General features: G+C 44.6%; 1 protein-coding gene and 2 long non-coding RNA genes across 3 annotated transcripts; 1 reads left to right on the top strand and 2 right to left on the bottom strand.

Moving 5' to 3' along the window:
- Window positions 1-6,182: 6,182 nt before the first annotated feature.
- LOC146062589 (uncharacterized) lies at window positions 6,183-59,630 on the top strand. The gene is made up of 4 exons (XR_014471412.1): window positions 6,183-6,880; window positions 37,587-37,641; window positions 37,802-37,861; window positions 59,139-59,630. It is a non-coding gene; the product is annotated as an uncharacterized LOC146062589 (long non-coding RNA).
- LOC146063832 (uncharacterized) lies at window positions 26,286-33,397 on the bottom strand. The gene is made up of 5 exons (XM_083176631.1): window positions 32,460-33,397; window positions 31,924-32,025; window positions 31,544-31,612; window positions 28,478-28,889; window positions 26,286-27,278 (listed from the first exon to the last, which is right to left on the bottom strand). Exons 1-4 carry the CDS (start codon window positions 32,788-32,790, stop codon window positions 28,843-28,845), a joined length of 549 nt encoding a protein of 182 aa, XP_083032757.1. The 5' UTR covers window positions 32,791-33,397; the 3' UTR covers window positions 26,286-27,278; window positions 28,478-28,842.
- A 17,437-nt stretch (window positions 59,631-77,067) lies between the features above and the next one.
- On the bottom strand, window positions 77,068-86,315 carry LOC146063831 (uncharacterized). The gene is made up of 3 exons (XR_014471685.1): window positions 86,129-86,315; window positions 77,908-78,121; window positions 77,068-77,644 (listed from the first exon to the last, which is right to left on the bottom strand). It is a non-coding gene; the product is annotated as an uncharacterized LOC146063831 (long non-coding RNA).
- Window positions 86,316-121,896: the final 35,581 nt, after the last annotated feature.

The raw sequence follows: 121,896 nt of genomic DNA, 5'->3' as shown, positions 1-121,896 counted from the left end.
CGATTAAATGAAAATTTCTGAGTTGAAAGTTGAGTGTGGGTTCTTGTTAGGAACAATATCAGGACGTTCTCTCTGTGGTAACCTCCTCGCTCTGCATTCAGAATGAGAATCATAATGAGAATTACATGACTCATGTCATTTTAGCCCCCCCTCCATGGAGATCAGTGATTTACACTATTTCCCATAATGGGGGGGGGGGGGGGGGGCTTAATGACATCACAGTCAAGCCCCCCCCCCCCCCCCCCCCCCCCCGGGTAATGAAAGACCCTGGTCTGGTCCCATTGACTTATTTATTTTCATTTTTAGTGATTTGTCTATGGACCTGTTTCTCCAAAAATTCTAAAACTAATAGTTTTGCATTATCAATGCTAGTGGTGTTTTTGAGTTCTCCCTTCTCTTGCTCTCTTATAAAAACTGATGAAAAAAAAGTGTTCAGTTCCTCTGCTATTGTCTTATCATCACTAATGCTTTCACCATTTATTATGGGTCCAGTGTTCTCTCTTTTTTTTTTTTTACCTTTTACTGTTAATACACTTTTTTAAAGATTAGTCTGGCTTTCTAAAGCAATTTTCATTTAATTATCCCTTTCTGCTGCTCTGATTTTCTTTTTATAGGTTTTATTACATTCATTATATAAGCGGAATACCTCCTCATTACTATTTGTCTTGTACAGTTTGAATGCCTTCCTCTTTTTCCCCCCATAACTTCCATTACCCTTTTATTAATCCACATCGGTTTAAACCTAATACTTTACTTCTTATTACCCATAGTAATCAGAGGCGTAGCGAGGGCGGTGCCGGTGGAGCACACGCTCCGAACGCAGGAAGATAGCATGGCGCTGGAGCTGTGCCTGTCCGGCACCGCCAGCTCGCCCGCCCGCTACCTGCCAGCTCCCCCTGTCAGTATGTGTGTCCATGTGCTGTGTCCATGTGCTGTGTCCAGGAGAGAGACGCGCTGTGCTACTATGCAATATTCAGATCTCCCGCTGGATGGACCACTAGCCAATGGGCGCTTGCGGTCCAGCAGCCAATCAACTGGTGGCTGCTGGACCACGAGCGCCTATTGGCTAGTGGTCCAGTGGGAGATATGAATATTGCATAGCAGCACAGCGCGTCTCTCTCCCGGACACAGCGGGGGAGCCGTGGGCGGGCAGTGCGCACATAGACACACACATTGACAGGGGGAGAGGTCGGTGTACAGCTGCATCGGCTGTCAGTGTGTCAGCACAGAGGGAGGGAGGGAGGGGGGGTGCGTAACCATCGTGTACTCCCACCCTCCTGCAGCCAGCCACCCACCTGCAGCCAGGCACCCACCCTCCTGCAGCCAGCCACCCTCCTGCAGCCAGGCACCCACCCTCCTGCAGCCACCCTCCCATCCTACTGCAGAAACCCTCCCACCATACTGCACCCACCCTGCTGCACACTACTGCAATCCACCCTGCTGCACCCTCCCTCCCTGCTGCACACTACTGCTCCCACCCTCCTTACCTGCTGCACACTACTGCTCCCTCCCTGCTACACACTACTGGCGGTGCATTGAATTGAAAATAGCATCGGGGAGCCAGGAGTGGGCCACTGCAGAGTTCTGTTCCCCTTGGCATCGAGCATGAAGGCCCTTGGCAATGAGCATGAAGCCCCTTGGCATCGAGCATGAAGCCTCTGGCATTGAGCATGTAGGTAAGTGGCACTTATGTGTCAAATGTGTATGGTGTGTTATATAGTATGTCATGGGCATTGCTGAGTGTTATATAGTATGTCATGGGCATCATGTGTGGGCTTATGTGTATTTGGAATTACAAAGTTCACTAAAATGTGCAATGGGCATTACGGTGTGTGGTATAATGTTGGTCTGTGCCCACTTTTCACTGCACAGGAGCGCGAAACATGCCCTTGCTCCGGGCGCCGTGGCACCTAGCTACACCACTGATAGTAATACACTTTTGTGTGTTTTCAATAATGACTGAAAGGTGTCACATCTGTTTACTGTTAATCCTTTTGAAAACTGCCTTGTGTCACGACCACCATTGCAGCTACCCTGGCTCCCTGTGCTGTTCCAGTCTCACAGACTTCTGGGCTATACCCTCTGCCCTGGCGCTCACCTCCGCTGCCGACACCAACCGGTTGCATTCTGTCCCTCTGTCACCCGGGCTCTGTGTCCATCTGCTGGGTGTCAGATGTGGTGTACATTGTCCTGGCGTGTTGGCTCCGGGTGGCGTGAGGCATGATCTGCCATGATGGTGTCCGCCTCATTCTAGGATTCAGACTGGGAAGCGCCGGCTGCGTAGTAGCCTCTGCGTAGTATCCTCTGCCGGCTGGTTTCTGTCGCCACAACAGGCGGCGGCCATCTTCCTGGTTTCCACAGCTTATGCTGCGCGGCTCCAATCGCGAGGTAACTCGCGCAGCCAATCAGTCGTCAGCTCCACCCTTTAATACTGACTAGCCGGGCCAGACCGGCAGTCAGTACAATGTTGTCCATTCGTTAGCAGCATTGTGCATCCTGGCTACTCTTGCAGTATCTGCTGCAGGCTGACTCCTCATCTTCCTGGGTAAAGTCTATCCTGATCTTTCTGCTGGTCGTCTACTGCTTCACTATATCCGTCCACGGAGATCCTCTGCCGCCAATTAGGACAAGGTTAACCCCCCAAAGGGTGTCATCTTTCTCCTAGCTTCCTGACGGTTATATCCGTGGCCAGCATACCTGGTTCTGGCAGCTACGACCTAATTCAGCACAAGATTCCAACTGGACTTCATCTCAGTTCAATTCCTTCTTTATCATCATCCAATCTTCAAATCATCCAATATTCAAACCATCCAATCTCCCAATCATCTTCAAACTTCTTCAATAAGTATTACTTATTATTGTCTTCTTTCATTCTAACCAAAATCTACAGTAATTCATTGTGCCATCATTCATATCTTTGTACCGCAGTATCTTCATTAAAAAAGGTTTAATTTTATTCAATTGCTTCACTCCAGTCTGTCGTTCATGCAACAGCCCTACATTAAAGCACCCAGCCTCCGTTACACTCCGGCTGGTGCTCGAGCCAGCTCACGAAACGTGACACCTTGCAATCAATGGGTCAGATTTATTAAGCTGTAAAAAAAAGAGATAAAAGAAAGGGTGTTAACGAGTAAGAAACATCCAGCCAATCAGCTCATACCTGTCATTTTATAGGCTGTGCTTGAAAAATTAGCTGATTGGCTGGACATTTATCAGTCTTTATCACCCTTACATTTATCTCTTTTTAAGGATTAATACATCTGCCCTATGGGCCTTATTCTAGTTCCCTCTTTCTGACAAAATCCTTCTCAAATGGACAAAACCATGTGCACTGCAGGTGGGGCAGATGTTACTTGTGCAGAGAGAATTAGATTTGGATGTGGTTTTACTTCAAAGTGAGATCTATATTGCAGTGTAAAAATAAAGCAGCCAGCATTTACCCTGCACTGAAACAAAATAACTCACCCAAATCTAATTCTCTCTGCACCTTTTACATTTCCCCCCCCTGCAGTGCACATGGTTTTGTCCATCTAAGAAGGATTTTGTCAGAAAGAGTGAACTAGAATAAGGCCCTATGTCCTTTAGTGGCTGTCTTAGCATGCATGTTAAAATTTGATTTCTCTATCATCCATCCTGGTGACACAGCTTAACCTTGGGATGAAGTGGGTCCGGAGGAACCTAGGCACCTATGCTATGACTTTAAGAGGCAGGCTCCTCCCCGGCTGCATCCCAGAAATCCTCAGTTTGTTTTAGGTGGCCACAGGAGTGGGTGCGTATGCTATAGGCTGTGTGCTGCAGCCATTTTAGAGTTAGTTCGGATTTGTTTTTATTTTACGATTTTCTTAGCTAAGTGCAGGTTACAGTGAAGATTCCTGGGGAAACTTCTATACACTATGAAAGTGCACCAGAAGCGCTTCCGCATCAGTTTTCTGTGCGCTGGAGCGATAGAGCTGCTTTCTCCCAGAACAGCGCTCTGACCTTCCAACTATTCGGGGATCAGGGGTCCTGGGGAGAGACCTGATCTGGCTGCCTGATTACAGAGGGATCATGGGTGATGGACCCCCGCTATGGCGCCGCCATATTGAAGGACTTGCAGGCAAACTCCATGTTGGAGATGAAGTCTGTTACAGGAGTCCTGTGCAGCAGGGCACTTCTAAGTAATCCCTTTCTCAAGGGGAGTCACTGGGAGGCAGAAGAAACAGCAAATGGGAGCATCTGAAGGAGGAGCGCGCCAAAAGGCTTTCCCTCCCTGCTAAAGCAGAGACTTGGGGTGAAATGTAATAGGATGAGAGATTTGGTAAGAAATCTCCAGTTTTTTTAAAGCAGCAATCATTCACACTGCAAAACCAGTTTGATTTTGCAGTGTAAATGATTGCCACTTAAAAAAAAAACCTGGAGATTTCTTACCAAATCTCTCATCCTATTACATTTCACCCATGGTCTCTTCCCCACTGTAGTCTAGAGCCCTTTTCCCCACTCTGCAGAGCTGAAAGGGAGAAATTCTTACTGCAGGCTACTGTGAAAGTTTCTTCTGGGCAGTGCTTTGGTGACCGTTAAGGGTCTATTACAACAGCAGCTGACAGATAAGTACACTGGTTACATTATTCTTTATAGTGTCTGACATTTGCACTGTGATTTAAAATAAATTACAGAAAGGTCTTATTCTGCTGTTGTGGAGGAAGGAGCATCTGCCATGTTAATAGACTGCAGGATCTGTTCCCTGCATGCGACTTTGTTCCCAGTGGGGCTCAAATACAGAGGTCTGAGCAGCCTGAACCTGCATGGGTGGCTGCACTAGGCAGATTAATGGCTGACTTAGTGCAGGCTCTTAATAGGCAGAGGGATAATCACAGTAGGTCCCCTAGGCTTTTCCCATCCACACAACCCTCTGTGAGTTCACCCCCACCCTAACAAGGGGATCTGCAATGCAAAATTAGTTATTTTATGGAGCAGTTTATTAAGTTACCTGAGGTTACCACTCCCAGACACCCCTTATCTACCCCACCTCCACTTAAGGCCCCCATACACTATTGATTTCGGGATGATTTCATCCGATTTCGGCACTTTGGGCCGATAACCGGGTGAAATCATCCCAAAATCGCAGGTGTGTGATATCTGATCCGATCCGCGGTCCAGTGCGCATCGGACCGGATCAGGGAGGTCGGACGGTCAGCATGTACGATCACGTCCGACCTCCCTGTATGCATGCAGACTGACCGGGGGAGCAGTGTGACGGGCAGCGGGTCCCTGAGCACTTGGCTGGCGGCGCCAGCGAGTGCTGACCTGGCCGGGCGGTGTGATGATCACAGTCTCTCATTCAGCAGCTCTGCGGGACGGAACGTGCCGTGGCGGGTATTCGATTTTTAAAAAACCTGTCAAATGACTGCCTGTTCTCTGATTGGCTGAGAGCTCTCAGCCAATCAGAGAACGGGCAGTCATTTGACAGGTATTTTTAAAACCTAATACCCGCCACTGCGCGTCCTGTCCCGCAGCGCTGCTGAATGATATCTGTGATCATCACACCGCCCGGCCAGGTCAGCACTCGCCGGCGCCGCCAGCCAAGCGCTCAGGGACCCGCTGCCCATCACACTGCTCCACCCTGATGATGCTGACCGCCCCTGCACCCCGACATGTGATAAATCGCAAGCGATTTATCACATGTCAAATTTGGCTCATCAAGTGCCAAATTGTATGTGAGCCTCCCGGGGAGCTCCCGGGCGGCTCACAGGAGAATTGGGTCCGACTTGTCCTAAGGACAAGTCGGCCTAATGTATGGGGGCCTTTAATCTTGACTCTGAAGAGGAAGAAGGAGAATGTCCTGAGGATATGTTTTGGAAACATAAGAGTATTGAGACCTCTACCCCTGGGGTAGAGGATTTGATATTGGCTGTAAAACAAGCATTGAGTCTTGCTGATAGAGATAGTGGATAGAGAGCAGCAAGAAGGTGTTTTTAGGAAGCAGCGCAGAGATGCAGTGACTTTTCCCTCTGATGAGGGCATGAAGGAGCTTTTGGGGGAAAACACCTGATAAAAGGTTGACGATGCCTAAACGGTTTGCAAATTTGTGTCCCATGTCAGAGGAATATGTGAAACTGGGAAAAGGTCCCGTTGGCTAGGTTGTCCAAAGCCATGGCGCTGCCTTTTCAGAGGGGTGCTGCTTTCAAAGAACCCATTGAGAAAAAGATTAAAGGTTGCCTTAAAGCCACTTTTGAAGGGTTAGGGTTTACTATACGCCCGGTTATTGCATTGGCTTGGGTCTCCAAGGCCATGAGAGTATGGGCCGTTGTGTGCTCAGCTTCAGCCTGATACTGAGGCGTTTTCCTTAGGGGAAAAATAGAAGTGTGTGGCTGAGTATACCAGCATATATTGAAGGATTGAGTGAATGAGGGATAGTTGAGGGACATAAAAACATGCGTGTTTAGACATATGTAGATGTTATTTCATGCCCCATAACATTATAAATATTGTTTCACATGTCCACTTACAAACCCTGTTGCAGAGATCCCATCACATGACCTTAATTAATCAGCAAAAGGTATATTGAATAGCATATTGGGAATTATGTTGCGCCACACTGCCATCTTGTGGCCGCTCTAATACAAGCTCAGGGAAAGTGCACTTTGACGTTTATAAAAGATATTTTAATAAGTGTTGTTTTGTCACATATTCACATGTATATCAGTACTGTATATTACTGTATATTCTTATTGAAAAGCACTATGCACTTTAATAACTGTTTCTAAAGTACTGGCATGTTGTCACTTTTCCCTAGTGTGGCCTCCTCCGCTGCCAGGACGGACAGGTCACTTCCGGGAGATCCCGGAAGTTGTCATCAGGAGTCCCAGACGGAGGAGGACGCTGCACGGCGGGTCCCCTATATGTAAGTCCATTTTTTCTTTACACTTTGTTGTTGCACTTGTCAATTCTTCTGGTCCTGACGAAGGGTAAATGCCCGAAACGGCGTAGACCGTTTAGAAGAACAATAAACTTCACATTTTGATTCACAAGTCCCGGAGTGACGCCTTCGTTTTTTGAGGTTATATATATATATATATATATATATATATATAGGAGCCAACCTAGTACCTGGAGAGGTCCTTATGGAAGCAAGAGGCGGCACTCAGTGGTCTTTTTTTCAGCAAATTATGTTGGGGAACCGAATCTTTTACAATTACTTCATAATTATCACTAACATCAAGATTCACGCTGTAATGCTTTAAATACATACACTGTGGCCAAATTATTATGACCACCCCCTCAATACAATGTTGGACCACCCTTAGGCTCTTAATACTGCATGGATTCTTCTTGGTATGGACTGAGAGGAATTTGAGACCATATCCAATGAACTGCACTTTCCAATTCCTTAAGATTTGATAGCACTAGATCCAGCTGCCCAATGGCACGTTCGATCTCATCCCACAGATTATCAATTGGAATGAGATCTGGTGATTGTGCAGGCCAACTAAGCAAGGTAAAGTCTGTCATGCTCTTCGAAACTGCAAATAATGCCAGCTTTATGGCAGGGAACATTGTCCTGCTGGATGTATCCATTCCTGGCAGGGTACACCATTAACATAACAGGATGTACTTGATCGGTGATAACAATCAAATACCCTTGGCCATTCAGACATTGTTTGACAGGAATGAAAGGACCCATACAAAAGAAAACATCCCCCAAACCATAATATTGCCTCCACCAGCTTGAAGTGTTGTGGCAATGCAGTTGGGGTCCATGCTTTTGTGCTGTTTTCTCCATATTTGCACCCTGCCATCTGCATGATGTAATTGAAAACACAATTCATCGGACCACATGACCCTTTTCCAGTCATCTACTGTCCAATCCTTGTGCTCCTTTGCGAACTGGAGATATCTGCTCTTGTTCAAGGCAGATAGTAGAGGCTTTCAAACAGGTCATCGGCTTCCATAGCCTATACAGTGTAATGTGCGTCGAACAGTTTGTTCAGAGACCTTCATAGTTGCTCTTTGATTAAGATTCCCAGCTATTTGAAGTACTGTTGCTCTTTTGTTGGACTGGACACCTCTGGCAAATCTCCGTTCAGATCAAGCATTCAATAGCCGGTGACGACCCCAAGCCTGACGTTGAGACCCGGTTTTCTGCTTGGTAGTCCACTCTGTAAACATTGATAACTGCTGCTCTCGAACACTTCACAAGTGCAGCCATTTTGCTGATACTGGTTCCAACAGTTCGAGCACCTATAATCATCCCGCGTTCAAACTCCGTTATAACCAAGTTTTTTGCCCATTTTTTCACAAGCAACACAGTGAAATTGATGCATCACTTGTCTTGCACTCCCTTTTATAGCTCTCTCACCCTCTAGTGGCAACAACGTGAAGTTATGGCCGATCTGCATACAAGTGTCAAGTGGTCATAATCATTTTGCCACTCATACAGTGTATAACAGGGTTTAAACACTCAAAGAGCATTACTTAGCACTTTTATTTTAGCTAACTCTGCTGGTAAGGATTCCCTTCAGCAACCACATGCCCGCAGAGCTCTGGTCCCGCTCTGCATAAGCTTAGCCCTTAGTGATATCCAGGCTTCACAGCACAGATGGTTTAATCAGAATCACTCAGATAGGCAGGGCCGGCGCCACCACTAGGCAAGGTTAGGCATTTGCCTAGGGCGCCGGCCACTGGGGGGCGGTAGTGAGCTGCAGCCGGGGAGAAGCAGCAGCAGCAGCCAGCAGGAAGCTATGCTGTTGACGCTACCGCAGAGGAGAGCCCAGAGAAGCTGCCATGCCTGCAGAGGAAACAAGCAAGCAGCTATTTGTGAGTAACCCCGCCAGAGCCCGCCCGCATACTAGCCAGCTGCTGCGCTGACAGACAGTTCCGAATCCCCAGTTATCAGGCCTGCCTGCTACAGCGGGAAACTTCGTAGCCCCTGTCAGTCAGTCAGCTGCCTGTCAGCGTTGATCCCCTGCCCGCCTCCCCACCCTGGATGGTCTGGACCGGACATCGACACACATGATGATGCGGGCGGCAGAGCAATGTACTGACTTTGGCGGGTGGAGGAGCCGCCGCCGCCCGACCGCCCAGCTACATAGTGAGTGTGTTTCACTAAGTAGCTGGGCTGGCGGGCGCTCCTCCACCCGCCGGAGTCAGTACATTGCTCTGCCGCCCGCTCGTGTGTGTCGGTGTCTGGTCCAGACCGTCCAGGGTGGGGAGGCGGGCAGGGGATTAAGTAACGCTGACAGGCAGTTGACTGACTGACAGGGGTGACAAAGTTTCCCGCTGTAGCAGGCAGGCCTGATAACTGGGGATTCAGAACTGTCTGTCAGCGCAGCGGCTAGCTGGTACACGGGCAAGCAGTCCCCTGCACCCTCGGTAGTTTCATTACTTTATTAATTATAGAGCCTGGTGGGGGTAGCGTCTACGCGCCAGGCAAGGAGAGACAGCGTGCGGAAGGAGCCGTGCCGGAGGGGGGGGGGGGGGGTGACGTCACCGTGTAGTTCTCCTGAACAGGAAGAGTGATGCGCAGTGCGCGGGCCGGCGCTACCAGCGCGCTCTCCCTGCTTTTGCTAACCTGCAGCTGCTGCCAGGTGAAGCTGTGCCTGACCAGCTATAAGGCAGTCAGCAGCGCCAGAACGGGGTTAGTGATGCAAGGCTCCTCACTCCTCCCCCCGCTCCCCTGTATCAGGTACCGTACTCTGGCTTCCTCCATCCTCTCTCCTCCCCAGCATCCAGGGTCCCCCTCACCCCGCTCGGCCGGTATCAGGTCCTCCGTCCTCTCACCTCCCTCTACCCGGGCACTCAGGCTCACCGTGATATCTAGGCTGTATGCCCCCATGCATGGGGAACTTGGGCCTCCCAGAAACAGGCTTCGGCCGGCGGCTCTGTTCCCGTTGCCAGTAGCAACTGCCACTGTATACTCCCTTTACAGCAGCTAGTGCTGTATTTATGTCCATCTACTGTACACTTATATATTTATATATATATATATCTATATATATCAACTGTGTGTGTGTATGTGTATATATATATATATATATATATATATATATATCAGTGCTCGAAGTGGGCCGCTATACGCCGGTATGACATACCGGCACTTCCTTCAAGCACTGCTTTTTTTTTTTTATTCCAGCAGGCAGCCAGCGTTAGGTGGTTGCTAAGCAACCATCTCACCAAAGAGGAGCATCCGGTAGCCATGGTGGGACACGCAGGAGGCGCATGATTGGTGCCGTGAAGTGCAGCTGACCCCTTGTTGATGGACAGGCGGAGGAGATCTGACTTGAGGTGGGCAGTGGGCGTGGAGAAAGCCGACGGGGAGGAAGTGAGGCTGGCCGCGTGGAGCCGGGAAGGAGAGCGCGGAGAGAGAGAGGGGCCTGGCAGCGGCGAGGTGTGTGCCGCAAAGGGAGTCCCAAAAAGCGCAGGGAGAGACAGCCGGTGGAAGCACAGCGGGCGGCAGGAACCAAACCCCCCCTTCATCCAGCCAGTGGCAGCAAGGACCCGGGGAGGCCACTGAGTGCAGCAACGCTGAGGCGCCCGCACTAGTGTGCCCCCGGAGAGGACCAGACAGACGGCCCACGTGGGAAGGCAGCAGTTGTCACAGCAGGGAACAGCAGCCAGCCGCAGGATCCGCAGTAGGAGCACGCGACGGGCAGGAGCCTGCAACATGATCCAGCTTACAGGTACACTGCTCACCAGGCCAACCCTCACTGCTCACAGGCCTGTACACTGCTGCTCACCAGGCCTCACTGCTGTACACTGCTCACCAGGCCTATACCCTCATTGCCAGATCCCACTCGGGCGCACACTCCCTATCAAAGGTGCAGATACTTGGCCCCTGCGCTGAGAGAGAGAGCAGCCTCCCCAGTTACCCACTATTTCTCCTCTCCAGTCTCTGACTATTCCTCCTCTCTCCCATCTCCGACTATTCCTCCTCTCTCCCGTCTCCCACTATTCTTCCTCTTTTCTGTCTCCCACTATTCCTCCTCTCCCGTCTCCCACTATCCCTCCTATCCTGTCTCCCACTATTCCTCCTCTCCAGTCTCCTGCTATTCCTACTCTCTCCTGCTCTCTCGTCTCCCATTACTCCTCCTCTCTTGTCTCCCACTATTCCTCCTCTCTCCCATCTCCCACTATTCCTCCTCCTCTCCCATCTCCCATTATTCCTCCTCCCATTTCCCATTATTCCTCCTCCTCTCCCATCTCCTGCTATTCCTACTCTCTCCTGCTCTCGTGTCTCCCAGTATTCTTCCTCTCTCCTGTCTCCCACTATCCCTCCTCTCCAGTCTCCCACTATCCCTCCTCTCCAGTCTCCCACTATCCCTCCTCTCCAGTCTCCCGCTATCCCTCCTCTCCAGTCTCCCGCTATCCCTCCTCTCCAGTCTCCTGCTATTCCTCCTCTCTCGTCTCCCATTATTCCTCTTCTCCTATCTCCCACTATTCCTGCTCTCCCGACTCCCTCTATTCCTCCTCTACCATCTCCCTCTATTCCTCCTCCTCTCCCTTCTCTCGCTATTCCTACTCTCTTTCCCTCACATAATTTCCCCACTCCAGCTCACTCCCCACAATCCACAACCCCCTCCTCCATAGAGCTTCTGCAAATTTTCTCTCCCCTCACAGTTCAAAACCCCTCAACCATATCTATGGCACAACCTTCCTCCCTGTAATTGCCAGTGTGTATGCACCTTTAGGGAAGGGTTGGCAGATTATTGTCAGGTAATATATCCCCCCTTTTGTGTGACCACACCCCTTTTGTGAGACCACGCCCCCTTTTGTGAGACCACGCCCCCTTTTGTGAGACCACACCCCCTTTTCTGGGGCGTGCGACATGAGCATACTTAACTTTTCATACCCCCAATGTGTAATAGACATTATGGTGTCTGGTATAATGTTTAATAATCATTATGGTATGCAGCATAATATGTTAAGGGCATCGCAATGGCGGCATAATGTGTGATGGGCATTACAGTGTGTTACATAATGTGTAATGGGCATTTCAAGGGGGGCCCCATTATAAATTTTGCTATGGGGCCCACAAAGTTCTAGTTACGCCTCTGGTGTGTCTGCATCATATATGGTGGCAGTCATTTACAAGGTGGTTTTGTTCATTCTGACTGTGTTATCAGGATTTGAGTCTAGGGTAATGTGTTTTTTTTTTTGGGGGGGGGGGGGGGCGGTGTCCTGCAGGTTTGCCTAGGGCACCTAGATGCCTTGCACCGGCCCTGCAGATAGGTACTTATGTATTATCTGGGCTCCCATGTTAAATACACCCCATTTTTTCATACCCCTACTATCCAACTACGCATGGAGTTGATTTTATATAGTGTGGCGAGCGCAGCGAGCCACCGTGCCCGAAGCGTGGCGAGCCCCGCGAGGGGACGAGGTCTCATAAGAAAAACGGGAGCCCAGATATTACATAAGTACCCTCGGATACTAATGATAATGTAAATAATGGATCCTTGAGTCAGACGATGGTAAGGTGTATTTATTCAATATAAGCGCTTAGAGATATCTGATTCAATATCTGGCTTTAATCCAGTATTCAGTCTCTTTTATACAATAAGAGAAGCTGAGTAATCTAATAATTAATATTTAACAAACAAGGCGTACATATTTAATGATACAGGCGTTTGTAGGGGTCTATCATCATAAATCATTATCTATTTCCACATGTTGATAAATTATTGGTCCTCAGGGATAACAGAGATATAGGGTGACATTTAATAGAATGAGAGTTTTTCGCACTTTTTAAAATGGCACCATATCGCCGCAAATCGCACTTTTTTTTCTGCAGTTTTCATGTGTAAATCGCATATTTAATGGAATGCGCATAAGCGGATAAAAAGTGCGATATGGTGAGATTTGAGGCGATTTTAAGTCATGGAAATGTGCGCATTTTCTGTCATGAAAATGTGCACATTTCAAAAGTTGGGATTTCTGGTTAAAAAACAAAAACGGCATGAGGTCCCCCCTCCTGAGCATAACCAGCCCCAGGCTTAAAGAGCCAGTCCTGGTTTCATAAAAGTCCAACCGGCCAAAGCATTCATCCCCCCTGACCGGTCAACATGGGCAGGGGTCCTGGGGGAGTGGGGACCCCCCAAAGAAGGGGTCCCCCCTCCAGAACTTACCTGCCCATGCTGAAGCCCGGGGCTGTCCTCGATGCCCCTGGGCAATGGCAGGGTCGCCGAGAGGGAGGGGGAGCGGGTAAAGTTTACCTGGGCCCGGACGCAATTTTTTTTAATGTATTTGGCTTTTTTTTTTTTTTTTGCCGGGCGCCGGGTCTGTCAGGTCATCCGGGCGAGTTGTCGGCGGGGGGTGTGTGAGGAGGGGCTGGGCAGCTCTCTGAACACTGCTGCTGGTTCCCTCCTCTCCCCTCCACTGCGGCGCCACTGCCGGTCTGGTGTCTCCTCCCACTGAATCTGCGGCAGGGTCAGCTCAATGCGCGCACCTTTGGAGCTGCCGTCAGCTGCTGGGAGCCGATGCCGTACTAGGGCAGTGCTGGGACCAAGAAGCAGGGGGAGGGATCTGACTGCCAGGAGCCGCAGCAGCAGTGTGCGGGGACAGGGGAACGAACTCGATGAAAGTGCCTCTGCCAGAAGGTAGCCACAGTCATCCAGCAATAAAATGTAGATGGCAGCCAGGAGAGGCAGAGCCAAGACCTGCTGCCGGGGAACAGATCCCTGCATCACGCTGTCAGTGTAAAGATCATGCAGCGGGGGATATGATGCAAGGTTAGTGCTCCAATCCCAGTGTCTGTCCCTTCTCTAGCTGTCCATATCACTGCCCCCATACATAGAACCCATCCTGCCAGTTACACAGTGATCCACTCCTCCTAATTCAGTCAAGTGTTCCCTCCTCCCACCACTTACTGTTCCCTTCTATTCCTCCCCAGTGGCCACTATTCACAGTGATCCCCATCCAGCTCAGTGTTCCCCACCATCTCACCGACTCTCCCAACCGTGTCTCTTTTCTTCCCTCTCCCAACTGACCCACGTCCCTCTTCTAAATGACCCTCATTACCCCCTCAGCTACTCCAGTCATAATGTGCCCCCTCATTCAGCCCAGTGTACCCCCACCATCAACTCTGTCCCCTTCCCATCCATCCCAGGGCCACTGAAATATATTACCCACTGTCTCTCTGTCTCACTCTCTCCTGTCACCCTCTTCCCCACTGCATCTACCTATTACCCACTGCCTGCCCGTCACCCATTCCCTGGCATCACCTGCTGCTTCTACTTTGCACGCTCTTGCAAGGCAATGCCCAATTTTTCAAGAGCGTGCGTTCACATGGGTGGGGGTGCGGTTCAGGAGCTGGCCCTCCTCCTTCCTGCTCCTGCCACAGCCCCACCAGGTGGCCTGGCTCCTGCATGCTGCGGCTGAATCCCTGGACCCCGTCTGATGTTGGCTCTCCTGCCTCCTCCCGCCGCTGCTGCTGCATCAGAAGGCCTGGGAGTAAGTGTTTAGGCCAACAAATGGCCACTGCACTCTCTCTGTCCCATTGCTGTCACTCTCCCCATCGGACCGCTGTTAATAATCACTGTCCTTTCATTCCTGCTGTCACTGCCCCCGTGTCCCCGCATCCTCGCTCTCTGTGTCCCTGTTGTTCCTGTCCCAGCTATTACTCTCCCTGCCGTCACTCTCCTTGTCCCTGTGTTCCCGCTGTCACTGACTCCTTAATTCTGCTGTCACTGCCCCTGCGTCACTGCTGTCAATGTCCCCATGTCTACATTGTCACTGTCTCAGCTGTCACTCTCCCCGCCTCCCTGCTGTCACTCTACTTGCCCCTGTGTTCCCGCTGTCACTGTCCCCTCATTCCCGCTGTAAGTGTCCCCACGTCCTCGCTGTCACTCTCGCCGCCTCCCCGCTGTCACTCATTTTCCCTGTGTCGCCGATATCTTGAATTTTGGCTCATGCTGTGTGACATAACGTGAGTTTTGGCTCATGCTGTGTGTCATAACGTGATTTTTGGCTCATGCTGTGTGTCATAACGTGATTTTTGGCTCATGCTGTGTGGCATAACGTGATTTTTGGATCATGCTGTGTGGCATAACGTGATTTTTGGATCATGCTGTGTGGCATAACGTGATTTTTGGCTCATGCTGTGTGGTATAACCTGAATTTTGGCTCATGCTTTGTGGCATAACCTGAATTTTAGCTCATGTTGTGTGGCATAACTTTAATTTTTGCTCATGTTGTGTGGTATAACGTGAATTTTAGCTTATGATGTATGGCATAACGTGAATTCTGGCTCATTCTATGTGGCATAACGTACATTTTGGATCATTCCATGTGGCATATTGTTAATTTTGCTTCATACTGTGTGGCATAATGTGACTTTTTATGCATTCTGGGGTCAACTATTGTGTTGTATAATGTGAATAAAAGATATATAGTGTGGAATACTGCAGCTAAGGACATGCCCCTTTTGAGTGGCAACACCCTCTTTTGCGGAGCTACAAACTTCACTTTACCATACCATCATTTAAAATTTTCCCCTCCAACCACTGTGTGTATGTATTTAAAATTTATAAAATTTGCTATATTCTCATATGCTAAACATGCCCCTAATGTGCTGTGGTCACACCCCCTTCCAGGGGCGCCCGGGAAGTTGTTGTACCGGGGCCAAGGATTTCTCTTGGCGGTGGGCATCGAGCTGATAAATGGTGTAAAAAAATAGATGAAAAACTATTATCTTATACCATGGAACTATGAGTCCCAGCAAGCCTCCCCCGCATGCTTGGACTTGGAGAACCACAAGTCCCAGCATGCGGGGCATTAAAGGGCCCGCTGGCACTTGTAGTTCCACAGTAAAATAAATAGTTAAATAAACACACTGACACCCATTTAAAATAAAACTTGAGCCAGTCGGTAGGTTCCTGGGTCCGGTCCGGGGGCTTGGCTCTGGGGCTGGTCCGGGGCTCCAGGGCTGAAGAGTCCGGGGTCCTGGATCCCAGGAAATCCATGGGGGACCTGTGGAAGGAAATCCTACTCACCCAGGTCCTCTGGCAAACATCCCGACATCTTCTCCATCGGTACACAATTGGAATGATAGACGCAGAGATGTTTCATCTTCCACGCCTCTCATCCAAATGATTCTATTGGCCGCGAAAGTCGCCTCCTGATTGGCCGCTAGGCGGGCAATAGAATCATTTGGATGAGAGGCACGGAAGATGAAACATCTCTGCGCCTATCATTCCAATTGTGTACCAGCGGCGGAGACGGAGAAGATGGAGAAAATGTCGGGATGTTCGCCAGAGGACCTGAATGAGTAGGATTTCCTTCCACAGGTCCCCCATGGATGTGGTTCTCTAAGTCCCAGCATGCGGGGGAGGCTTGCTGGGACTCATAGTTCCACGGTATAAGATAATCATTTTTCATCTATTTTTTTTACACCATTTATCAGCTCGAAGCCCACCGCCCTGGGGCATCGAGGACAGCCCCGGGCTTCAGCATGGGTAGGTAAGTTCTGGAGGGGGGGACCCCTTCTTTGGGGGGGGACCCCTTCTTTGAGGGGGGGGGGTCCCCACTCCCCCAGGATCCAGAGGCATAACTAGAACTTTGTGTCAAATTTCTAATGGGGCCCCCCCGGCAATGCCCATTACGCATTATGCGACACACTGTATGCCCCTTACAGAATATGGTACACACCACATTTCCCTTACACATTATGCAACACACCGCAATGCCACTTACACATTATGCAACACACTGTAATACCCTTACACCATCTGTGACACCCGGCAAGGCCCTATACACAAAATGTGACACACCGCAATACCCTTACACCATATGCGACACACTGTAATACCCTTACACATTATGTGACACACGCAAGGCCCATTACAAACTATGCCAATAGTCACAGCCTGATATGATAAACACATTAAGAAAAAAAAACACAGAAACTCAGATCAACATATAAAACAAAAAAAAGTAGATAAATAATTTTAAAATGGTGGTGCTACAACATGTTTATCTCACCACCAGCAGCAGCAGCCAGCCGGACTTCACCCATACTTTCTGTCGAGGCCACTCAGTGAGCTGTCAGCATGGGCCAGTCTGCCATGCAGGATGAGGGGCGGGCATCCTGCGCATAACTCCTCTCCATGTACGGGCTTCACATGGTGACAGTACCCCAACCCCCTTGCGGCTCCTTCTGCGGTCACTCAGTGGCGCACAGCGACAACCTCACCAACCTCCTTCCGCATGCTGCTGCCTCTCGCCTGACTACTACTGCCGACACTGCACGGCGCTACCCACGCCAGTCTCCTTCCTCATTGTACAAGCCCCAACTGGCTTCTTACTTGCCGTAGTGGAGGCGCGCTGAAGCAGGCGGCCACGGCAGCTTTAGTAGTAGTTTAACTACCGAGGGTGCAGGGGACTGCTTGCTGTCCACGGGCCCCCCCACCGCCGGGCCCCATAGCAGCTGCACCCCCCTGCACCCTCTGTAGTTCCGCCACTGCCAGGATCCCTGCCCATGCTGACCGGTCAGGGGGATGAATGCTTTGGCCGGGGGGACTTGTATAAAAAGTCTCCCCCCGGCATTACCCTGCTAGCTGGTTGGGCCCGGTGATGGTTCTTGAAATACAGGGGACCCCTAGTTATTGTGTCCCCCGTATTTTGGGAACCAGGACCGGCCCTTGAGCCTGGTGCTGGTTTTATAAAATCAAGGGGAACCCTATTTGTTTTGCCTGTGATTTTATTAAACCAGGACCGGCTCTTTGAGCCCGGGGCTGGTTATGCTCAGGAGGGGGGGCCTCACGCCGTTTTTTTTTTTTTTTTACTCTATTTTTACACCAGAAACATGCACAGATGACAATGATCTGTGCATGTCTCTGACCAATCCGCACATCAGACCCTAGTCTGAAAAAAGTGCAAATTATATCGACCAAAAATATGCGATTTCCGTTTGCGCATGCTATTATATAAGTGATTTGTATACTTTTCTGTGCGAAAAAATCTGGATGCGATTTAAGTGTGATTTTTTAACGCACTTTTAGAAAGTGCCATTGTGCACCCTATTAAATGTGCAATTTCGCCAAAAAATTAGAAAAAATTAGAAATCCCCATTTTTATGCGCAAATATAGCAAAAAAACAGAAATCGACTCCTATTAAATGTCACCCAACATCTTTCTGGCTGTAGTGACAGCTGTTTGTCCAGAAGATGGCGAACAGTACCATACTTGACAACTCTGTAAAATCTGCTGGTCAAATTGGTTAATATGATGGTCACCCGCTTTCTGTTGTTCATAGTCCATGAAAAAGGGATTTTTGTAAGAACTTACCGTTCGAATCCCTTTCTCTGATATGGTCCTGGTGACACAGCTCAACATTGGGATGTAGGAGGGTCCGTAGGAGCCAGGCACCTATCCTAAAGCTTTTGGAGGGTAGACTCCTCCCTTCTGCATCCCAGACTCCTCAGTTCAATCTTTCAAAGCCACTGGAATACATTAACTCAGTACAAACGCCTGCACATATTATATGCACAATTTAAAAAAAAAATAATAACTTTTCAACCATACAGACGGCGCCGGCCTTATGCTTGCTGGCGCATCGCCAGCAGCATGCTGCTGGCGATGCGCCAGCAACACGGCGCGCCATCTGACTGAGACGCGCGTGCGTCCCCCACGCACGCGCGTCTCAGTATCCGGGCGGCCGGCCGGCGAGGCGGAAGCAATACTGTCCGCCTCCCGCTCGAGGGGGGCTGGGGGGACCCGAGGAGGCTGTGGGGGGGTGCGGGCGCCCGGTGTGGGCACCGGGCGACCGTCGGAAGGGGACGGCAGCACCGTCGGAAGGGGACGCGCGCGCACCTCGTGCGCGCGCGTCCCCTTCCGACACACAGATGGCGCGGGAGCAGGGAATGGCGATGGCGTCGCCATCGCCATCCCCTGCAAAGATGAGCCCGGCCCCATCTGTATATAACATGAAACATCATGAACACTGGCATACTTACTGAGCGTAAGGGAGGAATCGCTGTGTCACCAGGACCATATCAGAGAAAGGGATTCGAACGGTAAGTTCTTACAAAAATCCCTTTTTCTCTTTCAATGGTCCTGGTGACACAGCTCAACATTGGGATGTTCCAGAGCCGGTCCTTTGGGTGGGTACGCTCAGGTCTGCAGCTCTCATCACTGCTCGCCCGAATGATGCGTCCTCCGATGCAAACTCATGGAACCTATAGAATTTGGCAAAAGTGTGATCAGATGATCAAGTGGCAGCCCTGCAAACCTGCTCAGCTGTGACCCCATGTCGAACCGCCCAAGAGGTGTCGACCGACCTGGTGGTATGCGCATTAATCCTGGCCGGGACAGGCCTACCAACCTTAGTATATGCAAAGGCGATGACGGATCGCAACCACCTAGCAATGGTCTGCTTAGAGGCAGGCCAACCAATCTTGTGCACATCATACAAGACTAGCAAAGTGTCAGTCTTCCTGACACCCTTCACCCTGTCCACATAAATGCGCAAGGCGCGCACAACATCCAAATTCCTCAATTTGTCCCTTTTTCTTGAACCCTCTGGGGGTTGGAACACAGGCAGGACTATCTCCTGATTTAGATGAAAAGCAGAGACTACTTTTGGTAAAAATTGGGGTACTGTTCGAAGAACAGCCCTGTCATCATGAAATATAAGGAAAGGAGACTTGCATGACAATGCTCCCAACTCTGATACTCTCTTTGCTGACGCAACCGCCAACAAAAATACAAGCTTCCATGTAAGGAACTTAAGGTCAGCCGACCTCAATGGCTCAAAAGGCGCCTTTTGAAGACACTCCAGTACCAGCGATAAATCCCATGGAGCCACTGCTTGCTTGTAGGGGGGTTTTAATCGAGAAACCCCTTGCAGGAAGGTTTGCACCTCCGGTAACAATGCTATCCTTTTCTGGAAATAAATTGACAAGGCCGAAATCTGTACCTTGAGTGACTGAAGGCTTAACCCAGATGAGAAGCCATCCTGCAAAAACTCCATTAATTTAGACAATCGAAATCGCGATGTGTGCGATTTCTGCCTTTCACACCACCTAATATAGGTCTTCCAGACCCTATAATAGTTTGCAGAAGACACTGACTTCCTAGCTTTCACCATGGTGTTAACCACAGCCTCCGAGAACCCCTTGTTCTTCAAGATGGCGGTCTCAACAGCCAAGCCGTCAAATTTAGCAGAGCTGAATCCAGGTGTAAGAACGGCCCTTGGTTTAACAGGTCTGACCTCAGAGGTAGACGCCACGAGTCCACAGACAATCTCTGAAGCCTTGAGTACCAGGACCTCCTTGGCCAATCTGGGGCCACTAGAATCACCGGAATTTATTGGGACTGGACTCTTTTCAATACTCTCGCCAGCATTGGAAACGGCGGGAAGACATAAAGCAGATTCCCCTCCCAGGGGATAGTCATTGCATCCACTGCTTCGGCTTGTGGATCTCTCGTCCTGGCATAGAACCTGGGCACCTGATGATTGAACCTTGATGCCATCAAGTCCACATCCGGAGTCCCCCACTTCAATGTAAGTTGAAGAAATACCTGTGGGTTCAGGTTTCCCCTTCCAGCAGCTCCTTCCAGCTCAGGAAATCGGCCTCGATATTCTCCACCCCTGGGATGAATATCGCTGACAACACTGGAACATTCAGCTCCGCCCACAGAAAAATCCGGGAAACCTCCCACATGGCCAGCTTGCTGCGTGTGCCTCCCTGGTGATTCAGGTATGCCACAGTCGTGGTGTTGTCGGTCTGAATCCTCAAAGGAAGGCCCTGCAATCTTTCTCCTGCCAGAGATATCACCTTCCACACAGCCCGCAGTTCCAGGATGTTGAGCGGCAAGGTAGACTCCTCCGAGGTCCATAAGCCCTGAAGGCGAAGGTCCAAAACCACCGCCCCCCAGCCCCTGAGACTGGCGTTGGTAGTCACTACCAGCCAGTCCCAGTACTGCAGAGACCGACCCCACTGAAGGGAATCCACCTCCATCCACCAATGCAGGGAAGACCGTGTTTCTGGAGACAACACTATGTGCTCTGACTTCATGGTCTGAGTATTCCCTGACCAAGATGTCAGGATGTTCCACTGGAACACTCGAGAGTGGAACCTGGCGAACTGTAGCGTCTCGAAAGTCGCCACCATTTTTCCCAACAGTTTGAGACACCTCCAAACCGATGGGCTCTGAGACCCCAGGATCTCCCGCACCAAGGAGGCCAGGTCCCTGGCCTTTGTCTCTGGTAGGAATACCCGATGTAGATGGGTATCCAGGACAACTCCCAGGAACTGGAGTCTCTGTGACGGCACCAACTGAGACTTTTGTAAATTTAAAAGCCAACCATGAGCCTGCAAAAAACTGATGGCTTCTGCCAAGTGACTCTGCAACTTCTCCGCCGACACTGCTTTGAACAGCAGGTCGTCTAAATACGGAATCACCGTGATCCCTTTCAGGCGGAGAACAGCCACCATTACAGACATAATTTTGGTGAATACCCTTGGCGCAGTGGCCAGACCGAAGGGCAACGCCTGAAATTGCAAATGCAGGTCTCCTATCGCAAACCTCAAGAGAGCCTGATGCTCCGGATGGATAGGGACGTGAAGATATGCGTCCTGTACATCCATGGACTCCAAAAATTCTCCCTGGTCCAAGCTTAGCAGCACAGAACGTAGAGATTCCATCTTGAAATGGTCTACCCACAGATGGAGATTCAAAGACTTTAAATTTAAGATTTGGTCTGAAAGACCCGTCTGGCTTGGGCACCAAAAACAGTGTGGAATAAAAGACTTTCTTCCACTCCACTCGAGGGAACGGGATCACCACACCCTTCTCTAAGAGAGATAGAGCCGCCCCCAAAAGAGCAGCCCAGAGCCTAGACTCCTTTGGCCGTGGTGTAGGAATGAATCTTCTCGGAGGAAGACCCTTGAAGGGAATTCTGTAACCCTGGGATATAGGGCCTTATTCTAGTTCACTCTTTCTGACAAAATCCTTCTTAGATGGACAAAACCATGTGCACTGCAGGTGGGGCAGATGTTACTTGTGCAGAGAGAGTTAGATTTGGGTGGAATTTTACTTCAAAGTGAGATCTATATTGCAGTGTAAAAATAAAGCAGCCAGTATTTACCCTGTACAGAAACAAAATAACTCCCCTAAATCTAATTCTCTCTGCACATTTTACATCTGCCCCCCCTGCAGTGCAGCATGGTTTTGTCCATCTAAGAAGGATTTTGGCAGAAAGAGTGAACTAGAATAAGGCCCATAATGTCTAACACCCAAGGATCCCAGCCCAACAATGCCCAAGCGTCCCTGAACCATCTCAGACGCCCCCCCACTTTGACCACCGTCGGGATAATTCCCCAGTAGTCATGCTGATGGCTTGTCCTTACCTTTGATGCTTGGTTTCTTATTAAAGAAACCAAATTTTGACTTAGGGGCCTTGCCCCTGGAGGACTGAAACTTTCCCCTAAAGGACTGTCCACGAAAGGACGCACCCCCTCTAGGGGAGCGCAGAAAGGATGGCCTAAAAGCAGAAAACCTAGAGGCCTATTTAGCTGCAGGAGCTGGCAGGAAAGTACTTTTGCCTCCCGTGGCCTGCTTAATAAGCTCTTCCAGCTCTGAACCAAACAACAGCTTTCCCGTAAAAGCTAAAGCCTCTAAGGCCTTTTTTGATTCATTATCCGCTTCCCAGGCTTTAAGCCAAAGCACTCTCCTGGCATTGACGGACACTGTGGAAACTCTGGAAGCCATTTTGAGAGCTTCCTCCTCAGCCTCAAGCACATACTCTGCAGCCGCTTTGAGCTTCTCAGCCAGCAATAAAACACATGGATCCGCATGTTAAATTGTACATAAGTCATTGGCCCACACAATCATGGCCTTAGAGACCCAGGCTGATGCTATAAGCGGGCGTACAGTGATGCCACCCCCCTTAAATATTGCCTTGAGGTTACCTTACAGCTTTTTGTCTACGGGGCCCTTAAAAGCTGCCCCCCCCCCCCCCCCGGACAGGTAGCACCATGGCTTTAGAAAGCCGAGCCACAGAAGCATCTACCACCGGAACTTTTTCCCAGAGGTCTGCGTGAGCCTCAGGCATGGGGTATAGACTTAAAAACCTCTTAGGCATCTGCAGCCTTTTATCGGGCGTTTTCCAAGCCCCTTCCAATAGATCCTGTAAACCTTCATCCGCAGGGAAGGTAACAGTCTCCTTACGCTGCCGTTTAAAAACACCCTTTGCAGGAGTTTTATCCTCCACAGACAAATTCAAAGCCTGCTTAACAGCAGTAATCAAGTCCTCCACCCCTGAGGCTGAGGACTCTTCAGAATCATCACCCTGATCCCAGGGGATGTCTGTGTACTCTCCCTCCTCTTCAGCAACAAGCAATGGCACTGAATAAGACCTTTTAGGGGTCCCCACAGTATCACCATCAAATTTGTCTAACAAATCATTAAACCTGCTGATCCCTTTTGCAGTATCCTGCATGACCTGTAAGAAGCTAGGATCTGCCTGGGTCAGAGGCAAGGAGCCAGAGGACTGCTGAGATGATGACATAGGTCTAGGGCAGGCATGTCCAACGTTGGCCCTCCAGATGTTGTGAAACTACACATCCCAGCATGCTTTGCCAGTTTTGCTATTAGAGAATGCTAAGACTATTGCAAAGCATGCTGGGATGTGTAGTTTCAAAACATCTGGAGGGCCAACGTTGGACATGCCTGGTCTAGGGGAATCTACCAACACATCACTCTGCCTGTCCAGCAATTGCACTAAGGCATTCACAGACCTGCCCAGGGCACTGGCCCACGCAGGCTCCGATTGCTCTACCCTCTGGGGTTCACTCCCCATGGGTCTCACAGCAGTGCAAGTAATACACAAGCCCCCCTTGGCCATCTGCTCAGGGACAAATTTCAGTGTACAAACCCTGCAAGCGCTCAATGTATTAAGGGCTCCCTCCCCCAAAGCCACAGACTGTTGCTCAGACGTGATGTTCTACAAATAACACAGTCACAGCGCACACTGTACAGGCGTTTTATACAGAGCCAATGTACTCAGTCACTTATCTGTCTGAAGGCTTCAGAAGTGGGGAAACGATGCCCAGGAAATCCAATCACTCTGCCAGGATCCCTGCTGCTGCAAAGTCCATGGCTTTTGGCGCCAACCACCCCTAGACAGCCGCTCCCATTGCCGGATCTCCAAGTTCCAGTGTCTCCCCCTCAGCTGGGGACCACTTGGAACATGCCTGTAACACACTGCTGTCCTCTCATATAGGAGCTCAGTGTGTAAGCTCCGCAGAAAATGGCCGCCGCCATCATGGAGCGCCTGTCCCCCACCTAGCATGAAGCCGGTTTCAGACCGCTCCGGAGCCCAGGCAGCTTCTTAATAGAAGCTATAAGCGCTGCACAGGGAGACCAGACAGCGTCTCCCCTGTGCACAGTGAGCTGACAGGACGCGCTTCTGTCAGCTCCTGCTGCGCTGTCAGTGTGAGGATTCAGTGAGAATCCTCACACTGTGCCTACCTAGCTAGTGTAAAAGTTATTAAAATAAAAAAACTCCTAACTAACTCTAATCCTTTGGCTGCTCCAGCAGCCCTTTAGAATAGCACCCACTCCAGTGGGCACCTAACACGAACTGAGGAGTCTGGGATGTAGAAGGGAGGAGCCTACCCTCCAAAAGCTTTAGGATAGGTGCCTGGCTCCTACGGACCCTCCTACATCCCAATGTTGAGCTGTGTCACCAGGACCATTGAAAGAGAAATGTCCATTACTGCTTATCTTTGAACAAATAAAGGTTACTGTTATCTATAGCATTGACCAGGTCACAGCGATCCAAATGTCAAGACATGTACGTAGGTTTTGTTTATTGTAGTCGCCTGATTCTATCCCTACTAGAAACAACACCTAAAGTCCATTTCATTTCTGATGACTATACTTTTTTTTATCTGACTGAGGCCTATCTTTGAAATGAAATAGAACGAAGCTAAATTAATATATCTTATATAGATATATTCTAATACAAATATTTTATTTCACTTTATCATTCCACCATGTGTTAATTTCCAATTAACAAACTTATCTAGGAATAAAATATTTCTAAACCTTAATTAATGGTATGTGAGAAGTGTGACAGCACAAGGAAACAGAGGATACAATACCTGACTGGATGGCAGGATATCAGGTCCCGCAATATATAGAAATGCTCATCTGTATTTCCAGTGACGTATGAAAAATTAAGAGTTAGCAACAGTGGAGAAATTCTTCAGTCTTCTAATAGACTGAGGTTCATACCTTAGTTTCTAGCCTGTAAGATGTAAAGCATAGTGTATTTTACTGATTGTGTCTTATGTTCTTTCTGCACACACCGGGGTGTATGTAGTAGGTGTAAGTATCAATACTGTGGTTGTTGAACCAAATATTTTCTTTACTTGTTTAAAGAGTGCGGGTATACATTTTAGACAACACAATATGATAAAGATAAGAAATATGAAAACCTAACCATGAGAAAGGTATCCACTTTTTTCCCTGGGTTAGCTTTTGTTGTATTTCTTGTAAGACCTTAACTTTTCTTTCAATTGGAGTAATATTAAAGCAACACATTCCTTTAAATTGTTCACACCCACTTCCTGCTTTAAGTAATAAATAAGCTATCGCCACTCCGTTTTGGAGTACCCCATCTCGCACATCGCGGAGCTCTTCATTTATCAATGATATAGCCAAACTAGTAGCATTTATTGTCTTGGCTAATCCACAAGCAATGCTATTTATCACTCTAGTGTTATATAGACTTAAACCTGGGATCCCTACTAATGATGACGCAAACGCTATATATATGGGGAGCACTTAAAAGAGATAAATCTGATCTGCAGTTTGGCCTTAATGATCTTTTGTGAAGGAAATTTTTTATTATCGTTGTTGTTATGTTTGCATGTGCGGCTATAAATTTCAGTCTTCCCACATAACAAGTACCTGTAGAATTTGCTGGAATATAAGACTAGGCCACATCTCCACTAACAAAAAATACTCCTTTTTGCATGTACATGTCCTGATAAACAGTGGTTACATTGACATATAGCACAGACTTTTTAAAATTCTTTTCAAAATGGCTTGGTTGGATACCTAATTTGTATTTCACGTTACGGTATCTGGTGGGAGTGTTTTCTATGTCTGCAGACCCTAGGTACATGTATGGGACATCTTTAAAAGTCAGGTTAATCCCTTCTACCTCACTCATTTTAATCACTTCTCCAAGAGTCAAAGGGATACATATAAAACATGTCTGATATGCTTCACCCACATACATGGGGGTACTACACAAAAAGCATCACTATTTGCAGCTGTAGTAGCTAACTCCACAAATGTATTCTTTCCACACCCTTTAGCTCTACCAGCAGGATGTTCATATGTTATGTCATCATAATATGGATCATCCTTAGGTTGTGGGCTGCTCATAGTGGGGGGGTTTGTTACCATACCTTCTTTCATTTGTAACACTGCTTCTGTATTATTTCCACCCTCCTCTCCATCCACCTCAACAACAGATAATACACTGATTACTTGGCACTTTTCCACAATTCCTGCAAATACACATGAAAACATTACTCATCCTATAACAATCTTTCCCTTCCATTGGATTTCTCTTGTTCCTCTCATTAAGTGGGGGGTATTGCTCATCATAACATCATTTAATACACCTTTCTTCAGGGTTCCTACCACAATATTTACATGTACAGAAAGCTACAGGGGGAAATCCTTTACACTTATATGACAACTCTTCATATTCTTCCTGTATTTGTCTCTTATCTCTCATGGGACTACTGTAATTCTGGCTATTTTGACTATATCCATTAGTCATCAGAAACTGGTCATTAGTGGATGTTTCTCCATCATTTCCAGCAACAAAGACCCCTTCCGGGACGCCGGCCTCCTGCATTCTGTAAATGATATAGTAAGTCAATAGTGCGGTTAACCATAGGATCACCAAGAGGGCAACTGATGAGGCAAAATAATCACATATGCTTTTCCCATGTCTCTTCCTCTTCACCTGGCTTGGTGACAAGAGGGCATTTTGTCTATCAAACACAATCTCTTCTTCCATCATTTTTACCAAACCAGGACTTACTTGGGCGATGTTACACTTATTTATACAGTTCTTTTAGGTCTGTTGCCAAGTCTTCTGGGATATCTTCTCCCTGGCTGACCTTCTCTGTACTTGTCTTCTCTGGGGCAGCAGGTTCTTTTACTTTTTTTACATTGGGATGCGTGTATCCACGTGGGTCTTTCAGCAATTTTGACAGCTGTGGGTGTTGTAAGTAACACCTGGTATGGACCTTCCCACCGATCTACAAGGGAACCTGAACGTAAGAAATTTCGGATCATTATGAGTGCACCTGGCTTAATGTTATGACAGTTCATCTCATCACTGTGCTTAGCTTGATTCAATATAAATACCATACTGAATTTGTCGGAGCTGCTTGGTAAGAGCAATTATGTACTTGGTGGTTAAATCATGATCAGTTGAATGATCTTCTCCTGGGCTTAGCATCATGTTGGGGCATTTTCCAAACAAAGTCTCGTATGAAGACATGTTCAAGGGAGCCCTGGGAGTAGGGATGCCAATCCCGGGGCATTTTTTTCAATCCCGGGATCCAGGATTGAACAATGCTCAATCCCGGGATCCCCGGGATCCCGGGATTGGCATCCCCACCAAAAAAAACATTTTTAGCATAGGACCCATCCCGGCCGACCCGCACATCTACTTACATTAGGGTGCGGGCGGGCGGCCAGGAGTGGGTTTGGAGGTGCACGGTGCCTCCCGGCAAGTGCACCTCCATAGAAGACAGCAGGCGGGCGGAGGCAGGCAGGCGGGCGGCGGAGAAGAGGCGGGCAGGCGGAGGCGGAGTCAGGCCGGCGTGCTAGCAGGCGGCGGAGAAGAGGCGGGTAGGCGGGCAGGCGGTCACTGGTGACGTGTGGCCTGCGCAGCGTGACCTCTACTGTCACGCTACGCAGGCCGCACGCCGGGTCCGGTTACGGGAACAGCCGGGCAGCGTCTGAGCGAGTGCTCAGACGCTGCCCGGCATTAGACTGCGCATGCGCAGTCTAATCCCGAAATCCCGGGATTGGATTCTCCAATCCCGGGATTGAAATCCTGGACTTTTTTAGGCCAAATCCCGGGATCCCGCCGATCCCGGGATTGGCCACACTACCTGGGAGTCACTCTGATGCTGTGTAATGCTATTGGAAGCGCATCAACCCATGTTAACCCTACACACACAATAGGAGTTACAAACTTATCCGGCGCTTTGTAGCATATCTCTTCTGTTAAATGACTTTCATTCAGCAAATACTCCACATGTGGGGAATATAAACAGAATATCTCGGTGTAGTACCACATGCAATTTTTAATAAACAAGAGACATCACATTTAAAACAATCCAACATAGGAGTGATCCTTCCGATATCAGCATAAGAAGGGGGAAATTACCAGATGATGGGGAACTGTAGATGCACAGTTCAAATAAGCGTGTTATCTATTTGAATGGAGTCGGGATACCTGTTCTCCTTTCTCCTCTGCTACGCCGTCCTGCTTCCCCGAGCGTCTGGAGTCCTCCTTCTATTAGCTGCAATGGATACAAGGTGCGGGCTTCACCACCGACGCGTTTCTTCCCCGTCCGGGGACTTTATCAAGGTGTGCATATCGCCCGCTGCACTTGACTTATATATCCCTTCTCACCTATCCTAACGAAGCTCCGGCAGTCCGGTTGGATTCGTAGACACTGTGTTCCTATAAGTCCCATAATTCTTTCCACGGCTGCCTGTCGCTGGCGTTGTCATGTGATCCCAGCGTCCAGGGTTGTCATGGCACTTGAACGCCTGCATGCAATCTAGGCGTTACGTGCTTCCTTCGCTGAAATTTCTCTAAATTATCCATAGTGTCCTCTTGTTCCCTTTATCACGGTAATATTCTTAATGGAGAACAGAAAAACAGCATATAAGTATTCTGCCATTCTTAAATACAGTTAAATAAAACAATTAAAAACGTAACCATTTTAAGGTGCTCATTTGTAAAGTGCAGGAAAGAGGTAAAGTGCTCGAGTGGTATTGTAGCAGCAAAAAAAAAACATTATAGCAGCAAAAATGTAGTGGCAAAGAAGATTTTATAGCAGCAAAAATGTTAAAGGAACCACTTGATTTCGAAATCTGAGTTGAGACCCCCAGGCATAAGGGTCCCTAACTCATATATGGTCTTCATCTCAGCCCTTGCTAAAATTGATTTTAGGTCCCTTTGTCTCATATTCCTCTTTATATGTTTAATTCCACAGAAAGTTTTTATTCCAGATGGACAGCTGCCGTGGTGTACTCTAAAATGCTCAGAAAGAGCATGAGTTTTAACACCCTTTTTAATGTTTCTTAGGTGTTCTCCCAGATGTGTTTTAAAAGGTCTGGATGTCCTCCCTATGTACCATAAATTGCAAGTACATTCTATTGCATATACAATACTGCTACTATTACAGGTAATAAAATCATTGATTTTCAATTGAGTGGTATTCATTTTTACCTCACTCATCTTATTAATACTACCTTTTACATGTCTGCAGGCTATACAAAGCCCACAGCGGAAAAAGCCTTTTGATTTAATTGTTGTCTGTTTTTTAGTTGTTAGTGCATACTAGTGTATTTTTGATGGTGGGTGCTCTATGATACAGATGGGATAGGTCCCATCCTTGCCACCAGGGCGAAGGTTCTGGCGCTCCGATATTCTTCTTGCGCCGGCGTCCGCCAAGGGGCGTGGGTTCACGCCATGCAATACAATCCGCCACCACTGGGTGGCTTATGCTCCATCAAGCTACAGTCGGAGTGGTATACTGCAATGTGCCAATGGAAACCCGCCATTCGCCGTACGGAGCGCGCTTACAGTATGAGACGCTCGTGCGCGATGAGCCGCTCATAGGAAAGGAGTCGCTCGTGAACATCGGAGCGCACAAAAGGGCTGTGTAGTGTCATGATCCTATACAAGCATTTACCTTCACGTTCACGTAGCCGATGCTGAATATTTTGAACTGTTGGTACTGTGCATAATGTGTATGTCAATCACCTCCTCCCTTTCCAGGGGTGGAGGGGGTCGACTTGACCTGAAATACAGTACAGTACATTACATCACATTACAGCGCTAATTCTTTAAAGGACCGTCTCAGACGCTGCCGGGACTCGGGTTTCGCCACTGGGGCTGCGGATGCCACAGATTATTATATCAGCACTCTACCGACCATACACATCACTGTGTTGCGTAGTGTAGTGGGTAGCTGCGCCCGTCTTCATGCAGGAGACCCGTGTTCGATCACGGTGTAAATTTTTTTTATTTCTTTTATTCGAATATTTTGTAGAGTGATATTTCTTAAAACTAGACCATGAAATGTAACAGTTTTAACAAAACTAGACAAATAAAACAGTTAATGTTTTACAGGTCTCCTCACAGAATCATACTGTAAGTGAAGTAATTAGCTCCACCTGTGGATCATTTATAATGGGTCAGTCAGTAACGAGTACACCTGTGCACCAGCTACTGTAGGTGTTCATGAAGTGTTGGTACTGTAGAGTAAGAGGACTTGATTTGGCTACAGTACAGTACCATTGCACTATTGTCTCTTCCAGGGAGTAATGTGTACTGTATGCAGCTGAAGTCAACCGCCTCCTCCCCTCCCCCCAGGGGTGGAGGGGGGTTGAACTGACCTGAAATACATTCCAGGACATTACACTACACCATCTCCTGCAGCGCTAATCCACGAAGGGGCGGGCCGTCTCAGACGCTGGTCTCGCCAAGAGGCGGGCCGTCTCAGATGCTGCCGGGACTCGGGTTTCGCCACTGGGGCTGCGGATGCCACGCTATCTAAAATCAACTCCATGCCAACGTGGACAGTGGGGGTATGAACTATCCACATTGGCATGGAGTTACAGTAAGTTACTTTATTTTAGATACAGTAGTTTGGCGAGCGCACCCAACCCGGAAGTAGCACGGCGCCATGATGGCGCCGTGAAACTACACAAGAACAAAATAAAGTTTTGGGACGCATGATGAAAGTCATGTGTCGCACACAGCGTGTGTTACTAGGACGCCCGCTCCGCCATTTTTAGCCTACTGCACTGTATGCTGTACAATGGCGCAGCGCAGCGCAGCAGAGAAGAGCCATACAGCACCCGGGAGCTTAGGCACCTGGTGCGCTGTAGAGACCTCACTCTCTCCAGCAACAGGGAGAAGGTGCGGGCGTATAGAAATGCCCGTAGGGCAATTCTGGCTGACACTGGCCGCGAGCGGTCTGTCCGCTCCCTAGAGCGCCGGTGGAGCGACCTGGTCAGGAGAGATCCTGACAGACTTCAGGCCATCAGACGCTGTAAGTACAGTAATGTGAGGATACTGTACAGTGTACCAGAATAAAGTTTTAATAAAGTGGTGACTGCAGTACAAGTGTATACAGTAGTAACGCCAAGTGTACCCTTTAATTCCTGTGTTCACTCAAAGTTTACTGTACAGGTGTTACGCAGTACACATGTCGGGCCCACAAGTATTATATTATTCGGCACACATGGAGGGAACACTGGTGTTATACAGTACAATACTTACCATCTGCGCTGGTTCCCGGCTGCTGCTGCTCCTCCCGGGCGTCCAGGGCGGTGGCCATGGTTTCGGACACTGCAACAGAAAAAAAAGACAAAATACAGTAAACATACTATACCGTACAGTAAATGGTTGGACCCCAGATGGTATAAGGTACAAAAGGTGTTATACCGCATGGCACACATGTTAACGCAATGTTGAACGCATTTAATGAGCCAGCCGTTACCACCTCTCTGGGTCATGTGGGTCCCACAAGTGTTATAGGGTTCACATGGTGGGCCCACAGGTGTTACGCAGTACACATGTCGGGCCCACAAGTATTATATTATTCAGCACACATGGCGGGAACACTGGTGTTCTACAGTACAATACAATACAGTACTTACCATCTGTGCTGTGTCCTGCCTCCTCCTCCGGGGTGGTGCTGCTCTCCTCCTCGGAAGTGGGGGCGCGCGTACGCCGCCGCGGGCTCCGTTGACTTGGTGGGACTGTGGAAAAGCAAACCAAAAATAGGAAATTTTGTAACACACCTGTACTGTACAATGTGTTACAGTATGACACCACATGCATACATTACTGTACCTCCCAACATGACCCATTTCAGGAGGGAAAAAATGCTCTGTTCCTTGACTTCCATGCCAGTGGCAGTTGCAGAGTTGCAGGACTGCAGCAGAGTCCAAAAATCAGATAGGGGAGACCCACCAACTGCCACCCCAAACACCACAGTCCAGGACTCACTGTGTGGCTCCCCTATTTGAACTTTGGACAATGGTGCAGTCCCACCTCTGCAACTGGCACTGGCAAGGAAGTCTAGGAGCAGTATGCCACATGTTTGAAAGTCAAAATCCATCTTTGTGTATACAGCAGGCTACAGTACTGTATACAGTATGCACTGCAATGTACAGTACAGTACTGTACTTACAATGGTGTTGGTGCCTCTCCAGCGGCGTCATCCTGCTGATACCTGTAAAAATAAGAAATACAGTACCCATGAAAATGCACGCAAATACTGTACAACATGGCAATGAGAATGTAAGGACATGTAATGACCCATGGCAACAGGCATGTACTGTAATGACCACATTGAAAACAAATATCGTAGGAAATCCCTCGTGCCAACCAACTAGCATGTAATCAACCCATGGCAACAGGCATGTAATGACCACATTGCAAACAAATACTGTAGGAAATCCCTCGTGCCAACCACCTAGCATGTATTCACCCCATGGCAACAGGCATTGTAATGACCACATTGCAAACAAATACTGTAGGAAATCCCTCGAGCCAACCAACTAGCATGTAATCACCCCATGGCAACAGGCATGTACTGTAATTGACAACATTGCAAACAAATACTGTTGGAAATCCTGTGTGCCAACTACAGAATCATGTAATCACCCCATGGCAACAGGCATGTAATGACCACCATGAAAACAAATGCTGTAGGAAATCTCTGGTGCCAACTAGCATGTAATCACCCTATGGCAACAGGCATGTAATGACCACCATGAAAACAAATGCTGTAGGAAATCTCTGGTGCCAACTAGCATGTAATCACCCCATGGCAACAGGCATGTAATGACCACCATGAAAACAAATGCTGTAGGAAATCTCTGGTGCCAACTAGCATGTAATCACCCCATGGCAACAGGCATGTAATGAACACATTGAAAACAAATACTGTAGGAAACTAGCATGTGGCAATAGGCATGTAACGACCACATTGAAAACAAATGCCGGCCCTAGGCATAGGCAAATTTCTAGGGCGTTTGGAATGCCTAGGGGCACCAGCAGCTAGGCATAAAATGATATGCAGCATGCCTATAATCTGTGTGACTGAGGCTGTATCTGCATACAGTATGAAATAGTGTACTCATGGAAATCACTGTAACATACTGTACTGTAGCATTCCATATGCAGGTACAGCCACAGCCGTACACAGAATATACTGTAGGCATGCCGCATATTATTGTAATCATCAAAAACTCCTTGTGTGTCCTGGTCACATAACAATGCAAATACCGTAAGATAAATTTTCAGCTAAAAAGGCACCCTATGTTCACAGAACTGGCCTATTGAGGTAGAACTAGTGGCGGTGCTATGGGGCACCGCCTCTAGGGCCAGCTCTGGACCACATTGAAAACAAATGCTGTAGGAAATCACCCATGGCAACAAGCATGTACTGTACAGCATAGTTGCCTACCCTCCTGCAATCTGCAGGAAACTCCCTGAAATACTGTAGCAGCAATCTCCCTCATTAGTCTAGCAATCTCCCTCTTTTCACCTAACCCAGATTACATTGTTAAATGTTTTGGGGGGAAAAGGAAGATACTGTACTGTACATTTACTGTACATTGAATCATCAGCGCCATTTCCCTGCACTTTACCACGTACTGTATAGTACTGTAGCTCTTACTAACTGCATAATAAAATGACTATTTTAAAAGATTCCTCTCAGTTAACACCCACGCTTCTACTGTAGGTGCCATGTTCACAATCTCTTTTCACAATATCTCCATATACTGTACAGTATGGAACTACAGTAGACGGGCCCTTTGGGTGGAGCATGACATGCCCTCTCAACCTGTGCAAAATTCGGTACTTCTGTAGTTTCACGGCACCAGCGCTACTTCCGGGTTCTACGCTTGCCACGAAATGTGTCAAAAAAAGTAACTTAACTCCATGCCAACATGGATAGTTCATACCCCCACTATCCATGTTGGCATGGAGTTGATTTTAAATAGCGTGGCGAGTGTAGCGAGTCACCGAGCCCGCAAGGCGCCGTGAAACTACAGAAGTACCCAAAATTCTACTACCAACTACAGTATATTCTCCCTGAAACTCATTTTCGAAAGTAGGCAAGTATGCTGTACAGTAATCAGCACATTAAAAACAAATAGGAAATCCCCCATAGCAACAAGTAGAAAATACAGCACCCAATACTGTACAGTACTTACATTCCCTTAGGGAGTCTAGCAGTTGGGGGTCCCGACGGACCAGGTCGCTCCATCTGCGCTGGAGGGCCCTCACTGGTCTCTCCCTCCTGAAGCGCACCCTGATGGCTTGGCTAGCCTCCTGGTATGCCTCCATCACCTCTCTGTTGGACACCAGGGGCCTGTCCCGCCAAGCCACCAGGATGAGGAGCTCTCCACGCCTGAAGGGCCTCGCTCTCCTCGCTCTGCGTGGTGCAGCCATCTTTTATTATCTTGAAAATATCTTGATAATAAAAATGGCGCCCTGATCACGTGCGTCCTGTGCGGAACAAGAGTCGCATTCTGCACGCCTGCCAGTGAGTAGTTTATCACTTGGCAATCAGCTCCTACAGTAACTGTGAATTTACTGTACTGTACATGCTTGTCTTCAAAAAAATGACAGGTACTGTACAGCACAGTAATGTACTGTACTACAGTATACAGTAGCAGCTGAATGACCACTGATAAAAACCAGACATTGTATCATTTCAACGAGCTTACTAAATCTACAGTTCCACTGTATACTGTACATGACTGTAACAGTACTGTGTGTAAAAGTAAAATGATCCCTATACGAATCAGTAACTTACTGTGAATGTCATAACGGTACTTCTGTAGTTTCACGGCGCCAGTATGGCGCTGTGCGTCGTCATTAACACCAAAATGTGGTGACCGTTAGAACATATACTGAGACGCATTAGCGTCCGTGCCGCTCCAGTATAGTACCCGTGCAGACGCTCAAGCGCTCATGCAAATTTAGACGCCAAGAAAGCCTTATTGGTAACCGGAATTTTTTATGTGTGTTAAAACTACAATACTGTACTAGCCAAAGGCCAGCACCTTTCAACAAAACCAATGAGACGTACAATACAGTACAGTATAATTTAATGTAATGATTCTGTACGCAATGCAATGTAATTTTATTTATTAGTGTGTACACTATCTATAGAACAGTACAGCTTGCTGGACACAGCACAATAGTAGTAGAGTACTTTACTGTAGTACCCTGCCGTAATAACAACTCAGACGCAAAAGCGTCTCATTACTGGAACGGCTGTGCAACTCGGATGCAAGAGCGTCCGTCAGAGACGCTCCTTCGTGTCAAACAAATGCAGCGCCTCTCTGCCCGCGTCAGCATGATCCTCTCCTCCAAAGAGACAGGATCATGCTCTTGCCGGCGGTGTGAGAGGCGCTGACTAGGCTTGCCAGGGACAATAAATTATTTACTGTAGTTCCTGCGCTTCATGCACGCGCTGCAGCATAAATTTTACGCATGCGCAAAGAGTTTTTCAAAAGTGACATCTGGTGGATGATCACTGGTATTGCACTCATCCTCATTAAAAGCAAAATTATGTTCTAAAATGAATAAAACTCCTCTAATTAAAAGAGTTTGTAGATCCTCATCCAGGTCGCTTGAGGCTAAAATGTCCGTAAGAGCCTTGACACCATCTGTGTGTCGGATGATAGTGTACAATGACCTAACATCTGCGGTCACTAAAACCAAACCTTCTTCCCAGGTGATTTCCTGTAATACATTAAGTACATCCCTGGTATCCTTTAAATGGGAACTATTTGGGACTACAGTTCCCCGACATACTTGTTATTATTCTGGTAGACGCCTGGGGCCTATACGGACAATGAAGGTTGGACTTTATCCACATTAACCTACACATTTCTTGAAACACTTTACCTGTAAAATGTGTTCCCTGATCTGATTCTATGATACTGGGTATACCATATCTAGATACAAATTCTTGCACAATTTTATTTTCTGTGAAACTAGCAGCGCATGCTACTGCTGGATATCCTTCTACCCACCCACTGAAATTGTCAATAACAGTTAAGACATACTTGAAATTTCTACATGGTGGAAGTTGTATAAAATCAATCTGTATCAACTGGAAGGGTCCTTTTGTGTGTGAAATATGAGCAATGGGCGCCGGGACCGGTTTACCTGGATTCTTCTTCAAACAGGTGAGACACTCCTTGGCTTTCTTTCCTGCATAGGAATAAATACGAGGAGTGAACCAGTAGGCCTGAAGGGTCCTTACCATACCTTCTCTCCCCAAATGGGTTAAGCCATGAGCTGCTTCAGCTAAGGCTAGTAGGATCGCCTTAGGAGCCACTGGTCTTCCCTTGTCACCTTTACAGATGCCTGAGTCATCTGGCCGGCATCCCTTCATCTTCCATGAGGACATTTCCTGCTTAGTACAAGATTGATACAAGTTAATCAATTTGTAACAGTCACAGGAGTAAACATTTGTATCCAGACATAATTGACAGTGTCCTTGTCATACACCTCTTTGTCTACTTTCTCTATCTCCATGTTGGCTGCTTGTTTGGCTATCAAATCTGCTTTAGCATTACCCACTGAGATAGAATCTTCTGACTAGTGTGAGCTTGACACTTAACAGCAATTTCTTTTGGTAACAGTACTACATTCATTAAGTATTGTACTATGTCTGCGTGTGATATAGGTGACCCATTTAACGTTAAGAAATTCCTTAGTTTCCATATGGCACCATAATTATGTAGAATACCAAAAGCATATTGAGAATCAGTGTAAATGTTAACAGTTTGGTCTTTGGCTATTTCACAAGCTCTTCCCAGAGCCATAAGTTCTGCTCTTTGGGCTGAATGAGGGGGAGGCACTACTACTTCTTCATGTTCATTTACTATGGCATATCCAGAAGTCAATATACCTTGAGTGTTTTGTCTGTAACAACTACCATCTACATAGAAAATGAGATCAGCGTTTTCTATTGGGGTGTCTAATATATCAGGTCTTGGTGGGCATAACTTTTGCGTAAGTGCTTCACAATCATGGTCAGGGTTATTGGTGACATGCTCCCCCCCTTGTGACTGATTAGTCACACCAGGAAGTAACGTTGAGGGGTTTAGGTTAGTACATCGTTGTAAGGTAATGTTTGATGGAAATAACAATGCCAATTCCCATTTAGTTAGACGTGAGGCAGTAATGTGTTTGGTTGCGGATCCATTTAGGAGTGCAGCATGAGGTACATAAAGGTGTAATCGATGTCCCAAAACGATGTCAGCTGTCTTTTCTACTATTATAGGACTGAAACCATCTGTCCAAATCTGCGTACAACTTGATCATCCAATCAGGACTTGGTAACTATAGGTTACTTTTAAATGCAATTACATGGATGTGTTCATTTTAAATTGTTTATTGCATGCATGCAAGTTATTATTTTATGTTATTTATTAATTAAATTGTAATTTTTGTGTACATAAGGCACCTACTGGTTTATTTTTCTGTCTTTTCTACTAGAAGGGCTGCTGCAGCTACTACACTGTAATATCCCACTGGGCGGTGTCTCCATTCTTCTGGGTAAGGACACCAGCGGCACATCCTGATGATTCTGTACAAAAGAGATAAAATGGTTTAGTATATGATGGAAATCCTAAAGCAGGTGCTTCTATGAGAGCTTGCTTGAGCTGGGAAAATGCAAGCTCAGTACTGTCATCATGAATGACTGGGTCAGGTTTTGTTGAGGAGACCAACTCTTGTAGTGGTAGGGCCATCATGGCGTAGCCTGGTATCCACTGCCTACAGAATGTGGTCATACCAAGAAAAGTTCTCACTTGCTTCTGAGTGTGAGGTAAAGACATTTTACAGATTGTCTCTGTGCAGGATGGCAATAGGTGCCTGCGACCATGTGATAAACAATTTCCCTTCGAGAACTGCAATTTGGCCTTGCTGGCTTTCAGACCTATATCTGCCAAGTAGGTCAGCAATGATATTGAATCTTGTTTGGACTCAGCTTCCGTTTGTGAACACAACAATAAGTCATCGACATACTGTACAAGTACTGAATTATGTTGGGGAAACCATCCTTGCAATTTCAAATGTAATATGCCTGACTGAATTCACTCGGGCTATTCACAAATCCTTGTGGTATCCGTGTCCACGTATAATGTAACCCTTTATACGTAAGAGATTTTGACAATCTGGGTGCAGCGGTATAGCAAAAAATGCTGAACACAGATAGATTACTGTGAAGAATATGGCATCAGCAGGTATTTGGGTTAAAATTGTAACCGGGTTATGGACAACCGGGTAACATGTTTGTACCACTGAGTTTAGCGCGCAAGCAAATCCTGTATGATGCGGTATGCACCATTAGTCCCTGGCTTTTTTATTGGGAAGATTGGGCAATTAGCCAAGCTTACACAGGGTACCAGTACCCCTTGTTTTAAGAAAGTTGGGTGGTTTGGAATACCCCTTCCTCAACCTCAGGCTTTAAGGGGTATTGGGCCATGCGGGGTGGTGACCTTCCTGGTTTTAGTAAAACCATTACAGGGTTGACATCCCTTAGTAACCCTACTTCGTCTTAGTGCGTGGTCCAAAGATGATCAGGAACATGTCTCAACTGTTCATCTCTGCATGTGTGATTGTCTGTTTAATTTCTAAAGCCATCAAAAGATTTGATGTATTTAGAACTGCTTGTGCAGTAGCTGAATTACCGCTAGGTATATTTAGAAATACACCATCTGCTGTACAATAAATTGTTGCTCCTAATTTACATAGGAGGTCTCTTCCTAAAAGGTTCATTGGTGCATTTGTGGCTAATAGGAATGCATGAGTGTCTGTGAGAGGACCTAATTGAACAGTACTTGTATTAAGGATGGGTAATTCTTGGCATATACCAGAGACTCCTACTGCAGTAATAGTCTTTCCTGAGAATGTATGCGTTGGTGGGGCAGTGTGTAACACTGATTGGCTTGCTCCTGTGTCCACTACAAAAGGTAGAAGGTGATCATTTACTTTCATAAATTCTGTGGGTTCCTTCATTGTGCTATTATTAGTACTGTTCAAAAGGGACACAGGAATGCCTGACCATCAGTATGGATTACTCCTTTGTCTACTGACAAAAGGAAGAGGTGGGTTAAGCTGGGTCAGGGCCATTTGGTTGCTATTGGCAAATGTATGTTGAGGTAATGCTGTTGGGGGTGCATTCTGGTTGAGGTAGTATGGTGGCCTGCGATTAATTGGTTGGTTCTGAGGGGCTTCATTATTCTGTGTAGAATATTGCTGCACCTGGTTATTCTGCATGACATGAGGATAAGACTGATTATGCATGGGCATATAAGTCGACCTTTTATGTTGACATTCACGAGCCATGTGTCCTACCTTATTACTGTGGAAACATCTTCTGGGTTGCATATTAATTTGTCCAAGCTGAAGGTCTGGTTGTCTCTGTGGGTCCCTCTGCAACTGTTGTCTAGGGGCAAAGTTAGTCTGATAGAACAAAGATACATCTTGTATCTTTCAATATCATTCAAAGGAGAAATGTTAGTAGGGATGACATTAAGTGTTAATATGTCAGCATTCTGTCCTTTTTTACCTGTACCAAATGACCTTTCATGGTATTTAGCTTCCTTAGCAATGTCAGCAAAAGCAGAAGTTAACCAATGCATGTTAGCAATTTTCACTGCTTGTGCAATCCTCGGCGTTTAAGACCCTGTACAAAACAGGAAATAATTAAAGATTTGGTGCTTTCATCTTCCACCTGGACATTTCCACCTGTCAATTTTGGAACCTGTAATTTGAACCTATCATAATAATCATCAACAGTTTCAGAATCTTTTTGTGTAATAGCAAACAATTCATTCCACTGTGGTACTGCAGGAAAGAGAAGCTTGAGTTGTTATTAAATCATTCAATTTTGTTGAAGCGTCTGCTTTGTAATCATTATTACTTAATTGTAACTTCTCAAGGATTGTAAGGGAAGCCTCTTTAGGTAAGCATGCTCTTATTACTTGCTCTAAGTCACGGCAAGTGAAGCTGTGTACTAGGGCTTCTTGTTCTAGGTATTCACATGTAGCTCCAACATCTTTCCTGGGATCAGGAAATTTGGATTTAAGACCTATGAGGTCAATTTTACTGAAAGGGTAATGTACTTCTAGATTAACACCAGGGACCAAGGGGGAGACTACTGCTCTATCCTCTAGTTTGACTTCGGGCTTCTCTGGTATAATCATTGTTCTCATGGGATTTAAAGAAACCGTGGCTTGTGGGGTTGAAGTAACCTGTGGGGTTTGCTCTTCATTTATAATGACAGTGTACGGGCCACGCCCACAGGTATCATATCATTCTCTGTGGGATTTCTCTCTCACCCCTCTTGATATACACTTTATCTCCTGAATTTGACATTATCCTATAATCAAAGGTGGGCAAATTTCTTAGGGATCGGATGGACTTTACTATCCTTCTAGGGGTACTGTTAACTTGAAGACAGGCTTCATTACGATTAACAAATACAGGTGACACTTTGGAGGCTTCTTGCACATCCTCCTTGCTTGGTACTGGTGTATTAGGGGCGCTGGGTAATTGGCTGTATGAGGGTGAGGAAAGCGGTGTTAAAGATGGTGACATACTTGCCGCTACTGAATATAACTTGTTAATGTTATATTCTAATTGGGATGTATCTATGGTATCATCTGCACTTGCACTATGATCACCACAGCTGGACTCACTGGGTCCCATACTAGACCCTCTAATGGCAACAGCTGTTGGGGCCATAGGCATTGCAGGTGCAGTAGTAATCCACCTTTGCATTAGCATTGTATCTTCCTCAGCCTTACTGATATCAGTTTGAGCTTCTTGCAAAGCTTGGAACGATACAATGACACAATGCAACGTGTGGAGTGGAGGGCGCTTGTGTAACTCCTGCAGGATAAGGAGGGGGGTGGAAATGGGCTGTCAGGTGAGAACTAGTATCACAGTTAGGATCAGCAGGCTGCCAGTTCACTCTTTCTTGTTTCTACAGATTGATTATTTTGAAATGTTTAATTTTATCTTTCATTTTTATCTTATCCTGTATTTGCTTTTCAAGACACTGTAGGATTTTAGAATCAAATGATCCCTGTAAAGGGAATTGTGATTTATCATGTGTGATATTATGCCACTATTTTATATATTTAACACTTCCTGTACCATACTTATCAATCATAACGGCAAATGCGGTACCATCGATAGTTCTGGGCGTATTCCCTCCCATTTTCCTGTCTACACACCACGTTCCCTTCACAGGAGTACTTATCCACACAGAAGTCTCTCTTTCTCCTACACAAACAACAAACACTATTTACAAAGGAGTACTTATCCACACAGAAGTCTCCCTTCTTCCACAAAAACACTATAAACTCTCTACTCAGCCTAGACTTATACACACAGAACCCTAGACTTGCCAAATGCCAAGTTTATCTCTTCCTTACATAATATCACAGGCAGAGATTATTAATCTGTAATTTTACTCCCACACAGTGGCCCTTATTCTGATCGGTGCGTACATTCCCGAATTCTTACGGAGCGGGCCGCACGCAACGCTATGCGGACATCGTCCGTAGAAATGCCCACCGAGCCTCCGCATTTGGACGGACTCACTCTTTAAGAACAGGGGGCGTGTGTACGGACGACATACAAACCTTGCATGTGCGGTGGACACGTACAGATTCTGCACGGTCTTACAGCGTAAACACGGTCATACCGCGTCAGAATGTACGGGAACCTGGCCGTACGCACCGATGCGGTGTATTTACGCAAAATTCAACACTATTTATCTGAACACAGAAATCGATCACATGACCCACTTTCCCTCTACCCTTTACTCTGTAGAACACCTCACAGTCATAGTGCTCCTTCTGAATCCAAACCCACCCATGACTAAGCTATGAGAAGCATGTCATGAGCTCCACCAATACCAACTCATCAAAAAGCGCTCAGTTTCTGTTATATGATGGAGCGTGCCATGGGACTTAGTCAACTCTCAGGAATGCACAGTACATTTGTGCAATCAAGCATGGCTTGCCTGCTGATGGTCTGCTCCATAAATCATTGTCATAATGCCAGTTAGGTGAAGCTGCAGCACTAACCCACTCCCATGCACAAAATCATTACTAAGACCAAATCAACACACAATTATGGTGCCAACAATACATGCAGACCGCAGGGGGGGTTTAGCTAGAGGGCGGCCCAGGGGCACTGACCACTTGTTACTCCATTCTAAGCCACGCCTGTCCATACTCCATTTATGCCATACTTAATCTAGTTTAGAAAGATCAATCACCAGTAAACTCTACTCACCTATATGAGGCTACAGATTGTATGCTTGCAGCAGGGACATGTAACCCTTACATGAGCAAGTCATCCCTTTCTTCCAGGATACAGATTAACTACACAGTAGTGATGGGTAGTTCGTGAATGATTAGTTCAAAATGAACTAATCTTCAAAGTGAACTAAATCGTTCAGATCACTGCTCTGGCAAAGATTAGTTCATTTAGTTCACCAGGAAGTAAAGCAAGTGGGAGGTGTAACACAGACAGACAGAGCCCAGCAGCTCCATAAGGCTCATTTACTGGATCTTTACTTCCTCAATCTAAAGTTAAAAGTACAACAAAGCCCAGCAAATACAGATCTAATAAAATATAAATATGCACTGCCTAGCCAAAGTCTATGTGTGGTGTGTCTGAGTGAGAATGTGTGGTCATGCTGCTTACCTTTATGTGATACTATCACTATACTATTAGTCCAGATGACCAAACACTTGCTGCTGCTTCTGGTACTGGGTCCTGAGCATGCTGCTGTGCTAAATCTTCTGCTGGGATCTGTGTAGGAGCTTCTGCAGCAGCCATGTTATCAGCTCTCATGCAATACTCAGGAGGCAGTACATGTTAGCTGCCACAGGTGGCAGTGCTGAGCTCAGACATGGTCTGGACTCTGCAGATCTACATTGTCCTGATGACTTATGAGTCCTGCAAATAGTTCAGTAGTTCAATTAGTTCACTGATCATACAGATCCCTGAACTAATCTCTGACTATACACCATAATGAGACTGTACAGTACCTGTGAGCTACCATGTGTGGCACTGCTGTGCTCAGGCACATGTATTGTGTGTATGGAGCAGAACTGTGCACTGCCATGCTGCCTTCCCCCAGTATATTAGGTCACAAGCTACAATCAGCCAAATACACAGTGCTGGCTGCTGCATGTTATACAGTATACTGTAGTAGCTCTGTTTACTCCACATTACAGTCAGAGATGGATATGTATGAACCTTCATGATACATACAGTGGAGCAGTTGCCCCTAGCAACCAATCAGCAACTGGTTACTTTGCAAAGTCTCTACTTTATCTCTCTCTAAGGTCAGTTACATTGGGGCAAGGGGACATGTTTTTTTCTAATTACTGTATTTTAAAAGCAGAAAAAATTTGACTTATTAAATTACTCTGAATTTGGATATTTTACTTGCATATTACGGAAGGTAAAATAATAACCACAATGGGATTAATATTGCAGAGCTAAACAATAAGCATGTCACTATAAGTGTGCTGTATAATTTATTGCTTTTCTAAAATAGAAAATAATCTGATTAAACATACAGTATATGATCATTTTAACAAGACTAAACTCCTACAATGAGCTAGTATTACAATGCCTGCTCTGTGTGTAATAATCTAGTCTAGTTCATCTAGCTCCATGCACTCTTCTCAGTCTCTGAGTCAGTGATGGAATAATGAACTAGATGAACTAATCTTCTGATCTAATCTTTTGGGTGTACTAGATTATAATGAACTAGTCACCAAAACGAACTAGATTTCCCATCACGACTACACAGGTTCAGTGGCACTTAAAATCGACCTGAAAGCCATCCTCACAACCTGTGTCATTAATATGTGTCCAGGATGAAAGGGATGGTTTGGCCACCCTATATAAGTGTGTCTGTTGGTACCCTGTTATATGAATTTATAGTTTTTAAAAACACAATTGAATCACCAGTGCTACATAGCAAATAGTAGATGAGAAAAGGAATAATGAATCCTTATGTATACATACCAATTTCGGGCGCCTGCACCACCTCACAGGCCTCCACATCCTCCTCTTCTTCTGGGGCCTCCTCTGCTGGCACCTCCTCCTCCACTGGCAACACCTCCTCCTCCACTTCCTCCCTTTCCTCTGCCACCACCTCCGCCTCCACTTCCTCCGCCATCCCTTCCTCCAACACCACCTCCTCGGCCCTCGCTTCTGCGACCTCCTCCTGGGCCACCTCTGCCTCCTCCCGGGCCTGTCTTGCTCGATCCCGTGCTGTGTTTGAGAAAAAAAATGCCAATTAGGGGTCATTTGGACAGATGTATTAAGCCTTAACAAGCAATAAATCCAAAGGTTATAAGTTGAGATAAATGTACAGCCAATCAGCTCCTTAGTGTCTTTTACAAAACACAGCCTGTAACATGGCAGTTATGATGTGACATTTGGGCCATTGTAAGCATCACAATCAATAATCCTACACAATGACATATTTTATCACCATTAAAGGGTGTCAAACAGGAAGTACCACACATATAGTGTATGCTATGTTTAATTCATGATCAGGCTGGTTACCTTATTGGCTTAAATAAGGTCATGTAAGCAATCATGTACAAATGGCCATTTAATGTGTAAACACTCACATCGCGCAATCCTGGCCCTGATTTGCTGGAGCAAATCCGGCTGCCGATGCCTCAGGTCTGACCATCGCCGCTCCAGCTGAGCGATGGTCCTCCGCACCTGTGTGCATGCGAATATGCGGCGGCGGGCAACCGCATAAGCATTACGCTTCTGGCGGTTTGTAATAAATGGGCCCGCCCGCCCCAGCCTGGTCTCCATAACGGAGACCAGTGTCCTCAGCTCAGCTGGAGAGAATGGGGCTGCTCTGCCATAGGCCGCCATCTTAGCAATGGCACAATTCAAGCAATCATGTCCTGTCATTGGTTGATCAGAGTGATATTTGGTATTAACTTTATTGTTCATTTTGACAGTAACTGCGTGTATGCGCCACAACAGATGGCTAACCCATTGCATCGCAAACCCACACTTGCTGTACCTTTGCATAGTTGAGCAGACCATGCCATTACTTACTATCTCCTAAGCAGACAGTGTAAAATAAGTTGGGAACCCATTATATATAATCTATTACATTCACCAAACATGGGTGAAAACAACAGGTGAAATAGTCTGCATCACTAGCCACTTACACCTAACTCTACAAGGTACTAAACAGCTTTATTATAGTGAAAGCTATACAGCAGAAACATAGCAAATAGTGCCATACCTTTTCCCAAAATTAGGCCATGGTGCCATATAAACACTTACCTTCTACCGGCCCACACTAGAGATGTGGAATAAAATGTACCTAGCATCAAGGCAGTATTGAGAGACCTTTCACATGTGATTTGGATGCAAGCACTGATTACTATTGCCTAAGTGGTGGACTGGATGTACATATGGAATGGTTAGTGTCCTTTGTACTACATACCAAACAAGTGCACAGTACAGATGTACATTCACATACACATTTCATGTCTGTGGAGTGGTGGCCCAGCGTGACCGCTCCCCAGCCCCTGAGGCTGGCGTCCGTGGTGAGGAGCGTCCAATTGTGTATGGCGAACCTCCGCCCCTCCTGCAGGTTGCTGGAGTTGAGCCACCACGCCAGTGATGCTCGAGCCTGATGGGAGAGAGAGATTCGCTGCTGTAGAAACAGGTGTGAACCTGTCCACTGGCGGAGCAGACACAGATGGAAGGGGCGAGATCGAAACCGCCCGTACTGCACCGCCTCGAACGTGGCCACCATCCTTCCCAGCAGCCTTGTGCAAAGGAGAAATGTGACCGTTCGATGCTGCAGCACCAGTCGAACCGCTTCCTGCAGGGACAAGATCTTGTCCATGGGAAGGAACACCCTTCTCTGGACCGTGTCCAGAGTCATCCCTAGGAACAGGATCCTCTGCGATGGGGTCAGCTGTGACTTCTGGATGTTGAGCATCCAGCCATGGGACTCCAGAGTCTGACGTGTCAGGTGGATATTGTGCAGAAGGACCTCCTTGGACGGAGCCTTCAACAGAAGGTCGTGCAAGTAAGGGACAATTGTAACTCCTTGAGCCCTGAGTATTTCCATCATGACAGCCATCACTTTGGTAAACACCCGGGGTGCAGAGGAGAGGCCGAATGGGAGGGCTCGGAATTGCAGGTGACAGTTCTGGACAGCAAACCGCAGGTATGCCTGGTGAGGGGGCCAGATGGGGATATGCAGGTATGCATCTTTGATATCGATGGATACAAGAAACTCCCCTGGTTCCAGGCCTGCAATGACAGACTGCAGTGACTCCATCTTGAAGCGAGTGAACCGCAGGAAGGGATTGACCTGCTTTAAGTTCAAGATGGGCCTTACTGAGCCGTCCGGCTTGGGAACCAGAAAAAGGCTGGAATAGAATCCCTTTGCCTTTTCCGGTTCCGGGATAACCACCCCTAGGTCCCTGAGCTTTTGAATAGCGGCCTGCAAGGCCCTGCCTTTCTCCTGTGAAGCTGGCAAACCTGTGGGAAAAAACCGTTGAGGAGGAGGCAACAAGAAATCTATCTTGTAGCCTACTGCTACCAGGTCCTTTACCCATGCGTCCTGGCATGAATCGGCCCATACCTGATGGAAAAACAGCAGCCGGCCTCCCACCCTGTGATCTGGACAGGAGCTGGGAGAGTCATGCTGAGGGCTTTGAGGTAACCTTTGCATCCAGGATTGGAGCGCTGGCTGAACCTCTGCCTCTTCCTCGGAAGCCTCTGGAGCTAGTAGCTGCTCCCCTAGACCTACCCCTGAATCTGGGGGTGGGCCGAAATGACCGAAAGGACTGCCCTCCAGTAGTAGGAAATTACCTACATGGGGGAGGGGCTGCAGTGGGCAGGAACTGAGACTTACCCCCTGTAGCCTGTGAAATCATGTTGTCCAGCTCTGGACCAAAGAGGGCCTCACCAGCAAAGGGTAATGCTTCCACCGCCTTCTTGGAGTCGGCGTCTGCATTCCACTGTCTCAACCAAAGAGTACGGCGAGCAGAAACTGAGAGGGCAGAGATACGAGCCGCAAGCATACAAACATCTGAAGAGGCTTCTACCAAATAACCTGCAGCCTCACGTATGTGTTCCACTAAGAGCAACATATCACTTGCCCCTGGGTCTAGCGAGGAGGCCACCTGGGATGCCCTTACCTCCAAGGCCCTATTGACCCAACATCCCACTTGTGCTGGACGTTGTAAAAGACCAGCGGCTGAATAAATATTCTTCAGAGCGCTCTCTAACCGCCTATCAGACACATCTTTAAGGGTAGAGGCTCCTGGAATGGGCAACACTGTCTTTTTGGACAAGCGTGATACCGAAGAATCAACAGCAGGTGGCATCTCACATGACTTCCTAGCATCTTTAGGAAAAGGATAGGCAGTGAAAAATCTCTGAGACACCTGAAACTTTTTGTCTGGGTGTAACCAAGCTTTTTGCAAGTGTTCATCCAGCTCCTCTGAGGCTGGGAAATATGCAGACTGTTTCTGCTTTTTAGCAAACACTGAGGGACGCGCAGCAGGTCTCACCTCCTCTGTGACATTGAGGGTTAACCGGACTGCTTGTATTAAGTCCTCTAAACCGTGAGAGGGGACATCGGTGTCCTGTATAAGCGGAGCATCAGGCTGAGCATCAGGGTCATGAAATTCACCCTCCTCTAGAGCTGGCATGTCATCATCTGTATCATCTAACAGAGGGACCTGAGGAAACATCCTATTAGCAGAAGCCAGTCTAGGGGGAGGGGGTGTAGAGGTGTCTGCATGCAATGCTCTAGACAGACTCTCCACAGCAGAGGTTAACTCTGCCTGCTGATCCCTGGCTGCATCCCTATCTTGTCTGGCCGAAGATAACTCAGAAGCTAGCTGAGAAATCACTGTAGACAACTGGGAAGCCCATACAGGCATATCCTGCCCTGACGTTCAAGGAGTGGGGGCTGGGGATGCAGCACATGAGGGACATAAAATGGCGCCCTCCGCGTGTGGCGCGAATTTATTGCTGCACTTCTGGCACGCAATCTTTTTACCAGCCATCATACACTCAGCAATCTTACACAGAAAGGAGAGAAAGATGGAAATACCGGACAGGAGAGGAGGTACAGAAAAAAGGCAGAGTCTGCCACAAGCCCGATACGCGCACTGTATATAAATATAACTTGCGCCGGCTAAGGGACCTTTTTGGACACAGTCCAAGCCGCCCTGACCTCCTATGTCCCGCTGTGACTCACTGAACCAGGGTCACCGGCACTTCACAGACACCTCGAGGGAGCCGCGGATCACGCTGCTGCTTCAATGGCTGCCGCTCCTACAAAGAAGGAGGAAGCGGAAGTACCCAGCATGCTGCGCTCTCGCTCCTCAGTAATGCCGCTGTATTTAAAAGTGCGCTGCCGCGACTTTTTACACTGAATCCCCCGCTAGCGGGGGATCAGTGCCATACTTACCCCTGCCTTGGCTGTCGGGTGCGGCGTGCTGACTGGTCCTCGAGGCGTGCTGCAAGCAGCGGCGACGGGACCTCAGGATCTGTGGATCCTGCAGCCAGGTACCGGAGGCAAGCTGCATGCAGCTGCGACCGGACCCGCCGACAGCGCCCTCGTCGCAGGCAGGTAGGGACAGGGAGCTACCTGCCTGTCCTCTTGCTGATTGTAGTATCAATTTACATTAAAAAAAATATATATATATAAAAAGCTCAGGAGTGAGCCTTGAACGCACCCAGCTCCCGCAGGGCACATGCTAATGCCCCTTTCAGACCGCACTTTAAAAACGGTATATTGCCGTTTTTTTACCGTTTTAAAATGGTAATGTGTGCGGTCTGAAAGGTGCAGGACCACTTAACCGGTTAGAAAAAACCGTTTTTTCTAACCGGTTAAAATGCAGGGTCCTACCCGTTTCAGAACCGGTATTTTAGGCTCAAAATCGGTTCTGAAACGGTATTTAGGACCCAGCCAATGAGCTGGGTCCTAAATTCAGCACAGTGAATACTTAATGAGCGCTCATTAAGTATTCACAGCACTGGAGACGCCCCCCGCATGTGTCGACGCCCCCCCCGCGCGTGTCGACGCGCCCCCGTGTCGACTTACCCCGTGCCGGTATCTCCGTTGTGGTTCCCGGCACTGCAGCTCAGTATGCTCGGAAAGCACTTATGAAAAAAGTGTCTTTCAGAAAATGGCTGCCCCCATACGAAAGACAGTTTTTTTAAACAGGTTTTCCTATGGGGCAGCCATTTTCTGGAAGACACTTTTTTCATAAGTGCTTTCCGAGCATACTGAGCTGCAGTGCCGGGAACCACAACGGAGATACCGGCACGGGGTAAGTCGACGGGGGGGGGGGGGGGGGGGGGGGGGGGGAACGCCGACACGCGCGGGGGGCGTCGACATGCGCGGGGGGCGTCGACATGCGCGGGGGCGTCGACATGCTCTCGGTCGACACGCGCGAGGGGGGGGGGGCTGCACGGAGGGGAGGGCTGAAGGCTGCACTGGCTTTGACCCTGTATTTGGAAAGTTTCCAAAAATGGGTCTGCCAGTGTCAAAAAATCGGCACTTAAACGGTAATATACCGTTTAAGTGCTGCGGTGTGAAAGGGGTTTTATCTGGCAGACCCGTTTTTGGAAACGTTTCCAAATACAGGGTCAAAGCCAGTTATGCGGTCTGAAAGCAGCATTAGACTGCCTAGGAGAGGAAGTAGAAGGGGAGGAGTTAGTCACTGTTAATTTATTCTAAAGTGCCCAAGCTCCCTGTGGTCGCCTTCTATTCCCCACTGTAACTCTCCAGTGTCACCTAGTGGAGGAAAGACAAATAATTCACCCAAATCTAATTCTCTCTGCACAAGTAACATCTGCCCCCCCTGCAGTGCACATGGTTTTGTCCACCTAAGAAGGATTTTGTCAGAAAGAGTGAACTAAAATAAGGCCCTATGTCTTATAATGCAAAGTAATGCTACTGTTGCTACCATATACAGTGTACGACAATCTTGTATTGAGGACAGGGTCAGACCATAAACAGCGTGCATTGCGCTGTCTCACTCAGGTTAGAGTTGAGTGAGCTACACCTATTACTGTGGTCACTCTTTATACAGTGACAGATACCCTATTCTAAAGAGGGGAACTTTATCTGTGACTGTTTTCATCTTTGTTCAAGGTAGTTGATCTACCACATGAAATGGATTTGATTTTATGAATTTGTATCAAAGAATATTCTACAGTATCCAGATTTGTTTTGATAACCAATTTTTTGCTATACCTCTGATGAATCGCTTTTTTTTAATAAACCGCTTTACTGCAAAAATGGATCCTGTTTATTATGTAATCAGGTGCTGATATTGGACATTCAAATTAAATATTATCATTGATCTCTTTTATTATGACAGTGTCATTTTTTTATTGTACTATAATCTGCTGAGTGGTACTTTTTAGGTTTAGATTTAATTCTACCATCTAGCGCACTCTAAAATATCTTTTTATATACATATATTTTAAAGGTCTGACCACTAAAATAGATTGTAGAGATATTGGCCATTAAATTAAAAACATTTTCACTTTACAAAACTTTTGACAAATAGAAATGAATAAGTGACTCACTGGCAGAGTGATCTGTGAATCAAACACTGTAGACATCGTTGCGAAATCCATACGAGATTGATCCCCAGTCAATTATTTTTTCTCTTGATTGTTTATTTATTCATTTTCTGATTTTTTTTGACCTAATGTGGTTGGGAAGGGTAGGTGGAATAAGAATTGTATAAGCATAAAATTTTCACCCATCCATCGGACAGGCCTTAAGACTAGTTATAAATAACGGGGTATGTATCATTACGTCACCTGCATTATGGTCGACATTCATTTATGTCGACTTGAGTTAAGCTAGACATGCAGGAAGGTTGACATGACTTTAGGTCGACAGGGTCATTAGTTCGACATTGAAAAAGTAGCCATCTCCCTCTGGGAAAAGTCCATGCCCTGATGGATATACAATTAGCAATTATAAAACATTTAACGAGATTTAGTCCCAATGTTATTAAAAGCGTTTAATGAAGTATCCAGTGAAGAACATTTTTCTCCCCAATCTCTAGAAGCGCATATTACTGTAATCCATAAGAATGTGTTCCAGGCCTATGTCCTTATTGAATGTAGACCTCATATTGTACTCCAAAATAATTGCAAATAGACTGAAGGGGCAAATGCCCCAGTTGATACGTGGAGATCAAGTGGGGTTTATACAAGGACGAGAAGCCCAAGATAATACTTCAAAAATTATCAGCTTAATTCAATGTCTCCCCAAAAAAATATTCCAATGATCCATTTGTCGACAGATGCTGAAAAAGCATTTGACAGAGTGAACTGGACATTCATGAGATCAATACTGGAGCACATGGGATTGGGTCCAACGGCATTACATAGGATTTTGACTCTATATAGGGGGGCCGTCAGCAAGAGTGAAGGTAAATGGCACACAGTCAGATTCATTTGGAATTGGCAATGGTACGAGACAGGGGTGCCCTTTCTCTCCCCTTATTTTTGTGTTGTGTATAGAGGCCTTGGCCCTTGCTATAAGAGCCAATAAAAGTATCCCAGGAATACGAATAGGAGAGTGAATATAAAATGTCACTATTCGCAGATGACCTCTGTGTCTCCACTGTTCATCCAACTACTTCAATTCCACATTTAATGATTGAGTTTAGAAGATTTGGTGCACTTTCATATTTTAAAATACATTTTTCGAAATCACTTGCATTAAATATTTTAGCCCCACTTGAAGAAATTGTAAAACTACAATCAGCTTTCCCATTCATATGGAGTTCCACATATATCACTTACCTAGGTATAAAATACACAACAAATTTAAACTATCTTTATTCCACTAATTTGACTGCACTAATCTCTTCACTACGATCTGAACTCTCCAGATGGAATAGGTAACAACTTTCCTGGATAGGAAGGATAAACGCACTTAAAATGAACACTTTGCCAAAATGTCTATATTTATTTCAGACACTACCAATACAGATTCCGGAATGCTGGTTTAAATCACTGGATGCATTAATTAGGCAATTTATCTGGGGGAAAAATATCCTAGGCTTAAAGCCGTGTACACACGGCAGCAATGTTTGCTAATATCACGGACAAGATGGTCGCTGGTGACCATATTGCCAGTGATGGGAGTGTGCCCCGGCGATAAATCGTTGCGGCACCGGACTTTAAGCTGTACTATCAAGCTATTCATTTAAATAGGATTCTAGAGTGGAGTAGAGGGAGAGACAACAAACAGTGGGTAAACATTGAGGCGTCAGTTATACCTTTCCCGATAGAGATTTTACCATGGACCCCTAAATTATACAAGCCGTCCCCTATACACCCAACTATCAATGCGACTAACTATTTGGAATAACATTAGAAGCAATGTGAATGTATCTTATAAATTTGGCCCCTTAACCTCTTTCATTGCAAATCAATCCTTCTTACCAGGATTAAATTCTAGATGTTTTTCCAGAATGGTCCCAAGAAGGTCTTTTTAGAGTAGGTCAGCTGGTGAACTCTACTGGAGTTAAGTTATAACAAATGATTTGCGATCAATGAAAAATACCCCAATCTGACTTCTGGAAATTCATCCAGATAAGGCATTATCTAATGACAGGTGATAGAGAGAGTATGGCAAAAAGAGAACTCACGAGTTTTGAAAAAAATATGTGTGTAGCGGTAAATATCCAATCTAATAGAACCTCAACTCTCTATAAATTATTACTACAAAAATATGACTTCCAGATTCCCCATTGGGTTTGAACCTGGGGAAAAGAATTGGGGATTACGTTAACAGAAAAAGAGTGGCAAAATATTTGCTTAAAAACACACTATAGTTCCTAGTGCATTGTAATAAAGGAAACAATATACAATTATGATGAGATGGTACAGGAACCCCTCTATTACATGCAATATATCCTTCAACTCCTCAAACCTGTTGGAGAGGTATGCGAGAAGTAGGTACACTGAAATATATCTGGTGGAGCTGAACCAAAATGAAAAGATATTGGTCTGACGTTATCATGGTAACAGCATATTTTAAATGCTACAAAACCAACATACCCTGCTTTTTGGTTGCTTAACCACTCAAACTCCTTCAGAATATAAAAATTCCTTGTTAAAACATATAGGTAACGCGGCACGAGCAGTGATTCCAGCAAGATGGAAATAGTAGTAGTAGTTAAGGTGCAACAAAGTGTCCGCAGCACCGTACATAGCACAAAAACAAATTAAAGAGTAACGTACAGGGTGTGTTGATAAATAGGGGTATAGCTGGTAGAACTAAAATCAGCATCAATTCTGAAGTAGGTGTCGAAATTGTTGAGGAGACTGAAGATGAAGTAGAGGAAGGGAAGAACAGGGCAGGAGCACTGGTGAGGTAAAGAGGTAGGGTGAGTATGTGAGGAAGGAGGTCCCTACTCATAAGAGTTAACAGACTAAAAGGAGGTGGGTGGACGAATGAAAAACAATAGTATAAGTAGGAACGGATGGAGGGGTAGGGTAGGCTGGATAGGAGGAGCGAAAGGTTAGGAGGAGGGATGGGCTAGTCGGAAGAAGTGTGTTTTGAGGGAGCGCTTGAAGGAGGTAAGGGAATCAGAAAGCCTGATGGGTGGCAGGAGGTTGTTCCAGTGCAGGGGGCAGCGCAAGAGAAGTTTTGGACACGGGAATGGGAGTAGGTGATTAGGTGAGAGGTCAGGAGGCGGTCGGCAGCTGAGCGAAGAGGACGGGAGGGAGTGTGGATAGAGATCAGTGAAGAGAGGTAAGGAGCGGTGGAGGAGGAGAGAGCCTTGTAGGTGGTGGTGGTGAGTTTAAAGAGAACTCTGAAAGGAATGGGGAGCCAGTGAAGAGATAGACAGAGGGGGGAGGCGGAGGTAGAGCGGCAGGAGAGGAAGATGAGACTAGCAGTGGTGTTTAGAATGGATTGGAGAGGTAGCCCGGAGAGAAGGATGTTGCAGTAGTCAAGGCGGGAGATGACTAGAGTGAATGAGAATTTTGGTCGCATCAGTGGAGAGGAATAGTCTGATGTTGCGGAGGTGAAATCGGCAAGACTGTGAGAGAACACAAATGTGGGGGTGAAAGAGAGGGAGGAGTCAATGATGACACCGAGGCAGCGCGTTTGGTTGGTGGAGGTGATCTCGGTTTCACCAATGCTGAGAGAAGAGGGGAATGTTCGGGGGATGGAAGATTAGAAATTCAGTTTTAGCCATGTTTAGTTTCAGGAAGACTTGGGTCATCCAGGCTGAGATTGCCATGAGGCATTCAGAGACCTTGAACAGGAGTGATGGGGATAGGTCGGGGGAGGAGCGATAGATTAGGGTATCATCAGCATAAAGGTGGTAATGGAAGCCGTAGGAGCTAATGAGGGAGCTCGGAGTGGAGATTGAGAAGGAGCGATCAGAGAGGTATGAGGTGAACTAGGAGAAGACCGTGCCAGTGATGCCAAAGGAGCGGGGGGTGTTGAGCAGGAGAGTGTGGTCAACAGTGTCAAAGGCAGCCGGCCGATCAAGCTGGATGAGGATAGAGGCCTTTGGATTTAGCCAATAGTAGATCGTTAGTGACTTTGGTCAGGGCAGTTTCAGTGGAATGTAAAGGGCAGAACTCGGATTGGAGGGGATCTAGAATGGAGTTAGCAGTAAGGTGGCTTAGGAGACTAATATAGGCCAGACGTTCTAGGAGCTTGGAGGCAAAAGGGAGGAGGGAAATGGGCCTGTAGTTGGACGGAGAGTTGGGGTCCAGATCTGATTTTTTGAGAATTGGGGAGACAAGAGCGTGTTTGAAGGAAGAGGAGGAAGATCCCAGAGGATAGGGAAAGATTAAAGAGGTGAGCCAGGTGAGAGCAGACCTACGGACTGAGACGACGGATAATATTGGAGGGGATAGGATCGAGCGGGCAGGTGGAAGGAGAAGCGGATTGAAGGATAGAATGGACTTCAGCGGCAGTGGTGGGGTAAAATGAGGACAGGGGTGAAAAGGAGGGGAGTGGAGATGTTGGAGGGGAGGAGGGAGAGGGTGAGGTCATGGCAGCAGTGATTGCAGTACTGAGAGGAGATTTTGGTTGAAAAGTAGGTAGCAAAATCAGCGGCTACGATGGAGGACGGAAGAGCAAGGAGTTGAAGGTGGCCAAGAGCCTGCGGGGTTGGATGATTGGGAAAGGATGAGGGACTTAAAGTAGGATTCCTTGGTCAGAGCAAAGGCAGAGCTAAAGGAGAAAATAATGAATTTAAAATGGAGATAATACACGAGGGAGCGTGATTTCTTCCAGAAGCGCTCAGCAGTGTGAGAGCACTTTTTAAGGAATCGGGTGATAGGAGAGTGCCACGGATGGGGGTTGGAGCATCGAAGGGGGATAGAGGAGGGAGGGCAGTTAAGAGTCCAATGCCCAAGATAGGGTGTCGTTATTGAGGGAGGCTGCGAGGTTCGGGCAGGAAGTGGCGGCGAGAAGAGGACACAGCGTGTCAGAGAAGGCAGCAATATAAAGTGTGTTGACTTTATGCCGTGAGAAAATGCGCTTGGGAGGGGGTGGGGGGGGGTGGGAGAAGGAGATGAGGTGATGGTCCGAAAGAGGAAAAGCTGAGATCGTGTAGTCGCTAAGGGAACAAGAGCTCGAGAAGACGAGATCGAGGGAGTGTCCTTGGATGTGGGTGGGAGAGGTAGTCCACTGAGACAGGCCATGAGAGGAGTAGAGAGAGGAGTTTAGAGTTGCCAGGATCAGCGGGGTTATCCAGGGGATATTAAAGACATCAAGAATGACAGAAGATAGGTCAAAGTAGAGGAAGTGTGGAAGCCAGGCAGCAAAATTGTCAAGAAATTGGGAGATAGGGCCAGGGGGACGATTGATTGGAGGTTGTAGGGGTAGTACAGACGGATAGAGTGAGACTCAAAGGAGGAAAAAGGGTTCAGGGTAAATGACAATGTAGGTGCAGGACGCTGAGAGGAGAAAGCCCACGCCGCCACCTTGGCGACCAAAATAGATAGTCTCTCCATCTCCATCGTGCAAGGATTGGTTTGCAAGATTATTTTATGTCAATGGAGGATCTATTGAACGAACCCATAGACAAAAAAATAATTTTACAAAGACATGGTTTTGGTGAATGGAATATAGATCCTCTGATGATTTTAAAACATATATGACATCTGTAATAGATTAAGATGGTTTAGAATGTAAGAAATAGTAACAAGAGGGTTTCCCCTATCCCTCTCTCCTCCCTTTTTTTCTCCCTTTGTTCTTCTTGTTTAGGTCTTTTTTATTGTTTGGATATATAGGGTATTAATCTTGAATAACAATAGATAAATTGTAAGAAATACTGGAATATTTGTAAACTACAATGATTGTGATTGAAGCTTGTATTTCTTTTTCTACTTGATATCCTTAAAGATCATTTGTTTGTGTATATATTTTATATGTAAAAAATTGAATTCAAATTTGTATACAAAAAAATAAAAAAAGTATGCTCGGTACTTGTTTCCTAGCACGGCGCCCACGATTTTGATTGTATTGATCAGGTCAGAAAAATCGCGTCGATCGCATGCCAACCAAATCGCATGCGATGTGACTGACGCAGTCGACCCAATTTTTACATTGGAATCAATGTAAAATGGTCCCTGAGACCCGATTTTACATTGATTTCAATGTAAAAAGCCCCAAAACCCCCCATTTTAATAGCAAACCCCCGCTGATGGGTGAAATGGCCCTCCATTGTTAACGCCACCCCACTATTGACGCCAACCCGAAGCGTGGCGAGCGCAGCGGTATGCGCCCTCCTACCTTTTCATACCCCCACTATCCACGTCGGCGTGGAGTTGATTTTATATAGTGTGGCGAGCGCAGCAAGCCCCACGAGGGGACGCGCATAATTTCACAGGTATGCGCGTCCCCTCGCTGCACTCACCACACTATATAAAATCAACTCCACGCCGACGTGGATAGTGGGGGTATGAAAAGGACGGAGGACGCGTACTGCTGCGCTTGCCACGCTTCGGGTTGGCGTCAATAGTGGGGTGGTGTTAACAATGGGGGGGCATTAACCATACTTTCTAACCATATGCAATGAGAAATTGGCCATATTGGCCCCTTTCCCATTGTTCCCTATGTAAAATAGGGTTGATCGACCAGATTTTAACTTTAAAAATAATTTAACATTATTCTCTATGGGGAAATCGCGTTAATAGCGTCGGTCACATAGCGGCCCTTTATAATGGGCCGCGATGGACCCGATCAACGCGATTTTCTCTTTCACCGGCAAATACACTGGTGATTGACATAAAATCGGGTCCATCGCATGCCTTAAGTACCTTAAACTTAAGGCATGTGATCAACCCGACAGGCGCCGTGCTAGGAAACAAGTACCGTATGCTCTTTTTAAACCGAAATGTCAACACAGTCAACATTCACACTAAAGCGTAGCACCGCTGCATTTGCCATGCTTCGGGCACGGTGCTCGCTATACTCAGCACAATATTTTATTCGCCCACCATGTCCTAGTGCAGGGCTGGGCAACACCGGCCCTCCAGATATTAGTGAACTACACATCCCAGGATGCTTTGCATTAGTTTTGCTATGTGGCCATGCTGAAACTGATGCAAGGCATGCTGGGATTTGTAGTTCATCAACATCTGGAGGGCCGATGCCCAGCCCTGTCCTGGTGGATGGTAGGGCATGAAATAACGCCTGTCACCACATTTTGGCAAAAAATAAATTAAAAAAACAGTAAAAACCCCAGTGTCGACCATCATGCTGGTGACCCAATGAGGCCAAATAAAAAAATTGTAAAGTTTTAGTATTTAAAATTTTCCACATTGAATCATTACCCTAATTCAAACAATGCTATTCTGGGTTGAGCAACTGTGTTTACCCAAAACATGAAAAAAAAACAAAAAACTACTAAATGGTGTACATAAAAATGAAAAAATATAAATAAAACTATTGTTTATATGTAAACTTGTAATCAAACACCTTGACACTGCTTGCATCTTCCTTACATAAAATATTTATCTGAATGCCAGTAATATACATTATACTGCTTTTTCACTAGCACAGTGGTTCCCAACCCTAGCCCTCAAGTAACCCCAACAGTACACGTTTTCCAGGTCACCCAGCAGGTGCACTCATTATTCAGACACATTTAAAGATCCAAAGGTGGAGCTAATAATGTCATTTGTAATTCTGTGCGGAGACCTGGAAAACGTAATCACTCAGAGCCTCGCAAACAACGCACATGCTTAGAGGACCCCATTCTGTGCACATGTGCTGTATGTCTGTCCTCCTCACTTTTCCCTGCTGCACCATAGGTGGCTCTAGCAGCCACCTCCCACTTTGCCTACAGCACCACAGGCTGCCCCAGCACACACTGCTGTTCAGCCTGTTCAGTCTTCATCAATATGGCTGCCAGCAATTGGTTTGATGCTGAAGTCAAGGAGCGGCTGCTAATTAGGGCAGAGGAGGAAATGTGCCCATCTTCTCTGCTCTTGATTTCGGGTGATTGTGCGAAGAGTACGGTGGACTCGATAAGCCTCTCTTGTCAGACACAATGAAGCAGCCGACCCGGTGACAAACACCACATCTGCGGTCAAATGGGAAGTAAAAAATATAATATGCAACAAACATTTCTCCCAGTAATCTCAACGGTTTGTGTTGCAGAGTGCCACTAGTGAGTAGGTGGGATAGGGCCACAAGCACATGTAAACACCTCTGCTATTTTAGCCTATTCTTTTTACTAATAGTGTTTGTTTGTCCCACTTGCAGTTTACAACAAGCAGCCAAAGAAGAAAAAATAAAGCCGTCCTGAACAAGCAGCAAGAGCATTCTCGACCATAGTAATAGAAAAGCTGCGGGATATGGACACAGACATACAGGCCAAGGAGGATGCTCGGGTGGAGTTCTTAGAGAATGAAAGACTGCTACAGCATTCTTTCTTGGATCAATTAAAGGACATGCAGGACAGAATTTGCCTTCTTCAAATAAATATTTGCTCGTGGGTATACACCTCATCCGCATTACTCATAATATCCAGCACATTTTCCAAAGGCCCCAGCATACCAGGAGTATAGATATGGCCAATTCAGTAGAGGACCAACTCCCTACGCTCCTAGCACTTTGCCTGAGCTCCAGCCACACAGAGCATCCACAATATAGAGGACTCCGTATCCTTGCCCCCAACACAGCTGACCTGCAGTGAGTGTAGAGGTATACTACCAGTACCTCTTATTAAAGCTAGTTGGGGGGGGTGTTTACACCTTGCAGTGTCACTCTGCGCTATGGGTATACCTTCTTGGAGTGATTACAATAATCTCTAATCTAAAGTAATAATGCAGTCACCACTGTTGGAGTTGTAGAAAAAAACCCGATAATATTTATTTAAAAGTACATGAGTATTTTTTTTCCGTTACAGAAATGCAATGGGCTATAATCAATAATTAAAAAAGCATGCAATGACTTTCATTTTACCTTTTAAATACCATTTAGATAGGTTAGTTGAAAAGGTTTATAAAAATATCAGATTATTACCTGGTAATATGTTTTACTCTACTCCACCATGGCAGCCATTACTATGGGTTCCTCCCTTCTGGGTAGTCCTTCGGAAAAGAAAAAAAAAGACACCAGCCCCTATAAGAAGGCTCAAACCCCCGGATCTTGAAATCTCCAGCTTTAATATATATAAAAAAAATTATTCCACACAACACAATACAGCTAATAATACATAAGGGACGGGAATATAAACTGCCATGGTGGAGTAGAGGAAAATATATTAAAAAGGTAATAATCTGATATTTCCTCTACCTTCCCCCATGGCAGCCATTACTATGGGTAATACCCCAGCAGTTCACTTTTTCGGGAGGGCATACTCACAACAAACACACTGTTGCTTCCTCAGAATTAAATAACTGTAAATCATAATTTCGAAAATCATCTTCATATCTTCAGTGCCGCGCCAAGAACTTTCCTTCCGAACTTAGCATCGGCTGAAGACATTACATCTATCCTGTAATGCTTTGTAAATGTATGTATAGACGACCATCCTGCCGCTTTACATAGTTCCTCCACTGAAGCGGATCCTCTCTCCGCCCAAGATGAGGCGACTACTCTCGTGGAATGAGCCTTCAGGCTATCTGGAGGTTCTCTCTGTTTCACCTGATAAGCGTTGAGGATACAGTCCTTAATCCACCTGGCTTATGTTGCTTTTGAGGCCATCTGCCCCTTTCTGCTACCGCTTGTTAAAACAAAAAGATTTTTGACTGAACGCACATCCTTTGTTCTCTGAACATAAATCTTTAGAGCCGTTACTATATCCAAATTATGCAAACTACCTTCCTTCTCATTCGCTGGATTCATACAAAAAGATGGTAAAAATTTCTTGGTTTATGTGAAACTCAGTCACAACCTTCGGCAGAAATTGAGGGTTAGTGTGCAGAACTACCCTGTTTTCAAAGAAATTTAAAAAAGGCTCTTCTGCCCATTAGGCTTGTAATTCCGAAATTCATCTTGCGGAAGTAATTGCTACTAAGAACAGAACTTTCCATGAAAGAAACAATAATGAAATCTCATGAAGAGGCTCAAAAGGATCCTCCATAAGGACCCCTAGGACTAAATTAAAGTCCCATGGTGCAAGAGGTGACCTGAATTTGGCTTTCAGCCTTCTTACTGCTTGTATGAATCTTCGTACATACCTGTCCCCTGCCAAGTCCCAGTCTAACATTGCCGACAAGGCCGAGACTTGTACCTTTAAAGTGCTCAAAGACAGTCCCATCTGTAGACCTACTTGCAGGAAACTTAGCACTGAAGCAACCTTCTTTGGTGATTGCATTTTTTCTTTGCATCTCGACACATACTTTCTCCACACCTTGTAATACGCAGCTGAGGTGGACCCTTTCCTTGCTTTAAGCAACGTTTGAATTACTTCTCTTTCAAAACCTCTCAGTCAGTGATTTGGTCTCAACAACCAAGCCGTCAACTTCCAGGTCAACGGCTGTGACCGACATATTCGACCCTGAACCAGAAGGTCGGACCTCGATGGCAGCACCCACGGTTCCTCCACTGCCATCTGACATACCGAAGCGAACCATGCTCTTCGCGGCCAATAAGGTAGCACCGCTATCACCTCCACCTGCTCTCTTTGAATTTTCCTTAACAATCTTGAGATCACCGGAATCAGAGGAAATACATAAGCCCGCTTCATCCACCAAGTGGCTGTCAGAGCGTCCCATTGCTCCGCATGCTGATCTTTGAAACGGGAAAAGTATATTGGTACCTTCTTGTTTTCTCCTGAGGCCATGAGGTCGACTTGTGGACACCCCCATTTCTTCACTAGCACATTGAAGATCTCATCGTTGAGGGACCACTCTCCTGGTAAGCACCTCCTTCTGCTTAGTTTGTCCGACATATAGTTTTCTTTCCCTGTTAGGAACACTGACATTATGTTTAGTACATGCCTCTCTGCCCAACAAAGCAACCTTTCTGCCACTTCCATCAGGTTGCGACTTCTTGTCCCCCCTTGACGATTTATGTATGCCACTACGGCCCGATTGTCTGACCTGACAATGAGTTCCTTGCTTTGCAGTTGTTGTTGAAACTGGTGACATGCCCTGACTACCGCCTCCATCTCCCTTACATTGGAGTGCGCCTTTTGTCATGGGGGAGACCATCCTCCTTGTGCTATCTCTGGGCCACATGTCGCCCCCCAGCCTACCTGGCTGGCATCTGTGGTCACGACTACTTGATCCATGAGGGCAAAAGATTTTCCTTTTCCCAACCGATCCTCGTCTGACCTCCAGGCCAAATCTGATTTTGCAGCCCTTGTCAAAACTATCTTTTGTGTTAAGTCCTTGTTGCCTTTGTTCCATTGTGTTAGAAAACACGTCTAACTTTCTCATGTGAAACCTGGACCACTGTTTCCAGAGCCGCCGCCATGAGACCCAGTACTTTCATACAGTCTTGGGACCGTACCACAGACTTCACCATCATTATGCTGGTTTGCTGAATCAATTTTGCTCTCCTGACTGGAGTTAAGGCCACATTCATCCTTTGTGAATCTATTATAACTCCTAAGTATTGAATCTTTTGAGTTGGCACCAAATGGCTCTTTTTTCGATTTATCAGTCATCCGTGTTTTTCTAAACATTGAATTACTCTTTCTGTGTAAGGCATGACTATCTCTTGAACTTGCTACGATAAGGATATCGTCCAAGTAAGGCCATAGTTTTATGCCTTCTTGCCTTAACCTTGCCACCAGAACCACCAGCACCTTCGACAATGTCTGTGGTGATGTTGCCAACCCGAATAGTGGGGCTGTAAACTGATAACTTATTCCCAGTATTCTGAAACGAAGAAACTTCCGATGACCCTCGAATATCGGAACGTGCAAATACGCATCCTTGAGATCGATGGATGTCCTAAAATCCCCTTGACCTATCTCCGGAACTATGGACCTGACCGACTCCATCTTGAACGGTCTGATCTGTACCAATTTGTTGAGCCGTCTGAGATCTAAAATGGTATGGAATCCTCCCGACGCCTTTTTTATAACGAAAAAACAGGAGTACCATCCCTGAAGTTCCTGCCCCTTTGGAACTATGGTGACTACACCTTGAGCCTTCAGCTCTTCTAAAATTAAAAATAAAGCCTTCCTTTCCTCTTTGTCCCTGGGAATAGGAGATTCTATTACAAGATTCCCTGGGCGTCTTCTGAAGTCGATCTTGTAACCTGACTGAATAAATCACTAAGACCCACTTGTCCATGGTGGATCCTTGCCAGACTTGGTAAAATTTCAGCAGCCTGGCCCCTACCCTTTGTGGGTCGGCATCATTGCTGCTCCTTCTTGAAGGGAAATTTATTTTCTCTGCCTCGTTGGGCACAAAAATTTGCCCTGGGCATCCAGGATCCCCTTCTATAGGCCCTGCCTGGCCTATAACTTCTGGCTTCTCTATATTCTTGAGGCTGATATCTATTGAATTTGTTAGGCATACTTTTTTTAGTAGTCTTGTCTTGAGGTAGCCAGACTGACTTCCCTCCAGAAATCTTGGTTACTAGGTCATCTAATTGTTTCCCGAACATGTAATCCCCCTGAAAAGGAAGAGACATCAATTTGTTCTTAGATTGAACATCTGCGGCCCATGGCTTTAGCCACAAAGCTCTTCTGATAGCTGCTGTGGTAACCCGTGCCCTTGCAGCTAGACGCAGAATCAATAGAGGCTTCACACAAAAACTGGACCGCCAATTGAATGTCCTGAGTCATCTTGAGTAATTCAGATCTTTTTATTCCATCTAGTACATCCCCTTCAAGCTGTGGACACCAGCCCCTGAGGACCCTAGATGTCACCGCCATTGCTGCTGCAGGCTTCAAAGACACCTACCAGATGTTGTCTTTTAAGACCCAATTCAATTCTCCTTTCCATTGGATCCCTGAAGATGTTTGCATCTTCTAGTGGCAACGTGGTTTTTCTAGATATCCGGGAAATGGCCGCATCCACATCCAATGACAATACCTGTTCCTTTTCAAAGGGATACATTTTTGCAATCCTATTTGGAATTGCTATTCTCTTATCTGGGTGCTTCCATTCATAACAAGTTATTGATCATATCAGGGCTGAAATCAGACTTGTCCTGTAATTGATCCTCATCATCAATATCAGGGTCTTGATCCAGCAAATGCACACTGCCTGTTTCGTCAACTGACTCATCAGAATCACTCAGGACAACATGTTTCCTCTTAGACCTCATTTTAGACAGATCATCCTTGGTCACAAATGTATCAGACAAAGATTTCCTCAGCATATCTACCAAATTGGTCATCTGCACCATAGGTATTTGCTGCGGGGTCTTACAAGCCTCACACAGGTTGCCCACCTGCTTCTCAGGCAAAGTCTTATCACATGAATTGCATTTAGCCACATGAGATCTTTTACGCTTGGCCTTAGCCTCCTTTTCTTTGCTGGTCTCAGACCTACCAACAAACATATGCCTCTTAGTATATATCAGAGTGGTGTCACCAAAAAATAAAACAAAAAATGACCACCACCATATGCACAGAAAAAAAACTCCTTTAGGGCTTACCCTGACTTTTTCGCAGCCTGCCGGTTTTCCTCTTCCATAATAATTAAGGCGGTGCGCACTATGAAACATACAATAAATTCAGCTCTGTATAATAAGACCGAATCCAAGATAAATACTATTCCTTTAGAAAATCACCTTTTAACAACTCCAGACACAGCAAACAATCACGGTCTTGACTCGCAGCAGTAGAATCAATTCAATCTGTGCTCTCAAATGCGGCACAGCCTGCCACCAAACACTGTCACCGATCTGCATAAAATTCTTCTATTATATTATGCCAGCACACATTGGTGATATAGTGGACCTTTCATGTAACTTACCCGTCCACGCACTCCGTCAGCGTCTCTGTTCGCTTCACAGTTCTTCTGCGTCCACGTGTCTCCAGCGTCTTCCGGCTTCTTCTCCAGCCGGCTACTTGATATTCATATGAAGTCTTCCAGCCGACGTCACCGAGCTGCAACGTGCACCGCCTGACACCCGCCTGTTCTCTGCAGAGAGGAACACAGGCCGGGAAGTGCCGCAGCAGACACTATCCCTATAGACAAGCACCCCTGTGGATGCCGCCGACCCAGCTCACCCCTGCAGGGGATCGCATGCGGCACACTGGCAATAGCCCTGGGACCGGACACCCTCCTACTGCAGCCAGGACTTAAACACCGGAGCAGAGGCACATAAGGCAGCACTACACAGGGTAAGCCCATCAAACTACCCGGAAAAAAAAAGACACCGGATCCGGAAGGTGGAGCCTTCTTATAGGGGCTGGTGTCTTTCCGAAGGACTACCCAGAAGGGAGGAACCCATAGTAATGGCTGCCATGGGGGAAGGTAGAGGAAATAATAATAATCTATGTGTGTGTGGGTTCTAATACCGGTATACACATAAAAGGAGGGTATACAAACAGGGAGACACACTGAGGGTAATGGTCCTCAGTAGCTGGTCCAATTCTCTTGCGATTTTGCAGCAAGAATGTCTCAGTTTTATGTGGGATGTCCACTAAGTGCTTGATTCCTAATTATCCAGTGGGGTAGGTTGTAACGTGGAAGTGTCTGCCGGCAGACTCCCGTCAGTATCCTCTTAACCAGAGGGGTACTCAGCGGGTCCAGGTGCAGCGATGTGTCAACTAGTAACTGGCTTCTTCAGGATGATCGCAGTAACTGGCTTACTTCTCCGTGCCTCCCTTTTATCCCCTGGAGGTGGGCGGGATCAGCGTGAGTTGTCCTCTCCTCATTGGGCAGCTATCACTGTTCTAATTCAGCGCTCGCTCCGTCTCTCGCTGGGCGTGACGTAACTTCCGCCCTTCTCCCTCTGTGGAGTCTTAGTTTTACTTCCGCCCTGAGCTGCGTGATGTATGTGGCGCTTCACTTTGTTTATGGCTAGTTGCCTTGGTTACAGGTCTGCTTGCTCGCCGTGTCTTCACTCTGTTTGGCTGGTTGCCGTGGTTACTTGTACGCCGAATTTCCTGCTATAGCTTTGGACTTTCTTGTTCAGCGGGGTTGTTGATAGATAATTTCTTATAGTTTTTGGTTCCCATTTTTTGAGACCTAGGATACATGGGGAGGAGGGGGCTGGGGTGTTTGACACATGGGGTATAACGGACATAAATGGGTATACAGATTACTTTACTTAGTGAATAGTGTGCAATCTGCAATTGCATAGTGTGTATGACGGATGAATTGCAATCCTACATCCTCATGGGTAAATACATTCCTTGATGTTTATTGTATCTAGGTTGCTCCACTTAATGAATCTTATGCAATCTGTGATTGTATGGTGTGTACATATGGCGGATGCATTGTAATGATAAATCCTCATAGGCAACTATATTTTTGGTGTTTAAGTGAAACATGGTTGGATCTATGCCCTTGTCTAGAATTTTAGTTATGGTCATAGTTAGTAAACTGGGGGCTTTTTTTATATATAAAGGTGGTATGTGCTCATATAAAATATAAATAGGCACATGTTGTCTCGCCTATATCTTTGATTGAGGGTCTTATTATATTAACTAGATTTTCTACGGCCGGATAAAGTCATGTCATGTTATCTCCTCAGATACAGTCACGTTGTCTCCTCAAATCTTCAGTAAACTTTGGTACCCCATCCTTTGGTGTTCTGGATTGGTGTCCTTTTTTATACTCCTTTAGCTTTTATCTCAGAAAGGCTGAGATTTCAAAGTCAATATTAAGGCCCTTGGGGGCGAGGGTCCCCATATGATATATTAGTTTTGTTTCTTCCTTAATGAGTAGTGTTTCCTGGTTTCCCCCTCTCCAAGGTATAGTTACTTTCTTGAGTCCAGTGAATTTTAAGGTGCTGGGGTCACTTTTGTGCTTTTCTTTATAGTGTGCTGATACACTATGGTTATCTTTCCCGTTCTTTATATTGCATATATGCTCCTGGACTCTTATGTGGAGCTTTTTTTGTTTGCCCTATATACTGGATCCCACACGGGCATTCCAACATATACACGATCCCTGTGGTGTTGCATGTAATTCGGTCTCTTATATTCCCTTCCGTTAGAGGATGTGACTTTTGGTCATTTTTGTATCCTTATTGTATGTTCTTCTGCAGGCTGTGCAGATTCCGCACCTGGAAACCCCTTTGGTGTAAGTGATAGATCTTATACTTGATACCAGGGTGGATGGCTTTAGGTAGCTGTGGACCAAGTTGTTTCTAATGGTCCCTGCTCTCATATGATGCGAGGTCGTTCTGGAAGGAATTCCTTTAGTTCTTCGTCTGCCTGTAACACATGCCAATGTTTTTTTAGGCTTTTCTCCAGCATCTTACTCTGTGAAGAGTACTCCGAGACGAAGGTGAGTCCGTCCTGCTTTTTCCTGTCTACTTTGCATCCTTTTGCCTTCAGTAGGTTCTTTCTTTCCAATCCTCCAATCCTATCTTTTTCTTTTTGTAGGAGTTCTGGGTTGTATCTCTTCTCTTTGAAATTTTCAATCAGTTGTTTTGATTGCGCTTCGTAGTCCTCAGTCTTGGAGCAATTTCTCCGGATCCTTCTGAGCTGACCTCCTGGGATGTTTTTCAGCCATTGTATATGATGGTTACTTGTGGCATTGAGGTAGCTATTTCAATCCGTCTGTTTTATGTATGTCTTTGTTTACATCTTGCCTTCTTCTACAAATATGTTCAGATCCAGGTAGTTGATGCTGTTCTTGCTGATGGTACTGGTGAACTCTACCAGTAATTTATTTATCTGCAGTCTCTTATATAGCGCAGCAGATTCCGTTGCGCTTTACAATAGTAGACAGTGATAAAACAAACTGGGTAATGTTCCTTATACAGATGTATCAGGTCTTGTCTTTGCTGGCAATCGCCAGCAACACAGCACCGCTATCTGACTGAGACGCGCGTGCGTCCCCCACGCACGCGCGTCTCAGTGTCCAGGCGGCGAGGCGGATGCAATACTGTCCGCCTCCCGCTGGATATGCTGGGGGGGGGGGGACCTGAGGAGGCTGCGGGGGGGGAGGGGGGGGGGTGCGGTCGCCCTGATAACACAGATATTTATCTGATAAGATTAGATATGATTGATAACCCAAACCTGTATATTTTTACTTTATTACCTTTAAATATAACGGCAACGCTGAAATGATTGCACACCCACACAACCTTGTTATAAAATGTATGACAATGCTTTACTTAAAGAATAGCTTCATTACAGGTATTTGCAAATGCAGACTAACACAAGAAACATAAAATTGATTAGCTAATACTTAAACAGTAATTCTAAATCAAATCAAAATGGACACCTTTCAAGGACAGTGATCAGCCATGATTAAACCTCCTTCATAATTACCTCCAGCCCCCTGTGCTTCCTTGTTCTTCCTCAACTGCCTTCCTCCTCCTTCTATAACTCTGATATTTAAACCTTTATCACATTAATTAATTACTCATAAGCATTGAGTCTTATTGGAAAGCTTTGCTTTCAATCATGATGTCATAATTAACCCAACTTCAGTGGCCTTGTGGGTCTACGCATGTGTGGCCTTGTTCCCATATTATTCAGTTTGTGGAGACTAGCTTTCTGTCCTTGCTACATTATACTGTCAACATCACATTCTTACCAAACCAAAAACAAATCTCAACAAGAAATCACTTTTATAGCACTGTTCTGAATGATCAGCCATTTTATAATATTATGCAAGTCATGGTTCAACAAAATGGCTGCCGTTTCTGACATATTATAACTGTTTAGCGCAAAGGGAAGGCCTCATACGCAGTGAATAGTACATTGTGCAACAAGCTAAAGTCATCTGCAGCAATAATAGCAGCAGTCAGGAAAACAGAATATAATAAAAGCATAGATTTATTGATTCGTTGATTTTCTTTATTATCAGCCCGGTGTGGGCACCGGGCGACCGAGGGCAGCACCGTCGGGAGGGGACGTGCGCGCGCGTCCCCTTCCGGCATACAGATGGCGGCGGGGCAGGGAATGGCGACGCCATCACCTGCAAAGATGAGACCAGACCCATCTGTAAATTGTTTCAGGCTTTCTTCATCTCCGTCCCATATTATGATGATATCATTGATGTACCTTCCCCAAAATCGTAGGTTCTGGCTGTGCTCTCCAGGGCTCCATATGGTTTCTGTTTCCCACTGGGCTAGAAAGAGGTTCGCGTAGGAGGGTGCAAATTTCGTACCCATAGCTGTCCCCTTGCATTGCAGATAGAAATCCTCTTCGTAACAGAAATAGTTATGGGTTAATGTGAATGATATTGCTTCTATGATAAAGTTTTTCAGGGATAAATTCAAGCCTCCTTCCAGTTTCTTTCTCCCGTTCATGCATCCATCATGGTGGTCTATACTAGGAAACTAGTTGACACATCGCTGCACCTGGACACGCTGAGTACCCCTCTGGTTAAGAGGATACTGAAGGGAGTCTGCCGGCAGACACTTCCACGTTACCACCTTCCCCTCTGGAGTAATCAGGTATCAAGCACTTAGTGGACATCCCACATAAGACAGACATTCTTGCTGCAAAATCGCTCATAAGAGAATTGGACCAGCTACTGAGGACCATTACCCCCAGTGTGTCTCCCTGTTTGTATAACCTCTTGTATGTGTATACCGGTATTAGAACCCACACACACATAGATTATTATTATTTCTATCATTCTTTTACAAACCTTTTGAACTAACCTATCTAAATGGTATTTAAAAGGTAAAATGAAAGTCATTGCATGCTTTTTTAATTATTGATTATAGCCCATTGCATTTCTGTAACGGAAAAAGAATACTCATGTACTTTTTAAATAAATATTATCGTTTTTTTTTCTACAACTCCAACAGTGGTGACTGCATTATTACTTTAGTTAAGAGATTATTGTAATCACTCCAAGAAGGTATACCCATAGCGCAGAGTGACACAGCTACTAGCTATGCCCCAAGCACTACCACTACCTATGCCCCCTCCACTGGTGCTAGCTACGCCCCAAAACTTCTAACTAGCTATGCCTCCAGCACTGACTGCTACCATTGCCCCACTAAACCCAGAATCCATGGAGTATAGTAGGCCAAACCCCTAGCCATGACACTCCTCCTACACTGTAGCCAACCCTATACTCTCCTGAATTTACAGTATATGGTAATTTGTCTAAGAAATACCTTTTTTAACTTTGGTGTCCCATTTCTTATTGCATTGCTTCACTAATGTTTTCATAATTTATGTTTACACTTTCGGGTGAATGCAACTGGTTCCCAAACAGCATCAACAGGGCAGCTGGACAGACCGGGTAGAACAGGTAGCTGCTATTTCTTGATCACCTGGGGCCCAGTGTAATAGTGCCCCAGGCCGAATTCATCAGCCATGCAGACTTGGAGGAGTTTTCTAGGGATGAGGCAACCATTTACAAGGCCAAACCATGCCTTGTACATGACTGCCTCTTTTTTTTAAAAAAAGTATGCTACTAATTCTGGCGCCTGGTCTGTTCAGCTGCCATGTTGTCACTTTTTTTTTTTTTTTTTATTATTTTTTAACATTTTTTTTTTTTAAATTCTTTTTATTGTATTTTTTAACATTACACAAAATAAAACATGGAAGGAATCAAAATTAAGAAGGGGTATAGAGGACAAAGGGAATAAGGGGGTATGGTTAACATGTCAGGTATAGGACAATATTCACAGTCTTTACACACATCATAGTGAAATGAACAAAAGGGGTATGAACAATATGGTTTCTGAGTGGATGCGGGATTCAACTAGGAGAGTGCAGGACCGACAAGTCGCATGGTGTACATGAATTACAGGATTGACCTGAGGATTCCCTATATTCTCCCCATCTGCGCCACCTCATGTGTATAGACGAGGCGGAAGAGGAATATGTACAGCTAGCCGTTTCAAAGATAAAATGATTATGGATCCTGCATTCAATGGACATGAGAGTAGGTATTGAATTTGACTTCCATAATTGAGATATAGAGGCCTTGGCCGCTATCAATATGTGGCCCAGGAGATAGCTGTCCTCGGTTTTCTGTTCCCCAGGGAGATGGTGAAATAGGGCCAGTAGAGGGCTCATGCAGACCCGTCTGTGCAACACCCTTGATATAAGATCGAACACCTCCCGCCACAGGGGCTGCAGGTCCGGGCATGCCCAGAAAACGGAGAGACATTAGGCCAGAATTTATGTAATAATGTAAGATATGCTCTATGTAACAATTTGTAGAACATTTCGGAGTGGTTGATGTTTTTGGAGATTCTAAAGCAGGAGTGGGTGATTTGCGACCAAATGTCATAAGTAAATGTGCTGGGCATATCCTTTTCCCATTTAATTTGTGACGGGAATGCAACTTTCCCATTTTCGTCAATGAAATATCGGTACCATTTAGAAATTCCTCCCCGATCAGAACGAGACATGAAAAGAATCGTGAGCATCTTAGAGAATTTATGTTGCTGGGGAGGTTTGGGGGTGAAACTGTGAAACCAGTGCCGTATTTGAAGGTATTTAAAGAAGTCTTGTTTTGGTACACAAAATTGTGTCTGGAGGTGGGAAAAGGGGACCAGAACACCGTTAGAAAGAATATCTTTAAGGGTTGAGATGCCTAGATCAGACCATGTATTGATATTTAGATTGGGGATCAGCCACGCTATAGCTTGTAACGATAAGTGAGGACAGGGCAGAGTAGTTGATCCACTAGATAGGACCAGTTTATGCCAAAAAGCAATAGTCGTCTGAATAGCTTTACACCGACTAATCCCAGGGGGGACCGCAATTTGTGGTAACCACAGCACATCTTGCAGAGTTAGGGGCAGTGTAACAGCTTGTTCCATAATTACCCACGGTTTAGGGTTGTCTCTCTGGAACCAATCCCTGGCCTGAGCAAAAATGCATGCCATGTGGTATTTCTCTAGGTCGGGGTATGCAACCCCTCCCACAGTTTTAGCTGTAATTAAGGTTGATTTTGCTATTTTGGGTTTTGCACCCTTCCAAACATAGCTGGATATGAGTCTATTAAATTTGTTGTACATGGCCTTAGGGAGGGGTCGTGGGATAGTTCGGAACAAATACATTAATTTGGGTAGTAGCATCATCTTGACTGCGGCTATACGTCCCACCCAGGACACCTCCTGCATCATCCATTCTTTAGTAAGCTGCTCAAATGCTCTGTAGAGGGGCTCATAGTTGCAAGCAAGCAAGTCTGTGTCTCTAGATAGGTTAACACCAAGATATTTCAAGGATTTTGATTGCCAAGCATATTTATAGGCATTAGTTAGCAGTTTGAGTGTGGTATTTCCAATATTGAATGGGAGAGCCTCAGTCTTAGTAGTATTTAATTTATAGTAGGATATTCCGGAGTATTGGTCTAGAACTGAGTGCACCTGGGGTAGGGAGGTTTCCGGGTCGAGGAGGCACAGCAGGATATCATCAGCAAATAAGCAGATCTTATGGGATAGTCCCCCTATAACTGGTCCAGCAATCGCGCTCTCGGATCTAATACGTTCAGCTAGAGGCTCAATAGCCAGAGCGAAAATCAGAGGGGATAGTGGGCATCCTTGGCGGGTACCGTTTGATATTTTAAAATTGGATGAGTTACAACCATTGGCAAAGACTTTAGCGGATGGGGAGGAATACAGGGCCAGAATAGAGTCAAGAATTCTATCTTCAAAACCGAAGCGACGCAGGGTTGCCTGCATATAGTCCCAGTGAAGCCTGTCAAAAGCCTTCTCTGCGTCCAGGGACAAGGCCAATAGGGGTAAATTCTGGGCTTGACAATACTCAATTATGTTGATAACTCTACGGGTATTGTCCGACGCCTGTCTTCCCAACACAAAACCCACCTGGTCTGGGTTAATCAGACCTGGTAACAGATGAGAGCCGGTTCGCTATCATTTTAGCAAATAGCTTAATGTCCGTGTTCAATAAAGCGATAGGCCGATAATTTTGGACAGCTGTGGTCGGTTTACCCGGTTTAGGTATAGTTATTATTTGAGCCTCTAGCATTTCCCCAGGGAAACACGCATCAGAGGATGCTTTATTAAAAACTGCTAGAAGAACCGGGGCCAGGGTGTTTTTAAATTTTTTGTAGAAATTTGAAGGGTATCCATCAGGCCCTGGGGCTTTGTCAAATGGGAGGGAATCAATAGCTGTCTCAACTTCCCCCAGAGTCCAGGGGGCACTGAGCGCTGAACAAGAATCTCTGCTAATGGACGGGAGGGGCAATCCCTTGAGAAAGTTGTCTATATCAACTTTGGACGGTTGGGGTGTATTAGTATCATCTTTCAAGTTATAAAGTTGTGAGTAGTACTCAGCGAATGCATCAGCAATGCCAACCGGGTCAAATACCTTAGCTACCTTAGGGGTGTGTATGACATGTATTCTTTCCCGTGCTCTACAACCCCGTAACTTACGCGCTAAGAGACGTCCTGCTCTGTTACTGTGAACATAATATCTTTGTTTAAGGCACTGTAATTTGCGGTGGACTTCGGTGAGGGAGAATGTATTAACCTTGTCTCTAGCCAAGAGGAGTCGCCGATAAAGGGCCCCGTTAGAAGGATCCATTTTATGTGCCTCCTCCAGTTTAGCTGCCTCTCTCTCCGCTGACGCAAATCTCTGCCCCCATTCCCTTTTAAGTCTAGCAGCAATCTGAATCGCGGAGCCCCTAGTTACTGCCTTTAATGTGCACCAGTGGGTAAAGGTAGAAGTATCTTCGGGACGATTCGTTTCCAGAAATACATCTAGGGTCTCCTGGAGAACCTGCTGTACCTCCGGTCGAGCAAGAAGTTGTGCACTCAACCTCCAAGAGCCAGGGGTGACTAAGCGTTTACTAACTTCCCATATCAGCAAAAGCGGGGAGTGGTCTGACCAAGTAATTGGTAATATATCTATTTTACTGATGGAGGTTAATGTCCATCTGTCGACTAAAGCATAATCTATCCTAGAATATGATCTATGGACATGGGAGTAAAATGTAAAATCTTTAGATGTGGGGTGCTTAGCTCTCCAGGCGTCATATAGCTCATTCAGCGAGGAGTTGGCGGAACTGAGTCGAAGATTTGAGTCTGGCCTGATGTTGGTCATTGGGATTTATCAATTTTAGGATCCAGTACCATATTAAAGTCACCAAGGATCAATAGGGCTCCTCTAACATGCTTCTGGAGGGTACTACAGAATTTCCTACAATATGAGATTTGTTTGGTGTTGGGGGCATAGCAAGATACTATGGTAGTGTCTACATTATCCAGCTGACCGACTAAGATTAAATAGCGTCCCTCCGGGTCTGCATACTGTGATGATAGCTTAAAGGAACAATGTTGGGAAAATAAAACGGCTACACCAGCTTTTTTAGATGGGCCGTTGGCTGTATAAAAATGGGGATATCTGTGGTTAGTGAAAAGGGGGGGGGTTGAGACCTTGGAAGTGGGTCTCTTGCACTGCAACCACATCCGCCCTAAGTTTATGAAAGTAATTTAATGCTACCTTTCGTTTATGGGGTGAGTTCAGCCCCTTAGCATTTATCGAGATTATTTTAACCATTACTGAATGTTAACATAAGATGAAACATGCACGCTGAAGTAAACAAGTAGAACTTATAGACCTGACCTGCGTTAAAAAAACGCATATCTACATTGAGAAACAAAACAAAAAAAGACAGGGAAAAGACAGAACAGAACTGACCTCTCATGAGGCCACAACCAGACGCCATTAAGTGGCGGTTGGGTATAGTAGCGAGGGGGGTAGTGGGCAATTTCCTACCATCCTGCAGAGTATTACAACATAACTGTAACGGTAGCAAACAGCATTTTCCAAGACTAATTTGAGAAGGAAACACTGCAGACAATCTTACACAAACTATATATTAAAGAAAATAATAACTGTCCTTTTAAGAACCCGCATTTAGGTATAGGTAACAGTGATGTAGAGTCAAAGGGGAATATTATCGCGATAGAGCCCTTAGTAATGAACTCTACTACATCCTATATATGGCGGTTGCGTGCAGCATCGTCCTAGACTACTTTATAAAGGGGGCAATGTGGATAAACAGACCATACCAGGGTCTTGCAGGGAATTATTATCAGTAAAAATAAAATAAAAAACCCTGAGGTTGATGAAAACCTAAAAGAAACCAGGTTGTTGTCTGCATAATCCAGAAATACTATTAGCAAATGAGTGTAAGATGGGTACATGGAATAAAGAGCCAAACAGGTATAACAATACTATAGAACTCACCCAGCCGTAGACCAGTCCTGCTGGAGCCGACGGCCAGGAGAGGTCCCAGGGGCAACGCCCACAATGTTCCATGAGTTTAGTAGTCTGACTCCATCCTCAATGTCGTTAACAATCACAGTGGAATTTTCTCGTGATATTAAGAGTTTTGTTGGGAATCCCCACCGATGGGTAATGTTAGCTTTACGAAGAGCCAGCGTGATGGGTTGGAATGAGCGCCTTCTGAGTAGGGTGGCTGGGGACAGATCTCCGAAAAGTTGAAGCTCTCCAAGTGAAGACGAGGTGTCAGATGAGGGTCTGGCAGCTTTCAAAATAGACTCTTTTATATGAAAGTAGTGCATTCGCATTAGAACGTCTCGGGGAGCAGTATCCGGAGCCGATTTGGCCTTAGGGACTCTGTGGATACGATCGATTAGTAAATCTGCGGACGAGGCTTGGGGCACAAGCTTCTTAAACACATCTACTGCAAAATCATGTAGGCTGCTGTTGGACACCGATTCGGGTATACCACGCAGTTTCAGATTATTTCTGCGGAATCTGTCTTCCAGATCCGCCACTTTGTCACGCAACATCCGCACCTCAGTTGTGAGTGCATCATGTGAGCCCAAGAGGCCATTGTGTGACCCAACCACCTCCTCCATTTTTGTTTCTAGGTGATTAGTGCGATCCCCAAGTTCATCAATGGAAGCTTGGCATTCCTGGAGAGTGGCACGAAATTCCATTGCTACCTCCTCCTTAAACCGTGACAATAGCATCTTCATAGTGCCGACGGTGAGGGCGTCTGTATCTCTAACCTCCTCCGATGTAGGCAAGCGACTAGACGGAGAGGAAGCAGCCATTTGGGTAAGAGATGGAGGGTCAGCAGAGTCAGGCGTAGCACTACTTTTCTTAGGCCTGGAAGGCTGTGGGGAAGGTTTGAAGAAGGAGACCTGAGGAGTTAATTTCGGGGCTTTGGCACGCTTTGCAGGCATAGTAGTATATAATTGTAGACAGTAAGGGGTTACCCAGAAATGATATACAAAGAGATAAAGTTCCACTAGCAAAAATACTGTTATAGCATCCTGTTTAAGGTAAGGATGGTAGGACTGCAAATCTGCATCAGAGCTGCATTGCTAGCGTACAAGGTGTAATTATAGACACCAGTGTTCTTCTATGAGGACCCTGCAGTAATAGCCTCTCACACTGTTTCCCTGTACTTGTGTGCTGGCAGGCTTTACACAGAGTGACCACTGCTGGCAGACTTTCTGAAGGGAGACCCAGAGCTCCCAAGCCCCAGTCTCATGCAGCAAACAGCCCCAGGGATCAATGTACAGTAAATCCCTTGCAGTATAAGCAAAGGAGATGTGTGTGTGATCTCCAATGCCCCAACCAAGATGGCCGCCGCCTGTTCTAAAAAAAAAGGTATGCTGGGCCTGGTGAGGGAGTTTGTGCTGGGGTATAGGACTTACTCTGCGGGTCCCCGCTCAGGCGGTATGCAGGGGGGCTTGGGGAGAGCTTGTAGTGGCGCTGGGTGGTTTTCTAGAGGCTCCGGCGACGTCTTCCCGCCACGGAGCCCGATTCCCAGCAGCAGCCCCAAATCGAGGTCCCGGCTCCGGAGTCGCGGGTAGGCCGCAATCTGCAGAAGCCTGTAAACAGGCTTCCCGACTCCGCTGCCGCCCGCGACCGATCACCGGGGGGATGGGCAAGCTCAGGGGGTCCCCCAGAAGTCTCCTGTGCGGGTACAGTCACCAGGGAACCCGGTTTTTGCAAGGGTCCTGCGGGAGCTTCAGTAGGGTGCTTCTGCTCCGGACAGCCGTCAGGCCACGCCCCCCATGTTGTCACTTTTTAAAATTTTATGGGCACATGTTCTTGCACACGTTTACGAGCACTTTTTGTTTACCAAAGGCTCACGCATATGGCAAATATTTTACACAAGACAAGTAAAAAAAATTTGATAAGACACTTGAAAGTTTTAAGGTTTTTTTTATTTTACTCCAAATTTCAAATAATTTTTTTCAAAGAAAGGAGTGTGGTCTCTTTAATATGGTAAACTTTTTTTTTTTTCTTTTAAATGGTGGCCCTGTTTTGTGACCACCCCCTTGGTAAAGCCCTTTAAAAAGGCCGTTCCTTATGTAATCTATAGGAAAAAAACAGGACTTACCAGGGTTAAGTGTAAACGAGGCTGATCCACCAATTTACCGGGGAGTGCTGCAGTGGAAATATGTGTTTTACCCATGTCCAAACCAGCATCTAACCGGGTACAAATTACTGTGTCTAACCCAGGTCGCTAGTGGAAAAGGGGTATTTCGAAACCTCAGGTGGAACAAATGCTTAAAACTAAGCAGTGTCTTATTTGTTCTGTTTTTAATACACAATAACAAAAGCAAATACATTTTCTTATTTTTAGACTCCCATCTTCAAGAACTTTTCTCCGATGGCACACCATCTCTCTTCACTCAGGTAAAGTGACTCCTCCTTGGCTGGTCTATAAATCAAATCGCTCCAGTCACAAGCAATAAGACTGCTAGGTGCAGGAATTTCAAGATCTGGACGTTTTCGTCTGGAAAGAAATAAAACATACATACAGTATTAGTATTTCAAACTATCTGGTACTTTTAATTTACATGTAGATCTCTGAACAAGCTGCGCATATGACTGAAACTGACAGCAAGGCAACTTACAACATAGCACCACAAAGCATGATGCAATACTTCTGGTTTTAGGATCAAAATAGTCATAGAAAACTTTGCATATTAAGTACAAACAGGCGGGACATTCAATATGAAAAGCTAGTTATGTGAAATTGATATAGGATATATTTACCTGTGCATTCAAATCCATAACTTCTTGTCCAGCAGCTTCCGGGACTCAGTATTAGGCAAACACTACCCCCTGATGCCTGCTTGTAATGTCCACCACAGAGCTGTCCATAATGTCCAGTGTTTGAAGGCATCGGCTTGCTCTTGCAACATTGCCAATGGATGAAGCACTCAATTTTCTTTCAGGTAACCCAATATCTTAATATTCAATAGCATATCTGTGAAAAGTGGAAAATAAACAAAATCTCAAAACAAATATAAAGCTACCTATTGTAAAATAAGGGCACAACACCCTGCAGGAAGTCTATACATTATGTAAGGCAATGTTCAGAACTGGATACACTTAAACCTTGGACCATTAGGGAGTTTGGGAATGGTTTGGGAATGGTTTATTAGGATAATAAGGAAAAGCAAGCTGGATATGGGAGTGAAATATTCAGGTAGGCACCACACAGCACAATGCAATGCCAAACTATTAGGGTTTTAATTAAACTATACATAAAAAGGAGGTGAAACGTTAGGAATGGAACCATACGGCACAACACAATGCTCTACTGATGGTTGTGGGGAGGCGGAAATCTGGTTTAAACCAGAATTTCAAAATATTAGGGTTTTAATAAAGTTTAGATGAAAAGGAGGTGAAACGTTAGGAATGGAACCATACAGCAATACGCCATGTCGCACGGCACCATACGGCACAACATAATGCTCTACTGATGGTTGTGGGGAGGAAGAAATCTTGCGGCCGGTTGGGCGGCACTCGTGACTGAAAGTGGCTTGTCATCTACATGAGTCAAAGGATGCTAAGAGCTGGCACCTGAAGCAGAACTCAGAAATGGAATCTGCAGCTCAGCACTCAGTACTTGAATCACTGAGAACCTTGACGAGCTACAAAAACTCAGAAATGGAACCAACCCTTGGAAACTCATAACTGGAACCAGCTGCAGAACGGGAATCTGAGGCCAAGAACGCAGCGCTGAGTAGTATAGTATAGTACAGGAGACTCAGAACTGGCTCCAGATGCAGACCGCTCCATACTAACATGTGGTACTGTGCCAAACAGCATAGCACAAAATAAGCAAGGATGCCATACTAACAATTTTAGGGACAAAGAACAGTTTGTATTGTTGAGTGTAATCGACTACAATATTTAATATATGTCTATAGTTAGGGGCGTGGCCTAGCCGAGTTGGGAGAAGGACGCAGGTTTAGAGAGCTCCCACTCCCTATACTAATTAAAAAGCCTAATATTGCTCCTGGGACACAAATTCCATACCTGCCGCAGACCAACTGCCCCACTAACACCACCCGGAGTGAGGCTGAGTGTGCTGCGGAGCCGGGGGTAGGAGAAATCTTACCCTGCAGGTTGCGGCCCTCGCCTTGCTGGAAGCCGCGGCCTCAATTAGCTGCCTGCACCCGGAGACCGGGCTCCACGCCCGCATCGCGCTGAAGTTCGGGTTCCGGAGGAGACATTTCGTGCGGCCCCTACTGCTGGAGGTAAGCGGGGAGCGCCCCTGCCTCGCCGGGGGCTTCTGCTCTGCCCTCCTGGCCGAAATAGAGAGGAGAGAGTCAGGAGTCTCCTCCGGCTCCAGCCGCGGCGGCCATATTGGATTCGGCTGTAACGCGGCAGCAGCTGTGTGTCTCCTGCACAGCACAGCCATTCCTGCCTGCACCCACTAAAATCACTGAGGGGTGTACCCAGCCTTCTATATCCCAGAGGCATTGAACGCTCACACCTCTGCCTCATATTCCCACAGCCCAAATCCACCACAAGTCAGAGAGTTTAATGCTGAGCTGTCCTGCACTGTACAAAGTCATACTGTATATCACCACAGGGAGGTGGGCTGTGAGGGGCAGAATCAGTCCTGCTGCACCTGTACCCCAGCTTACTCCTGACTCCCACTGATTGGACATCATCTGCACAGGGTGATAAAGCTGTGTGGTCCATATATCCTCTCAAGCTTAGAGGAAGCCCACCCTACACCCCCGCCAGGTACAGAACCAATGATAGAAGCTGCAGGACGTCCAGCCAGATCTAGAGATACCCTTGAGCCGAGAACCGTAGCCATCTCCCCTGAAAGCACAGGAGGCCCGCCTGCGTGTGCCCCACAAGATGATCATATGATGTTTGGCCCCTAAAGGCCCCCACTCTACCCCTCGCATCACGATGCAGATGAAGAAGTAGCCCCAATCCCCCTATGAGCCTGAGATCCAGGTCCTGAGCCTACGGAGAGAGAGCATACAGCGCTCCCCGACCGCCTCTACTGAATTTGTGTCTGACGTCTAAGACGTGATTACTGAAAATGCCGCCCAAAAGACTCAAGACACCCAAACCGGTCTCCCAGGTCCCGTTTTTCAAGCCGTCCCCCAGAAGTCAGGGCAACAAAACGGAGGCCCTTTCCACGTCATCCTCCCCACCCGACCACATACTATCGCCAGACGCCCTACCATTCCCCCCAGTCTCTCAACAAGAGCCCGCTAGCAGGCCAGAAGTGCCCGATGATGCGGCATTAACAGTGGGGACCCTCAAGCTACTGCTCAACCAGATGAAGGAGGAGGTGTCATCAGAAATTAGAACATCCCTACAGACCTGCCAGCGCTCTATCGACGAACTGGGGGACCGCACAAATGCGCTAGAAACTAAAATGGGGGAAATTGTTGGCTCCCACAACACCCTTATAGACTCCCATTCGGCACTGGAAGAGGAGGTGGTCGCCCTGCGGGAGAAACTGGTCAGTGTGGAAGATAGATCACGGAGGAATAACCTCAAAATACGGGGTATTCCAGAGAACATCTCCAACAGTAGCCTCCATGACTACGTCATCAACATCTTTAAAAAACTGTTACCCTCGGTGACCCCTGCTGACCTCTTGCTGGATCGCATACACAGGTTACCGAAGGCGAGGTCTGCCCCCGAGGGGGTCCCCAGAGACGTTCTGATGAGAGTGCACTTCTTTCATATAAAGGAAGCCCTCCTCAAAGCTGCAAGACCCTCTGCGGACTCTGCTGCGGCCTTGGGGCCCCATCAGCTATTTGGAGACCTGTCAAGAGATACCCTTCTTAAAAGACGCTCCTTCCACCCGGTCACAACGGCCCTACGCAAAGCTAACATAATTTACAGATGGGGTTTCCCGACCCGTCTGTTAATACAACGGGAAGGATCCATAATCGCAGTTTCTTCAGTGGAGGATGGCTTGAAACTAGTGTCCAGATGGGGGCTGCAAGACGCCTCCCCGGAAGCCTCCCCTAGCCGGCGACTTCAGCAGGACTGGTCGCTGGTTGAGTAGCTCCGGAATAGAACAGAGACCACACTCCATCACGTGGGACACTTTCCCCCCACCCACCCGCATCGGTCATAGACGCTAGGTGGCAGAAAAGAGTTGAAGATATCGGAGGGAGGTGTCCACCCTAAACAGTTTGTTTAAATTTAATGGTTACTTAAGGTTGCTGGAGGGCCCCTATGGCCCTGCATAAGTTTGGTTTGGCAGATCCGTCGTGCTCTAATGCACTCTTCTATTTTATCTGGCATTATAGTTTGAAGGAGGTCGGTCCACCACATGTCAGGCCATTTTAGTTTTAGGCCCAGGGTCACTTTGAATGCACGTGACTCAGGCTCGTTGAAGTTTACTTCTATGTCAAAGTACAAATTTACACAGATCAGGGACTACTGGTTGCTTCATTTATCTAGGTTTGCTTTTTGTTTTATATTTTTTCTTTTTTTGCGAGGGGTGAATGGGCCCAAACCCACTACCCCCAAGATACTCAACCCGGTTGAGGTGGCCTTGGACAGGCCCCTCACTACGACCCCACTTGGGGTCGCCTGTCTATTTCTTCTCGCTGTCTCTTCATCCCCCCCTTTCCCATCTCCACCCCATGTGTCTTACCCTCCTGTTTGTCCGTACAGAGTAGCTTATATTGTGATTGTGCCTTCTTATGCTAAAACTCATCTGGTTAGACGTGTATATATGCAAGTTTTAGATGCCATATAAATGATTAATGTCTTATCTTTGAATGCTAAAGGTCTGAATTCGCCCCAAAAAAGGAAGGTAGCGCTGGATTACTTCCACAAGCAGAAAGCCCATCTCGTAGCCATACAGGAGACTCACTTTATTAAAACAGCACCACCCAGATTTTTTAACCACAGATTTCCCCAGTGCTACACAGCTAATGGCCCCCACAAAAAGGCAGGTGTCGCCATACTTGTGTCTGCTAATTGCTCCTTTAACGTGTCCTCCCAGCATATAGACCCGGAGGGTAGATTTTTAATATTAGTGGGTAACCTAGAAGGAGTCGAAACCACCCTAGTCTCTTGTTACGCCCCTAACACCAGACAGATTACATTTATTAGATCGCTCTTCACCACTATACAGAAATACGCCAAAGGGGCACTGCTACTGCTAGGGGACTTCAATATGGTCCCCGACCCTATTATGGACAGGTCACATACCCCAGGACATAGAATAGCCCAGCCCCCGGTTCACTCTAAGAAATTTATGCAGCTCATTAAAGAATATGACCTGTATGATGCATGGCGCGCCAGACATCCGGGTGTGAGGGATTACACCTTTTTCTCTCACCCCCACCGGACATATTCGAGAATCGATCTTGCATTAGCGGACAAATGGACCTTAGCCTCCATCCGCAAAATTGACATACTCCCCATCACCTGGTCTGACCACTCCCCCCTACGTTTGGGGTGGGAACTGACCTCATTCAAGTCAACCCCGGGACCATGGCGCCTGGGCAGATCCGCCCTGACTCAGATAGACTCTAAAAACTCCATTAGAGACGCCCTGTCTTTATATATCACCACCAATGACCCAGCCGACACCAGCATACTCACATACTGGTGCGCCTTGAAGGCTGTAGTGAGAGGTACGGCAATACAGGCCGCAGCCAGAGTGAAGAAAACGGAGGCAAAGGAGATGTTGGCGGCAGAGACAGAGCTGGTTAAACTAGAAGTAGCCCATAAGAATAACCCCTCTGATGAGGCTATATATGCTGAACTCGCGCGAACTAGAGATAAGGTTAATGCGTCAGCTTTTAGTGAAGTACAAAAAAATATCTCCAAACTGAACCAGAGCTTCTACCTCTTTGGTGACAAGGCGGGAAGATTGCTCGCCAGGAAACGGAGAGGCAGAAGGACTAAGACAAGAATAGACCTTTTGATAAACGCTAGGGGAGCTAGGGTCACCGACCCCTTCCAAGTAGCAGACACTTTCGCAGAATACTATGCTAAACTGTATAATTTAAAAGAGGACCCACATACTCCTCAGCCCTCGGATGCTGACATCACTTCTTTTCTGGACGAAATTGACCTCCCTGAGTTACAGTCCGAAGCCTGCCAAGCCCTTAACGCCCCCTGGTCCCTATCAGAAGTAGAGGCTGCAATAGACGCCCTGCCAAACAACAAGGCCTGGGTCCAGATGGGTACCCATCCAATTTCTACAAATGTTTTAAGTCTGAATTAGGCCCGATCCTACTGCAAGTCTTTAACACAGCATCTCAATCCGGGGAATTCCCTGGCGAAATGCTCGAGGCCAGGATAATCACGATCCCCAAACCTGGGAAGCCCACTACGGCGGTTCAGAACTACAGACCCATCGCCCTATTAAACACTGATTTGAAACTGTACGCAAAATTAATCGCTAATAGGCTGGCCCCGTTACTCCCCTCCCTGGTAAAGATTGACCAGGTAGGTTTTATACCGGGAAGGCAGGCTCCGGACAACACTCGGAGAGTACTAAATGTTGTTGAAGTATGTGAGCGTGCCCAGTCCCCGTTATTATTGCTTTCACTAGATGCCGAAAAGGCTTTCGACAGGTTGCATTGGGGATACCTGAGGGAGGTTCTGGTACGTTTTGGTATCAAAGGGAGAATGTTAGACTCGATACTTGCTCTCTACTCACACCCATCTGCGAGAGTGTTTGTGAACGGAACTATCTCTAGTAGCTTCCAGATAACAAACGGCACTAGACAGGGGTGCCCCTTATCCCCTTTAATATTCGTGTTAGCTATAGAGCCACTTGCAGAGAAGATCAGGTCGGATAGCCGAATAGAAGGACCAGTCATAGGGAGAATTCTACACAAAATCTGCTTATTCGCAGACGATGTACTCCTTTGCCTCCAAAAACTAAACACATCTTTGCCCGCGCTACATGAGATCCTAGATGCGTACTCCGCAATTTCATATTATAAACTGAACACCACCAAGACAGAGGCCTTCCCTCTAAACATACCCGAGACAGAGTTGGCGCGCCTGAAAGACCAATATCGCTATGCATGGCAGGGAAGGGCGATTAAATACCTGGGAGTGCTAATATCTCGGGAAACCCACTTGATGGAGTGTAATTACCTGCCACTGATTGTTGCATTCCAAAAACTAATAACGGAATGGTCCATGCACGAAATTTCGTGGTTGGGCAGATTGGCAGCATCCAAAATGGTCCTCCTCCCGAAACTCCTCTATCTATTTCGGTCAATCCCCAGAAAACCTCCCAGGTCTTTGATGTGCAAAATCAATGCCATTTTTACAAAATACATTTGGAAGGGATCACGCCCCCGGGTGGCAAAAAAATATCTGGCCCTACCAAAGGTTCTAGGGGGGGGAGGTTTCCCGGATGTGGAAGCGTATCAGGCCGCGTGTCTATTGAGCCAGGCCGGGGATTGGTGCGACTCCAGATCCTCTAAACCGTGGGTGGTGGTGGAACGCTCGTTAGCCTCTAACATCCCGTTGGTGGACCTACTATGGGTCCCCCTGCGGGCTATCCAGAAAAAGTCTGAGTTATGCTCAGCAACAAAGGCTACACTGGAGGTGTGGCACGGGGTACTCGCCAGTGTGGGTGGGCTAAGCCTGCCTAATGCGGCGATCTCTCTGGAAGCCATTTCTAAACTCATCCCCAACCTAAATTTGAACCTGTGGAACATCGCAGGGATTTCCACTTTAGGCCAATTAATGCAAGGGGACTCTTTACAGCAGTTTTCAGATCTCCAAGCGAAGTACGGCCTGCCTAAGAGTGAATTCTACAAGTACCTTCAAATCCGCCACTGGCTAGCGGCTAACAGAGAGGGCCCAGCTCCACTGGTGCCTGCTCCCAAAGTCCTCACCTCCAGACTGAATAGCAAATCGCAAAAAGGGGGTATCTCACGATGGTACAACTATCTCATCTCCGTAACAAAAAAAGGGAAGCTACCGGCTCAGATCAAGTGGGAGACTGACCTCAATATTTCTCTTAATGAGGAAGTTTGGGATACTATTTTCCACTCAGGATTTAAAATGTCTAAATGCATTCAACATACGGAAATGTTTCTTAAAATCTGTCATAGATCATACTTCACTCCGACTAGACTACATGCCATTTGGCCAAATGTCTCACCCCTATGCTGGAGGAAGTGTGGCTACGTAGGCTCATTGCTACATATATTTTGGCAGTGCCCCTTGCTGGCCCCCTTCTGGTCGGAGGTGTCCTCGCTGGCTAATAATGTCCTTAGACTCCAGGTCCACCTGACCCCAGCGTTGGCCCTTCTCCACTATTCCGAATCACTTTCAGGGGGTGACCTATATATACTGAGGCATATCCTAATAGCCGCCAAGGCAGTCATTGGGCGTCAGTGGAAGTCGATGGAGGTGCCCCTGGCTGGCCAGGTAGTTAGCAAGGTACATAGCCACTTTCTATATGAGACAACGAACGCTAAGTACTCCTCATCAAGGGCATCGATCCACTTGAAATGGCTCAAATGGGCAGAATTTAGAGAAGCGCAGGGCCTCACCCTAACCAGAATAGATATATGGGACAGAAACACCTTGACATCTCCCCCGCATTCGTAAGAATAATGGCCAATTCTTGAATATCAGTCACCTTTTACAAACTGCTGCTTGTACATCCCCCCTCTCCCCATGTCTTTTTCTCCCTAATGTGTCTCTGCAAAACTGTCCGTGTTCTGTCCACTTTCCTGTTTCCTCTACATCTCAGTCTATCTGCTCTCTTTTTCTTCCTATCCCAATTTCTTAAGTAAAACTCAGGTCAATCCTCTGCGCAGGTTTAAACTCCTCTGTTTCCCAAAATACCATTAGCCATATGTGTTTTGTGATTTGCTATGTATATACAATATGTTAAATGGCCTTATGTTGTTAATACCAAATCCGTGTAAGAATTAACAACTTGACCTAATAAAAATCTATTATGAAAAAAAAAGAAAAAAAAAAAATATATGTCTATAGTTACCTATGCATAGAGGTCAGATAATATCTTGCCCGGCTTCTTCAGAGAAAAGTCCACCGAACTGGATTCTGATGACCGATTTTATTGTCCACCACAGTTGTTTAGAAGATCCGGACTTTAACTTCTTTCGACTTTGCCAAAGGATGAAGCAAACTATTTTCTTTCAGGTATCCAAAGATCTCATTATTTAATATAGGAGCTGCCCTAGGGTAAAGTAGAAAAACTAGTAAACATAATACTTGCATGCAAAATTGGTGAAAACCCAAGACATGAGGTCAACATACCTTTGGATATTAAGCTAAACCAGGATGATGCTCTACTGACAGTTGTAGGGGGATGGGACAGGACGGGAAGCAGTGAAGGTTTTAGGGGGTATGGGACGCACCAAAGATTTTAGGGGGTACGGGAGGCAATAAAGGTTTTAGATGGAAGGGACGCAATGAAGGTTTTAGATGGGCATTGAAATCTGGTTTAATCTACAAATATAAACTAAGGATTTGAAATGAACGCAAACTGTAAATAGAGACTGAATAGAAGGAAACGACCATACAGCAAAATGCCATGTCGCACGGCACCATACGGCACCACATAATGCTCTACTGATGGTTGTGGGGAGGAAGAAATCTGGTTTAACCCAGAAATGGAAAATATTAGAGTTTTAAATAAAGGATAGATAAAAATGCGGCACAGCATAATGCTCTACTGATGGTTGTGGGGATGGGAGAAATCTGGTTTAACCCAGAATTTCAAAAAATTAGATATTAAATGAAAGCAAACTAAAAAGGACCGAGTACGGAAGTAAAGGAAGTATAGATAAGTAAAATGTAGAAAAGATATTTACCTGTGCATTGAAGTCAAACATCTCTTCCATCAGCTTCAGACTCAATAGTCTGCAGCAATGTACCCCGATGTCTGTTTGTAATTTTCACTAAAAAGCCATCTTTAGGGTTTGTAGACATTGCCATCCTCTTGTAACTTCGCCAATGGATTAAGCCATTTTCTTTCAGTGGCCCAAAAAATGTAGATATTCAAGTAGCTGCCATAGTGAGAAGTGGAAAGAGTTTTAGATCGGTTAGAGCGTGTACTAGTACTGAAACGGTCTATTGGCACACCACAATTTATAAATGACACCAGGAAAGCACCATACTGCAAAGGGAAAACAATACAACACACCACATACTTTTAGAAAGGAAAAAAATAGAAACAATTTGGATTTTAAAAAGGGAGGCAAGCAGTGAAATTAAGTTTAGAAAATAATCACAGCACAATGCCATGGCGCACGGCACCAAGAAGCACAGCACGATTGCGTACTGATTGCCGAAGGGATGGTGAAAACTTGCTAACCCACGCACTTTAAACTATTCGTATATTGTTGAAAAGTATGTTGGATGTTGGAAGAACAACCTCACAATGCCACACCATAGTTTTAGAGACATTACATTCTGAAATACATACAAGATTAGCAATGTAACCAAGCAGGAAATCGGATAGATTATGATACGAAAGGAAGACCGTAATGTGAAATTTGCTATATTTACCTGTGCATTGAAATCCATAAATTTCTTGTACAGCATCAGAAACATCTGTAGCACTGAATCCTTAAACACGCTTGTAATGTCCACCACCATGATTTCCAGTGATTGAAGACATTGGCTTTCTTGCTGCTTTGCTAATGGATGAAGCAAACCATTTTCTTTCAGGAATCCAAAAGAGTAGCCGCTAAACAAAATAAAGTTAAAGGTAAAATTGGAAAATGCCTTAAATGATGTCAACATATAGAACTGAATAAACAGGGATTCTAAACTTAAAGGCCAAGATGGGGAACCTCTTTTCATAGTCTATTAAGGAAAAATCTAGAAAGGTAGGTTACAGCACAAAAAATCATGCTGCCATATTTTTGGATTGACTGAAATATTCATAGAAACCTTTGTATATTGAGGAAAAACAAGCTGCACATAGGACTGAAACTGCCAGGAAGGCAATTTACAGCATAGCATCGGAAAGCATGATGCCATACAGTACTTCTGGTTTTAATATTAAAATGTTCATAAAAACCTTTGGATTCTAAGAAAATACAAGCTGGACATAGGACACTGAAAATAGTTTGTATGGCTGGGTGTTCTCTATTAGGAGATCAAGGAAAACACAGCTGGATCGGGGGGTACCAACATCATCAGTAAGCACATAACTGTTAATACCAAGTTGTACGGTGCCATACACCAAAGCATCAGACAGTCTGCCGCCATACTAACGGAATTAGTGATGCTGATAATAGATTACACCCAAAAATACAAGCTATTCGCATATGGGGAACACAGATTCCAGGACTGAAACTGCCAGGAAGGCAGGTTCCAGCATAGCATCACAAAGCATGATTCCATACTTGTGAGTTTAAATAGTCATAGAAACCTTTATATATTGAGGAAAAACAAGCTTCACATAGGACTGAAACTGCCAGGAAGGCAGCTTCCAGTATAGCATCACAAAGCATGATGCCATACTTGTGAGTTTATGCCCAAAATAGTCATAGAAACCTTTATATATTGAGGAAAAACAAGCTGCACATAGGACTGAAACTGCCAGGAAGGCAGCTTCCAGTATAGCATCACAAAGCATGATGCCATACAGTACTTCTGGTTTTATGATCAAAATGTTCATAAAAACCTTTGGATTCTAAGAAAATACAAACTAGACATAGGACACTGAAAATAGTTTGTATGGCTGGGTGTTCTCTATTAGGAGATCAAGGAAAACGCAGCTGGATCGGGTACCATCATCATCAGTAAGCACATAACTGTTAATACAAAGTTGTACGGTGCCATACACCAAAGCATCAGACAGTCTGCCACCATACTAACGGACTTAGTGATGCTGATAATAGATTACACCCAAAAATACAAGCTATTCGCATATGGGGAACGCAGATTCCAGGACTGAAACTGCCAGGAAGGCAGGTTCCAGCATAGCATCACCAAGCATGATTCCATACTTGTGAGTTTATGACCAAAATAGTCATAGAAACCTTTATATATTGAGGAAAAACAAGCTGCACATAGGACTGAAACTGCCAGGAAGGCAGCTTCCAGTATAGCATCACAAAGCATGATGCCATACTTGTGAGTTTATGACCAAAATAGTCATAGAAACCTTTATATATTGAGGAAAAACAAGCTGCACATAGGACTGAAACTGCCAGGAAGGCAGCTTCCAGTATAGCATCACAAAGCATGATGCCATACAGTACTTCTGGTTTTATGATCAAAATGTTCATAAAAACCTTTGGATTCTAAGAAAATACAAACTAGACATAGGACACTGAAAATAGTTTGTATGGCTGGGTGTTCTCTATTAGGAGATCAAGGAAAACGCAGCTGGATCGGGTACCATCATCATCAGTAAGCACATAACTGTTAATACAAAGTTGTACGGTGCCATACACCAAAGCATCAGACAGTCTGCCACCATACTAACGGACAAAGGGGCAGATTTATTAAGCTTGGAAAAGAGATAAACTGGGGATAAAGCGGAGAAAAGGTAAAAGGAGATAATGCACCAGCCAATCAGCTGTGTTTGAAAAAGACAGTTGGCAGCTGATTGGCTGGTGCTTTATCTCCTTTTACCTTTTCTCCGCTTTATCTCCAGTTTATCTCTTCTCCAAGCTTAATAAATCTGCCCCTTAGTGATGCTGATAATAGATTACACCCAAAAATACAAGCTATTCGCATATGGGGAACGCAGATTCCAGGACTGAAACTGCCAGGAAGGCAGGTTCCAGCATAGCATCACCAAGCATGATTCCATACTTGTGAGTTTATGACCAAAATAGTCATAGAAACCTTTATATATTGAGGAAAAACAAGCTGCACATAGGACTGAAACTGCCAGGAAGGCAGCTTCCAGTATAGCATCACAAAGCATGATGCCATACTTGTGAGTTTATGACCAAAATAGTCATAGAAACCTTTATATATTGAGGAAAAACAAGCTGCACATAGGACTGAAACTGCCAGGAAGGCAGCTTCCAGTATAGCATCACAAAGCATGATGCCACATGGACTGAACATTTGGAAATTAACAAAATGCCATGATGCATGGCACAGCAGTATGCTCTACTGATGGATGAAGGGATTCTGAAAACTGGTTACACCCAACAATACAGACTATTACAACGAGAAGAAATGCTGTAGAAAAATAGAAGGCGTGGTGAAAAAAATCTGGCGGCCGGTTGGGCGGCACTCATGACTGAAAGTGGCTTGTCATCTACATGGGTCAAAGGATGCTAAGAGCTGGCACCTGAAGCAGAACGCAGAAATGGAATCCAAAGCCAAGAACTCATAAATGGAATCTGCAGCTCAGCACTCAGTACTTGAAGCACTGAGAACCTTGACGAGCTACAAAAACTCATAAATGGAACCAACCTTGGAAACTCATAACTGGAACCAGCTGCAGAAATGGAATCTGGGGCCAAGAACGCAGCGCTGAGTAGTATAACTGAAGGCGCAAAACTGGAACCTGTAAACTGAGAACTCAGAAACTGACACCTGACAAAGTGCCCCCGGCCGGGTAGTACCTGGAACCAGCCACAGGCACTCCAGCCTGCATGATCAAGCATCAGAAATGGGGCGCTGGACCAGCCCCAGAGACTCAGAACTGTCCCCAGTCTGCAGAATTGGAATCTGAGGCAGAGCACAGTTCCGAGGTGTCAAGCTCAGAACTGGCCCACCCCCAGGAGACTCAGAACTGGCTTCAGATGCAGACCGCTCCATACTAACATGTGGTACTGTGCCAAACAGCACAAAATAAGCAAGGATGCCATACTAACAATTTTAGGGACGAAGAACAGTTTGTATTGTTGAGTGTAATCGACTACAATATTTAATATATGTCTATAGTTACCTATGCATAGAGGTCAGATAATATCTTGCCCGGCTTCTTCAGAGAAAAGTCCACCGAACTGGATTCTGATGACCGATTTTATTGTCCACCACAGTTGTTTAGAAGATCCGGACTTTAACTTCTTCTTTCGACTTTGCCAAAGGATGAAGCAAACTATTTTCTTTCAGGAATCCAAAGATCTCATTATTTAATATAGGAGCTGCCCTAGGGTAAAGTAGAAAAACTAGTAAACATAATACTTGCATGCAAAATTGGTGAAAACCCAAGACATGAGGTCAACATACCTTTGGATATTAAGCTAAACCAGCATGATGCTCTACTGACGGTTGTAGGGGGATGGGACAGGACGGGAAGCAGTGAAGGTTTTAAGGGGTATGGGACGCGCCAAAGATTTTAGGGGGTACGGGAGGCAATAAAGGTTTTAGAGGGAAGGGACGCAATGAAGGTTTTAGATGGGCATTGAAATCTGGTTTAACCTACAAATATAAACTAAGGATTTGAAATGAACGCAAACTGTAAATAGAGACTGAATAGAAGGAAACGACCATACAGCAAAATGCCATGTCGCACGGCACCATACGGCACAACATAATGCTCTACTGATGGTTGTGGGGAGGCGGAAATCTGGTTTAACCCAGAATTTCAAAATATTAGGGATTTAAATAAAGGTTAGATGAAAAGGAGGTGGAACGTTAGGAATGGAACCATACAGCACAACATAATGCTCTACTGATGGTTGTGGGGAGGCGGAAATCTGGTTTAACCCAGAATTTCAAAATATTAGGGTTTTAAATAAAGGATAGATGAAAAGGAGGTGAAACGTTAGGAATGGAACCATACAGCAAAATGCAATGTCGCACGGCACCATGCGGCACAGCATAATGCTCTACTGATGGTTGTGGGGATGGGAGAAATCTGGTTTAACCCAGAATTTCAAAAAATTAGATATTAAATGAAAGCAAACTAAAAAGGACCGAGTACGGAAGAAAAGGAAGTATAGATAAGTAAAATGTAGAAAAGATATTTACCTGTGCATTGAAGTCAAACATCTCTTCCATCAGCTTCAGACTCAATAGTCTGCAGCAATGTACCCCGATGTCTGTTTGTAATTTTCACTAAAAAGCCATCTTTAGGGTTTGTAGACATTGCCATCCTCTTGTAACTTCGCCAATGGATTAAGCCATTTTCTTTCAGTGGCCCAAAAAATGTAGATATTCAAGTAGCTGCCATAGTGAGAAGTGGAAAGAGTTTTAGATCGGTTAGAGCGTGTACTAGTACTGAAACGGTCTATTGGCACACCACAATTTATAAATGACACCAGGAAAGCACCATACTGCAAAGGGAAAACAATACAACACACCACATACTTTTAGAAAGGAAAAAAATAGAAACAATTTGGATTTTAAAAAGGGAGGCAAGCAGTGAAATTAAGTTTAGAAAATAATCACAGCACAATGCCATGGCGCACGGCACCAAGAAGCACAGCACGATTGCGTACTGATTGCCGAAGGGATGGTGAAAACTTGCTAACCCACGCACTTTAAACTATTCGTATATTGTTGAAAAGTATGTTGGATGTTGGAAGAACAACCTCACAATGCCACACCATAGTTTTAGAGACATTACATTCTGAAATACATACAAGATTAGCAATGTAACCAAGCAGGAAATCGGATAGATTATGATACGAAAGGAAGACCGTAATGTGAAATTTGCTATATTTACCTGTGCATTGAAATCCGTAAATTTCTTGTACAGCATCAGAAACATCTGTAGCACTGAATCCTTAAACACGCTTGTAATGTCCACCACCATGATTTCCAGTGATTGAAGACATTGGCTTTCTTGCTGCTTTGCTAATGGATGAAGCAAACCATTTTCTTTCAGGAATCCAAAAGAGTAGCCGCTAAACAAAATAAAGTTAAAGGTAAAATTGGAAAATGCCTTAAATGATGTCAACATATAGAACTGAATAAACAGGGATTCTAAACTTAAAGGCCAAGATGGGGAACCTCTTTTCATAGTCTATTAAGGAAAAATCTAGAAAGGTAGGTTACAGCACAAAAAATCATGCTGCCATATTTTTGGATTGACTGAAATATTCATAGAAACCTTTGTATATTGAGGAAAAACAAGCTGCACATAGGAATGAAACGGACACGAAGGCAGCATACAGCATAGCATCACAAAGCATGCTGCCATACTTGCTTTTTTGACTGAAATATTCGTAGTAACCTTTGCATAGAGGAAAAACAAGCTGCACATAGGACTGAAACTGCCAGGAAGGCAATTTACAGCATAGCATCGGAAAGCATGATGCCATACAGTACTTCTGGTTTTAATATCAAAATGTTCATAAAAACCTTTGGATTCTAAGAAAATACAAGCTGGACATAGGACACTGAAAATAGTTTGTATGGCTGGGTGTTCTCTATTAGGAGATCAAGGAAAACACAGCTGGATCGGGGGGTACCAACATCATCAGTAAGCACATAACTGTTAATACCAAGTTGTACGGTGCCATACACCAAAGCATCAGACAGTCTGCCGCCATACTAACGGAATTAGTGATGCTGATAATAGATTACACCCAAAAATACAAGCTATTCGCATATGGGGAACACAGATTCCAGGACTAAATCTGCCAGGAAGGCAGGTTCCAGCATAGCATCACAAAGCATGATTCCATACTTGTGAGTTTATGACCAAAATAGTCATAGAAACCTTTATATATTGAGGAAAAACAAGCTTCACATAGGACTGAAACTGCCAGGAATGCAGCTTCCAGTATAGCATCACAAAGCATGATGCCATACTTGTGAGTTTATGACCAAAATAGTCATAGAAACCTTTATATATTGAGGAAAAACAAGCTGCACATAGGACTGAAACTGCCAGGAAGGCAGGTTCCAGCATAGCATCACCAAGCATGATTCCATACTTGTGAGTTTATGACCAAAATAGTCATAGAAACCTTTATATATTGAGGAAAAACAAGCTGCACATAGGACTGAAACTGCCAGGAAGGCAGCTTCCAGTATAGCATCACAAAGCATGATGCCATACAGTACTTCTGGTTTTATGATCAAAATGTTCATAAAAACCTTTGGATTCTAAGAAAATACAAGCTGGACATAGGACACTGAAAATAGTTTGTATGGCTGGGTGTTCTCTATTAGGAGATCAAGGAAAACGCAGCTGGATCGGGTACCATCATCATCAGTAAGCACATAACTGTTAATACAAAGTTGTACGGTGCCATACACCAAAGCATCAGACAGTCTGCCACCATACTAACGGACTTAGTGATGCTGATAATAGATTACACCCAAAAATACAAGCTATTCGCATATGGGGAACGCAGATTCCAGGACTGAAACTGCCAGGAAGGCAGGTTCCAGCATAGCATCACCAAGCATGATTCCATACTTGTGAGTTTATGACCAAAATAGTCATAGAAACCTTTATATATTGAGGAAAAACAAGCTGCACATAGGACTGAAACTGCCAGGAAGGCAGCTTCCAGTATAGCATCACAAAGCATGATGCCATACTTGTGAGTTTATGACCAAAATAGTCATAGAAACCTTTATATATTGAGGAAAAACAAGCTGCACATAGGACTGAAACTGCCAGGAAGGCAGCTTCCAGTATAGCATCACAAAGCATGATGCCATACTTGTGAGTTTATGACCAAAATAGTCATAGAAACCTTTATATATTGAGGAAAAACAAGCTGCACATAGGACTGAAACTGCCAGGAAGGCAGCTTCCAGTATAGCATCACAAAGCATGATGCCACATGGACTGAACATTTGGAAATTAACAAAATGCCATGATGCATGGCACAGCAGTATGCTCTACTGATGGATGAAGGGATTCTGAAAACTGGTTACACCCAACAATACAGACTATTACAACGAGAAGAAATGCTGTAGAAAAATAGAAGGCGTGGTGAAAAAAATCTGGCGGCCGGTTGGGCGGCACTCATGACTGAAAGTGGCTTGTCATCTACATGGGTCAAAGGATGCTAAGAGCTGGCACCTGAAGCAGAACGCAGAAATGGAATCCAAAGCCAAGAACTCATAAATGGAATCTGCAGCTCAGCACTCAGTACTTGAAGCACTGAGAACCTTGACGAGCTACAAAAACTCATAAATGGAACCAACCTTGGAAACTCATAACTGGAACCAGCTGCAGAAATGGAATCTGGGGCCAAGAACGCAGCGCTGAGTAGTATAACTGAAGGCGCAAAACTGGAACCTGTAAACTGAGAACTCAGAAACTGACACCTGACAAAGTGCCCCCGGCCGGGTAGTACCTGGAACCAGCCACAGGCACTTCAGCCTGCATGATCAAGCATCAGAAATGGGGCGCTGGACCAGCCCCAGAGACTCAGAACTGTCCCCAGTCTGCAGAATTGGAATCTGAGGCAGAGCACAGTTCCGAGGTGTCAAGCTCAGAACTGGCCCACCCCCAGGAGACTCAGAACTGGCTCCAGATGCAGACCGCTCCATACTAACATGTGGTACTGTGCCAAACAGCACAAAATAAGCAAGGATGCCATACTAACAATTTTAGGGACGAAGAACAGTTTGTATTGTTGAGTGTAATCGACTACAATATTTAATATATGTCTATAGTTACCTATGCATAGAGGTCAGATAATATCTTGCCCGGCTTCTTCAGAGAAAAGTCCACCGAACTGGATTCTGATGACCGATTTTATTGTCCACCACAGTTGTTTAGAAGATCCGGACTTTAACTTCTTCTTTCGACTTTGCCAAAGGATGAAGCAAACTATTTTCTTTCAGGAATCCAAAGATCTCATTATTTAATATAGGAGCTGCCCTAGGGTAAAGTAGAAAAACTAGTAAACATAATACTTGCATGCAAAATTGGTGAAAACCCAAGACATGAGGTCAACATACCTTTGGATATTAAGCTAAACCAGCATGATGCTCTACTGACGGTTGTAGGGGGATGGGACAGGACGGGAAGCAGTGAAGGTTTTAAGGGGTATGGGACGCGCCAAAGATTTTAGGGGGTACGGGAGGCAATAAAGGTTTTAGAGGGAAGGGACGCAATGAAGGTTTTAGATGGGCATTGAAATCTGGTTTAACCTACAAATATAAACTAAGGATTTGAAATGAACGCAAACTGTAAATAGAGACTGAATAGAAGGAAACGACCATACAGCAAAATGCCATGTCGCACGGCACCATACGGCACAACATAATGCTCTACTGATGGTTGTGGGGAGGAAGAAATCTGGTTTAACCCAGAATTTCAAAATATTAGGAATTTAAATAAAAGGTTAGATGAAAAGGAGGTGAAACGTTAGGAATGGAACCATACAGCAAAATGCCATGTCGCACGGCACCATACGGCACAACATAATGCTCTACTGATGGTTGTGGGGAGGAAGAAATCTGGTTTAACCCAGAATTTCAAAATATTAGGGATTTAAATAAAGGTTAGATGAAAAGGAGGTGGAACGTTAGGAATGGAACCATACAGCACAACATAATGCTCTACTGATGGTTGTGGGGAGGCGGAAATCTGGTTTAACCCAGAATTTCAAAATATTAGGAATTTAAATAAAGGTTAGATGAAAAGGAGGTGAAACGTTAGGAATGGAACCATACAGCAAAATGCCATGTCGCACGGCACCATACGGCACAACATAATGCTCTACTAATGGTTGTGGGGAGGAAGAAATCTGGTTTAACCCAGAATTTCAAAATATTAGGGTTTTAAATAAAGGATAGATGAAATTAAGGTGGAACGTTAGGAATGGAACCATACAGCAAAATGCAATGTCGCACGGCACCATGCGGCACAGCATAATGCTCTACTGATGGTTGTGGGGATGGGAGAAATCTGGTTTAACCCAGAATTTCAAAAAATTAGATATTAAATGAAAGCAAACTAAAAAGGACCGAGTACGGAAGAAAAGGAAGTATAGATAAGTAAAATGTAGAAAAGATATTTACCTGTGCATTGAAGTCAAACATCTCTTCCATCAGCTTCAGACTCAATAGTCTGCAGCAATGTACCCCGATGTCTGTTTGTAATTTTCACTAAAAAGCCATCTTTAGGGTTTGTAGACATTGCCATCCTCTTGTAACTTCGCCAATGGATTAAGCCATTTTCTTTCAGTGGCCCAAAAAATGTAGATATTCAAGTAGCTGCCATAGTGAGAAGTGGAAAGAGTTTTAGATCGGTTAGAGCGTGTACTAGTACTGAAACGGTCTATTGGCACACCACAATTTATAAATGACACCAGGAAAGCACCATACTGCAAAGGGAAAACAATACAACACACCACATACTTTTAGAAAGGAAAAAAATAGAAACAATTTGGATTTTAAAAAGGGAGGCAAGCAGTGAAATTAAGTTTAGAAAATAATCACAGCACAATGCCATGGCGCACGGCACCAAGAAGCACAGCACGATTGCGTACTGATTGCCGAAGGGATGGTGAAAACTTGCTAACCCACGCACTTTAAACTATTCGTATATTGTTGAAAAGTATGTTGGATGTTGGAAGAACAACCTCACAATGCCACACCATAGTTTTAGAGACATTACATTCTGAAATACATACAAGATTAGCAATGTAACCAAGCAGGAAATCGGATAGATTATGATACGAAAGGAAGACCGTAATGTGAAATTTGCTATATTTACCTGTGCATTGAAATCCGTAAATTTCTTGTACAGCATCAGAAACATCTGTAGCACTGAATCCTTAAACACGCTTGTAATGTCCACCACCATGATTTCCAGTGATTGAAGACATTGGCTTTCTTGCTGCTTTGCTAATGGATGAAGCAAACCATTTTCTTTCAGGAATCCAAAAGAGTAGCCGCTAAACAAAATAAAGTTAAAGGTAAAATTGGAAAATGCCTTAAATGATGTCAACATATAGAACTGAATAAACAGGGATTCTAAACTTAAAGGCCAAGATGGGGAACCTCTTTTCATAGTCTATTAAGGAAAAATCTAGAAAGGTAGGTTACAGCACAAAAAATCATGCTGCCATATTTTTGGATTGACTGAAATATTCATAGAAACCTTTGTATATTGAGGAAAAACAAGCTGCACATAGGACTGAAACTGCCAGGAAGGCAATTTACAGCATAGCATCGGAAAGCATGATGCCATACAGTACTTCTGGTTTTAATATTAAAATGTTCATAAAAACCTTTGGATTCTAAGAAAATACAAGCTGGACATAGGACACTGAAAATAGTTTGTATGGCTGGGTGTTCTCTATTAGGAGATCAAGGAAAACACAGCTGGATCGGGGGGTACCAACATCATCAGTAAGCACATAACTGTTAATACCAAGTTGTACGGTGCCATACACCAAAGCATTAGACAGTCTGCCGCCATACTAACGGAATTAGTGATGCTGATAATAGATTACACCCAAAAATACAAGCTATTCGCATATGGGGAACACAGATTCCAGGACTGAAACTGCCAGGAAGGCAGGTTCCAGCATAGCATCACAAAGCATGATTCCATACTTGTGAGTTTATGACCAAAATAGTCATAGAAACCTTTATATATTGAGGGAAAACAAGCTTCACATAGGACTGAAACTGCCAGGAATGCAGCTTCCAGTATAGCATCACAAAGCATGATGCCATACTTGTGAGTTTATGACCAAAATAGTCATAGAAACCTTTATATATTGAGGAAAAACAAGCCCAAAATAGTCATAGAAACCTTTATATATTGAGGAAAAACAAGCTGCACATAGGACTGAAACTGCCAGGAAGGCAGCTTCCAGTATAGCATCACAAAGCATGATGCCATACTTGTGAGTTTATGACCAAAATAGTCATAGAAACCTTTATATATTGAGGAAAAACAAGCTGCACATAGGACTGAAACTGCCAGGAAGGCAGCTTCCAGTATAGCATCACAAAGCATGATGCCATACTTGTGAGTTTATGACCAAAATAGTCATAGAAACCTTTATATATTGAGGAAAAACAAGCTGCACATAGGACTGAAACTGCCAGGAAGGCAGCTTCCAGTATAGCATCACAAAGCATGATGCCATACAGTACTTCTGGTTTTATGATCAAAATGTTCATAAAAACCTTTGGATTCTAAGAAAATACAAACTAGACATAGGACACTGAAAATAGTTTGTATGGCTGGGTGTTCTCTATTAGGAGATCAAGGAAAACGCAGCTGGATCGGGTACCATCATCATCAGTAAGCACATAACTGTTAATACAAAGTTGTACGTTGCCATACACCAATGCATCAGACAGTCTGCCACCATACTAACGGACTTAGTGATGCTGATAATAGATTACACCCAAAAATACAAGCTATTCGCATATGGGAAACGCAGATTCCAGGACTGAAACTGCCAGGAAGGCAGGTTCCAGCATAGCATCACCAAGCATGATTCCATACTTGTGAGTTTATGACCAAAATAGTCATAGAAACCTTTATATATTGAGGAAAAACAAGCTGCACATAGGACTGAAACTGCCAGGAAGGCAGCTTCCAGTATAGCATCACAAAGCATGATGCCATACTTGTGAGTTTATGCCCAAAATAGTCATAGAAACCTTTATATATTGAGGAAAAACAAGCTGCACATAGGACTGAAACTGCCAGGAAGGCAGCTTCCAGTATAGCATCACAAAGCATGATGCCATACAGTACTTCTGGTTTTATGATCAAAATGTTCATAAAAACCTTTGGATTCTAAGAAAATACAAGCTGGACATAGGACACTGAAAATAGTTTGTATGGCTGGGTGTTCTCTATTAGGAGATCAAGGAAAACGCAGCTGGATCGGGTACCATCATCATCAGTAAGCACATAACTGTTAATACAAAGTTGTACGGTGCCATACACCAAAGCATCAGACAGTCTGCCACCATACTAAAGGACTTAGTGATGCTGATAATAGATTACACCCAAAAATACAAGCTATTCGCATATGGGGAACGCAGATTCCAGGACTGAAACTGCCAGGAAGGCAGGTTCCAGCATAGCATCACCAAGCATGATTCCATACTTGTGAGTTTATGACCAAAATAGTCATAGAAACCTTTATATATTGAGGAAAAACAAGCTGCACATAGGACTGAAACTGCCAGGAAGGCAGCTTCCAGTATAGCATCACAAAGCATGATGCCATACTTGTGAGTTTATGACCAAAATAGTCATAGAAACCTTTATATATTGAGGAAAAACAAGCTGCACATAGGACTGAAACTGCCAGGAAGGCAGCTTCCAGTATAGCATCACAAAGCATGATGCCATACAGTACTTCTGGTTTTATGATCAAAATGTTCATAAAAACCTTTGGATTCTAAGAAAATACAAACTAGACATAGGACACTGAAAATAGTTTGTATGGCTGGGTGTTCTCTATTAGGAGATCAAGGAAAACGCAGCTGGATCGGGTACCATCATCATCAGTAAGCACATAACTGTTAATACAAAGTTGTACGGTGCCATACACCAAAGCATCAGACAGTCTGCCACCATACTAACGGACTTAGTGATGCTGATAATAGATTACACCCAAAAATACAAGCTATTCGCATATGGGGAACGCAGATTCCAGGACTGAAACTGCCAGGAAGGCAGCTTCCAGTATAGCATCACAAAGCATGATTCCATACTTGTGAGTTTATGACCAAAATAGTCATAGAAACCTTTATATATTGAGGAAAAACAAGCTGCACATAGGACTGAAACTGCCAGGAAGGCAGGTTCCAGCATAGCATCACCAAGCATGATTCCATACTTGTGAGTTTATGACCAAAATAGTCATAGAAACCTTTATATATTGAGGAAAAACAAGCTGCACATAGGACTGAAACTGCCAGGAAGGCAGCTTCCAGTATAGCATCACAAAGCATGATGCCATACTTGTGAGTTTATGACCAAAATAGTCATAGAAACCTTTATATATTGAGGAAAAACAAGCTGCACATAGGACTGAAACTGCCAGGAAGGCAGCTTCCAGTATAGCATCACAAAGCATGATGCCATACAGTACTTCTGGTTTTATGATCAAAATGTTCATAAAAACCTTTGGATTCTAAGAAAATACAAGCTGGACATAGGACACTGAAAATAGTTTGTATGGCTGGGTGTTCTCTATTAGGAGATCAAGGAAAACGCAGCTGGATCGGGTACCATCATCATCAGTAAGCACATAACTGTTAATACAAAGTTGTACGGTGCCATACACCAAAGCATCAGACAGTCTGCCACCATACTAACGGACTTAGTGATGCTGATAATAGATTACACCCAAAAATACAAGCTATTCGCATATGGGGAACGCAGATTCCAGGACTGAAACTGCCAGGAAGGCAGGTTCCAGCATAGCATCACCAAGCATGATTCCATACTTGTGAGTTTATGACCAAAATAGTCATAGAAACCTTTATATATTGAGGAAAAACAAGCTGCACATAGGACTGAAACTGCCAGGAAGGCAGCTTCCAGTATAGCATCACAAAGCATGATGCCATACTTGTGAGTTTATGACCAAAATAGTCATAAAAACCTTTATATATTGAGGAAAAACAAGCTGCACATAGGACTGAAACTGCCAGGAAGGCAGCTTCCAGTATAGCATCACAAAGCATGATGCCATACTTGTGAGTTTATGACCAAAATAGTCATAGAAACCTTTATATATTGAGGAAAAACAAGCTGCACATAGGACTGAAACTGCCAGGAAGGCAGCTTCCAGTATAGCATCACAAAGCATGATGCCACATGGACTGAACATTTGGAAATTAACAAAATGCCATGATGCATGGCACAGCAGTATGCTCTACTGATGGATGAAGGGATTCTGAAAACTGGTTACACCCAACAATACAGACTATTACAACGAGAAGAAATGCTGTAGAAAAATAGAAGGCGTGGTGAAAAAAATCTGGCGGCCGGTTGGGCGGCACTCATGACTGAAAGTGGCTTGTCATCTACATGGGTCAAAGGATGCTAAGAGCTGGCACCTGAAGCAGAACGCAGAAATGGAATCCAAAGCCAAGAACTCATAAATGGAATCTGCAGCTCAGCACTCAGTACTTGAAGCACTGAGAACCTTGACGAGCTACAAAAACTCATAAATGGAACCAACCTTGGAAACTCATAACTGGAACCAGCTGCAGAAATGGAATCTGGGGCCAAGAACGCAGCGCTGAGTAGTATAACTGAAGGCGCAAAACTGGAACCTGTAAACTGAGAACTCAGAAACTGACACCTGACAAAGTGCCCCCGGCCGGGTAGTACCTGGAACCAGCCACAGGCACTCCAGCCTGCATGATCAAGCATCAGAAATGGGGCGCTGGACCAGCCCCAGAGACTCAGAACTGTCCCCAGTCTGCAGAATTGGAATCTGAGGCAGAGCACAGTTCCGAGGTGTCAAGCTCAGAACTGGCCCACCCCCAGGAGACTCAGAACTGGCTCCAGATGCAGACCGCTCCATACTAACATGTGGTACTGTGCCAAACAGCACAAAATAAGCAAGGATGCCATACTAACAATTTTAGGGACGAAGAACAGTTTGTATTGTTGAGTGTAATCGACTACAATATTTAATATATGTCTATAGTTACCTATGCATAGAGGTCAGATAATATCTTGCCCGGCTTCTTCAGAGAAAAGTCCACCGAACTGGATTCTGATGACCGATTTTATTGTCCACCACAGTTGTTTAGAAGATCCGGACTTTAACTTCTTCTTTCGACTTTGCCAAAGGATGAAGCAAACTATTTTCTTTCAGGAATCCAAAGATCTCATTATTTAATATAGGAGCTGCCCTAGGGTAAAGTAGAAAAACTAGTAAACATAATACTTGCATGCAAAATTGGTGAAAACCCAAGACATGAGGTCAACATACCTTTGGATATTAAGCTTAACCAGCATGATGCTCTACTGACGGTTGTAGGGGGATGGGACAGGACAGGAAGCAGTGAAGGTTTTAAGGGGTATGGGACGCGCCAAAGATTTTAGGGGGTACGGGAGGCAATAAAGGTTTTAGAGGGAAGGGACGCAATGAAGGTTTTAGATGGGCATTGAAATCTGGTTTAACCTACAAATATAAACTAAGGATTTGAAATGAACGCAAACTGTAAATAGAGACTGAAAAGAAGGAAACGACCATACAGCAAAATGCCATGTCGCACGGCACCATACGGCACAACATAATGCTCTACTGATGGTTGTGGGGAGGCGGAAATCTGGTTTAACCCAGAATTTCAAAATATTAGGAATTTAAATAAAGGATAGATGAAATTAAGGTGGAACGTTAGGAATGGAACCATACAGCAAAATGCAATGTCGCACGGCACCATGCGGCACAGCATAATGCTCTACTGATGGTTGTGGGGAGGGGGGAAATCTGGTTTAACCCAGAATTTCAAAATATTAGGGATTTAAATAAAAGGTTAGATGAAAAGGAGGTGTAACGTTAGGAATGGAACCATACTCTGATGGTTGTGGGGAGGGGGAAATCTGGTTTAACCCAGAAATGGAAAATATTAGAGTTTTAAATAAAAGGTTAGATGAAAAGGAGGTGAAACGTTAGGAATGGAACCATACAGCAAAATGCCATGTCGCACGGCACCATACGGCACAACATAATGCTCTACTGATGGTTGTGGGGAGGAAGAAATCTGGTTTAACCCAGAATTTCAAAATATTAGGGATTTAAATAAAGGTTAGATGAAAAGGAGGTGGAACGTTAGGAATGGAACCATACAGCACAACATAATGCTCTACTGATGGTTGTGGGGAGGCGGAAATCTGGTTTAACCCAGAATTTCAAAATATTAGGAATTTAAATAAAGGTTAGATGAAAAGGAGGTGAAACGTTAGGAATGGAACCATACAGCAAAATGCCATGTCGCACGGCACCATACGGCACAACATAATGCTCTACTAATGGTTGTGGGGAGGAAGAAATCTGGTTTAACCCAGAATTTCAAAATATTAGGGTTTTAAATAAAGGATAGATGAAATTAAGGTGGAACGTTAGGAATGGAACCATACAGCAAAATGCAATGTCGCACGGCACCATGCGGCACAGCATAATGCTCTACTGATGGTTGTGGGGATGGGAGAAATCTGGTTTAACCCAGAATTTCAAAAAATTAGATATTAAATGAAAGCAAACTAAAAAGGACCGAGTACGGAAGTAAAGGAAGTATAGATAAGTAAAATGTAGAAAAGATATTTACCTGTGCATTGAAGTCAAACATCTCTTCCATCAGCTTCAGACTCAATAGTCTGCAGCAATGTACCCCGATGTCTGTTTGTAATTTTCACTAAAAAGCCATCTTTAGGGTTTGTAGACATTGCCATCCTCTTGTAACTTCGCCAATGGATTAAGCCATTTTCTTTCAGTGGCCCAAAAAATGTAGATATTCAAGTAGCTGCCATAGTGAGAAGTGGAAAGAGTTTTAGATCGGTTAGAGCGTGTACTAGTACTGAAACGGTCTATTGGCACACCACAATTTATAAATGACACCAGGAAAGCACCATACTGCAAAGGGAAAACAATACAACACACCACATACTTTTAGAAAGGAAAAAAATAGAAACAATTTGGATTTTAAAAAGGGAGGCAAGCAGTGAAATTAAGTTTAGAAAATAATCACAGCACAATGCCATGGCGCACGGCACCAAGAAGCACAGCACGATTGCGTACTGATTGCCGAAGGGATGGTGAAAACTTGCTAACCCACGCACTTTAAACTATTCGTATATTGTTGAAAAGTATGTTGGATGTTGGAAGAACAACCTCACAATGCCACACCATAGTTTTAGAGACATTACATTCTGAAATACATACAAGATTAGCAATGTAACCAAGCAGGAAATCGGATAGATTATGATACGAAAGGAAGACCGTAATGTGAAATTTGCTATATTTACCTGTGCATTGAAATCCGTAAATTTCTTGTACAGCATCAGAAACATCTGTAGCACTGAATCCTTAAACACGCTTGTAATGTCCACCACCATGATTTCCAGTGATTGAAGACATTGGCTTTCTTGCTGCTTTGCTAATGGATGAAGCAAACCATTTTCTTTCAGGAATCCAAAAGAGTAGCCGCTAAACAAAATAAAGTTAAAGGTAAAATTGGAAAATGCCTTAAATGATGTCAACATATAGAACTGAATAAACAGGGATTCTAAACTTAAAGGCCAAGATGGGGAACCTCTTTTCATAGTCTATTAAGGAAAAATCTAGAAAGGTAGGTTACAGCACAAAAAATCATGCTGCCATATTTTTGGATTGACTGAAATATTCATAGAAACCTTTGTATATTGAGGAAAAACAAGCTGCACATAGGACTGAAACTGCCAGGAAGGCAATTTACAGCATAGCATCGGAAAGCATGATGCCATACAGTACTTCTGGTTTTAATATTAAAATGTTCATAAAAACCTTTGGATTCTAAGAAAATACAAGCTGGACATAGGACACTGAAAATAGTTTGTATGGCTGGGTGTTCTCTATTAGGAGATCAAGGAAAACACAGCTGGATCGGGGGGTACCAACATCATCAGTAAGCACATAACTGTTAATACCAAGTTGTACGGTGCCATACACCAAAGCATCAGACAGTCTGCCGCCATACTAACGGAATTAGTGATGCTGATAATAGATTACACCCAAAAATACAAGCTATTCGCATATGGGGAACACAGATTCCAGGACTGAAACTGCCAGGAAGGCAGGTTCCAGCATAGCATCACAAAGCATGATTCCATACTTGTGAGTTTATGACCAAAATAGTCATAGAAACCTTTATATATTGAGGAAAAACAAGCTTCACATAGGACTGAAACTGCCAGGAATGCAGCTTCCAGTATAGCATCACAAAGCATGATGCCATACTTGTGAGTTTATGACCAAAATAGTCATAGAAACCTTTATATATTGAGGAAAAACAAGCTGCACATAGGACTGAAACTGCCAGGAAGGCAGCTTCCAGTATAGCATCACAAAGCATGATGCCATACTTGTGAGTTTATGACCAAAATAGTCATAGAAACCTTTATATATTGAGGAAAAACAAGCTGCACATAGGACTGAAACTGCCAGGAAGGCAGCTTCCAGTATAGCATCACAAAGCATGATGCCATACAGTACTTCTGGTTTTATGATCAAAATGTTCATAAAAACCTTTGGATTCTAAGAAAATACAAACTAGACATAGGACACTGAAAATAGTTTGTATGGCTGGGTGTTCTCTATTAGGAGATCAAGGAAAACGCAGCTGGATCGGGTACCATCATCATCAGTAAGCACATAACTGTTAATACAAAGTTGTACGTTGCCATACACCAATGCATCAGACAGTCTGCCACCATACTAACGGACTTAGTGATGCTGATAATAGATTACACCCAAAAATACAAGCTATTCGCATATGGGAAACGCAGATTCCAGGACTGAAACTGCCAGGAAGGCAGGTTCCAGCATAGCATCACCAAGCATGATTCCATACTTGTGAGTTTATGACCAAAATAGTCATAGAAACCTTTATATATTGAGGAAAAACAAGCTGCACATAGGACTGAAACTGCCAGGAAGGCAGCTTCCAGTATAGCATCACAAAGCATGATGCCATACTTGTGAGTTTATGCCCAAAATAGTCATAGAAACCTTTATATATTGAGGAAAAACAAGCTGCACATAGGACTGAAACTGCCAGGAAGGCAGCTTCCAGTATAGCATCACAAAGCATGATGCCATACTTGTGAGTTTATGACCAAAATAGTCATAGAAACCTTTATATATTGAGGAAAAACAAGCCCAAAATAGTCATAGAAACCTTTATATATTGAGGAAAAACAAGCTGCACATAGGACTGAAACTGCCAGGAAGGCAGCTTCCAGTATAGCATCACAAAGCATGATGCCATACTTGTGAGTTTATGACCAAAATAGTCATAGAAACCTTTATATATTGAGGAAAAACAAGCTGCACATAGGACTGAAACTGCCAGGAAGGCAGCTTCCAGTATAGCATCACAAAGCATGATGCCATACTTGTGAGTTTATGACCAAAATAGTCATAGAAACCTTTATATATTGAGGAAAAACAAGCTGCACATAGGACTGAAACTGCCAGGAAGGCAGCTTCCAGTATAGCATCACAAAGCATGATGCCATACAGTACTTCTGGTTTTATGATCAAAATGTTCATAAAAACCTTTGGATTCTAAGAAAATACAAACTAGACATAGGACACTGAAAATAGTTTGTATGGCTGGGTGTTCTCTATTAGGAGATCAAGGAAAACGCAGCTGGATCGGGTACCATCATCATCAGTAAGCACATAACTGTTAATACAAAGTTGTACGTTGCCATACACCAATGCATCAGACAGTCTGCCACCATACTAACGGACTTAGTGATGCTGATAATAGATTACACCCAAAAATACAAGCTATTCGCATATGGGAAACGCAGATTCCAGGACTGAAACTGCCAGGAAGGCAGGTTCCAGCATAGCATCACCAAGCATGATTCCATACTTGTGAGTTTATGACCAAAATAGTCATAGAAACCTTTATATATTGAGGAAAAACAAGCTGCACATAGGACTGAAACTGCCAGGAAGGCAGCTTCCAGTATAGCATCACAAAGCATGATGCCATACTTGTGAGTTTATGCCCAAAATAGTCATAGAAACCTTTATATATTGAGGAAAAACAAGCTGCACATAGGACTGAAACTGCCAGGAAGGCAGCTTCCAGTATAGCATCACAAAGCATGATGCCATACAGTACTTCTGGTTTTATGATCAAAATGTTCATAAAAACCTTTGGATTCTAAGAAAATACAAGCTGGACATAGGACACTGAAAATAGTTTGTATGGCTGGGTGTTCTCTATTAGGAGATCAAGGAAAACGCAGCTGGATCGGGTACCATCATCATCAGTAAGCACATAACTGTTAATACAAAGTTGTACGGTGCCATACACCAAAGCATCAGACAGTCTGCCACCATACTAACGGACTTAGTGATGCTGATAATAGATTACACCCAAAAATACAAGCTATTCGCATATGGGGAACGCAGATTCCAGGACTGAAACTGCCAGGAAGGCAGGTTCCAGCATAGCATCACCAAGCATGATTCCATACTTGTGAGTTTATGACCAAAATAGTCATAGAAACCTTTATATATTGAGGAAAAACAAGCTGCACATAGGACTGAAACTGCCAGGAAGGCAGCTTCCAGTATAGCATCACAAAGCATGATGCCATACTTGTGAGTTTATGACCAAAATAGTCATAGAAACCTTTATATATTGAGGAAAAACAAGCTGCACATAGGACTGAAACTGCCAGGAAGGCAGCTTCCAGTATAGCATCACAAAGCATGATGCCATACAGTACTTCTGGTTTTATGATCAAAATGTTCATAAAAACCTTTGGATTCTAAGAAAATACAAACTAGACATAGGACACTGAAAATAGTTTGTATGGCTGGGTGTTCTCTATTAGGAGATCAAGGAAAACGCAGCTGGATCGGGTACCATCATCATCAGTAAGCACATAACTGTTAATACAAAGTTGTACGGTGCCATACACCAAAGCATCAGACAGTCTGCCACCATACTAACGGACTTAGTGATGCTGATAATAGATTACACCCAAAAATACAAGCTATTCGCATATGGGGAACGCAGATTCCAGGACTGAAACTGCCAGGAAGGCAGCTTCCAGTATAGCATCACAAAGCATGATTCCATACTTGTGAGTTTATGACCAAAATAGTCATAGAAACCTTTATATATTGAGGAAAAACAAGCTGCACATAGGACTGAAACTGCCAGGAAGGCAGGTTCCAGCATAGCATCACCAAGCATGATTCCATACTTGTGAGTTTATGACCAAAATAGTCATAGAAACCTTTATATATTGAGGAAAAACAAGCTGCACATAGGACTGAAACTGCCAGGAAGGCAGCTTCCAGTATAGCATCACAAAGCATGATGCCATACTTGTGAGTTTATGACCAAAATAGTCATAGAAACCTTTATATATTGAGGAAAAACAAGCTGCACATAGGACTGAAACTGCCAGGAAGGCAGCTTCCAGTATAGCATCACAAAGCATGATGCCATACAGTACTTCTGGTTTTATGATCAAAATGTTCATAAAAACCTTTGGATTCTAAGAAAATACAAGCTGGACATAGGACACTGAAAATAGTTTGTATGGCTGGGTGTTCTCTATTAGGAGATCAAGGAAAACGCAGCTGGATCGGGTACCATCATCATCAGTAAGCACATAACTGTTAATACAAAGTTGTACGGTGCCATACACCAAAGCATCAGACAGTCTGCCACCATACTAACGGACTTAGTGATGCTGATAATAGATTACACCCAAAAATACAAGCTATTCGCATATGGGGAACGCAGATTCCAGGACTGAAACTGCCAGGAAGGCAGGTTCCAGCATAGCATCACCAAGCATGATTCCATACTTGTGAGTTTATGACCAAAATAGTCATAGAAACCTTTATATATTGAGGAAAAACAAGCTGCACATAGGACTGAAACTGCCAGGAAGGCAGCTTCCAGTATAGCATCACAAAGCATGATGCCATACTTGTGAGTTTATGACCAAAATAGTCATAGAAACCTTTATATATTGAGGAAAAACAAGCTGCACATAGGACTGAAACTGCCAGGAAGGCAGCTTCCAGTATAGCATCACAAAGCATGATGCCATACTTGTGAGTTTATGACCAAAATAGTCATAGAAACCTTTATATATTGAGGAAAAACAAGCTGCACATAGGACTGAAACTGCCAGGAAGGCAGCTTCCAGTATAGCATCACAAAGCATGATGCCACATGGACTGAACATTTGGAAATTAACAAAATGCCATGATGCATGGCACAGCAGTATGCTCTACTGATGGATGAAGGGATTCTGAAAACTGGTTACACCCAACAATACAGACTATTACAACGAGAAGAAATGCTGTAGAAAAATAGAAGGCGTGGTGAAAAAAATCTGGCGGCCGGTTGGGCGGCACTCATGACTGAAAGTGGCTTGTCATCTACATGGGTCAAAGGATGCTAAGAGCTGGCACCTGAAGCAGAACGCAGAAATGGAATCCAAAGCCAAGAACTCATAAATGGAATCTGCAGCTCAGCACTCAGTACTTGAAGCACTGAGAACCTTGACGAGCTACAAAAACTCATAAATGGAACCAACCTTGGAAACTCATAACTGGAACCAGCTGCAGAAATGGAATCTGGGGCCAAGAACGCAGCGCTGAGTAGTATAACTGAAGGCGCAAAACTGGAACCTGTAAACTGAGAACTCAGAAACTGACACCTGACAAAGTGCCCCCGGCCGGGTAGTACCTGGAACCAGCCACAGGCACTCCAGCCTGCATGATCAAGCATCAGAAATGGGGCGCTGGACCAGCCCCAGAGACTCAGAACTGTCCCCAGTCTGCAGAATTGGAATCTGAGGCAGAGCACAGTTCCGAGGTGTCAAGCTCAGAACTGGCCCACCCCCAGGAGACTCAGAACTGGCTCCAGATGCAGACCGCTCCATACTAACATGTGGTACTGTGCCAAACAGCACAAAATAAGCAAGGATGCCATACTAACAATTTTAGGGACGAAGAACAGTTTGTATTGTTGAGTGTAATCGACTACAATATTTAATATATGTCTATAGTTACCTATGCATAGAGGTCAGATAATATCTTGCCCGGCTTCTTCAGAGAAAAGTCCACCGAACTGGATTCTGATGACCGATTTTATTGTCCACCACAGTTGTTTAGAAGATCCGGACTTTAACTTCTTCTTTCGACTTTGCCAAAGGATGAAGCAAACTATTTTCTTTCAGGAATCCAAAGATCTCATTATTTAATATAGGAGCTGCCCTAGGGTAAAGTAGAAAAACTAGTAAACATAATACTTGCATGCAAAATTGGTGAAAACCCAAGACATGAGGTCAACATACCTTTGGATATTAAGCTAAACCAGCATGATGCTCTACTGACGGTTGTAGGGGGATGGGACAGGACAGGAAGCAGTGAAGGTTTTAAGGGGTATGGGACGCGCCAAAGATTTTAGGGGGTACGGGAGGCAATAAAGGTTTTAGAGGGAAGGGACGCAATGAAGGTTTTAGATGGGCATTGAAATCTGGTTTAACCTACAAATATAAACTAAGGATTTGAAATGAACGCAAACTGTAAATAGAGACTGAAAAGAAGGAAACGACCATACAGCAAAATGCCATGTCGCACGGCACCATACGGCACAACATAATGCTCTACTGATGGTTGTGGGGAGGCGGAAATCTGGTTTAACCCAGAATTTCAAAATATTAGGAATTTAAATAAAGGATAGATGAAATTAAGGTGGAACGTTAGGAATGGAACCATACAGCAAAATGCAATGTCGCACGGCACCATGCGGCACAGCATAATGCTCTACTGATGGTTGTGGGGAGGGGGGAAATCTGGTTTAACCCAGAATTTCAAAATATTAGGGATTTAAATAAAAGGTTAGATGAAAAGGAGGTGTAACGTTAGGAATGGAACCATACTCTGATGGTTGTGGGGAGGGGGAAATCTGGTTTAACCCAGAAATGGAAAATATTAGAGTTTTAAATAAAAGGTTAGATGAAAAGGAGGTGAAACGTTAGGAATGGAACCATACAGCAAAATGCCATGTCGCACGGCACCATACGGCACAACATAATGCTCTACTGATGGTTGTGGGGAGGAAGAAATCTGGTTTAACCCAGAATTTCAAAATATTAGGGATTTAAATAAAGGTTAGATGAAAAGGAGGTGGAACGTTAGGAATGGAACCATACAGCACAACATAATGCTCTACTGATGGTTGTGGGGAGGCGGAAATCTGGTTTAACCCAGAATTTCAAAATATTAGGAATTTAAATAAAGGTTAGATGAAAAGGAGGTGAAACGTTAGGAATGGAACCATACAGCAAAATGCCATGTCGCACGGCACCATACGGCACAACATAATGCTCTACTAATGGTTGTGGGGAGGAAGAAATCTGGTTTAACCCAGAATTTCAAAATATTAGGGTTTTAAATAAAGGATAGATGAAATTAAGGTGGAACGTTAGGAATGGAACCATACAGCAAAATGCAATGTCGCACGGCACCATGCGGCACAGCATAATGCTCTACTGATGGTTGTGGGGATGGGAGAAATCTGGTTTAACCCAGAATTTCAAAAAATTAGATATTAAATGAAAGCAAACTAAAAAGGACCGAGTACGGAAGAAAAGGAAGTATAGATAAGTAAAATGTAGAAAAGATATTTACCTGTGCATTGAAGTCAAACATCTCTTCCATCAGCTTCAGACTCAATAGTCTGCAGCAATGTACCCCGATGTCTGTTTGTAATTTTCACTAAAAAGCCATCTTTAGGGTTTGTAGACATTGCCATCCTCTTGTAACTTCGCCAATGGATTAAGCCATTTTCTTTCAGTGGCCCAAAAAATGTAGATATTCAAGTAGCTGCCATAGTGAGAAGTGGAAAGAGTTTTAGATCGGTTAGAGCGTGTACTAGTACTGAAACGGTCTATTGGCACACCACAATTTATAAATGACACCAGGAAAGCACCATACTGCAAAGGGAAAACAATACAACACACCACATACTTTTAGAAAGGAAAAAAATAGAAACAATTTGGATTTTAAAAAGGGAGGCAAGCAGTGAAATTAAGTTTAGAAAATAATCACAGCACAATGCCATGGCGCACGGCACCAAGAAGCACAGCACGATTGCGTACTGATTGCCGAAGGGATGGTGAAAACTTGCTAACCCACGCACTTTAAACTATTCGTATATTGTTGAAAAGTATGTTGGATGTTGGAAGAACAACCTCACAATGCCACACCATAGTTTTAGAGACATTACATTCTGAAATACATACAAGATTAGCAATGTAACCAAGCAGGAAATCGGATAGATTATGATACGAAAGGAAGACCGTAATGTGAAATTTGCTATATTTACCTGTGCATTGAAATCCGTAAATTTCTTGTACAGCATCAGAAACATCTGTAGCACTGAATCCTTAAACACGCTTGTAATGTCCACCACCATGATTTCCAGTGATTGAAGACATTGGCTTTCTTGCTGCTTTGCTAATGGATGAAGCAAACCATTTTCTTTCAGGAATCCAAAAGAGTAGCCGCTAAACAAAATAAAGTTAAAGGTAAAATTGGAAAATGCCTTAAATGATGTCAACATATAGAACTGAATAAACAGGGATTCTAAACTTAAAGGCCAAGATGGGGAACCTCTTTTCATAGTCTATTAAGGAAAAATCTAGAAAGGTAGGTTACAGCACAAAAAATCATGCTGCCATATTTTTGGATTGACTGAAATATTCATAGAAACCTTTGTATATTGAGGAAAAACAAGCTGCACATAGGAATGAAACGGACACGAAGGCAGCATACAGCATAGCATCACAAAGCATGCTGCCATACTTGCTTTTTTGACTGAAATATTCGTAGTAACCTTTGCATAGAGGAAAAACAAGCTGCACATAGGACTGAAACTGCCAGGAAGGCAGCTTCCAGTATAGCATCACAAAGCATGATGCCATACTTGTGAGTTTATGACCAAAATAGTCATAGAAACCTTTATATATTGAGGAAAAACAAGCTGCACATAGGACTGAAACTGCCAGGAAGGCAGCTTCCAGTATAGCATCACAAAGCATGATGCCATACAGTACTTCTGGTTTTATGATCAAAATGTTCATAAAAACCTTTGGATTCTAAGAAAATACAAACTAGACATAGGACACTGAAAATAGTTTGTATGGCTGGGTGTTCTCTATTAGGAGATCAAGGAAAACGCAGCTGGATCGGGTACCATCATCATCAGTAAGCACATAACTGTTAATACAAAGTTGTACGGTGCCATACACCAAAGCATCAGACAGTCTGCCACCATACTAACGGACTTAGTGATGCTGATAATAGATTACACCCAAAAATACAAGCTATTCGCATATGGGGAACGCAGATTCCAGGACTGAAACTGCCAGGAAGGCAGCTTCCAGTATAGCATCACAAAGCATGATTCCATACTTGTGAGTTTATGACCAAAATAGTCATAGAAACCTTTATATATTGAGGAAAAACAAGCTGCACATAGGACTGAAACTGCCAGGAAGGCAGGTTCCAGCATAGCATCACCAAGCATGATTCCATACTTGTGAGTTTATGACCAAAATAGTCATAGAAACCTTTATATATTGAGGAAAAACAAGCTGCACATAGGACTGAAACTGCCAGGAAGGCAGCTTCCAGTATAGCATCACAAAGCATGATGCCATACTTGTGAGTTTATGACCAAAATAGTCATAGAAACCTTTATATATTGAGGAAAAACAAGCTGCACATAGGACTGAAACTGCCAGGAAGGCAGCTTCCAGTATAGCATCACAAAGCATGATGCCATACAGTACTTCTGGTTTTATGATCAAAATGTTCATAAAAACCTTTGGATTCGAAGAAAATACAAGCTGGACATAGGACACTGAAAATAGTTTGTTTGGCTGGGTGTTCTCTATTAGGAGATCAAGGAAAACGCAGCTGGATCGGGTACCATCATCATCAGTAAGCACATAACTGTTAATACAAAGTTGTACGGTGCCATACACCAAAGCATCAGACAGTCTGCCACCATACTAACGGACTTAGTGATGCTGATAATAGATTACACCCAAAAATACAAGCTAATCGCATATGGGGAACGCAGATTCCAGGACTGAAACTGCCAGGAAGGCAGGTTCCAGCATAGCATCACAAAGCATGATGCCATACTTGTGAGTTTATGACCAAAATAGTCATAGAAACCTTTATATATTGAGGAAAAACAAGCTGCACATAGGACTGAAACTGCCAGGAAGGCAGCTTCCAGTATAGCATCACAAAGCATGATGCCATACTTGTGAGTTTATGACCAAAATAGTCATAGAAACCTTTATATATTGAGGAAAAACATGCTGCACATAGGACTGAAACTGCCAGGAAGGCAGCTTCCAGTATAGCATCACAAAGCATGATGCCATACTTGTGAGTTTATGACCAAAATAGTCATAGAAACCTTTATATATTGAGGAAAAACAAGCTGCACATAGGACTGAAACTGCCAGGAAGGCAGCTTCCAGTATAGCATCACAAAGCATGATGCCATACTTGTGAGTTTATGACCAAAATAGTCATAGAAACCTTTATATATTGAGGAAAAACAAGCTGCACATAGGACTGAAACTGCCAGGAAGGCAGCTTCCAGTATAGCATCACAAAGCATGATGCCACATGGACTGAACATTTGGAAATTAACAAAATGCCATGATGCATGGCACAGCAGTATGCTCTACTGATGGATGAAGGGATTCTGAAAACTGGTTACACCCAACAATACAGACTATTACAACGAGAAGAAATGCTGTAGAAATATAGAAGGCGTGGTGAAAAAAATCTGGCGGCCGGTTGGGCGGCACTCATGACTGAAAGTGGCTTGTCATCTACATGGGTCAAAGGATGCTAAGAGCTGGCACCTGAAGCAGAACGCAGAAATGGAATCCAAAGCCAAGAACTCATAAATGGAATCTGCAGCTCAGCACTCAGTACTTGAAGCACTGAGAACCTTGACGAGCTACAAAAACTCATAAATGGAACCAACCTTGGAAACTCATAACTGGAACCAGCTGCAGAAATGGAATCTGGGGCCAAGAACGCAGCGCTGAGTAGTATAACTGAAGGCGCAAAACTGGAACCTGTAAACTGAGAACTCAGAAACTGACACCTGACAAAGTGCCCCCGGCCGGGTAGTACCTGGAACCAGCCACAGGCACTCCAGCCTGCATGATCAAGCATCAGAAATGGGGCGCTGGACCAGCCCCAGAGACTCAGAACTGTCCCCAGTCTGCAGAATTGGAATCTGAGGCAGAGCACAGTTCCGAGGTGTCAAGCTCAGAACTGGCCCACCCCCAGGAGACTCAGAACTGGCTCCAGATGCAGACCGCTCCATACTAACATGTGGTACTGTGCCAAACAGCACAAAATAAGCAAGGATGCCATACTAACAATTTTAGGGACGAAGAACAGTTTGTATTGTTGAGTGTAATCGACTACAATATTTAATATATGTCTATAGTTACCTATGCATAGAGGTCAGATAATATCTTGCCCGGCTTCTTCAGAGAAAAGTCCACCGAACTGGATTCTGATGACCGATTTTATTGTCCACCACAGTTGTTTAGAAGATCCGGACTTTAACTTCTTCTTTCGACTTTGCCAAAGGATGAAGCAAACTATTTTCTTTCAGGAATCCAAAGATCTCATTATTTAATATAGGAGCTGCCCTAGGGTAAAGTAGAAAAACTAGTAAACATAATACTTGCATGCAAAATTGGTGAAAACCCAAGACATGAGGTCAACATACCTTTGGATATTAAGCTAAACCAGCATGATGCTCTACTGATGGTTGTAGGGGGATGGGACAGGACGGGAAGCAGTGAAGGTTTTAAGGGGTATGGGACGCGCCAAAGATTTTAGGGGGTACGGGAGGCAATAAAGGTTTTAGAGGGAAGGGACGCAATGAAGGTTTTAGATGGGCATTGAAATCTGGTTTAACCTACAAATATAAACTAAGGATTTGAAATGAACGCAAACTGTAAATAGAGACTGAATAGAAGGAAACGACCATACAGCAAAATGCCATGTCGCACGGCACAACATAATGCTCTACTGATGGTTGTGGGGAGGCGGAAATCTGGTTTAACCCAGAATTTCAAAATATTAGGGGATGGGACAGGACGGGAAGCAGTGAAGGTTTTAAGGGGTATGGGACGCGCCAAAGATTTTAGGGGGTACGGGAGGCAATAAAGGTTTTAGAGGGAAGGGACGCAATGAAGGTTTTAGATGGGCATTGAAATCTGGTTTAACCTACAAATATAAACTAAGGATTTGAAATGAACGCAAACTGTAAATAGAGACTGAATAGAAGGAAACGACCATACAGCAAAATGCCATGTCGCACGGCACCATACGGCACAACATAATGCTCTACTGATGGTTGTGGGGAGGAATAAATCTGGTTTAACCCAGAATTTCAAAATATTAGGGATTTAAATAAAGGTTAGATGAAAAGGAGGTGGAACGTTAGGAATGGAACCATACAGCACAACATAATGCTCTACTGATGGTTGTGGGGAGGCGGAAATCTGGTTTAACCCAGAATTTCAAATTATTAGGGTTTTAAATAAAGGATAGATGAAATTAAGGTGGAACGTTAGGAATGGAACCATACAGCAAAATGCAATGTCGCACGGCACCATGCGGCACAGCATAATGCTCTACTGATGGTTGTGGGGAGGGGGGAAATCTGGTTTAACCCAGAATTTCAAAATATTAGGGATTTAAATAAAAGGTTAGATGAAAAGGAGGTGTAACGTTAGGAATGGAACCATACTCTGATGGTTGTGGGGAGGGGGAAATCTGGTTTAACCCAGAAATGGAAAATATTAGAGTTTTAAATAAAGGTTAGATGAAAAGGAGGTGAAACGTTAGGAATGGAACCATACAGCAAAATGCCATGTCGCACGGCACCATACGGCACAACATAATGCTCTACTGATGGTTGTGGGGAGGAAGAAATCTGGTTTAACCCAGAATTTCAAAATATTAGGGATTTAAATAAAGGTTAGATGAAAAGGAGGTGGAACGTTAGGAATGGAACCATACAGCACAACATAATGCTCTACTGATGGTTGTGGGGAGGCGGAAATCTGGTTTAACCCAGAATTTCAAAATATTAGGAATTTAAATAAAGGTTAGATGAAAAGGAGGTGAAACGTTAGGAATGGAACCATACAGCAAAATGCCATGTCGCACGGCACCATACGGCACAACATAATGCTCTACTAATGGTTGTGGGGAGGAAGAAATCTGGTTTAACCCAGAATTTCAAAATATTAGGGTTTTAAATAAAGGATAGATGAAATTAAGGTGGAACGTTAGGAATGGAACCATACAGCAAAATGCAATGTCGCACGGCACCATGCGGCACAGCATAATGCTCTACTGATGGTTGTGGGGATGGGAGAAATCTGGTTTAACCCAGAATTTCAAAAAATTAGATATTAAATGAAAGCAAACTAAAAAGGACCGAGTACGGAAGAAAAGGAAGTATAGATAAGTAAAATGTAGAAAAGATATTTACCTGTGCATTGAAGTCAAACATCTCTTCCATCAGCTTCAGACTCAATAGTCTGCAGCAATGTACCCCGATGTCTGTTTGTAATTTTCACTAAAAAGCCATCTTTAGGGTTTGTAGACATTGCCATCCTCTTGTAACTTCGCCAATGGATTAAGCCATTTTCTTTCAGTGGCCCAAAAAATGTAGATATTCAAGTAGCTGCCATAGTGAGAAGTGGAAAGAGTTTTAGATCGGTTAGAGCGTGTACTAGTACTGAAACGGTCTATTGGCACACCACAATTTATAAATGACACCAGGAAAGCACCATACTGCAAAGGGAAAACAATACAACACACCACATACTTTTAGAAAGGAAAAAAATAGAAACAATTTGGATTTTAAAAAGGGAGGCAAGCAGTGAAATTAAGTTTAGAAAATAATCACAGCACAATGCCATGGCGCACGGCACCAAGAAGCACAGCACGATTGCGTACTGATTGCCGAAGGGATGGTGAAAACTTGCTAACCCACGCACTTTAAACTATTCGTATATTGTTGAAAAGTATGTTGGATGTTGGAAGAACAACCTCACAATGCCACACCATAGTTTTAGAGACATTACATTCTGAAATACATACAAGATTAGCAATGTAACCAAGCAGGAAATCGGATAGATTATGATACGAAAGGAAGACCGTAATGTGAAATTTGCTATATTTACCTGTGCATTGAAATCCGTAAATTTCTTGTACAGCATCAGAAACATCTGTAGCACTGAATCCTTAAACACGCTTGTAATGTCCACCACCATGATTTCCAGTGATTGAAGACATTGGCTTTCTTGCTGCTTTGCTAATGGATGAAGCAAACCATTTTCTTTCAGGAATCCAAAAGAGTAGCCGCTAAACAAAATAAAGTTAAAGGTAAAATTGGAAAATGCCTTAAATGATGTCAACATATAGAACTGAATAAACAGGGATTCTAAACTTAAAGGCCAAGATGGGGAACCTCTTTTCATAGTCTATTAAGGAAAAATCTAGAAAGGTAGGTTACAGCACAAAAAATCATGCTGCCATATTTTTGGATTGACTGAAATATTCATAGAAACCTTTGTATATTGAGGAAAAACAAGCTGCACATAGGAATGAAACGGACACGAAGGCAGCATACAGCATAGCATCACAAAGCATGCTGCCATACTTGCTTTTTTGACTGAAATATTCGTAGTAACCTTTGCATAGAGGAAAAACAAGCTGCACATAGGACTGAAACTGCCAGGAAGGCAATTTACAGCATAGCATCGGAAAGCATGATGCCATACAGTATTTCTGGTTTTAATATTAAAATGTTCATAAAAACCTTTGGATTCTAAGAAAATACAAGCTGGACATAGGACACTGAAAATAGTTTGTATGGCTGGGTGTTCTCTATTAGGAGATCAAGGAAAACACAGCTGGATCGGGGGGTACCAACATCATCAGTAAGCACATAACTGTTAATACCAAGTTGTACGGTGCCATACACCAAAGCATCAGACAGTCTGCCGCCATACTAACGGAATTAGTGATGCTGATAATAGATTACACCCAAAAATACAAGCTATTCGCATATGGGGAACACAGATTCCAGGACTAAATCTGCCAGGAAGGCAGGTTCCAGCATAGCATCACAAAGCATGATTCCATACTTGTGAGTTTATGACCAAAATAGTCATAGAAACCTTTATATATTGAGGAAAAACAAGCTTCACATAGGACTGAAACTGCCAGGAATGCAGCTTCCAGTATAGCATCACAAAGCATGATGCCATACTTGTGAGTTTATGACCAAAATAGTCATAGAAACCTTTATATATTGAGGAAAAACAAGCTGCACATAGGACTGAAACTGCCAGGAAGGCAGCTTCCAGTATAGCATCACAAAGCATGATGCCATACAGTACTTCTGGTTTTATGATCAAAATGTTCATAAAAACCTTTGGATTCTAAGAAAATACAAACTAGACATAGGACACTGAAAATAGTTTGTATGGCTGGGTGTTCTCTATTAGGAGATCAAGGAAAACGCAGCTGGATCGGGTACCATCATCATCAGTAAGCACATAACTGTTAATACAAAGTTGTACGGTGCCATACACCAAAGCATCAGACAGTCTGCCACCATACTAACGGACTTAGTGATGCTGATAATAGATTACACCCAAAAATACAAGCTATTCGCATATGGGGAACGCAGATTCCAGGACTGAAACTGCCAGGAAGGCAGCTTCCAGTATAGCATCACAAAGCATGATTCCATACTTGTGAGTTTATGACCAAAATAGTCATAGAAACCTTTATATATTGAGGAAAAACAAGCTGCACATAGGACTGAAACTGCCAGGAAGGCAGGTTCCAGCATAGCATCACCAAGCATGATTCCATACTTGTGAGTTTATGACCAAAATAGTCATAGAAACCTTTATATATTGAGGAAAAACAAGCTGCACATAGGACTGAAACTGCCAGGAAGGCAGCTTCCAGTATAGCATCACAAAGCATGATGCCATACTTGTGAGTTTATGACCAAAATAGTCATAGAAACCTTTATATATTGAGGAAAAACAAGCTGCACATAGGACTGAAACTGCCAGGAAGGCAGCTTCCAGTATAGCATCACAAAGCATGATGCCATACAGTACTTCTGGTTTTATGATCAAAATGTTCATAAAAACCTTTGGATTCGAAGAAAATACAAGCTGGACATAGGACACTGAAAATAGTTTGTATGGCTGGGTGTTCTCTATTAGGAGATCAAGGAAAACGCAGCTGGATCGGGTACCATCATCATCAGTAAGCACATAACTGTTAATACAAAGTTGTACGGTGCCATACACCAAAGCATCAGACAGTCTGCCACCATACTAACGGACTTAGTGATGCTGATAATAGATTACACCCAAAAATACAAGCTAATCGCATATGGGGAACGCAGATTCCAGGACTGAAACTGCCAGGAAGGCAGGTTCCAGCATAGCATCACAAAGCATGATGCCATACTTGTGAGTTTATGACCAAAATAGTCATAGAAACCTTTATATATTGAGGAAAAACAAGCTGCACATAGGACTGAAACTGCCAGGAAGGCAGCTTCCAGTATAGCATCACAAAGCATGATGCCATACTTGTGAGTTTATGACCAAAATAGTCATAGAAACCTTTATATATTGAGGAAAAACATGCTGCACATAGGACTGAAACTGCCAGGAAGGCAGCTTCCAGTATAGCATCACAAAGCATGATGCCATACTTGTGAGTTTATGACCAAAATAGTCATAGAAACCTTTATATATTGAGGAAAAACAAGCTGCACATAGGACTGAAACTGCCAGGAAGGCAGCTTCCAGTATAGCATCACAAAGCATGATGCCATACTTGTGAGTTTATGACCAAAATAGTCATAGAAACCTTTATATATTGAGGAAAAACAAGCTGCACATAGGACTGAAACTGCCAGGAAGGCAGCTTCCAGTATAGCATCACAAAGCATGATGCCATACAGTACTTCTGGTTTTATGATCAAAATGTTCATAAAAACCTTTGGATTCTAAGAAAATACAAACTA

Source organism: Crinia signifera, chromosome 3 (genome assembly GCF_055691185.1).
Source record: "Crinia signifera chromosome 3, ASM5569118v1, whole genome shotgun sequence".
Lineage (NCBI taxonomy): Eukaryota > Metazoa > Chordata > Amphibia > Anura > Myobatrachidae > Crinia > Crinia signifera.
Note: the sequence above shows the minus strand (reverse complement) of the source record. Positions and strands in the feature narration are given on the sequence as shown.

What these genes read in the sequence shown, in the direction of transcription:
- LOC146063832 (XM_083176631.1), bottom strand. Translation starts at nt 32,790, where the DNA reads ATGTGGTCATTACAATGCCTGTTGCCATGGGGTGAATACATGCTAGGT. An exon ending in GGAGAGGCACCAACACCATT is followed by an intron (nt 32,026 to 32,459) that starts GTAAGTACAGTA and finishes GCTTTTCCACAG; the next exon opens with TCCCACCAAGTCAACGGAGC. An exon ending in GCCGGGAACCAGCGCAGATG is followed by an intron (nt 28,890 to 31,543) that starts GTAAGTATTGTA and finishes TTCTCCATTAAG; the next exon opens with AATATTACCGTGATAAAGGG.